This window comes from Lygodium microphyllum, chromosome 1 (genome assembly GCF_053477565.2).
Source record: "Lygodium microphyllum isolate KBCC chromosome 1, Lygodium_microphyllum_v1.1.10, whole genome shotgun sequence".
Lineage (NCBI taxonomy): Eukaryota > Viridiplantae > Streptophyta > Polypodiopsida > Schizaeales > Lygodiaceae > Lygodium > Lygodium microphyllum.
This window is the reverse complement of record NC_141135.1, coordinates 165,494,444-165,638,622: the sequence shown is the minus strand read 5'-3', so window position 1 is coordinate 165,638,622 and position 144,179 is coordinate 165,494,444. Positions and strand designations below refer to the sequence as shown.

Here is a 144,179-nt window from a genome sequence, read left to right as displayed (position 1 = left end):
AGAGAGTCAGAGAGAAGAAAATGAGAGAGAGAGAGAGAAAATAAGAAGAAGAAGAGAGAATTTGAACACAGTGAGAGAATTATAGAGAGAGAAAAGATAAAATTTAAAAGAAAAAAGAGAATTATAGAGAGATGAAATATAAAATTTAAGAGAGAGAGAGAGGAAAAGAAAAAAGGAAAAAAGAGGAGAGAGGGGGGAGAGAGATAGAGAGAAGAAAATGTATAGGGCCTAGGTTTTCTCTCTCTTTCTCTCTCTCTTAGATTAAACTTTTAAATATAAACTTTTTGTTTAATTAAAATAAGGATATATATATATATATATAAAGAGCAAAAAAGAAAGAAGAGAAGAGGGAGGGAGGGAGAGAGAGGGGGAATAGAGAGAAAGAGAATTATAGGGAGAGGAAATATAAAATTTAAGAGAGAGAGAGAGAGGAAAAGAAAAAATGAGAGAGGGGGAAGAGAGATAGAGAGAAGAAAATGAGAGAGAGAGAGAGAGAATAAGAAGAATAAGAGAAATAATTTGAACACAGTGAGAGAATTATAGAGAGATGAAAGATAAAATTTAAAAGAAAAAAAGAGAATTATAGAGAGATGAAATATAAAATTTAAGAGAGAGAGAGAGAGGAAAAGAAATACGAAAAAGAGGAGAGAGGGGGCAGAGAGATAGAGAGAAGAAAATGAGAAGAAGAGAAACAATTTGAACACAAAGAGAGAATTATAGAGAGAGGAAATATAAAATTTAAAAGAAAGAGAAAAAAATTAAAGAAAAAAAGAGAAACTTTCTTTTTAATTAAAATAGAGAGAGAGAGAGAGAGAGAGAGAGAGAGAGAGAGAGAGAGAGAGAGAGAGCAAAAAAGAATGAAGAGGAGAGGGAGGGAGAGAGACGGGGAACAGAGAGAGAGAATTATAGAGAGAGGAAATATGAAATTTAAGAGAGAGAGAGGAAAAGAAAAACGGAAAAGAGAGAAGAGAGGGGGGAGAGAGACATAGAGAAGAAAATGAGAGAGAGAAAATAAGAAGAAGAAGAGAGAGAATTTGAACACAAAGAGATTTATAGAGAGAAAATTTAAAAGAAAGAGAAAATAAAAAAATTAAAGAGAGAAAAAAAAGAAAAAAAGAGGGGAGAGAAGGAAAAGAAAGGAGGGGGGAGAGAGAGAGAGAGAAAGAAAGAGAGAGAAGAAGAATAAGAAGAAAGAGAAAGAGAGATGGGGAAAAAGAGAAAAGAGAAAAGAGAAAAGTCTTTTTAAAATTTAAATATTTTTTGAGAAAGAGAGGAAAGGAGAAAGAAGAAGGAGAGAGAGAGAGAGAGAGAGAGAGAGAGAGAGAGAGAGAGAGAGAGAGAGAGAAGGTATAATTTAAAAGAGAGAGAAGGAGAGAAGAAAAATATAGAATTTAAAAGAGAGAGAGGGAGAGAAGAAAAAATGAAAAATTAAGAGAAAGGGGAAAAGAAGAAAAGGGGGTAGAGAGAGAGAGAGAGAGAGGAGAAGAAGAGAGATAATATAAACATAAAGAGAGAATTATATATAGGGAAAAGATAAAATTCACATACTTTAAGAGAGATTGAGGGGGAGGGGAAGAGAGAGAGAGAGAGAGAGAGAGAGAGAAAGAGAGAGAGAGAGAGAGAAGATATAATTTAAAAGAGAGAGAAGGAGAGAAGAAAAAGATAAAATGTAAAAGAGAGAGAGGGAGAGATGAAAAAACAGAAAATTAAGAGAAAGGGGAGAAGAAGAGAGAAGGAAAAGAGAGGAGAGAGAGAGAGAGAGAGAAGAAAAAATTTAAAAAGAGAATGAAGAGAGAGAGAGAGGAGAAGAAGAAAAAAAAGAAAAAAAGAGGAGAGGGAGAGAGAAGGAAAAGAGAGGAGAGAGGGGAGAGAATAAAAAGAGAGAAAAGAAAAGCAAGGAGAGAAAAAAAGCAGAGAGAGAGAGAGAGAGAACCAGGAGAGGAGAAAAAATAAACTAAAATAGAAGGTAAAGAGAGAGAGAAAGAAAGAGAGAGGAAAAAGAGGAAAGAGAAAGATAAGAAATGGATTGTTTAGCGAAGTTACCGTGCGATAGCACAGCTACTTCGCATGCCACTTTGCTGTGAAGCGGTCTATAGCACTCCATGTGTGCGAAGCACACACGAAACGCTAGTGTTTACTTTAATAGAGAAGTTTATATGAAGAAATACTTTAATGTTGAACATTCATTCCATTAAAATCTTCTTAAACAACACTATTAGAATAGCTTCTTTATTGTAACACTTAATAGCTAGGATTGTGTGATTACTTTTTAAAGAAAAATAGTTCGTATGTTATCCCTACAATCATGCCATTCGGCTCTCAACCTACAAAATTAGGTTCAAATCTCCCCTTCTATTCCTATATCTTGGGCTCTCAACCCCCAAACTTGGGTTCAAATCTCCCCTTTTATTCCGATATCTTGGGCTCTCAATACCCAAATGCGGGTTCGAATCTCCTCCTTTATTCTTTTTTTGAAATGACGTCAAAGAAAAACAATTTTGCGGATAGATACAAAAGCCTTTAACTCAAAAACTTGAAAGGAGTTTCAAAGCAAATTGCATTATATTTGCCATGTATACATCTAAAAAGTTTGCAAAGCTCAAAGTTTTAAGCCTTCTCCTAACTTGGAGGTTTTGTTGAATTGAATCTTTTACAATTAGTTCACACTTCCTTAGACCTTCGAGCTTCAAGTCACCATATCTGTCTAATCTACCTGGTAAATTATCGCCTCACTTCTTCGTCCCCGCCCCGTCTCTCTCTCTCTCTCTCTCTCTCTCTCAGGCTCGTGGTCGATGACACCCGCTTTCCTCGAAGCAAACAATCAAGGTGCGTGAGTCGATGATCCCCGCTTTCCTGGACGCAAACCATCAAAGGCCGGAGGATTTCTGTTTATCGCCATGGCCAAGCGAGAGTATTCAAACGGTCTACAGCACCTCAAGGTACGCATCCTCCCTTGTTCTTTCAGGAAATTCCTTCTATACCTTTGGGAAGCAGAGTGTTACAGTTAGAGTCTTGAGTTTTGTGGATGTTCCTCTTGAGGCACACAGCTGTCGATTTGCAAGAACTCAACTGTTGCCAGTCTGTTTCAGTGGAAGTCGTTACTCAAGTTTGCTTGCCATACCAATACCCCAACCTGGAGGTACAACTAGCAGGGAGAGATGGAGGTTATGCATGTAAGAATATGATTTACAGTAGATCACACTATAGACAGGGAAACCTCTGCTTTACGTTTCTTACCAGTTGGTGTGAGGAATTGTCTGAAACTGTGTACGCTTTTCATACTGGTCAGCTGTGGTATGGATGGCAGTATTAACAGGCCATTGCTTTTCACTTTTACAATCTTACCAACAAGTTTCTTGGATGAGTCTAATGACATGGTCTATAGAGTATATAGTGGTCTGCAACAGGTTTGGATAATTGACATGCCTTTGTGGAATTTTTTCCATGGTGAATACAATGCACAAATACCTTAGGTTGGATCAAGCCTCAAGGTCAAGTAATTCAGCACTAACTGCTTTGAGATTTGTGCTCACAGTCAATGTATTTCAGTGGCACTATGATGAGCATCCTATTGTGAGGTGGACTGAGTAAATAATGCTTTTGCTGGAGCATGATCACTTGGAAATGGAAATATGGCACAATGAACAATTGAGCAACAACAATGTCACCCATGTGGAGTTTGAGGGGGAGAGGGATGTCTATGGTGTGCAATTGGGGAAACTTTTTGTGGGATTATAGATCGTTAGACGGAATTGAGGACTTTTGGATTTGCACATTACAAATGTCTCAAATGCTTTCCTCAGAGAGTGTTGTAGTCTTGTGGGATTTGGTGTTTGAGTTTCTTAGCTCCAAACTCATGGTACATCGCTTGTTTGTGGATCTAAGAAAATAAATCTTTTTATACATGTAAGGCATTGAGTCCTAAATGCACAACCCATAGAAAATACGAGAGAACCCAAGGTGGTTGTGGATCGTTCCAAATCCACATCATTTGCCTACCTTGAGTCACTCCATCCACAAAGAGGTACTCCCATAGGATTGAGTCCCTTGTAAATAGTGCAGAATGCGCAAAGCGGCTCTCTAGTGAGCCACCCGAGTAGGAGTCTTCATCAAAGAAGACAACAATACCACCACAAAGGAAATATCTAGCCAAGTGTGAATTATGAGAGTGTACAATGGAAAAGAATTGCGAACATGGAGAGAAAAGGAGAGAAGAAATGAAAGTAGGAAGAGAAGAATGATCTACATTGGACAAAGAAGAAGGATGAATATAAATAGGATTGATCAGTCCCTACATGGAGCCCAAGGCATCAAGGAGGGCATTGAATCAGGTTGCATAATGATGACAGCATCTTCAATGGTGACAGAGACCATGACAATGATGGAGACAGAGAGTATGCCGCCTGCTATTCATGATGGAGATGGAGAAGACTGCAACCACCTAAAGGAGCACTTGTGAGATAGTGAATGATTGCCCCAACAAAGTGACCAGCTATATCCTGAAAACTAGCAAGACTGGCCAACCTAATGTTGGCTGATGCATTTAATGCAGTCAGTAGCAAGTGTTTCATGCTCGCACGAAGCACATTGATGTTTGGTATCACTATGTTTGCTAGCAGATCGTGGATTTTGAGTTAGCGGTGGCCTACTGTTTGGCCTACTGTTGCATGAAAGACAACGCAGTAGATCTCTTTACGAAGCCTTTGCCCAAGGCTTCTATGCTTCTTCACATGAGGTTGTTGGGTCTTCAGACACTCCCCTTGTTTGAGAGGGGGTGTTAGCCTGCCTATGTTAGACTTGTCAATCTATCATCTTCTAGTTGTGAGTTCTTGCTAGAGTCTGACGAACACATAGGAGCTCTAGTAGTTTAGGTGCATTTTCTCTATTTGTCGGCTTTGTGTGTGCATTCCTAAGCCATTTTTTGCTTTCTACAGTTTGCCTACACTTGTCAGACATTGTCATTGTCATCTGGGATTTTTTTAGGGTCTTTTCTATTTCTCTGGCATTTTTCTCTTCAGTGACTAGCATTTATTGGTGGTTGACCAACGTTTATGGCCTCTACATGAGCAGGCTGGCCAATTTTTTGATGTTTTGGCTATTTATAGCCACATCCCCCACTTGGTAGACACACACGCTCTTTAGTCTCCAATCCTTTGTTTATAGGTGTACACTCCAACTCTCCGTGCTTGGTGCTGCCATTGTCATCAGCCCGATTTGGTGCCCTCACTGACGCTTTGGGCTACACACAAGGATTGATGAGTCCATCCCCATTGTATCAACATTCTTCTTCAGTCAGTGTAGTATTTTTCATCTTTTGCTTCCTCTTTCTCTCTTCCTTTGCTTCTCTCCGTGTTTGTGTTTCTCTTTCGTTGCGCACTCTCACAGTACTTTCATATCATTCTTACATAGTAGATGTGACATTTCAGCACTCTCTTCTCTTTTGCTATTTAGTTGTTCACTGTGAATGTGTGTGCGCGTGCTGTTGAACCCTAACCTAATAGTGGTTATTGGTATCAGAGCATACCTCTTCTTAGCTGTCACCATAGTCATTGCCGCCATTGAGCCTTGCGTTCGGCTACCTTCTTGTATACTGGTTGCTATTCTAGTCTCATGTTTGCTCAACTTGTATGAACTCCAACAATTTGCCTTGCTTAAAGAGTCGTATACCGGTCGTTTGCTTGTTCTGATAGCTTGCACCAAAATCGTGAGGTCAAATCTGCCCATTTCAACCCTTGAGAGACAGCGCGCGTCTTGGTTCCCCCACATTTGCAGTTGACACTCTTGCCTTGCGTGCTGACATCATGCATAAAACATGATAGGTTCATGAAAGATGGCTTCGGAAAGACAGAGGGAAAACCATGAAAAAAATCCTGAGCACGAGTGATTCTTCTCCTCCCAACCACGCCTAGATAAGTGCTGGCACCTCTCACCCGTATTCCTTTGCCAGCCGTCCACTTCTCTGGAGTCCTACTATTCTTGGACTCTCTTACTCTCTAGGCTCCCCTTAACCCCGTTCGGGCGCCCAAGAGCCCGGACGGTCATTCTCGTGCATGTTCCCCTAGATTTACCTTAATGTCACATTAAATGTCACTTTTAATGTCACATTCCATATTTATGACCTTAACGTGACATTAAATATCACTTTTAATGTCACATTAATGTCACATTTCCTTCCCCTTAAGAATCGGTTTCGTTTTCGAAAACGATACTTGGAAGGTCTAACTGTAAATCGGGAAACCTTTTCTTTAAAGTACTTACTCGCTCCCATGTTGAGCTTTCTTCTGAACAATCTTTCCACTTAACCAAACATTCCTGATAAATAGTATTCCTTGTTCGTCGATTACGAACATTTAATATTTTTTCTGGTTCATGTGGATTAGATTGGTCATAGAATAGCTCCTCAATAGCATCATTTAAGATTAGATTATCCAAATCACCCAGCTTCTTCCTTAATTTACTTACATGAAAAACTGGATGTATTTTACTACCAACAGGTAGTTGGAGCTTATAAGCCAATTCTCCCACCCTTTTAAGTATTATGAAAGGACCACAATACCTTGGTGAAAGCTTTGGACATTGTCCCTTTTTCATAGTTTTAGTTTGTTCAGGCACCTTAAGATAGACCAATTTTCCTTCTTCAAAGGAGATGTCTCTTCGGTGAGGATCTGCATATGCTCTAGCTCGATTTTGAGCTTTTTTAATATTTTCTTGAGCAAATTTTAACATACTATTCATATCCTCCAAAAAGGTAAATACTCTTCCCAATTAGTTTGCCTTTTACTTACATATGCCCTAAGCATATCTTCAAGAATTTGGTTAACCCTTTCAGTTTGCCCATCTGTTTGCGGGTGATCCGCCGTACTCATGCTAAGTTTAGTATCCAATTTCCTAAAGACCGCACGCCAAAAATGGCTATCAAATTTTCTATCCCGATCAGAAACTATATTTGCCGGAAGGCCATACAATCGGTATATGTTCTCTACGAACAATCTAGCCAATTCTGGTGTTTTAACATCAGTTGAAGTTGGAATGAACCTAGCCATTTTGGTTAACCTATCCACAATTACCCACACAGAATCGTGCCCCTTCTGTGTTCTAGGTAAAGCAACAATAAAATCCATGGAGATACTCTCCCATTTTCCCGAAGGAATTTCTAGTGGATGGAGAAGTCCTCCCATTTTTAATCTTTCAGCTTTATTAATCTGGCATTTATTACATTTAACTACATAGTCAAGGACGTCCTTATTCATTCCAGGCCAATAGAATTGCCTTTTAATAAGACTATAAGTCTTATTAACTCCTGGATGTCCCGCACTAGGGGTATCATGACACTCAAATAGTATCTCGCGCCTTATTTCTGTATCTTTCGGGACACATACCCTACCCTTGTAGAGTAAATAACTATTATCAATGGTAAAATTCTTCCACTTGAATCCAGTTTGAGCAACCCCTGATGCTCCATTTCCTTGTTGAGCATCCTCAGATATTCCTTCCTCAGTAGAAGCACTTTCATTTGGATCCCCATTTTTTATTGCTTCCCATATGTTGGAGTATGCCGGATCAACCTGGCATTTCCCTTTTAAAGATTCAAGCAAGTTGGAAGTGAACTGAGTAAAACTCAATTCATTAATGATGGGCATTCTGCTGAGTGCATCAGCTACTATATTATACTTTCTTTTTCTATATCTTATCTCATAGTCGAACTCTTGGAGGAGTTCGGCCCATCTGGCTTTACGCCCGTGTAAATCCGGTTGATCATTAAGCCACTTAATGCTTTCATGATCCGATAAAATCAAAAGTTTGGCACCATACAAATAGTGCCTCCATTTCTTCATTGCATGTACTATTGCATACAACTCCCTCTCGTAAACAGAATAATTCTGTTTTGCACGATCTAATTTCTTGCTTTCAAAAGCAACTGGTCGACCTTCTTGTAATAAGACCGCACCTATTGCCTTATCACTGACATCAGCTTCAACCACAAATGGTTTATTGGGATCCACTATTAGTAATACTGGAGCTGTAGCAATAGCTACCTTAAGTTTTTGAAAACTTTCATTTTGATCTGTTCCCCAATTAAAACTTTTCCCTTTCCCTTTAAGTTGGTCTGTCATTGGAACAGCTATTTTGGCATAATCTCGAATGAATCTACGATAAAATCCAGATAAACCTAGGAAGATCTGCAGCTCTTCCAGGTTCCTTGGAGGTGGCCATTCAATAATTGCTCTTACTTTTTCTGGATCCATGTTGATTCCCTCTTTCGAGATAATATGCCCCAAATATTTGACCTCTTGTGCAAAGAATTCACATTTAGTTTTCTTCGCATAAAGGGAATGTGTTCTTAACAGTTGGAATACTAATTGTAAGTGTTCCAAATGTTCTTCTCTTGATTTACTAAAGATCAAGATATCATCCAAGAAGACTACTACAAAATGTCCTAGATAGGGCCGTAAAACACTATTCATCAGCTTCATAAAGGTAGCTGGTGCATTAGTGAGGCCAAAAGGCATCACCAAAAAATCATAATGCCGTATCTAGTACGAAATGCCGTCTTGGAAACATCTTGTACCTTAATTCTTATTTGGTGATAGCCTGATCTTAAATCTATCTTTGTGAAGAATTTTACCCCTTGCAATTGATCAAAAAGATCTTCCATTCTGGGCATAGGAAATTTATTCTTCACCGTTATTTTATTAAGTGCTCTATAATCAACACAAAGTCGCATAGAACCATCTTTTTTCTTTACCAATAAAATTGGTGAAGCCCAAGGTGAATTACTGGGTTGAATAAGCCCTTTATCCAGGTAATCCTTAATTTGTCTTTCAACTTCTTGATGCTGTGTTTCACTTAACCTATACGGTGGTTTTGAAATTGGGTGTGTATCCTTATTTATATCAATTGGGTGATTTATATCACCCCTATCTGGTGGAAGGCCACTTGGTAAATCAAAAGGAAACACATCTTTAAAATCATCTAACAAACTATTCAATTCATTATTAACATTCAACTCACAAACATAAGAAAATTGTTGCTTTATATTACAGAAAGTAAAAGTATTCTGTACAGGAAGAGACCATAGCATATATACCTCACAAACTTCCTTCTTTATCAGCTTTTGAACTTCAGTAGAACACAGCAAAGGATTATCAGATACTTCATGTTCACCTTGAATGACAAAAGTCTTACCATCCCTTTTAAATTCCAGTGTATTATGGTGATAGCTACGTTTTAAGGATGGTTCCAATCCCCATAGCCACTCCCTCCCTAGAGCAATATCAGCTCTTTCCATGTTCATTATTTGGAAATCAAGCTTATCTTTATATCCTTGAATCTCAATTTCCAAATTGGATACCATTGTATCCCATATTTTATTGTCTTGGCCTTGCATCATACGAACAACATATTGATGCTCACTGTTTTGCTGGGGAAGTTTCAATTTTTTGACAAGTGCATAATTTATAAAATTATGTGTGGCAGAGTCATCAATCATGACTCTAACCCTTTTTCCAGCTATCAATCCATGTACTCTAAGTAAATCATGTGGTCCAAAAGTAGGCTGCCACATAGAAGTTGACATACAACACTTATGTTGTACATCCATGTGCAAGACCTCTAAAGATTTATACTTTTCATGGCCCTTTAATTCTAAGGTCTGCACTACATGGATTTGTTTTTCTTTTCCCTTGCCCTTGTCCTTATCCTTTCCTTTGTCTTCCCCCTTTTTCTTTTGAGGGCAATTCCAAGCAGCATGGTTAGGGGATAGGCAATTGAAACACAACTTTTCTTTTTTGGCCTTATCAAAGTCATCAGGACTTAACTTTGGCCTCATATATGGTTTCTTTTCAAAAGGTTGTTTTTTACCCTTAAAAAATAGCATTTCCCTTTTAAATTTGCCCACAAATTTTGAGGTTTCCAATTCCTTAGACTTGGGCTCCGTATCAGTGAGACTAGTGAGTGTACCTGGACGCATACTATCTTCATAAATTAATGCAAATTTAATTGCCTCTTCCAGCGTCTTAGGTAAACTCCGTTTTACTTCCTTTTTACAAGCTTTATCTAGTCTCCTAATGAATCCTCTTGTTTTTTGGAATTCATCTATTCCTTCCAGTTTGAGGATTATCTCATGATATTCCTCCAGATATGTCAGCAGGGGTCTTCCCTTTTGTCTGACATAATCCCAATCTTCCCAATTTCTTTCCATTTCATTTTCAGGAAGAAATTCTTTCAAAAAGACGGATTCAAATTGAGCCCAAGTTTCAGGTATTTTATTCGCCTCCTTTAAAGTTCGCCACCACTTATATGCTTTGGGCCCCAAAGTTAAACTAGCCTCCAGTGCTTGGAGATGTGGTGGGGTATTTTTTAATTTATGTAAATCTTCCCATTTTTGGAGGAAATTAAAGATTGTGTCTTTATTCCTATCTTTTTCCTCCCCGTAAAATTGAGGTGGTTTCATATCCTTTAGAACTGGATTATCCCTCAATTTATGGTAAGGTTGGGGTTCCTTAGGATCTCGCATAGTCACATCTAAATCTTTCGATGAAGATGGGACATCTGAGATTTCTATCTTATTTTTATCTCTTTCCAACAATAAAGTTAATTGAGATTTTATTTCAGTAAGTGTTTGAGTTAAAAATTCCATTTGAACCCCCTGAGTTTGCACACGAGCAGTAAGATCATCGAATTGCTCTCGCGTAGCAAAAAATTCTTCCCATTGTTCTTCTTGTATTTCTGGTTCATGGGGATCTACCATAGGTTGGTCCCCAGAACTAGAGCTTTCCATTACCCTTTCTTTCCCTTTTTCTGCCATTAATACACTGGAATTGGAAAGCAAAAATAAGAAATTTGCATACAAAGTAAAGTACTTTCCTGATTTTAATGGCAGGCGGTGGTTGCTGGTTTGAAAAGAAGCCCGAAGAGTAATGAACAAATTTTATCTTCCCAGATTAGAGGAGTAAAGCAGTCATGCTGGAAATTCAATTTCCTGACTTCAGTCGTGTATGACATTCTTCTGTCCCTCTCACAGCTGTCATGACAACAGCCGTGTCATGTCCATCTCACAGCAGTCGCAGTCACCCGTCAACAGTAGTCGTGACAAAGTCACGTTTCACATTTCGCCTCCGTCTACTGCAGTCGTGTCACGTTTCCTCGCGACCCCACGCCTGGTCCTCGCGACCCTACGCCTGGTCGTTTCGCCTGAACCTTTTTCCTGCCCGTAACGTGTCACATTTATGTGACGTGGCACGTCTCACTTTTTTTTTTCTTCACGGCCCGTCGCGTTTTCACGGCGCCTCTTTTCGGCAGGTACTCACGCGACCTTGCGAAGGACTGACGACCTGGCGGATGACTGACGACCTGGCGGACGACTGACGATCTGGCCGTTGAACCATAGGCTCTGATACCAATGAAAGATGGCTTCGGAAAGACAGAGGGAAAACCATGAAAAAAATCCTGAGCACGAGTGATTCTTCTCCTCCCAACCACGCCTAGATAAGTGCTGGCACCTCTCACCCGTATTCCTTTGCCAGCCGTCCACTTCTCTGGAGTCCTACTATTCTTGGACTCTCTTACTCTCTAGGCTCCCCTTAACCCCGTTCGGGCGCCCAAGAGCCCGGACGGTCATTCTCGTGCATGTTCCCCTAGATTTACCTTAATGTCACATTAAATGTCACTTTTAATGTCACATTCCATATTTATGACCTTAACGTGACATTAAATATCACTTTTAATGTCACATTAATGTCACAGTTCAGTTTGTGTCAACAGCCTCAAAAATTGCCCTAACAAATGCTACATCGACCAGCAGCCCTGTTTTATGTCCTGCTAGTCTACATGATAGCCTATGCTGCGCATGCTTGATTCACACTTCCTCTGATAGGCCTAACAACTTTGCATTGATGCAACAAGTGTGTTTCAATACTTGTGGCACGTTTTTTGTCACGTTGCCCCTTGCTAGGCGCCAACTCAATTCGCACGTGCTGATTCTTGATCGATGATACTACCCGACTTAAGCAATTTCATGCCTTAATCATCAATTACTTCATCTCCACTAGCGCTTGTTTGCAAGCAGGCTCTATCCAGACACAAAATTTTGGGGACCGGCTAAAGTGCTGGTTGAATGTACGCCTTATGAGGCTTGGAATGGTCGGAAACTAGTAGTGTCACATATTCATGTCTTTGGTTGTTTGGCATATGCTTTGGTGCCATAGCCACGAAGACATAAATTACAAGACAAGGTTGTCAAATGCATTTTTATTGGTTATAGTGCAGAAAGTGAAGGGTACCACTTATAATACCAACCCTCCACCACCAAGATTTTTGTTAGTAGAGATTTGATATTCATTGACCGTGCTGGGCAACTGTTCATGGACTACAAAAATCAGCCCAATGTGGGGTCCATGGACATGTTTGATAATTTGTTGCCATTGTTTTAGCAAAGTACATGTGATTTTGGTCAATCTCAGCAACCTATTGAAGGTTTACAGTAGCAAAATCTATAGCAAACACATGCTGAACAACAACTTGATTTTCAGCAATTTATAAAAAAACATTATTGAAAAAAAAAATTCACAATCCAAGGGAATGTTTCTCTTTTATACCTTGGTACTTTCATTGTTTATCATTTATCGAAAACGAACTTCGAAGGCATTGCATGCACTTGTCACCTTCAATGCCTTATCACCACTTAGAAATTTCCCTTCAATGACTCTCAAAATCTTCCCTCTTCATTTTCAAATTTTCATTCTGAGGGACTCTAAATCACATCCATATTGCAAGCATGGATCACTTCTTAGTAACTTGATTGCAAGCATAGCTGATAGTAAACAATGTTTATATCATCTTCATCTTAATCTGGAGGATGAGTATGAACTTAATTCATAAAAGAAACAAGGTGTTTATTAATACACCAAATGGATGGAAGCAACAAGATTAGAGGGTAGAAAGAATATCGATCTATGAATTGATAGTAGGTTGTATCCCTTATTGATCAAGGCATTGCTGATGATGAAGTGGTTGATTGATGAGAGGCCTGCTATTCGGGAAGCTAAAATAGTCCCTAGATGATTGTTAGATACATTACGGGACAGCAAACAGTCCGTTCCACTTCCTAGTAGAACTAGACAGCCACTTGCCATGCATAGGGTAACTTGGTTGCGTAGACACTTGTAGCTACTGCATGCAACGAGGAACCTGTCTCTTTACATGATGCTTTGCAAAATGAATATTGGATAGCTATGCATTATAGGCCCTATAAAATCTATCCCCTACTTTTCAAATGGTTGTCGTGCAATCACTGGTGTTAGCTCCATCTTGTCCTTCTTGACTCCATCTTTCGTGCATCGGCATTCATCACAGTGCTTGATGAACCTTGTATCACCGTGGAATAGAGTTGGTCACCACAGCTGAGACTGCAAGAGTTTCCGAGCCATGGAGTCTCCATCAAAGTGACCCCTTGCAAGTCCTATGTGCGCTTCAGCCAAAACTGCATGCATCTCATGCTTGCAAATGCAATGCCTCAGGAGACCATCTTGGCCCAACTGATACAACTGTCTAGTGATCAACTGTTAGGGTTGCGGTTTGATTATGAGTTAGTGAAGTTGAGACAAAACTGTCCCAATTGCACTCTAATGGGTTCCATTATGTGTTTCAATGCAGAAACCATTCGTAATGATGGCTGAATCTCTATGAAACATTGCATGCATGTGCAAATGTGACTGTATGTCCACATGCAATGACCGATTCAGCTTGAATCAGCTTTGACCTACATTGATCAACTGAAACCATAATTCAGACCTGATCAACAAACCCTAGTTTAGCAGTGATCAACAAGCTCTTTGCCAGCAAAAGAGAGAGAGAGGGATAAATCCAGCAAAATTCCGATGCAAATAGCTGCAGATGATGCTCTCCAAATCACCTCGATGCTGATGTAGCCTATTCCATTGCCATAAAACTGATCCCTCTTTCTCTAGACAGCAAATCGAAGATGATGGCTCGAGGCTGTTCCAGATGGAGAAATGGCTGCACAAAGCTGACACGATGCTGTAATCTGCTCTTTGCTGCCCCAAAATGACCATTCCTTGTTGGGAATGGCAAAAAATCAGATTTCTTTCAGCCATGGCTTCTCCAAGGCTTGCATGCTTGAATGAGAGAGGTGAAAAGAGAGAATTACAAGTTTTACTTGTTCAAAATTCATGCAAAAATATACTAAAATTTTCCTTAATCATTACAGTTTGGGACTGCGCAGCTTTCAAATGGTCAGCCTAAACTTTAAATCGATACACAATTGCCCAATTTTTTGTTTAATGAAAGTTTCTTTATTTAAATATAGAAACTCACTGTTTCAAAGGTTCTGAGCCCACTCTTTTATCCGGAACTAATATTATTGAACAATGCTCCCCTAGGCATGTCGTGACTCTACCTCCAACTATTCACTGTGGAAGTCCATATAGCTTGAATTTCTATGCCACAACAAGTTTTGCCATATGCAGGGCTTTGGTTCCACTCTATGACTGGCAGCATGGAGCTCCGATATTTGCGCTAGTTGTTCACAAACTTTACATTATATTATAATAATGGAGTTCTGATTTGTATGGAACCATGAGAATAGTGTGTGTGTGAACTGTGGGTTTGTTACATACTGGTGTATCTGAGGGATTTAACTTCAAAAAGTTTATTAGTTAGATTTATATCAGCACAAAGCCTTGAAATTGTGGTTTCTGTGCAGTTCATGCAAAGAGCACAACAAAGGGAAGAAGCTTTGAAGAAAGCAGAGCAAGAAGCAGCAACAATAGATGAGAGCCATTGGGTTTTACCTACCAATTCTGGAAAGCGATGGTACTTCTGTTGATTGATTTATAACATCATATCATGATAATCCTTCACACTGCATTATAGAATAACTTCTTTATTGCACAACAGTGTTGTAGTTATGGAAGGGGACCCAAAGCCAGGCGCCTTAGTGGGGAGAATGTCATTCCAAAATTGTAATTCAGCTATTGAGGTGAGTCACATTAGGGAGAACTTTTCAATACCATATTGGATCTATGCATACACTCGAAATTCAGTCATTTCAGTTGCTGAACTTATATTGAACACTGTTGAAGTAAAAAGGAAAATAATTCATGTATAGAAACTTGTGGAAGAGGTTGAGGTAACAAACAGGAGGAGATTTATGGCTGCCAAGGAGAGAGTTGAGGGGCCTCCGGCAGCTACAGGTCTGTCGGTGAAGGAAGCAAGGTATTGTTTTTCCTGTTATGGAGCAACTGCTGTTATGCCCATGGACTTAAAAAAGGACTGTTAAAAATATTTCATTATTTGCTAGAAAGATACTGTATAATGTTACTTTCGCAGAAAACTGATGCTGTGTGCTTGCGTGGTTTGAATAGATCAAGAGATGGTGATGAGAGGGGTACTGATGCTGAACAAGATGTTCAAAATAAGAAGCCAAAAGTAGGTACCTCGGAAAAGCCACCTGTCAGGACTGCTGAAGGCAAGCAACAGGCTCAGATTAGGAATGATAAGCAGCCTTGGCAAGGATGGAGAACTGGGGCAGATTACAGACTTTTAAGGCCCCCGGGCAAAAGATAACTAGCACAACAGAAGTTTTGTATACTACAGGTTATAACCTTTGTAAAAGCTCACCAAGGGTTGGCTCTATTTTCACATCTGCAAGTGAGCATAATTTCATGGGCAATGCTTACATTAACCAACTTGCGCTTACAAGGAGTTAACTTGGACCTTGTGCAATCTTGGAATCTTTCTGCAGTAGCAAAAGTCTATGGTTGTTTTGGCCAAGGAAGTGTATGAAATGGCTTCTCCAAGATGAGGTTTCAGTTTCTGGTGAGTTGGGGGTGGATGGGAGTAGGGCTTCACATTTTTCCGACCTTCAAATCAGAAGATTTTCATTTGTTCTGGGGCAATTTATCCTAGCTTGGTATAATGAAATCAAATATGAGATCTCATGTGCAGATTGATGACCTTGGGTTAGTGTTGTTTAGTGAGTGTTAGGCTGCTCCTTTTGAAATGTCTCTGGTCTAATTAGGTTAGATGCAAAGATATATTTCTCGTTAGATGTTAACCATTGGTTTTGTAAAGCAGACATCCTTATGGTTCGAAGATCAATAATTGCTCAGAACATGTAGTCCGAAAGTTTCTTTGCCTGAGTTTATTGTGCACTTTGTGATATGTATTTGGCAGAAAGGTGGGGGTTTGAGCATCTGTAATGTACACATTTGTTTCGATTGGTGTTCGTGCACCAAGTGATATGTATTTGGTAGAAAGGTGGTGTGGGCAACAGGACCCCTCACTTTGTTCTCAAGGTACTCCATACACATAAAGACTAGATGTTCCAACGAATAGCAAATGTGTCTACGAATTGAAGGGCATCACTTACAAGAGGGCCTTATGAGGAAATAGAGAATGATGAAATGCGATAGTATGGTTGAGTTCGTAAAGGATCCATGACTAGTAAAAAATGGTAGTGGATAAAATGTGCACACCATCCCCTTCTATTGGTCCACCACAAATCTTTTATGATTAGTAAAGTCATTAAATCCCAAGCTAATGGGCTTATGTAGAGTAGAAATACTATTTGCTTGCATGCTTCCTTCTCAAAGACATGGACATGTATCTCTTAAATACGAATTAAAATTGCTTTGCTTTCAAAGCCGTCAATGCAATGTGAATGTAATCAAAAGTTCATCAAACAACTTGGATATGCTATGACCTATGCTTTGGTAATTTGATATCAATATAAGGAGAGAGAGCATCACTAAGATTGGACTGTATGTTATGTAATTTGAAGTTAAAGGGATAACTAGCACTAAATTGGGGGAATAATTAGCACTCGAATTGGGTGGTTCCTTGTGCATATCGGCCACATTTTTTTGGCCAATGTTTGAAAAGGATGCATCAATCCTTAGATTAAAATGCCTCAATGTTCTTAAAGTGTCAAATATTCAATTGTTAGCATGGTCCTCGTGCATTGACAGGGTACTAAAGAAAGGGAGGGATGGAAATGCATTTGGAAAAATGGAATGAATAAGCTCAAGAATGTTCATAGATAAGTATGGCCTACACATGAATAAGAAAATAGAGAAAATATGTGATATGGCCATAGTACTACTATTAGTAATGCCAATAATGTGATTCAATAATAAATTGGGCTTATGATTTTTTTTAATTTACATGCAACATTTGCTTCCTTGTGTTTGGTCAATGTCGGATATTTTTCGGCAATAGAACTTAGACTTAGGTTATATTCTTTTCGTAGTGTGAGACAATCAAAAAGGTCATTTTGCCTCTTTTTTCATCGTCTACTAAGGTGTTTTGGTATGTGCAACCAATACATTCTATACAACTCTTGCTTGCCATGGATAAAATCACTTAAATCATGTTAGATGTTTGAACCTAAATAGAACAACTTTTCACATGGAACAATTGGATGTGTGTGACTCATGGGAATGATAATGTTGAAGACAATATCTGCCTTTACTAGTGTGTGTAAATAGTCCTAATTTCAAGATGGGACTATTTGGCAGTAAGACCTTGTAAATATGCATACATTCCTAATTTGAGAAATTTGAACTAAGCACTTAAATTTTGAAATATTAATGTGCATATGATGCCATGGTGACCATGAGAAGACCGATATAGTAAGTTTAAGTGTTAGTGTTGTGGTTCTTATCATTAAGCTTCTATTATCGTATGGTTGGTATTAAGTGCCATTATAGATAAAACTCCCTTCTTTCATGTTCAAGCCCTTGTGTATAAGAGCTTTATCAAATGCCAATGTGCATGTGATGATATGGTGACCATGAGAAGATTGATATAGTAAGTATTAAGGCGTTAGTGTTGGGGTTCTTATCATTTGGCCTTTATTATTGTGTGGTTGGTATTAAGTGCCATTATATTGTAAAACTCCATTCTTTCGTGTTCAAGCCCGTGTATAAGAGCTTTGTCAAATGGAAAAGTAAAAAGGTTTGAGAGAGAGAGAGAGAGAGAGAGAGAGAGAGAGAGAGAGAGAGAGAGAGAGAGTGTGTGTGTGTGTACGTGCACAAGATTTTGTGACAATCAACAATTCATTGGCCACAATGAGACATTGATAGCCTAGGCTCAAGTTATAAGTGGGAATACCACTTGGCCTAAACATAAGCCATATAAGACATTCTTTCAAAAGAGCCTTAAGTGATTGGCAAGTGAAGATGCAATGCTCCTCGAGTATCAAATAAATAAACAATAACGGGTATAGATTCATTAGAATGACACAAAGACAAAAAAGATCATATATGTCTAATGGGGTGAGTGGACATAGAAGACCTAACTACTACAAAGGAAGTGTAGGATATATAAGACAAGGTGTATAACACAAATACAAAGGTGTAGAAGATTCAACTCAAGGATGAGTTGAATATCATAGAGAAAAACACTTTATTAGTAAATAACTATGGGTTGAAAATTAAGGAGATTGCAAAATATTAGGCTGTATTGATGTGCCCATGGAAGATGATGATTTGGTTGTTTGTTGTGTTGGTTGAGTTGAATGATGAGAATTGAAAGAGTTTTGCCACTTCTATTTATGGAAGTGCAATATTTTTAGATTTTGAAGATATGATCTCCCTCATGATCATGAAGGAGAATACACGGAAATAAATGAATGAAAAGGAAGAGGTGTAAAAGACAAGAATAAACCTTCTACTTGGATTCAAGTGGTTATCGATAGTATAACCAAAATCAAAATTGTGAAACATGCCAATCGTTGTAGAGGTATAGGAGATACAAGAGGAAGGGGGAACTATAGGGATCAAGCAATAATGTGGCATGTTGTTGGAATTGTGGAAAGCCCTCTCATTTTTCTTATGAATGTTATCATAAACCAAGTGGACTTATGCAACATGGTAATTATGCATCTACTTCTAAAGGAGATGGTGAGTGTCTCTTTATTATACAACACATGATGAGTGTACAAACAAACGACAATTTAGTTTATCCTATTGCACATGTTGGTAAAGTTCCCTTGTCTATGCATGATAGAAAGACAATGTATCTGGCTGATGTATAGCATTTACCAACAATTCCAAATATTCTTATTTTTATAGGTCAAGTGGTTGATCAAGGGTTGCAAGCTTCAAGGAGCATGCCTATTGTATTGAGCATCTTCAAAATAATTGCAAATTGAACAAGAGTAAAAAAAGTTGAAAGAATTTTCACATTTGGTGTGCATATGCATACATAAAGTTTCACAATGTATGCAAGTGACAATGAAGTGATTATAGATATGGATATTTGGCACACGTGCATTGGTCATATAATATTAGGCCACTTTTATTTTAGGTTGCAATATTTATTGGTGATCAAGAGTTGAAAAGTGTGGGTACTTCATGAAATCAAGAAGTGAAGTGTTTGAAGAGTTCAAGTGTTTCAAGAGGTTTGTGGAGAATGAAATAGGTACACAAAGGAATTGTTTAAGATCAAATGGTGGGGATGAATATTTCTCTCATGCCTTCAACAAGTTTTTGGATGAGGATGATGTAAGAAGGTAACTCACATGTAAATACACCCTATAGCAAAATGGAGTTGTAGAAAAGAAAAGAAAAGATATTATCGACATTTCTTGGCATTGATGAGTGAGGAGATGCTACAAGATTATTGGGATGAGACTACACGTATAGTAGCATATATAATGAAGAGCACCCCATGATGTAGCCATTCATTGCTTAACATTGAAGGAAGAGTTTACATGTAGGAAGCTTGATTTGTTTCACATTTAAAATTCTTTGGATGTAATGCATATGTGCATGTGTTAGGTGGGCTAATGATCAAATTGGATAGAAAAGTTGAAATGTATGTTTTCATTGGCTACTCCCTTGAGCAAAAAGAGTATCATTGTTTTACTTGTTTTGCACTTGAGACTAGAGTGAGTAGAGATGATATTTTTAATGAGATGAATAGTTGTATGGCGAAATGGAAAGTGTGACTCTTGATGTATAAAAAGAGGATGCTACTACAAAAGAAGTGTAGTCTATGTCATGTGTAGTAAATGGGCATGGTAGATGTTCTCATGGTCCTACAAAAGTAAACCCTTGGTTGGGTAAATTGAGATCAAATATTTCTCAATTAGAAGTGCTGAAAGTGATATAAAAGAAACCCCATCATAGGAAAAGGTTGATCAAACCATAACATATGTTTCGATGTAAGTGCATGACATTCAAGTGGTGAAGAAAGCTTGATGACTAGTTTGTAATGCTCAATAGGTATGTAGAAATAGTAAGGTTTAAAAGATGCCTCAAATAGTGAGAAGAGTGTGCATATCGTCATACAAAGTATCAATTGGATAGGTTGAGGTATTATAGCTCTATTGCACATCATTATGCATATACGCTTAAGGTGATATAGAACAAGGAACCTACATGTTACTGTAAGGACGTAGTGCTAAAGTTGAATGGGATGTATCGATGGACAAAGAAACTGATGCTCTGGATGTGGATGGTACATGGGATTTAGTGGCATTTCTAGATTAAAAGAGGCCAATTGTATGTAAATGGGTGTATAAGATAAAGCATATTGTAGATGATTCAATTAGCAGACAAAAGGTAAGACTAGTTGCCAAGGGGTATGATCAAATGTATGGTATCTATGGGGAACTTTTAGTCATATTGCAAAAATGGTAATATAGAGCATGATTGATATGCTTGCATTAAAATGTTAGGGATGACAAAAAATGCATGTGAATAATACATTCTTGAATGGTAAGTTGCAAGAGCAAGTGTAGATGGATCAACTAGATGGTTAAGTGCATCTGAACTTTCCAAGTTATGTATGTAAGCTAAAAAATGATTTATATGGGCTAAATCAAGCACCTCATGCATGGACAAATAGAATCAAAAAGTTCTTGAAAAGTATTGGGGTTGAATTTACTAGATATATGGAAAAGCAAGCGTTGGAAATTTATATGATCTTATCATCCAAGAAGTGATATTCAATGGGTGCAAGAGTAAAGAAAATGCTTAAGGAAGAGTTTGACATTAAAGACATGGGCAAGTTGAGGTACTTGGGCATTGAATTCATAAGAATACCACAATGTATATGGGGCCACAAAGACAAGATGTGCTAGACATGTTGGCAAAGTATGGGATGGTGGGATAATAGCCACACTCCTAATGTGGGAGATGTGTTATAGGACCCAACAATGTACTTTTTTTTGGAAGTTTCATTTTGCTACTCTCACGAGACAAGATATGTGTACTAGACTATTAAGTCAATCTACACAAGTGAAACGAAAGTTGCACTTGGATGCTGTAAGGAGAGTGAAATGATATGCAAAAGGCATACTATTTGGATCCTTGTATGTCAACCACGCACACCCATTGAGTACCTCCAACTTGAAGACATTCACTATTCTTGCCTAGGATTTGTTTAAAACAATGTTGAACCTCTAGGAGCCCATATTCATAGTGCATATGCATCCTTGCATAACTCAAGGTCTAGTTTTTCACATTCCTAGATATTCTTAAAGCCATCAAATCACTCCCAATTACCAGATTGACACTTCAAATTACCCCTAACAAGCCATAGCTTTATAGAGTGAAGGGAGGCCTCTCAGATCTTGCAAAAGCATCCTTGAGTATTCAACATTAGCTTGAATACCTTGAGTCCACACCTAGGACCCATCTAAAAGTTGTTAACCAAGTAAGCAAGAAACTGAAAGACCTAGTCAAGCTAGAGAGAATCTAAGAATCACATTGACAATCTAAGGAGGACTTTAAGGCATAGATAGTTCCATCCAATCTTAAGAAGAGCGGTGACTTAGACCCTAAAAAACCAAGAACCCAAGTTTTGGGTGTACGTCGATGATTAAATAGCAAATAAAAACCTGTAAATAGAACCCTAAGAGACCATTCACCTTGTAGGAGCTTGAATCAAAAAGGCCTATCTAGCCTTTTAAGTGTAAAAAGGCATACTTTGCACTACCAAAATAGGATTCTAAATTTCCAACTCCCAAACACATAATCCTTTTAAGGTGTTTTCACCAAAAGGGACCACCTTTTTAAGGAAACTATCATTCCACCACTCCTAAACTTCAAATCCACATACAAATAGGATAGAAAAAGACAACATCAACAATTATCCTAAAACTTCCAAATCTAGCTTAGCAAAACAGAGAATCATCTAGTGTACCAATTAAGGGAAGAGAAATAAATAGAAAGTAGATGAAGTACAATTTGCAAGAGATACATGAAGCCACATGGAAAGGACTATATGACGGAACTTGGAGCAAAAGGAGGCCAAGAGAAAGCAAGACAAAGAATTGGAAGTCATAAGATGACTCATGAGCATTATTGAAGTCACTAAAATATCATAGGATGGGACCTTAGATCTTTTGCAATGTAAGGTGCTAGATAACTCTATTACCATCATATCTAGCTACCAATATGGGCCAATGTCAAAATTCACCTCATGAGCTCCCACTTTACATAGGCAATTTAAAGAATTTTGAAGATATTTCAATATTTTTGGAAGCATCCACAACATTTTTAAAAGCCAAAAGTCTAAAAAACTACCTTTGTGTGAAGAGAGAGGGCACACAACCATGGGGTTGGGCAAGACAATAAGTGTAGTTAGCACCATAGGTTTTGACAGGGCCTCAGCAAGCATGGGAGGATGGTGGGGGTGGGGCAAAACATGGTTGTGTGTGTGTGTGTGTGTGTGTGTGTGTGTGTGTGTGTGTGTGTGTGTGTGTGTGTGTGTGTGTGTGTGTGTGTGTGTGTGTGTGTGTGTGTGTGTGTGTGTGTGTGTGTGTGTGTGTGTGTGTGTGTGTGTGTGTGTGTGTGTGTGTGTGTGTGTGTGTGTGTGTGTGTGTGTGTGTGTGTGTGTGTGTGTGTGTGTGTGTGTGTGTGTGTGTGTGTGTGTGTGTGTGTGTGTGTGTGTGTGTGTGTGTGTGTGTGTGTGTGTGTGTGTGTGTGTGTGTGTGTGTGAAAGTGTCATTAGGAGGGTGCAAGGTGCAGAGACATATCGCGGTGAGATTTCATTGGTAGATGTGTGTGTGTGTGTGTGTGTGTGTGTGTGTGTGTGTGAAAGTGTCATTAGGAGGGTGCAAGGTGCAGAGACATATCGCGGTGAGATTTCATTGTCTACCATTCATTGTGATGAAGAAATTTGAAAGGCATCGCATGCACTTGTCACCTTTGATGCCTCACCACTACTTAGAAACTTCCCTTTAGGCTTCAATGACTCTCTCAAAATATTCCCTCTTTGTTTTTAAATTTTTATATCAAGGGATTGCAAACCACATCCAATTGCAAGCTTGGATTACCTAGAAACTCAATTGCAAGAATGTGCTCATTTTGTGAATGCATGCTCGTATGTCTATCATTGTTGTTGTAATAACAAACATAGCCATTCTCCATCCAAACAAAGCAATGAGGAATGTGAAGAGAGTATCACAAGCCTACAACGACATCATTCCTCCCAAAGTTGTAGGGAACATGTTGGCCAAGAAGAGGTTCAGGAAGGCCAAGGAACAATGTGTTGAAATGTTCCTACAAAGGTCTTGCCTAGACCAAGAGGGCATTAAAAGCACCCTAGACAAAATGGGGATTAGTAGATAAAGCTATACTCAGCCCTTCAAAGTTATACAAGACACATTGAAGAAGAAAATGGTTGATCAAGATAACAAACATCCACACATGCACATTGCATGCCTTGTGTAGAATAGTAGAGAAAATTGTGCATCTCTACATTGGATTTGCAGGGAAATTGTAACCCCAAAAGGCTAGGGATGATGCTATCAAGATTATTGAGAAGGTTCTGTTAGATATTGGTCTCCACAGGGGCAACGTTGTGATTGGGATAGATCCTAAGAGATAAAAAATGAGAATAATGTTCTTAGGAAACCCTCAATAAGTGGAGTTAAGGCCAGAAGGTTTTTAGGCTTCAAGCCCAAAAGAACAAACCCCAAGAAAGGTTCTTCTCGCATTCATTACAACAAATAGAAAGTGCTACCCAATGTGGTCAAAGACCACACAAATGATGGAAGAGCAAGAAGCAGGAATCCCAAAGTTTGGGAGGCACTATACACAATGTTTATCTATTGTGGCAAACACCTTAGTCCAAGAATAATCTCACGGCCTTCAAGAATGCCCTCAACAAATTCAAAACCTCCAAGTATGATGCTTAGGGAGTAGATAATCTCATGTGCTATATAGTAAGGAACTTTATACTTGGTTTATATGCCTTGAACTTACTGTTTAGCTCTTAAGTAACCCTATATTTTTTTCTCTTATGAATAGCATATTATTTATAGTCACGGTCCATGGTTTATGTGGCAGTACGGGAGTTTGTTGATTTGGTCCACCCAAGAAATGGAGAAGTCTTATTACCAAGGACCAAGTACTTCAGATGTACAAGATACGATGGTGGTGCACAAAAGGCAAACAACATTGTGAAAGTTTTCTAGTGGTTCTACAAAGTAATTTGGCATAGAACATGGACAAAAGAAGTAAAGAGGACATGCCAAGGCTTGAACATAGCTCTTGCATTACAAATATAAAAAAAAAAGAGACAAGAAGCATACAATAACTCATGTGTAAATTGAGAAGTTTTTACAATGGCTAGCCTCTAGGGAGAGGCAAGTCTAGAGATGGAGCTCAAAAAGTGAATAATCAAAGATTTTACTCTTGTTTATGTGCACTCGAAGAGGATGGTTTCGTCTTCTTTGTTTGCATTTCACTGTCTTGATCATCCTAACCCTCTGAGTTTGGCAACTGTGTGAGTGGTGCTTGTATTGTTGGAGACAATGACTCCATAGAAACCTTGTCCTTTATCCATGTAAAAAAATTCTCTTTTTGAGTAAGGGTGCAAATTATGTAGGTCCTCGACCCTCACTATAATGGCATGAGAAGCATATTATATGTAGTAAGGGACCCTTAAATATTAGCATCTATAATTGATGCCAAATAACTGCCATGCAAATCACTTTTCAACCAAAATTAATATCTCTGCATTTGTTGGAAGGGCATAGGCTCCACAAAACCTGGTCAGCACCTTTAGTCCAAAAATGGGAAGCCTTGGATTGTCTAGAGAATACACATTGTGAAAAATTATAATATGTAATGATGAACATAATTTCTTCAAATCAATAGAATCTTTCTCTACAATACACCGCATGACATAGTGTTTGAGTCTATGCATGTACCTTTGTATGATCCAATTCGCCAATGTATTTTGAAAGAGTTGTGTCTTTTTTGTGCTCTGTTCACTTGGAGCTAAGACAATTTCCTTGAGCCGCCTACTCAAGTAAGGAAGTCATTTATGTACACTAAGACTCGGTTACAAAGATGCATTCTTAGAAAAGAAAACCAAGAACTATCATTGATCACAAACGAGGAGAACATAAACTAAATACTGGTTTATTTTCATCACTTTCAAGTAAATATGGAATCCACAATAAGATTATGCCACTCCCATTCTCTTGCGCAACTATTGATGTCTCATACTTTTCCATGTTGGCTAGGCTGAACCTTTCCATTATTGTAATTCTTTTTTCTTCAATAATAGGCAACTACCGTTGCTCATAAGCCTTGGCCTTTGCTTCAATGTTTTTGAGGATCTGCTCGCCCATAATAAACATTGCATCTTCAACTGCAAAGTTAGCTAAGAGATGCAGATCTATCTCATCCAGTGCTCACCCTCCTTGAGTCAACCTCACTAAATTGCGTTAAGACAAAGATTTTAATCCTCATGGATGTCTAGTGAATTCATTGTATTGGTCAAGTCTTGGTCATTTAACATCGTAAATGTAGGAAGGTAGAAGATGGATAGGCTTCCTTCCTCACATGCATTGACCGTTTGTACATCCTCTGTGTATATATGCATCACATCTCAAAAAATGGATGCATATGCATGTTTAAAAAATTCACTATATAATGTGAGAATATATGCATATCCTATCATCCGATGTTATAGGGGAGATGTCTTGCATGCCTCCTCGAATGGATTTTTAGGTGTATGTATCTTATCACAACAATAAAAAGTTGTGTGTATACATGTTTTAAAAAATCAGAACTAGGGGAGATGTTTCTCTTCCCCAAGTGTTCATTTGTGGGTTACCTCAAAATTTAAAATGCACATATATAAATTTAAATAATTCCAAATATAATTACATGAATATTTGACAAGTTAAACAATAACAAAAAAGTAAAATATTGCAAGCATAATATACAATTAAGATGTTACAAACAGTTATATCCTATTAACTAAACAATTGAAAAATCACATATCTTAGATATTACAAGTTATGGAGTTGGGATTTTTAAGGAGACTTCATAGTTTCTAAAATGTGTGAAGCCATATACTTCATAATTTCTAAAATGTGTAAGGATACTTCACAGTTTCATAAATGTGTGAAGCCACAAATATTGGATATTATAAGTTATGGACTTGGGACACTTAAGGAGACTTCACAATTTCTAAAATGTGTGAAGCCATGATACTTTCAACTCGACTTTGAAATTTCTACCATCTAATTTGAAATAAATATTAACATGTAGATTCTCCATTAACATTGTGATTTTTTAATGTATTGTACTCAAGGGCCAATCATCCTCTATCTACAACACTTGGGGCTTCTTGCCGTTACAAATGAAGCAACCTCTACAACTATGCTATCACATGTGTCTTGATTAAGTCACAACCATTTACCCTTGAGCATCCTCTATCTGCAATACTTGAACATTAGGCATACAATTTATCGTGCAATTGTATAGGATATTTAGCTAAGCAACACCAAAATGAGAATGTGATTGGTTAACAGAGAGTAAAAGTTTACCTCAAAGCCATGTCCCTTGTTATGACTCAACACTTTACTATGTCAAGATTGTGAGTGATTTTTTATATCCAAGATTTGCATAGAATTCATATTGTATATTTCTCAAATGTACTTTTTACAACGTATGTGCTTTTAGGATGTTTCAAACCCTCACATTCCTTGAATATGTGTGCAAAATTTGCAATTGGTACAAATTACCTTAGGTGTACATTCTTTGAGCCAATGCTCAAGTTCATAGAATTGAATATATCTACTGAAATTTGTGATGCACATGTGTAAAATGTCACTACTTCACAATGGTCATTCTATGCTATTAAGTTTTGGTACATCACATTCTTGACCTTAGCATGTACTTCGAATCATAATAAAAAAGAAGGTCCTCTGTGAGCTGATTGGGTATACACCCCTCAAAAAGTAGTCAACTAATTTCAATGTGGTAACACTTGAAAGATCTTATAAAACTCTCAATATTTTTCCACTCACAACAATTGAAGGGGTCTGCTTCTCTAATGTTTTCTTAATGGTTATTGTGGGTGTGAACATACTTATTTGTGCGTGAATATATGTTGCACCAACACCTTTGTTATAAGGCAATCAATCTTCCTTTGTGAGAGAGTTAAAATTTTAGCCTTCCAATGCTTTGATACATCTACAATTGCAAATGCTTTTATACTTGGACATAAGTGTACCCAAGATGAGCAATAATACATATAAGTGATCGAGTTCCAACTAGGGCTTGAACAAAACTCTATAGAGCAAGCCCACTCTCTCCTTGTGTGTGTCCAATGATATAATCTCATTTGCATCTTCAACCTCTCTAATGGTAATGGCATGCTTTCTTCTATTCTTAGCATGCAATCCTTGTGAAGTTCCTTTTGAGTCATTCTTATCCCATATGAGATGCAAATAGAAAAGGAATGCAAAGGAGGATTGTAGAAGGCAAAACCTCTTTGAGTGTATTGGGCAATTCTCTATGTCCTTGTATGCATTACAAAGTAGTTTATCCAATGCCATGGTGAGCTTTCTCTTTGTGACTTTGTTGATCACAAAGTCATGAGTGTGAACATATTCATGTGCCTCTATGGTCATTGCACCATTTGAAGTTATTCTTTGGTATTTCTCCATCTAGACATGACACATTTGTACAAGAATGCAAAACCCTTTCAATAGGAAGCAACAAAGTAAATATATGTGACAACTCAAGTGCACAATAATGAGAGCACACATTGTAGAGAAACATAAAAAGATTTTCATTTGGGGTTTTCTCCACATCATTATCAAACTCCAGCTCATACTTTATGGGGTCTCTTCACAAGTGGCAAGGGCCTTTCTTGCTTGATGGTGACCCATGCAGGCTTTACCATACACGACAGTCACCACCAAGCAAGACAAGGTCCCTCCCAAGTGGGAGGGGACTCCCTCGCTTTTACTGATGACCCATGTAGGCTTCACTACACATGAGAGTCACCATCAAGCGATATAGGGGCCATCCCCAAGTGGGAGGAACCTTCATTGCTTTGCTGGTGATCCATGTTGGCTTCATAGAACACAAGAGTCACCACCAAATAATACAGGGATCCTTCACAGCAGCTGGAAGGGGCATTCCTTGATTGTTTGCAATCCATGAGAGCTTCACCGCACATGAGGGTCACCACCAAGTGATACGAGAGCCCTCCACAACTGGATATGAGTGTCCTCCATAATTGGGAGGGGCCTCTCTCACTTAGTCATGAGGAATATGGGCTTCACCGCACATGAGGATTGCTTCTCAACTATAAAAGGGATTGCTATCCATGGGAGGGGACACCCTGGATTCGTAGTGACCACCAATTTAGGGTTCAACCCATACCAAGATCACCAGAGAGTGATATGATGACTCTCAGTTTAGTGGAAGCACCTCTCACTTGATGGAGATCCATTATGGATTTAGACCACAGGAGGGTCACAAATAAGCCTACCCTAGACTACTATTTAGGGCATTCCCTTTAGGAGACTAGACATCCCTTTAATGAGCATCTAGATGTATGAAGTTGCTATTTAGTTTGGTAAGAGATAGCATAAAGTTAGAAGTCGTCCACACTTTCTGTGTTATTAGATGGCACCTTTCATGAAGAACTAGCATCCATTGCTGGATGGGCCCTTGATCTACTATGCCTCTATTACAACAATGAGAGTGTTTGGGCAAAGCAAGAGCCCAAGAGAGCTGATGTAAGAGAGCAAGAGAGCTGACATGATTGAAGGAGAGATTGAGAGAGCATAGTGTAGTAGGAGAGGGCATCCTGTTAAAGTTCTATATCCTAAACCCTTTTTGAGTGATCCCTAGCAGTGTAAGGCACACCTATATAGTCAGTGGTCCCTCCATGGAGTTAATGCAATTATCCCTTTTAGTTATATTGCTAGTTCCAGGATCCCACTATACACTATTTGGATTTTTGAAATTAATAAAAGGATTGTTTTCTTATAATTCTCTCTTTTTTTAATTGTGTGTGTGTGTTAGGGTGGGGTTAGGATCATTAGCCTTCTGCTATACTGTTTATTACATTTTGTTCCTCGCCACGTGGCTGATCCACATGCACTCTTGCTCCCATCACATCACCATATTGGTAGCAATGGTCACTCTCTTGATTGCATTTTCGAAGGACTTTGCTTGTTTGCATAGTTGAAAATACTTTGATTATGACACTGCATGGGAGGACTACTTAAAAAATACTTTAGTTAATGCAAAAGCTCTTCCATTGAACTGGACTCTATGCATATTTGGCTATTTTGTTACTCTTGCATCCACATGGTCCTCTATTTTAAGTCTCACACAACCAATTATTTGTTGAGCCCTCATGCCCTCCATTAACCCCACTAACACTGTCGACATTGCAAGTCTGCTCTCTTAAAAGAAGTGACTCTATGATGACATCGCCAATGCCTCGTGACCTATTCATTGGTAAAGTCTCGTTTTGTTTCTAAAAAATATTTGACCATTGCATGCAGCTTGTTTTGTTTCCAAAAAATCCACGACCACTATGTGTTTAGCATTCTTGTCTTTGAGGCTACCCATTATCTAAAGGGAGCCTCTATTTCTTTGTCTAGGGGCAACCTTATCTAGTGTTCTTTTCTTCAAGGGTCACCACCAAGCAGTTCATGGCAACTAGGGGTAGCCTCAATCTCTTAGTGGTGACCCTTGTCTAGTGTTCTTGTCCTCAAGGGTTGTCACCAAGTGGTTCGTGGATAATCTTTTCCCAAGGGATAGATTTTATCACTTGGTGGCGACCCTCACCAAGTGTTCTTGTCTTCAAGGTTTACCACCACATGATTTGTGATAGTCCTTTGTCTAGGGGTAGCAGCCTCTATCGCTTGGTGGTGACACTCATTTAATGTTCTTGTCTTTGAGGGTCATGGCTAGCCTCTATTGCTTGGTGGTGACCCTCATCCATTGTTCTTGTCTTTGAGGGTCATGGGCAATCTCTTTTACTTGGTAGTGACCCTCGTCTAGTGTTCTTATCTTCGAGGGTTACCACCAAGGGGTTCCTAGTAACCTTTGCCCAAGGGTAACCTCTATTGCTCAGTGGTGATCCTCATCAAGTATTCTTGTCTCAAGGATCACCACTAAGCAGTTCGTGGTAACCCATTGTCCAAGGGCAACCTCTATCCCTTCATGGTGACCCTTGTCTAGTATTCTTGTCTTCAAGTGTCACAACCAAGAAGTTCGTGGCAACCCTTTGCCAGCCTTTATCACTTGGCAGTGACCCTCATCTAGTGTTCTTGCCTTTGAAAATCGCCACTAAATGGTTCCTACTTCTTTATAAGTATAACAAAGCAACCTCTATGGCTTTTTGGTGACTCTTTATGGTCTTTTCGGTGACGTAAGATACAAACTCAAATGTGCCTTGCAATATTGTAATATTCTCGCCATAACACTTCAAATAAAGAAATGAATTCGGGCTTTAGATGTTTTAAAAAATTACTCGTTGAATTATCACATAAATGACCGCATGTAATTTTTCTTAATTTCGCAATCCAACACAAGAAGACACCTTAATGTTCCTAGCCAACAAGAAGCAAAGACGCCTCGTAAATAATATTACAATGGCTTGATCATAAATTTTTCTGCATTATATTTGATTTAGCATTCCCGATTCCATTTAATGCGTCAAAGATCACATTGATTTTGTAACCACAAGACAAGTTGCAAAAGCCTTAATCAGTAGACAAAGAACGCGCAAGAACGAGCATGATATTGAGTAAGTTAAGTATTGAAGAATATGGCATGACTTTATAAACTAGATAAGTCATAAGGTAACTTAGCCAAAAACCACTAGATGAAGTCATTTTTAAGAAAGAAAAACGTTTTTTAAAAAATAGGTAAAAAATCATGATGTTTTTGACAATTGGAGAGAGAGAAAGCATTTTGAAGTCATCCCCATGCCACCATCCAACATGTAGGCAATAAAAAAGCATTTTTTATAAAGCTTACTTAGCTCTTGACAAGTAGCCAAAAGAATGAGTCAACTGCATGCTCCCCCCCTCATGATTATAAATACACACCCTCTCCTTCACAAAGAAAGCAAGAAGGAAGACCTCCTAATGATGGATAAATTTCTCTACTTCTCTTTTCCATTGTAGCTTGAGCCTTGAAGGAGGAAAATACCCCTCTTCTATCTCATTTCCATTTTCTCTACCCCCTGTTACGCTTTCCTTCCATAAAGCCATATCGCTAAGGAAAACACTGGTGAAATTTTTTTGGACAACCACCAACTCTCCTTGAATTACCATCTTAATTTTGCTTGATATCCATGGCTCCACGAGGTCGCAAAAATTCAAAAAGGCCATTCGAAGCAAGAGAACCAAGAAACACGACCGATGAAGAAAATGATGTGGTAGGAATTGGCGAAACCCCCATTACTGCAAACTAGATAGAGGTAACATATTGTCAGTTTGGAAAAAAACAATGTTTTATAAGCTTATCGCTATATTTGACTTTAAATGATAATAAACATATTTTTAAGAAAATGCATATGAACTGTCGCTTAGGAAAATAGCCTAAGTAATATAATAATTAACTAGTTAGTGAAAAGACTCTTTCATTTGGAAAATACCTATCATTAAGAAAATATATTAATTATGGTTTATTTCATGATATTTATTGTTGTTTCATTAATGATGCATGTGATCATAATATCAGGAAAAAGGTAGACGGTGTTAGGGAAGGGAATATTTTATAAATTTTCCCTGAAAGTGACTATCTCTATTTCATTTTGCTAATGATAAACATATGCATATGCATTTTATAATAATTTATAGAAAATAACTTAGATAATATCATAAAATAATCAATGCATTAAATCAACATAAAATTGTATAGAAAAATATATACTAGACGCGCATAAATTAGGTGCGTAGTAATATAATTCGATGTTTGAAAGATGATAGAAAAATCGCACTTATGATTTTTGCATTGTCTAGAATAAAGTTTTTCAAAAAAACAATCAACATTGCATTTACGACATAGCTAAATGAAAATTGTTCTTTCTAGATAACATTGAAAGTTTGGACATCGTCGATTAAACCATAGAGTATGAGTAGAATAAAATAAAAATTATTTTTCTTGCTAAAAACACATGCAATGTTAATATTAATGATTGTATTAGCAAGCATGTCAATATCATGAGTCGACCCACATATGAATCAATGAGAAAACCTAACCTAAAGTATCAAGAATATTGAAGCATAAACAACTATGAAATACTCGACAACCCTGAAACTATTAGTATCAGGAAATTAAATAAATATTGGAAGTTTGTAGGACTTTTTGGACATTGATAAGAATTTGTTGATATAAATTCTAAAGTCTAAATTGACTTGGAAAAGCATTTGAAATCCTGCTAAGTGTGGGTTAGGGTAGGGCAGTGCATGAATTGCATGCCATAGGTATAAATGCCCATATTATCTTTTAGGGAAGAAATATCAAATTTTTTATAAGGATAAAATAAAATTCAGATTTGTGAAATAACTTGCGGATCCCGAAAAAGAGTTGCAAGTAGAAAGTTGAACCCTAAGAATAAGGTGGGACCTTAAAAGAGAAACCCTAAATTTGGGTGGGGTTACTTTCTATGCTAAGAACACTTGCTGTTGTTTCTTTTTTTATCTATGCATGCATTGATGGTTGCAAACAAAAGATTGGTTGTGCTTGCAACAGTTAGATTTGATTGTAAATATATAATTAGGATAATAAGAGGAAAGATCACATTATGTCGCCCCCACGGCTAGACGTAGAACCCTGCTCCAAGGGGGGTTGTTTTGTACTGTTGCGAGGAGCTTTGGACCTGGTCCTGATGGCGAGAGGTCACTCAGTGAGGAATCTTTTAGGCAAGAGGAGACGGGAGCGCTAGGGGGGCTTTGGCTGTAAATCTCTTGATCACTCCTAGGAATTGCGTGACCCTCACACGAATCAAGATGGGATCTTAAAGTCCCCGGTACTAGTGAAGGGACGGAAATCTTGGAGGGTTTGTTTTCTTTTGCATAGACAGAAGGGATTTTTCGGTGAATGGATGTTTATTTTCTGCATAGGCAGAAGGGGAAAAGCATTGTAAATAACTTTGCAAAATATGTTTTACCAAAAGATTGTTTTCTCTATCTTTGTGTTGTGCCATAAAATTTTGCAAAGGAGCTTGTGATAACGGGTTAATTAACAAATATGCTTTCATATGTCATAACTTAATGTGATAGGTAATTAGAAAACTAAAGAAAACCATTTGTGGGAAGTGGGTGGGCGAGATCCCTGATGGATCTGTCCTACGGATGGGTGATCCCAGTAAACTGGGAGCTTCTCTTAAGAGATTGAATGAAACGTTAATTAGGAAAAATTAGGTAGAGCCAAGTGTTGACTTACCTAGGGTTAGGTCTTAAAACCTTGATCAATAATTGTCTTAGGGGAAAGGTGCGGCGGGTGTGCTAGAACTCCATTAAGGTTCCCTGAATTCTAACCAATTGCTAGAAAAAAGCATTGCACTCCTCCATGAACCAAGGTTAACTATGATCACTGCAGTTGGACAAGAAGCTCTTGTGGGACACCTTTGACGGAGCTAGTTGATGCATGGAGACCTCAGTGTCAAATTAGGACGCCAAGCTTGCAAGTTGATTCTCGTGGGGATGGCCAATACATTTCATTAGAGGGTGAACTCTAGGAAACCTAGATGATAGACCCCGTGCATTCTCATGAGTGTCGGATGAAGCCGTCTAGGATAGTTCTGTGATGGACCACTAAAATGTGCTGCCAAAGGGAATTGTTAGGTAGGCACGTGACACATGGTATCATAGCATAATTGAAATTAAGAATATCTATGGTTTTTAAGACCAATTGTTCTAAGGAATAATGAGCTTGCTAATTGTTAAGGGATAAACTTTGGTAGAATAATGAAACCTGGAACCAGTTCCTTGTTTTTCAAGCAATGTATACATTTGCGTTGAACTCCACGGAAGACGAGTGGAGAAGAGAAATGATGAGGATACTTGATCGCCTATACTATCCATCCCTTGTGAATTATGAAAGAAGATGGTTCTAGGATGAGCGTTATCATTACATTGAGGCCGATCGATTCTTCAACATGCAAACTAATCTAAAATGCCTTAAATGGATGGAAATTTTAAACGTGGTTGAGGTCTTTATCTTTTGTCCATCCAGAACCAATCCACTTATGATTACTAGTGGTTGGCAGATACATCTAGACCATTATGTCTATGACAAGGTACTGAAGGTAATCCCAGTCGACATGATTATAATCCAAGGATGTCGCAAGTATCGAGATTACCGTATCCATGGTTTTCTAGATCTGCCATTTCCATATATATATTTCTGGACGACATAAATAGCAATTGGCCTACTTTCTTCTACATGAATGTAATTGATATCCATCCCTGAAAAAAAAAATATAATGATATCCTGTTTTGAAAATTATACATAGCATCTATCCTATCCTATCGATGCATCTATATCTCTACTTATAAACATTTGCCATTTGTAAATATCCCTTACTTGTAAAAATCGTAGCATATGGCTACTAATAATAAAAGATAATAGTGGCTAGATTTTGTAAAAATATTGTGCTCTTTGACCCATCATTGTTTTAAAAATCTAATAAGATATTTTGATGTGGGAATGAAGCTGAAAAGTTTAAGCGCTAAACTAACTCGTGAAACTTATGATAACCCAGGATAATACAACTATCGCTAGTCCGATTAAAATTCAAGAGAAGAAGTATCTCCTTAAGCAGGTTAAGCCCACCAGAATTCAATGGCAAGGGAAAAGACATTGAAACCGAGGCAGAGATTTGGAATGAGACCATGGAGGACTACTTTACTACCATGGGAACTACCCTTGCTAATCAGGCTATGATCGCCAAGTTGAAATTGACCGGTGAGGCATGCCTGTGGTGGAAACAATGGTGTAAAGACCATGGACTTGCTGAGACAACTATTACTTGGGAAAAGCTGAAAGAAGTGTGTGGTTGATATTTGCCACCAGCTTATCACACACTAAAAATGAATGAGTTCTTTAACTTATGACAATTGGGAATGAGCATGGAGGCATATTACTCAAAGTTTATCTCATTGCTTAAATATGCGCATTCCATGACTATTGCTCAACAAGTGTCTAAATTTTGTCACGGATTGAATGCTCCTCCAAAGACACACCTTGAATCTATGCGCCCAACTAATCTTCAAGATGCTTTGATTCGTGCAACACCTCTTGTTCAGGAGATTTAGTCAAAGCCAAGAAATAATAGGCTTTGGAATCAAAACAAAGGGACTTCACGGGGCTACCTTAAGCAAGCCCAAGGTTAGCATCTGCTTGATCAAGGAAAGAGGGCAAAAAAAAATGCAATCGGAAACTTCATACCTACGGGAAGTAATTCAGGAGTACCTAGGTCTTTCCACTGTAATGAGTCAGGCCACTTTAAAAGACAGTGCCCAAAGCTTGGCCAAATTTCTTGCCAAGGATAGTACAGAGGTCAGAACCAAGCTTCAATTGCAAAAGGAAAAGCATCTGCTGTAATTCTTAAAGATCTTGAAGAAGAGGGAAACCCAACTAGGGAAGCCAATATGGAGAGGGCATGAGTTCACACCACCCTCCATAAGAAAGGCCCAAATCACTAGTTTTTAATGATTCAAACACCAGTAGAACATCAAGGTAAGTCCTTTAAAATCCTGATTGACTGTGGAAGTACACACTCGTTCATGTCATCAAAGTGTGCCAATAAATTATGTATAGACACAATACCTACATCTAGGTTGCTTGTGGAATGTGCTAATGGAAAAGAAATCCTGTCTACTCTGCAAACTTGCAAAGTGACATTTAGCATGGGAAGAAATCTCTATGAAATGGGATTTAGGATCATGAATTTAGGGGCCTATGAATGTCTATTGGGTATGGACTGGCTAATCCCCAATGACACACATATTCAACACAAAAAAGGCCAGGTGACTTTTCAAAACCTAAAGGGGACAAAAGTGATGACCCAAGGTGAGATAGGAAAACCCAAGGTTCAACCAGCCAAATCATCTCGCATAATAAAAGGGTTAAGAAAAGGATTACCTATGTATCTCATAGAATTAAATAAGGTTGAGTAGAATAAACTAGATGAGGGAGAGCCATATTGGCTGAAGGAATATGATGACATCTTCCCAGAAGAGTTGACTGAATTACCACCTTGAAGAAAAGTCGATCACGAGATTAGACTTGAACCAGGAGTCGCTCCAATCACTAAGAGTTCGTATAAAACGTCTATCCCTGAAGCAATTGAGATGAAAGAGCAACTCAAGAAGTTACTAGATCAAGGATACATCAAACCTAGTAATTTACCATGGGGAGCCCCAATACTATTTCAAAAGAAAAAGGACGGAACTCTCCGCCTTTGGATTGATTACCGAGGTTTAAACCAGGTAACAATCAATAATAAGTATCCGATCCCAAGAATAGACGAGCTACTTGATAGGCTGTAAGGGGCGAGAATCTTTTCCAAGATTGATCTTTAATCTGGTTATTACCAAATAAGGATCAAGGAAGAAGATATCCCCAAAGCTGCCTTCAATACCATTTATGGTCATTTTGAATTTCTTGTAATGTCTTTTGGTCTAACTAATGCCCCTACTACATTTAACTGATTTGCAAGACATTTTTTGACCTTATCTTGATGAGTTTGTCCTAGTCTTCTTTGATGACATCCTAACATACTCCAAAAGAGACGAAGGCCATGAGTTGCAATTGCGCATTGTGTTGGACACAATGAGGACGCTGAAGCTGTATGCAAAGAAGAAAAAGTGTGCCTTTTTCAAAAGACAGATAAAATATCTCGAATTCATAGTATCTACTGAGAAGGAATATCTGTAGACCTAGCCAAAGTTAGAGATGTTTAAGAGTGGCAACCTCCAATGACAATTAAGGAAGTGAGAAGTTTCTTAGGGCTGACTGGATGGTATATAATTTTCATCAAAAATTACACCCTAATAGTTGCACCTCTCATTGTTTGCCAAAAAAGCAAACTGCTATTGTGTGGACGCCCATTGAACAAGCCAATTTTGAGCAACTCAAGGAAATTTTGGTAACAACGCCCATTTTAAAGCTACCTGACCTAAGTTCGAGTTTAAGGTCATAACAGACACAAGTTCTCTTGCACTAGATTGTGTGCTTATGCAGCAAGGTCATCCGATAGCCTATTTCTCAAGGAAACTGAAAATCCATGAGAGAAATTACGTCACCCATAATCTCAAGTTGTTAGCTATGATCCATGCTCTCAAATTGTGGTGACACTATTTGCTTGGAAGCAAGTTTACTTTGGTCACTGACCACAAAATTCTCAAATGGATCTTTACTCAACCAGACCTCAACATGAGGCAGTGTCAGTGGATTGAAGTCTTACAAGAATTTGATTTTGAAATCAAGTTCAGACTTGGGAAAGAGAATGTGATTGCTTATGCATTAAGTCATAAAGCTTTTTTGAATGCACTTATCATGGAAGAGCCATCTAAAGGAGAGACTTTAGCTACCATGATATGGATGCCTAGCAATCCAGTCATTGAGCCAGCCAAAGAAGAGACAGACAAGGATCCTAAGTATCAGCTAATGCTTAGAGAAATCCTAGTTAAGGACACTGATCCTAAGCTCAAAATCAAATACCAAAATTTCACAGTGGATGATGGACTTGTCTATTTTGGACAAGCCTTTGCATTCCCCTCAGTCAAGTGTTGAAAAAGAAGATATTATGGGAAGCCCATGTCTCCCCATTTTTATGACACCTTGGCTATGCAAAAAATCTTAATGCAGCCAATAAAAGTTACTACGGGGAAAGACTGAAGCATGATGTACTCAGATATGTTAATGAGTGCCTAAGTTTCCAATGGGAGCATGTCAAAATGCCAAGGAAGCTCCAGCCACTTGACATTCCATAGATGAAATGGGAGTTCATCAGTATGGATTTTATAGTTGGCTTACCTTCTATTCAAGGAGGGTATAATTCAATCATGGTGATTGTGGATATGTTGACAAAGGTCACTCATCTTATCCCAGTCAAGGCCAACTACAAAGCTTCAAATATTGCATGACTATTTGTGAAAGAAATCTTTAGGCTTCATGGATTTCCTAAACGGATCGTTAGTGACTGCGACTCTTTGTTTATGTCACATTTTTGGAGAAGCCTATTTGAAGCAACTGGAACCCAACTTTGCTTTAGCACAGCTTAGCATCCCCAAACTGATGGTCAAACAGAGTGGGTTAATTAGATCATTGAAGATATACTGACAACTTACTGTTTCAGAGAACCGACAAGGTGGTTGCAATATTTGCCCTCAGTAGAATTTTCCTACAATGCATCATATCACCAGAGTATTCAAATGACTCCATTTCAAGCACTGTATGGGCAAGATTGCTTAATGCCATTGAATTTCTTTGATCCAATCCTAAAGGTTGAGGCTTCTAAGAAAATGCTAGAAGACATGGATGATCAGGTCAAAACTACCAGACAAGACATCCAAGCTGCCAAAGACTACTAGAAAGCTTATGGCGATCTAGGATGGTAAGAGCGTATTTTCCAAGAGGGAGACATGGTTTTCATCCATGTATGGCCAAAGAAGAGTTCTCTGTCATTGGGAAAGTCTAAAAAGTTGAGTCCAAGGTATTGTGGACCACCATACAAGGTTCTCAAATGCCTAGGAGCTAATGCCTACAAACTGCAACTTCTTGATCATGTGAAAGTCCACAATGTATTTCACGTTAGTCTTTTGAAAGCTTATGTGGCAAATCAAGATTATATTCTTGATGACCAAAAAATTGTGATGCCTAGTCAAGGAGCCCTTGAACTCCAGCCTGATAAGATCCTAAATGTAAAAGAGAAACACTGAGAAATAGAACCATTAGAGAGTATCTTATCCAATGGAAAGACTATCCTGAGGAGGATACCAAGAGACAGCTCTAGAAAAACAGTTTTCCCAAATTTTTTTCAAGATAAGGATATCTTGATTCCTTTAAGGAGGAGAGGATATAATATTCCCACCATAACACTTCATATCAAGAAATGAATTTGGGCTTGAGACGTTTTAAAACATTACTTGTCGAGTTATCACATAAGTGACCACATGTATTTTTCTTAATTCCGCAATCCAACACGAGAAGACACCTCAATGTTCCAAACCAACAAGAATTAAAGACACCTCGTAAATAATATTATGATGGCTTGATCATAAATTTTTTCATATTATATTTGATTTAGCTTTCCCAATTCCATTTAATGCGTTAAAGATCGCATTGATTTCGTAACCGCAACATAAATCGCAGAAGCCTTAATCGATAGACAAAGAACACACAAGAATGAGCATGATATTAAGTAAGTTAAGTATCAAAGAGTATGCCATGACTTTATAAACTAGATAAGTCACAAGGTAACTTGGCTAAAAACCACAGATGAAGTCGTTTTGAAAAAAAAAAGACGGTTTTTAAAAAATAGGCCAAAAATCATGACGTTTTTTATGATTGGAGGGAGAGAACCTTCCAAATGCAAATCTTCTATGAGCTTGGAAATGAAGAAACACAAATGAAAATCTTCTATGAGCTTGGAAATGAAGAAACACAAATGCATTGTATGCCTTAGTTACAAGCTGTTCTGATACTATTTTGACCTTATTTTAGTATACAATGAAGGCATCAAAGGCTTGAAATGTACCAAGGAGTTAATATGAAACGCAAAATCAAACAAGGATTCAAAACTCAGAGAATCAACTAGTAACATAGAGGTTTGCTAAAGAAGAGACAGCTGAAGTATTCATTACTCGGATCAAGAATCTACACGACCACTGGTTGGCAATGGAATACAAAAGACTAGTGAGGAGCTAGCTCTCAGAGACGTCTTCAGATTTGTCCACCAAATTTTTATGGATTGAAAACTACCCTAAACATGCATGTGAGACTCCAAGCTTTGACGTTTTGTGCACTAGTAATAGAGAAGGAGTTGCAATTTAAAGCTAGAGATAGTAGTAGTAGTGAATATGTTGCATTCTCTACCAATTTGAAAGGCAAAGGTGGTTCCTCTACCAATGATGATAAGATGAAGAAGGGTGGTAAGAAAAAGTTTCAAGGAGAGTGCTTTTACTACAAGAAGAAAGGACATGGAATTGCAAATTGTCGTGTCAAGAAGGTAGATGAAAAGAATAGCACTGTGAAGACTAAAGGGAAGGAGACACCCAATATGACTAAAGAAGAGTTAGAGTTATTCATGTTGGTGACCATGGAGGAAGTGTGTTCCTTAATGCAAGAAATATCTACCATTGACTCATGGGTATTGGATAGTGGTGCCTCTTGTCACATGACCATCAAGAAAGGTCTATATAGTTCTATGAAGCCTTTGCAAGAATCCATCACTGTGACAATTGGGAATGATGTAAAATGCCCTATTGAGGGTACATGTAGTATTTCCTTTGTTGCTACAAATGTGAACTAAAAAATCTTTCAAATGTGTTGTATGTTCTAGAGGTTAATAGAAATCTATTATCAATTGCTTTTATAACTGATCTTGGCCATGAGGTGAGGTTTACTAAGGTACGTACATAAATTATCAACAATACTGACATAGTTTTCAACAAATGAGAAATAAGGAACAACCTATATAATCTAAGTGCTCTTATAGCCACCACTAATGTGGGCATAAAATAACTTTGGCATGAAATATTTGGTCACATCAACTTTGTAGTGTTAAAGGAGATACATAAACAAGGCATGGTTACTTACCTACCTGTAGTAACTGAAATAAAGGAACCATGTGAAGCTTATATGATGGGCCAGCGAGATAGAGAAAGGCGTCTCCACAAAAAAGCAAGAATAGAGTGGAGGATGCTCTAGAGTTAGTGCATACTGACTTGTACAGTAAAATGCCTACACAAGCCTTGGGAGGATCTTCTTGTTTTATGTTGATCGTCAATGACTACAACAAGAAGATGTGGGCATACTTCCTTGATGATAAGGCTCAAGCTTTTGGTAAGTTTCAAGAATGGATAAAAATTATTGAGAATAAAATAGGGAAAAGTGTGAAGAAGTTTAGAATACATGGCTGTGGTGAGTTCAACTCAAAGGAGTTTGAAGACTTTTGAAAGAGCAAAGGGATGAAGTATCAATCGATGACACCTCGTATACCTCAATAGAATGATATTGGTGAATGACGAAATTGCACCATTGTGGAAAGCAAGGTGTATACTTAAGGGTTTGAGAAAAAGTTATTAATACTGCAGTCTACATTCTTAATCAGAGCTACACAAAGGCTCTTAAGGGAAAATCTCCTCATGAGGCCTATTTTGGTAAGAAATCATCTATCTCACATTCTAGAACTTTTGGATATGAATGCTATGCACATGTTCCAAAGGATAAGGCAGACAAGTTAAATCCAAAAAACACAAAATGTATCTTCTTAGGTTATAGTGATGAGCAAAAGGCTTACAAATTGTGACCAAGAGGCAAAAGAAGATCGTAGCAAATTGTGATGTGGTATTCAAGGAGAAACCAGACAAAGGTGAAGGAGAATATAAGTTAGTCGACTTTATCATCTAACAAAGAAGTTTTTCACTATGGACCTATCCCAAGAGCTATCCCTACCCTCAAGGAGGAGGAATCATCATCTTTGGAGGATGAGAAAAAAGTTCACCAACTTGCAAGGCTTTATGGGTTGTCTTTATAAGAACAACATGAGCTACTTTGGCAAGCATGGCTACTATTACCAAGATAGAATAATAGCCTCCTTGAATAGTGGGTAAGCCGACTATAAATTCCATACTGATGCATTCCCATTTCATCTATAGAATATCAAGAGGATGTTCACTGAGAAGTTTGATCCACTTGGTTATTACCCTTTGGTAGTTTAAGCATTAGGTCACATATCTAAGGACATTGGCTTTCATTCCAACCCAGTAGTAGCTTCCTCTGATTGCATTTAGGGTTTTGGCATAGCCCGGATGTTCAGCTATTGGGCTATCATGGGCTTTCCATAAAAGTTTCATGGGAGAAGTCATTATCGTGATAGGTGAAGCAACTCTATGATTGTAGTAATCTTATGTCTATCACAGTTGAGGAAAATGCAAATGGACCAAGGAGATCTCTGAGAGTAGAGAAGAAAATAAAGGTTTTTGCTCACATATTTAATATAGCTTTAATGGTTGTATTGGGCACCAATTGGGTCTAGAAGGTAAAGTACAAGACTAATTGCAACTTAGAAAGTACAAAGCCAGATTAGTTGCACATGGATTTTCACAAGTTGAAGGACTTAATTTTCAAGAATCCTTTGCTCCAACTGCTAGAATGACAACTATTCGCACAATACTTGTAGTGCCGCTCATACAAAGTGGCCAATTTACCAAATGGATGTCAAATCAACATTCTTGAATGGAGACCTCAACGAGGAGGTGTACAAAAGTGGCCAATTTACCAAATGGATGTCAAATCAACGTTGTTGAATGGAGACCTCAAGGAGGAGGTGTACGGTTGCTCAGTCCACTGGGGTTTGAAGCTCCCCATTCTAAGAACAAAGTTTGTAAGCTAAAGAATGTACTCTATGAGCTAAAACAAGCCCCTAGAGCATGATACCAACATATAGATAAATTCTTTTTAGGTTTGAATTTCAAAGAATGTGCCTCAAATGCTAATTTGTATATTTACATGGATGATAAAAAGTCTATAGTGATTTAGTCTATATGTGGACAACCTTCTTATTGCATGTCTATGAAGATATGATCCATCAGACTTGAAAGACTTTTAGCTCTGATTTTGAAATAATAAACTTGGTTTCGTTACACTATTGTTTGGGGATTGAAGTATTGGGAAAATCTTTCTCTCTTAAAAGAAGTATACATTGGAGATCTTAAAAGCATTTGATGACCAAGTGCAAGGAGATAGCTACACTTATGGAGGTTAATGTGAAGTTATCCATTGGGGATATGTTAGCACTGGTAGACATTGGAAGTTACAGGAGGTTGGTTGGTAGCCTCATCTACTTGTGTAACACCAGGCCAAATATCAGTTCTATTGTTGGTGTTTTGAGTAGTTTCACAAGCAAACCACAAGAAAGTCGTTGAAAAGTTGGGATGCAGGTGCTCAGATACTTAAAGGGAACTCTTGACTATGGTATCACATATAGTTTTGAAAGTGCTTTTATGGGGAATTGTGAGTCAGATTGGGCAGGTGACATTGATTCTAGAAAATCAGTTTTTGGATACAATTTCTCTTTAGATTCAAAATCTTCTCTTGGATTAGTAAGAAAGAATGAATTGTAGCATTGAAGTAGAGTATAAGCCAGGTGGATATTGAGGGGGGATGTTAGATATACTCAATGCCCCACCCTTGTAAGGTGCCACCGATGATCCATGGTGCTTTGAGTTGTAAGGCCCTCATTATGAGGAGAAGCCATGTGTGAGCATGGAAATTGGTTGGGTCCTAATTTGCATGTCAAATGAGGTCTATGTGATTAAATATGCATAATGCATTGAGTTGCGAGGTGTAGGAGTTATAAGGGACCCCTATTGGGGGCATCAGGTGGGTAAACAACTCCCTTGATGGGAATTCAAGGGCAGCATCCTCAGCCTGATATGATAAATAGAATATTCCTTGGCTGACTAGGAAAGGTTCATAATACGGTTAGATAGACCAACTAGTCTACTTTCCTAGGATATAAAAGGAAGACCCCTCCAAAGCCATCGTCAATCTATCTTTCACCCAATTAGAGTTCTTCCAGCTACCCTTAAGCTCTTCACCAATAATTTTTCTAGATGGGCATCTAAGCTTTGCAGTGGAAGCACATGGGTGGACAGAGCCATCTTTGTATCAAATCATTTGAGATTAAACCAGTTTTTTGTTCTTCTCATATTTGCTGTGTGTTCTCTACTTCTTGCTCAGATTCTATCCACTATGCTATGTAATTTTCACATGCCAACCCTTGCATCATTTGCACAATCTATATTCTCTACCTCTATGTTAGCTTATTCTAAGAGACCTCACCAATGACCACCACTTTTGACGGAGAAGGGACACACTTGTTGACCTAGTCTTCATAGAGAGTTGGACACCATCCTTGGCGAGTGTGAGGCATAGTAGTCCCCCACCCATGCTGTTATATCCTTGAGAGGGCAACAACTCAAGGTTGGAGCTAAATTCTCCCGACATTCTCGTGCTTTCACATCCGGCATTGATTGACTCCATCATGGTTGGACTACAGCCATAAGTTCTTACTGTTTGTTATCTAGGCATCTTAATCCTTGATCTCATTAGGTATGTTTCTTTAATAATCATTTTTAATCTCCCTTTTTTTAAATTGCTATGTTGTAACTTTGCTACCATTACCCCTACAACACCATATTGGGGAATATGGGAATTTCTCGTAAGTTTGGGACACGTGGTCAAATCTTTGGATTTGTCATAACTTGAACACTATAAATCCGAATCGAGCGCTTCATAGCTCAATAGATTCCATTTTTCAAGTGCTTTCCAATGATAGATCACATCATATGGTTTTGAGCAACTTATGGGCATGTTATCCGAGTGCCACCTTTTTAGTATTCAAAAAATGGGGATTACTCACTAATATTGTGTTCTACATATTGTCATATATAATCTTGAGCGGCTATTGTTGAGGGATCTACAAGATAATGGCACCTCATATCCCATAATTTTGAGGATGTTTCCTTACATGAGGGTTGATGATGTGTGAGTCATTTCTGTTTTCTATCATAAGCAGTAAGTGCTTAATCAAGAGCATTTCTCATTTGTGTTTCCTAGCTTCTTCTATCCTAGTTTTGGTGCTAGTGATTTGGAATTATTATATCTTTTGATGATTGAATAGGGATCAATGGAGTCTCATAATGTACAATATTTTTACGAACATATGTTATTTTATAAATACTAGACCATAGAAGAGCCCATCGACAGTAAGTATCTACCTCTCTTCTTTGAGGTTGGTTTGTGCTCTTTGAAGGTGTTGTCAAGAGAATAAACTTGGCATGTGTCTCTAGGGATGCACACAAGCTTGTAAGTTGCATCATGGAGAGAATATAGCTCATTAGGACAACCTTGTAGGTACCAGAATACACGGATTGTGCAAGTTTCAAAATAGCCCGATCAAGATGTCAATTATTGATGAAGAATGTGCCTTAATGTATTTTTAATCTTAAACACTATATATGATTTTCCAAATGTGAGCGGTTTCTATAACACAAGCTTATTTTTTCCAATCTAACCTTGCATTTTGTAACTTTGTTTTTGGCACATGATATTAATACACGAAACTACTCCAATTTTGATGTTAAAAAGTTCAAAATCACTACCCTTTAGTATATTGTAGCTTGCATTGCCCAATCCCATAGGGAGGTGGTGGTGTGAAAAGATGAATGGAGAGAGAGAGAGAGAGAGAGAGAGAGAGAGAGAGAGAGAGAGAGAGAGAGAGAGAGAGAGAGAGAGAGAGATGTGTGTGTGTGTGTGTGTGTGTGTGTGAGTGAGTGAGTGAGTGAGTGTGTGTGTGCGTGCGTGCGTGCGCACGCACGCACAAATGAGGTGTGAGGAGGAAGAAGCTCAGTTAATGGCTATGCATGTGTATGAATAGGACATACGGAAATTGGAAGTCGATGTGATAGATATTAAAGAATGGGTTCATGTGAAAATGTGTGAGGAGGAAGAAGCTCAGTTAATGGCTATGCATGTGTATGAATAGGACATATGGCAATTGGAAGTCGATGTGATAGATATTAAAGAATGGATTCAATTAAGAGCAACTTTGGGAAGTGGGTTCGAAAGCATTGGATAGTGGCCTACAAGGGCAAAGAGAGTCGGCCGAGATCAGAAGCTTTGTAGCATGATATGGAGGATACGACACATCCATCCTCCCAATCCCAACCACAACCTCACCACCAATCCCAATCCCAACCTCCCTGCCAATCTTAACCACAACCTCACCTAGGCAACTACCCTTGTACTCTATCTTTTGGCCCTTACCCTTGATGGAACTCTTGAGCTTGTCCTTTATGTACTTTACAATGTAATTTTGCAAGGGCTCATTAATTCATTACTTTGTACACAATAATGAGAAAATGGAGATGCAAAAAAAAAAGGTTCTCATTCATATTACTAAACTTATTGATTATAATTTTTGTAAGTACTATCTTTCTTGTGTGCAAAAGGCTCCTAAAATGTTTTCTTCCTTATGTGGAAAAGACCTGTGTAATTTCCTCTATTAATATAGATGTCACTGGGACCTCACAAACATTAAGAAAGAGTAATTAGAGATAATGTGATGCAAATAGATCCTTTTGAAAGGTGAGAAGGATCGAAGCTTGCACTCGAGAGCTATGGCAGGAGAGCAAGAGCAAGAAAGAGAGAGACAAGAAATGGGAACTCCAACAATCACAATGTGTGATTGGGCCTTCCTTTATTCAAACTGTCACTAAAAGAATAAATAATAAAGTGATGGTGACGGGCGCTCGCCACTTGTAGTGTGCAGGGCGATGATTGTCAGTGTAGTAATACACGAGCGGCTAGGCGGAGGCACCTTTATCCCCAAAAACCTCCCACTTAAAGGTGAATCTGCCCTAGTGAGGAGTGAAAAGAAAAAGAAAAAAAAGATAGTAGTACATGTACACATGTACCACAAGATGAGGAAAGACGTCATCTCATCCCACGCCCATCAACTTCCTGAGGAAGGCAAAGCGCTCTGTAGAGAGGCTTTTCGTGAGCGGGTCTGCAGGATTCTGGTCAGTAGAGATCTTGACAAGATCAACAGACTTGTCCTCAATGACCCCACATATGAAGTGATACCTCACCTCAATGTGTTTCGTCTTCGCACAGAAGACCGGATTCTTGGCTAACTAAATAGCACTCATAGAATCTGAATGCAGTGTAGGGGTAGCATCAATACCAAGGTCAGCAACCAAAAGACCCAACCAAATGCCCTCCCTGCAAGCCTCAATGGTTGCAACATACTCGGCCTCTGTAGTAGAAAGGGCCGTGCATTTCTACACCCTGGACATCCAAGAAACAGCACCTCCAGCATAGGTGAATACATAGTCGGAAGTGGACTTCCTACTATCTGCATGTCCTGCATAATCAGAGTCAGTGTACCCCACGACTCCTGTATCCTGGCTGCTATAGCATATTCACATATGTGCAGTGCCCTTTAGTTACCTCACGATAACCTTCACGACATCCCAATGCTTCTTGGCAGGTGTAGCCATATAGCGTGCCACAACACCAACTGCAAAGGCAATATCTAGACGAGTGGCGATCATGGCATACATAAGATTGCCCACTACGGATGCATAGGGAATCTTGGCCATCTCGGCCCTCTACTCATCTGTCTACAGACAATCAGCCTCCTATGATACCTTCACATAAGAAGGCAATAGACAGCCAATAGGCTTTACATCCTGCATGCGGAAGCGCTCAAGGACTTTATGAATGTACTCCGCTGGACAAGTAGAGGAGTCCCTGATGCCTGTCGCGTCTAATGTGCATACCAAGTATGTGAGCGGCCTGTCCCATATCTTTCATCTCAAAGCTCTTCTTGAGCTGAGCCTTAAGAGCATCTAGCTCATCATGAGCTTTCCCTGCTATCAGTATATCATCCGCATAGAGTATCAAAATCAATAAAGAACCATCATTGGCTTTCTTCGTGTAAAGACACGGATCCATAGCACTCCTGTTGTAGCCCTGTGACTGCATAAAGGCATCAAACTTATGATACCACTCCATAGGTGCCTGCTTCAAGCCATAAAGACTTTTCTTCAATTTGCACACTAGGTGCTCCCTTGCCAGGTTCTGCAAAGCCCTTAGGCTGCTCCATATAAATCTCATCATGCAAGTCCCCATGTAAGAAAGCCGTCTTAACATCCATCTGGTACAAATCCAAGTCAAGCTGAGCAACCAAAGCCAAGACTAAGCGTAGGGTGGTCCTCATCAAAGTCCACACCATACTCATGCTTAAAACCCTTTGCTACCAATCTAGCCTTGTATGCCGGCTTGGGGTGTCCAGGGGTACTTTTCAGCTTGTACACCCACTTGCATGGCAAAGCCTTCTTGCCCGTAGGCAAGGAAACCAAATCCCAAGTGTCATTCTTATGCAAGGAGTCTATCTTAGACTGCATAGCCCTCTCCTAGGAGTGATTGTCACCCCTCTGCATAACCTCATCATAAGTGAAAGGCTCTCCTACATCTGTAATCAAGACATAATGCATCGAGGGATGAAATCTATCAGATCGACGTATGTCTCTAGTAGACCGTCTCATGGCACGCTCTGCTACCTTGCCCAGCTGCCTATCTAACACCCTGACCATGAGCATCTGCTGTAGTTGTAGGCTGTCCAACTGGCTCTGCGGGAGCTCTTGGCTCCTCCTAAAATATGACCCTGTGGATCTCAACAACTCTCTCAGGCTGCCGATACATCTTGTCTTCATGGAAGACTACATCATGACTGCGGATGACTTTCCATGCCTACGGATCCCAGAGACGGTAACCCATCTCGCATGCATCCCCATAACCAAGGAAAATGCATTTCACACTCTTAGGATCCAGCTTACTTCTCTTGTCCCTGGGCACATGGCAAAATGCCTCACATCCAAAGACACGGAGATGCGCATAAGAGGGAGGTTTTCCAGTCCATACCTCCTCTACAACCTGGAAATCCAAACCACTAGAAGGTGATCTGTTTATGACATGCACAACTGTACTAACTGCCTCAATCCAAAAGCTCTGTGGTAGGCCTGCATGGTTAAGCATACTGAGTACACGCTTCTGGATGGTTCTATTCATCTGCTCAGCCGCCAAACCATTCTAGGGGGGTGTAGGGGGCGGTCAACTAACGCTTAATACCCCTCCCATCACATAACTACACAAAAGCACGTGAGACATACTCACCCCCATTATCTGTTCTTAGGCATTTTAGCCTTTCCCCATCTGATTCTCAACTAATGCAAGCCATCTTTGAAACACTGCCAAGACATTGGATGGGATAAGCCCAAAATTTTCGTGAAAAATCATCTATGAATGTAACAAAATACTTTGCACCACCCATAGACTGACAAGGCATGTGCCCACAGACATTCGAATGTACCAATGCCAAGGGCTCACTCATGCATGGCCTACCAGACTTCTTATGCGTAGACCTAGTCTGCCTGCCATAAAGACAATGCTCACATGAATCAAAACATGCATAATCAAGGGGCAGTAAGTATTGCAAACTAGAAAGCATTTTCATTCCCTTCAAAGACATATGGCCCAAACGGGCATGCCAAAGAGATACATGTGGGATAGAACCCACAGACAAAACATGATCAAGGGAAGAAGCAGATACAATCAAGGGATAGAGGCTGCCAGTCTTGGCACCTCTCGCAATCACAAGTCTACCACAAGTGATCTTCCATGCAAAGTCTCCAAAAGATACATGATAAGCTGCGTCATCAAGCTGTCCAGCTGACAAGAGACTACGTGTCAAAGCAGCTACATGACGTACATCCTGCATAACAAAATTGCTGCCAAAAGGAAATTGCAACCTAATAAAACTGCTACCAGAAGGAAATTCAAGCCTAACATTGCCAATGTCCACAATATCAAAAGAGCTGTCATCACCAAAGCACACAGAACTTGAAACAGTACGATATGAATGAAACCACTCTCGGCAAGGTGTCACATGAAAGGATACACCTGAGCCCAAGAGCCAACACTGTACATACATAGAGTGTATCTCTCTCATCTGCGAAGCACTAGAAGAAGCTGCAAGGATATAATCATCATCATCAACATGCTCAGGCTGCATAACATTGATCTCTTCAATTTTAACACTGGACTTTGCAGGCACTATGATGTGATCAGAAGACTTATCCCGCACTTTGTCTTTCCCCTTATCTTTGCGCCTTTCATTGCGCAGTTCATGGCATTGTGGCGTAATATGGCCCTTTTTCCCACAATGGTAACAAGTAACATCCGCATTCCTGCCACGGGATTTGCTACGTGACTTCCCACGAGACTTGGATCGAGATTTCTAAGAATCCCGTCCACGGCCACTGCCACTGCCATGCTTTCCATACCCATCATAGCATGCGACACACACGAGAGGCATCCAAATTCTTACGATTAACCTCTTCCTGCAAAAGAGCACTCTCAACATCAGATAATTTCAAGGTAGGAGTAGAGGCACATAATGCAGTGCATAATACATCCCATGACTCATTAAGAGTACCAAGAAAGAAAAGAGGAGTGACATCCTCTGCAAAAGTGATGTCCTATGAATTCAAGTTCTTGAGTATAGCATGGAACTGGCTCAAGTGAGCAGACATAGTCGCATTCGCCTTCATGCGCAGATCCATAAGCTGCTCCAGCCAATACATCTGATTCGTTGGACTTTTCTTGTCATAGAGATTCTTGATTTTATCCCACAACTACCATGCACTCTGTTCTTCCTCAAATACATTGTAATAAACGTGTTCTGTGAGAGATAATACAATAGTGGACTTGCAAAACTCATCAAGCTCAAGCCATTCCTCATCTGGCATAGTTGCAGGCAGATGCTCACTCAACCTCAATGGTTTGATCTGTGATTTCTGCACCAACACCTGTCAAATTTGGCTCTTCCAATAAGAGTAATTCGTACCATCAAGCTTAGTGATGTTGAAAATAACATGATCAGTGGATGAACTCACCATAATGCAGGTTGGAAGACTGTAGATAGTTCAAAACTGCTTGTTGTTTACTGCAGAAAATGACCAAAAAAATCACCAAAATCCATGTCAATCCGGAGTTATATGCTTGTTGTAATAAATGACAGCAGGGTATTGTGAGAAGCAATTGCTGACCAAATCACTGTACCAAGTCAAGAAATGACAGCCAAGACATGACCAGCCATAAACGGGCATAAATCAGTACCAAACAGTCATCAAGACCCTGAGCAAACACCCAAACATGTCACCAAAGCATCCATCAGTGATGAGTAGACATACCCCCTGGACAATAGGGCAAAGTATACATAACATTGGCAAGACCTGACACCAGTAGGTGTATGCTCACAAGAGTGCAAAGCCCAAGCTCAAGTCAAAAGCAACTCCAGGATATCAGTGCATGAACCATGCAACATTTAAGTGTACGAGATCCCAAAGTCTCAAGTATCTACAAAATGCTCAAAATAGCATAAACCTCCTACTCAATGTCGGTCAAGCATACAAGATGCTCCCACTAGCATAAAAAGGCAGATAAATGAGCTCAATACCTCAAGCAAACCAAGCCAAAGTACCAAAGACAAGTAACCAAGACAATGCCTCAATAGCATCCAAGGTCGTAATGGAAAAAGCCAAGTAGTAATGGAAAAATCCAAGTCAATGTCCAACTGCTCAAGGGAATACTTAAATGAATGTCGAGACGAGCTCAAACAACTGCCATCCACAGCCAAAGCATAAAGCATTCACCAAGACATCATAACCCGTACTGGGTAGCCTAGGCATAAACCATGTCATAGATGAAATGCCAGCTATAAAGAAGTGTCAGTCAAACCCAAATCGAGCTCTAATCTCAGCTCAAAAGCATTCTAGAGCATAAACAAGACATGTGGCATAGTCCAAATACATCATGACATCATACCGAGTAGCCGGGAGCACCCCGTGACCAATAGGCATAACCCAATTGTAGCATAAATAGCTTCAACCCTGAAGTTTTCAGCAACATATAACCTCTGTAAACTGAGCAAATCAGTGCTCAATCCAAGCTCAAATCCATAGGCAAACCATAGGTATACATTCCCGTATGTATAGGCACCAACATAATCAGGCATCAAATGCCAAGACCTGTAAGCATAAAATTGAAGTAACATGTGGCTGCCCTATTTTGGACAGATCTAAAATAGTCAATGGCTGGGCCAAATCAGCTCCAAATGCGTCTCACATAAGAGGCATAACATCCACAAGTGATCCTGTATCAATAGACATCAGTAGAAGCATCACATAAACCATAGGCATACAAATACATACTGTCTCAGACCTGAAATCTATTGCAAAATATTCTGTCATCAGAATTTGGTAAATCCTACATTACCATCCCATCCGGAGTGTGGCAAAACCCCAACTTAGACTCTTACCTTGCCTGAATCGGGTTCCGAATGCCCGAGATATGACAAAAAGAGTGATTTTTGGGCCAGATTTTGAAACAGGCACAAAAAAAACGTGAGCTGGCTGGGGAGGTCTGCTATCCCACGTGTCAACAATGGGGCCCAAAGGGGGCACAAATGGGGGCCAAAGAAGGCCTACACCAAGCCTCAACAAGCCTTGATAGGCTGGAAGCAAGATCCAGGTAAAGGAAGCTCCAAGAGGTGTGAGCTATGGCTGCCCACAACCTGTGAAAACCCTGTTTACCTAGACCTGTGGACTGAGATAAATCTCTGAAATAATGAAGCAATACCTCAATGTCAATGCCCTGATGGTATCTCAATAGGTCGGGAAGAAGCTCGGGAAGCCGGGGAGTGATCGGAGCTCAAGAGAATGAGCTCAATAGGCCGGGGAGTGATGGGAGCTCAAGAGAATGAGCTATGGCTGTCGGGAAGGAGACCCAATGCGAGTGGGGAGTCGATGGGAAGCTGAGAATGCCTGAGCCAAGCTCAAGAGTCGAGAAGTCGTGCTCTGATACCAGTTGAAAGGTGAGAAGGATCGAAGCTTGCACATGAGAGCTATGGCGGGAGAGCAAGAGCAAGAAAGAGAGAGACAAGAAATGGGAACTCCAACAGTCACAATGTGTGACCGGACCTTCCTTTATTCAAACTTTCACTAAAAGAATAAAGAATAAAGTGACGGTGATGGGCGCCCACCACGTGCAGTGTGCAGTGGTGGTGATTGTCAGTGAAGTAATACACAGGCGGCTAGGCGGAGGCGCCTTTACCCCCAACACCATTGATTATGTGACTGTAAAGCAAAACAAACAACATTACAAAGACAAGAAGCATGTTGATATGGACTAGACACACTGATTATTACTCAAGTGAATTAGGTTCCAATATTAATTAACTTGGACTCATAAACACAATCTTGAGTAGACATGACAAGAATTAAAAGTACAAAGTACAATGGCATTACATTCAAATGATTGTCAAGTACACTCTTTTATAGTTGCAAGATGGTACCACTTTCCTCCACATGGCCTATGGAATAAAGACAACTCTTCCTAGTTTGAGTTGCATGTTCCTTGCCTAGCTATTCCATACAAAGAGGCATTTACGGGATTGCATATTTCTCAACTCTCCCTCTCAAAATCACAGCCATGAAAGGCATTGAGTATACAAAGGTTGTTATGAGTAGAACCTTGCTAAGTGTGGATATACCCCAAACATGGCAGAACATCTAGGGGCTGATACAAGGCCTCACTAAGTATGTAGAGGCTGTGATGCATAGGTTACAAGAGAAACATTAAGGCAAGTACATACAATGCTCTAAAAAACTGAGTCTCAATAGTGGGAATAGAAGGACTGATGAGGCTTGTCCTTCTGCTCCTCTTGAGTGTCTTCTTCTTCTTCTTCTTCTTCTTCTTTGATAATTGTAAGGTAGGCCTTTTGTGATCTTTTCCTAGTATGATTTTTTTTTTCAATGTGTCCATTTCTTTTGGAGAAGTCACAAACAATGTCTTTCTTCCCTTTGTACTTGATGTTAACATAGAGCACATGCTCTTCTTTTGAAGTGCTTGCTTTTGATTTGGCATATTAATTAGTGTGGTGGAGATATTACTAAATTCTAGAGGAGACTCTTAAGCAAGACTTCAATGCATATGTCTTCTTCCATTTTTAAGTTAATCCCTACAAGTTGAGCAAGCAGACTTTCCATATAATTAAGGTGAGTTGCAACAAATGTATTATCCTTCATATGCAACCTGAAAAACTCAATCAATAATCCATATTTTGAGGATTTAGATTGGGTATCAAACAATGTGTTCAACTGTTCCCAAGTGGCATGAGATGTATCACATGTGTCTACATGGTGGATATAACTATCATCAAGCTCAAGATTGATGATTGCTTGGACTTTTCCATCATTCTTTTGCTATACTACTGCAAGAGCAACATCTCTAGGTCTCTTCTCCTATCCACTAGTTATTGACCATAGACCTTTCTTTATGAGGATTAGCTTTATCCTTGTCTGCCATGTGTGGAAGGCCGTTCCTTTGAAGCACCATGATGGTTAATCTTTGCCCATATGTTTGAGTAGTAGCAAATAACCAACACAAGTGAGTTGAAATTGGATGCATCAAGAGACACAAGAAGTACTTGTGCCAAAAAGCACTAAATGAGTATTAAAAAAATATGCTTGTTGAGCTTGATGTTGAATCTTTCAAAGTGGGTCTTCTCTTGCTTAATTTGGAGGTTTGTGCTTGCTAAATATTAAGTGTAATAGTGGCTATGACTTGCTCAAGAAGCTAAATGGAATAGGAAAATGGAGTGAGAAATGAGCTTGAAGAAAAATGGCTATGGCTACCCTTTACGGTTTCCTAGGCCCAACTAGTTTTTCTGGTGCAGTAGCTTGCACATTGGACTATTTGAGCTCAAAATTTATCAAGAGAGAGCCCATAGCATTAGCTTCAAAATCCATTAGGTAGCTAGAGCAATCCTAGAGTCTTCAGGTAGCAGCTGTAGTACGATAGACTGTTGACAAAATTTGCTCCAAATTTAGAAAAAAATACTAATGCTAGTTACAATGCGCATCCATTTGGTCAAATTTGAGGACAAGAGGGTGTCTTGACTAGAGAAGATATCCATAGAAGAAAGCTCGGTGAGATATGGCTTGGTTGAAGAGATCTAGCTACTCTGAGTGAGTAAATTATTGCTAGCTATGGAGGTTAAGAAGAGTAGAGTGAAGATGAAGTAAAGAGATGAAGTCATTAGCTAGAGTTGAGCTGACCAGAGGTTGTGGGGAACTGGAGGAGTAGTGAGCTGAGTTGAACCATGCTCACCATGGCTCGGACGCCATATTGAGAAACACAGATATTGAGTAAGGTTAGATATGGAGGTTAGAAGTCAAAGACAAGAAGCATGTTGATATGGACTAGACACACTGACTATTACTCAAGCGAATGAGGTTCCAAGATTAATTAACTTGGACTCATAAACACAATCTTGATTAGACATGAGAAATGAAAGCATAAAGTATAATGGCATTACATTCAAATGATTGTCAAGTACACTCTTTTATAGTTGCAGGATGGTACCACTTTCCTCCATAGTGCCTATGGGATAAAGGCAACTCTTCCTAGTTTTGAGCTACATGTTCCTTGCAAGTTGTTTCATACAAAGAGGCATATGTGGGTGTGATTGTATATCACATAGCCGTGCATGCTCTCACACAAGGATGTAGTGACCTACCGTTGAATCCAATCATTGTAGTCCTCTTTCTTGAATCCTTGGATGGCTCCATGATTCAAGGTGCTAGCTCAAACAAGCTCCATCTCCATGCTCCAAACTATAACTTCCATAGTCACGTGTGCAAGAAAAAAGAAGAGAAGAAGGAGAAGATGGGAAGAGAAGAAGAAGAGTTTCTCCGCGGTCCCTCACTCTTACACAGTCACACTCTTCCTCTCTCATGCACAAGAAGGAAGCAAGAGCAAGGACAAGAAGAAACAAGTTTTGGCTATCACATGCAGAAATAGAGCAGGAGGAAATGCGAATAGGGAGAGAGTGTTAGAGGCTGATCTTACATTGAGTGAGCTTCGCACAAAGCGATTGTTAGATAACACCGCCACATAGCAAAGCAAATTAGCCCTAGCACCTTTGTTGCTGGCTAGACTAGGAATCACCCCAAACACTAGAAGTCAAACCAAGATACCTATAGTTGCAAAGAAACTTGAGAAGTATCAGACAAGTAATGATCCCCTTACAATTTCATTGAGCAGTTTGAGCAGGTGTGCGAGGCAAACAACCTCATGGACCTCGCTCAGCATGCATAAGCTTTTGGACTCTCCCTAGGAGACAAGGGACGAACTTGGTTTACTAGCCTAGACAACATTGAGTGCAACAACTTCAATATCCTAAAGGATATTTTCATTGAGAGACTTTCTAAAGTAGGATACTAAGACAACCTCATTGTCAGGTTGATGAATATCAACCAAAAAGACAAGGAGAAAATCCGAGATTATGTCACTCACGTGAGAAGTCTCTACAAGAGGATTCCAATGGTGGCAGAGCGACCCAATGAGAGAGCAGTCTCCACCATGTTTATCAATGGATTTGAAATGAAGAGCTCTATAAGACCTTAGCTAGTAACTCAAACCTGCAAAGGGACGTGTTAGCCAGGATCTTTGAAGAGGCAATACATGTGGATGACTTTCTGAGAGAGAGAAGCTCAAGAGCCACACTGCCAAAGAACACCACCTCTAGGAACACCGAGAGGACCACAACCCTTAACAAGTGATCAAACCATAGCACGCAAGATGAGGGAAAAAACATAGACCAAAACCAAGAGATAGCTAACTTGAAGTTAGAGTTGGCCAAGTTACAAGAGATGTCGAGACGGCCAATGTGACCCCACGTGCAGTGTGTGCATTGTGGTGGGAACCATCTTCTAGTTGAATGTCCTGGCCCTAGATCAAGGTTGGCAATTTGCTCATGACACTGATATCAACCCATGTAACCTTGCCATTAGGAGAATTGCTCCGGAAAAACCCCATGCTATGGTAAGTATTGAAGTAGTGGTTAGAAAGACCCAATGGACATGGAGCGACCAACTTGCTTGGCCGTGATGCAGAGACACATATACCAAGCTTGACCCTGAACCCATTATCTAAATCTCTATAAGCGAATGACTTTTGGGAGGGCACAGAAATGCACACAATCTTACTTGTTTTTGTATTAGATGATGCCACACAAAAAGGAATTGTGGACACAAGAGCACAAGTTAGTGTGCTTAGCCACGAAGTTCTGCAAGGTTGGGGAAACCCACCAGTGGAAACTACACGGTTAAATGTTACACTAGCGAATGGAATGAAAGTCAAACCATTTGAAGAACTAAAAGATTGGCCTCTAAAGATAGCAATAATCCAATTCTTGGTTTACTTCATAGTCATGAAGAGAGTAGATGACGATATTTTGTTAGGTAGGCCATGGATGAGAAATGCTCGAGCAATAGAGAATTGGGGTAATAGGTGGTTTGAGGCTGTTCACTTCTCAGTGTTGGGTTTCTTGGTTTGTTTTCACGGTCCCAAGGGTGTTGTAAGTCCTAATAGTGGGCTCCTTTCTTAGCTTAATTTCCCTTTAGTGTGTTCCTTGTTAATTAAATCACTTCGCAAGTTTATGCTTACTCACACACTTGGATGGTACAATGCAATGTGAGTTGTGCACAATCAGGCTTTCAACTTTTCTCATGCACCTAAGTGCGTACAACACAATGTGTAACTTTCAATGAAATCATTCATGGACACACCTTGGCGATCAATTCTATACAGTTGCAGCTCTTTTACACAAGTTGCAATCTCACCTAACAATCAATTTTGATCCTCTATGGGGTCTTGATGGGTGGTCTGCCCAAGTAGTCAAAGAGTGTCTCTATTGGGAAGCAAACTGCAAGTGACTAGCTGATTTGGTCAATTCTTTGGCTTAGTAGGATAAATTTTGGTGTTGGTTAGCTCTATGGTCACACTTTCAGGTCAAGGATCTAGCTAGGGTCACCTTGTAATTAGCTCATAGTCTTTGGTATGTTTGGGGGGTCTGGATGGTCCCTAAAAAGGCATTCTAGTTTAGGTTTTCTTCCAATCCAGACATCCGCGTTGTAGGTTATTGCCTATCTGAGTCCAAGACTAGGTCATCCAATTGGTGAATTTGGCTTGTCTGTGTGGTCACGTGTGACTCGGACATGTGTGCCCATCCAAGTCCGAGAGGGTGTATCCGAGTGGACAATTTGATCGTTCGAGGCTATCCAAGTGGGAGCTCTCTGAGGGGACCAACTCGGCCGTGCGGGTGCCCAAGTCTGAGAAGGTATATCAGAGTGGACAAAAGTGGTTGGCTGTCTGAGGGGCTAGTTAGGACTTGATAGTCCGAGGCCTAGGGCATCATCCGAGCGGGGAAAAAACATTAAAATGACAAAAATTGATCATGAATGAATCACTAGATCACATGTGCACCCAACTATGATCATGTCCTTATTCTTCAATTAGCCAAGGAGTGTTTTGAGCATACATGGAATCACAGAGAGTGATGACACAATGGATTTCTATTGTTGTTTCTCTCTTGACCTATTGCTTTCTCTCTCAATCTCTCACAACCTAAAATGACCTCTTTCCCCCTTTTTCTTGTAATTCTCTCTCTTTCTTCCCTTACTCCTTATTTTCCTTCTAAGGTAATCAAAATCTATTTTCTTTTCTTTCCCTGCTTCTTGGTTCTTAAAGAAGCTTATCTTTTGTTTCTTTTTTCCTTATTTCTTAAACTTAATGCATCCTACTAATGAAAAATACCATACCACTAATCTAATTAATGTTCCTAGATCTTCCAAAACCTAAACTATTCGGCAAAGGAGATCAAATACCTTCCGACTCCCTCACTTCCTACCTATACCAAGTGTCATTCCAAATATGAAATCCTACTCCATCACTCAATTTGTAGTGTGCAAGCATTTAACCTAGAATCCATTGGTCCCAACAATGGAACCAAAATGTCATTGTTATCACTAGCAACCATCGACACCCTACTAATTGCTTATCAAATCAAGTGTTTCAAGCGAGTGGCAATGGCTACCTCTCACATAGTCATGCATGCTCTCACACAAGGACGTAGTGAGCTTACCGTTGAATCCAATAATTGTAGTCCTCTTCCTTGAATCCTTCGATAGCTCCATGATTCAAGGCACTAGCTCAAATAAGCTCTACCTCCATGCTCCAAACTCCAACCTCCTTAGCCTTGTGTGCAAGAAAAGAGAAGAGAAGAAGGAGAACATGAGAAGAGAAGAAGAAGAGCTTCTCCACGGTCCCTCACTCTCACACTCCCTCTCTTCCTCTCTCATGCACAAGACAGAAGCAAGAGCAAGAGCAAGAATAAGAATAGAGCTAGTTTGCACACACACCAAGAATGAGCTTATCCATTCACTTTTTGGCTTTTATACGTGCCCTTCTCCCCTTGGAAACCCAATCCATTTCCATGACTGACCGTTTGGCCGTGGTCCTCTTTTCCTCTCTTTTCCTATTCTTTCTTATTCTCATGGCTCCTTTACATGCGCCTTTTCATTTACAACTTGCATAGGAGGGAGCCTAGTACTCTTTTACAAAGGACTAAAATGTGCTTTATCTGTTGTGTGTCCTATTCTTGATTTTAAACTTTTTCCCGCGCTTGGTTTTCTTTTTCCATCAAGTTTGTGCAAGCTAGAGAAAAAGAAGTAAAAGAAAATTCAAAATGCGGAGCAAAGTGGAAAAAGGTGGCCCAACTAAAGAATAAGAGAAGAAAAGGCCAAAAGTGCAAGGACAACCTTAAAAGTTTTTTTTTAAAAACAAATGTGCATTTTAAAATGTAAAGGCGCCCCCAAATTTTTGTAAAAGAGCTCCAAGCTCCCTCCTGTGTAGGTTGTAAAGAGTAGATAGCGGGCAAAATGTAATTGAAAGGGAATAGGAAAAGAGGACCTTGATAAGATGGCTAGTCATGTGATATCTTGCTAGGCAAACCATGGATGAGGAATGCACGAGTGATAGAAGATTAGGGAAATGATCTCATATTCTTAGGCAACAGATCAAAGGCTATAAGAGTCAAGATATATATTTGGAAGACCACTCTAGTCGACCTAGATGCCATCTCTGTTATGCTAAAAGGAGACTCACCAACGAGCAAATCCTATGGGCCGTTAACAAATTATATCCCTTGCCTCGAGAAGACAAGTGGGATTGGATGCATATGCTAGCCACCATCGACCTATTATTTTTGGATGAGAAAGAGGATTATAAGCAGGCTGCCAAGACAGCCAGTGACTTCATGGGATTCCAAGACAGTGCACCTACCACACGAGCCTCCAATGTTGAACAGGCCTCCAAATGTAAGAGTAGCCATCATCATTGAGATTGAGGGAAAGGATGAGGAAGAAGTGGCACCTGCACACCCACACATATTGATCACTAGTCACATGACATGTGCCTTTGATGCACTCATTGATGAGGGAGTTAACTTTAATATTCTTATGCATGATCATTGGACCCTCATTGGTCAGCCCCCAGCTATAGCCCATGAATGCTAAACTCGGCCCATTTGGGAAACAATCCTACCCTCTATTAGGGAAATGCAAAGTGGCGATCTCTATCAAGACTGAAAGCCTACCCATGATTTTCTATGTGCTACCTAATACCAAAACCGTAGGTAAGGAATCACTACTAGGCCACACTTTCAAGAATCAAGCACATTGCAATGTCAACTACGACTTGCAGCGCGCATTCACATCGCCATTGGCACTGTGAGGATAGTAATAGCTTTCAGCAAGGGCAGTGTAGCTCCACCCAAGCCCACAGTGCCACCAATAGTAGTATCTAACACAAAGTCTAAGGAGGGGGGTCATGATTGGTCTCACCTTGCCAAGGCTCACCGATCACAACCCAAGGGAAACACAACCAAGACCGCTAATCAACAACTAAAATGGGTACCTAAATGCCAATCACTGCCATTTAAGAGCCAATCCGCAAGGATCATAACTCCCAAATAGCACATGCTAAGTGTAGGAGACATAGTTCAAGATCTAGAACCCGATGAATAGGCAAGTCGCGATGGGTACCTATGGCCCTATTACGTGCACAAGGCTATTATGAGGGCAACAACTAGATTTGGGTACCTAAGATCAAGAGTAGCACATGTGCGCCTCAGCCAACAACTACTAGCCCATCTCCAAAGACTAGTGAGCCACCTAAACCTACTAGACCTATTGAGTCAAAAACCAAACCGGTCGAACTTCAATAGGTCTACTAACCAAAAACTACAATTGGCTATCCCTAAACAGACTCAACCTAATGCTGCTCTAGCGCCCTAATAGCTTCAAAACCAACAAGCAATACAACATTTGAGCCTCAAACCAAGCCCCTCACAAAGTGGCTAGCCCATACCCTAAGGATTAGTCACAGCGGCAAAACACCACTTGATAAACTATCTAGTCCAGTCAAAACCCAACCTCCTATGTAGGCCTTAAACCTTCTTATGAGAAGAGGTCTATTCTTACGTGCGTTGGCCTCTAATCTAGCTGCAAACACAGGGGATGACTTGGTTACATGCATTAGATGCTTAGAAGCTATCTTCACAAAGCTTGCTAAGAGCTATGAACGGTTGGTGGACCTAGGCCTCCTTGATGAGCCCTTAGCAAAAGTGATGTACACACGATGCCATGTAACTGGGAAGAATCCGAGTTCATGCTCATTAAAGTTCCCAGGGTATCCACTATTGATTGCCACCGAGATTTCTCATGAGTAAGCTCATAGACAAAGGCTAATCACCTCCTATAGCAAGAGTAAAACCTCTACCACAAACCACGAGCTAGAAGAACTTAAAAGGCTGGCCATCACTGAATCCTCCTTTCTACATAAATGGTATGTTCTTTGTCTTCAATGGGAACAAGAGGGCTGCCCAATCATGACCAATGCTGAGCAGAGACACACCATCAAAACCTCTAAGTATGACCCTACTTATGTAGCTCCCTCCTCCTTTTAGAGTATTGGCCATCACTCGCAATCGACCCTTGGAAGATCATAACATGGCCCACCCCTATTTAGATCCTGAGGAAAAGCTACACATTGCTAGCAGGATCAACTTCGGTGACTTCCTAATTGATGTCTTGACATACATTACGCACGTAGGTATTAGACCTCATGACATGGACTATCATGGTGGTGCATTGCAACCCCGTGCTTAATGCCCTTAACCCTTCGTTCTCCAATTCTAGGAAGGATTCATATCCTTATCAGGGGGGAGGGGGTAAGGTGGAAAAGAAAACATGTCTCCAACCTCCACCAATGTTTAAAGGAATAATAACCAACTTATGATTGAAGAAAAGTGCCATAATCTCTTTTTGATTGCATGGATAGCTTGAAACCAGAGTCTTTATTGTGTACTTAAGCACTTCATCTTTCCATAGCTTACATTCATTATCTTCTTATTGTTTTGCAAGAGTTATCTCAAGAAAACTAATGGTAAGTTGTGGTATTGTGATAGGAACCTACAATGGTAGGCCAAGACAAAGGCAAGCTTCCATCCATAGAAGAAGAACAGGTGAAGTATGGCCTAATGAGGTGGAGATTAGGGCCTTCAACCAATTCAAGTTCAGGAGCATAATGAACTTGGATGACTTGGTCATGGAAGAACCGAGCGTGAAGCGTCTTGTTAACCAGTGCAACCTAGGAAAGTACGTGGAGAAAGTTGGATAGAATGTAGACCACAACATGTGTGTAGAGTTCTTACAAACCTTCAACACAAATAGGAACCATGGCACTGTTGCAGTGTGACAAGGAGAAGAGCCCCATAGGGTTGAGGTGGAATTGAGCTCGGAAGTGGTGGAAAAAGTATTGGGTCTAGTTAACAAGGTTGAGAGGCGACCCAAGAGGGATGTCTATGACATGCTAGGAATGGACAAAGTCCTAGTCCACACCAATGACCGCATCAACCTAGCCGACATCCCAAATCCTAATGTAAGGTTGCATGCAAAGGTGATCCACACCCTCTTCTCTAGCCAAAGGTACAATGCCTTAATGAGCAGAATTGGAGTGCGCCTATTAGAGAGCCTTGCAGCGAAGTCCCTAGATGAGTTGAACTGGAATGGCTATGTGCAAAAAACCATCAAAGCTTCGGCAAAGGCACTAGCCATAAGGAAAAGACCAACAGGTAGGGAGTCTCCAGCTTCCACAATGGGGGGGACGGAAAGGAAGAAGTTGTCATTCAAGGCATCCACCATCCAAGAGACTGTGGGAGAGGCAGAATGTGAAGAGGAAGTGGGGGAGACACCTAAAATTTCACCATCCCATGAGCAAGAGCAATCAAGAGAAAGGACACTAAGCAAGGGAAGAGAACTGGAGATACCATCTGGCCAAGGAGGGCCTAGGAGGCCAAACAAGATGACCCCTCAAAAGTAGCAGCAAGAGACTAGGGAAAGAATGACCAAGGAAGAAAAGGTTGAATTATAGAGAGTGCAGGCGGAGTCGAGGAGGTCTAAAGAAGAGAGAAGGAGGAAAGCAGAGGCAGAGACAAAAGAGATGCACAGGAAGGAAGAGGAAGATTTAGATCGAGCTATTCATATGTCGGTGGAACAACCCTCGAGGGAGGAGGAGTTAGCCGTGATTAGTCCACCAACAAAAGAAGGCCCAAGTACCAACACCAAAGTGCCAAAAGTTGAACCACCATCGATGGCACAAGGCAAAGGCAAGGGCCTGTTGTATCCAATCCCGCCTCCTCTAGTGCCCCAACCTGTAGCTCTCACAACCACCCAAGGCATCACTAGCAAAGTGGATGCAAGCAACCTCGTGGCCTAGGTGCAATAGCTAGTGAATAAGGTGCAACAAATAGCCCCAGATTCAAGTGGGGGAGCTCCGACAACTAGAACAAAGAGACTGAAAACTGCAAATGTTAAATCTAGGCAAGGCCCCAAGAAGCAGAGAATAGAGGCATCAACAACAATCATATCTACAGCACTGCCATCATCCATGGGCTACGACGAGTATGTGAAAGAGCTTCTCACACAACTGGACATGGCAAAGGTAGAAAAGAAAATAGTGGTAGCCGAATTGGAAGTTGAAAGAGAAGCATTGGCAGCCTTCCAATTGGCAAGAACTCGCCAAGTAGCAGGGTACCAAAAAGAAATCTACGAGAGCTAAAGGAAGAGCTCACAGCAAAGGAGAAGGAAGAAGATAATTGGCAAGGAAGGCTCGAAGAAGAACGACAAGAACTAATAGGGTTGCAAAGGGAGTACAAGCTCGTCCTCATGCAACATGAAGAATTGAGAGAGCAGTTGAAGAGGATAGAAGAGGCAATGGATAAACTTGAGGCAATAGATGCAGAAAAAACTCAGAGAGAGAAAGAGCATCGAAGTGACATGGAAGTAATGGAGCATCAACTGCTAATGGACCTGGAAGAGCAAGGAAGGCTAGAGAGGAAAATTGAGCACATGGAGAAGGAGAAAGAAGAAGCAATCCATAGGTGGAAAGAGATGGAGTCGAGGATGGCGGCCTTAGCACAAAGCCAAAATGAAAGCCTAGAGGAGATGAAGCAAAGAGTAGAAGAATGGATCGCCAAAAGTGAGGGAAGAGTGAGAGAGCTGGCAGGCCATCTAACCCATGTTGAATGCAATAGAGTGTTGGCAGAGAGCAAGTGGCAGAGGCTATAAAGATGAGCATGGAAGCCCAGCAACATGCCTTCCTCATCACCATCTTAGATGTCACACATCCAAAAGAGGAGGATGCTATTGAAACCTTAAGGAAGAAGCTGGAGATTACCCGCCAAGGGCCATAAGGCACGGCCTATGTATCAAAGCTCACGAAGTAGAACTGGACCTAAGCCAACGAGAGCAAAGGGAGTACCTACTAAGGGCAAGACTAACAGTCCAAGAGGAATGGCTAGGGTATGCAAAGGAGGAGGGACCACAAGAGCCAATGAGAGAAGAAGAGCAGCAGATTGCCATCTAAAGTGGGGCAGGATTTTGAAGTGAGGCAACAAGATGAGGAACAAGTCCCCCAACCACCCTCTCCAAGACCATAAGCTCAGCGCAAGGAGTGCCACCAGAGGATGCAACTGCCGAAAGAAAAGAGGAGGTCAGGAAAAACAAGAAAGAAGATGTTGGAACAAGCACGAAGAAGACTAAGGGCGCAACCCCTAGCAATTCCGAAAGCCCCCATCCTGCAAAAAGAAAAATGTTTTCCAGTCAACTAGAACATGGAACTTGCATTGAGTGGGAGAACGAGTGCAAGCCCTTTGAATTTACCTTCCAATACCCACTCACACTGAGCCGACTATTATCTCCTAAAGTGGTAGAGGAAGTAATAAGCATGGGCAGAAGGCTTGGGGATCGGTGGAGTGCAAAAAAAGAGAAAAATCCAACATTGTGGGGGATAGAGGCATAGGACTATTGGGAAGACAAAGTCATGGAGGTCCCCAAGACCATCAAAGGGTATGAGTCACAGCCAAAGTGGAGGTGAAGAATATGGGATGGGAACATGGATGCATGGATGTCATTTTGCACCACCCCACCCTACGAGAGAAACAACCCAACATACATGCCACATGCAAGAAGGGTAGGGGTGAACTTTAACTCCAACATCCATGGTCATTACGATTTCCCTAAAATCTACAATGTAAATGCTACTAAGTCGGGAGGAAGCTCTTATATTCTCCGAAAATGACCTAGAACACAATATTAGTGAGTTTGGGAATCTCCCAATTCCCATTTTTTGAATACTAAAAAAGTGGCACCCAAATAACATGCCCATAAGTTTCTCAAAACCATATGATGTGACCTATCATTGGAAAGCGCTTGAAAAATGGAATCTAATGAGCTATAGAGCGCTTGATTTGGAGTTGTAGTGTTCAAGTTACGACAAATCCAAAGATTTGACCACATGTCCTGGAAATTCCCATATTCCCCAATATGGTGTTCTAGGGCCCTCCGTCTCCCATTTCCTTAGCAAATTCTTTTCTTCCCCCAATCCTGCTTTTATCACAACCTATAACTACCTTAGACTACTTAGAGTTTTGCTTAAGCAAGAGCCTACCTCTCATGAATTTCACTTACCGCCCTTGTTTTTTAATTTGAATGATGGTATAGATAGTTGTGCAATGGCTAGGCTCATGATGAGAGCCACCCTCCTTCCATCCTTTTTCATGGGCCTACTAGAGGACATGAACGACAACCGATTTACTAGGTGTAGTCATCCATTCTTTTCAACAACTCCTATGAATGTACACATGAATTTAAAGGGATATATGTAGAGTAGGAACTTCCTTAGTAAGTCGTTTAAGACCCCAGCCTCCTCCTCTCACGACCATGAACAAGAGGACTTGTTCCTTATGCACATTCAAAAAAAAACAAACAAAACAAAACAAAAAAAAGAGAGAGAAAAACCAAAAAAGGAAAGAAAATGGAAATAAGAAAAAGAAAAAGAGAAAGAAAAGAGAAAAAGGAAAGTCAAGCGCAAGGAAACAAAAGAAAATCAAATAGAAAGGGAAAACACACCTCACTTGATGAGTGCCACAATCACTACACTAAGGGGTTCTCAAGTTAGGCACGTCCAGTGGCCTTGGTCGACCGGCTCCATTCCTAATCCCCTAGCCCTTTTTCCCCAGCTTCATGCTTAGGACACACCATCAAGGGCATATATGACACACCTAGGGAGGTCACACTCTGACCTGCCTCCCTAAGCTACACTCACCGCACTTTCCCCATACACGAACTGGGTCCTCAAGTATGGGACAACACCCCAAGCTTACTTGTGGTTTGGACCCATCCCCCAGTTCCATTAGCACTGGACATGATACACAGCACAGTGAGATAGGCACACCCCCAAGTAGTGCACTATCTTTTCTTTTTCAAGTGAATCTAACAACCCACGTCTACCACCGACTCTTGAGGCCCCTGTCACCCACTCAGCATACCCTCAATCTCCACCACAATCTCAACCATTTTGACATGCTTCTCTCCCATGTCCAATCCTCACAAAGGCCCCATCATTAGTTCACATAACCACACTTCAATCATCCCATCCCTCATCAACAAAGTCCTGCAAGTGCCATGGTTTTGACTAGGAGGGGGGTAATGTTAACCCCAATGCAAGATAGAGAAAAAGAAGCAAAAGAAAATTCAAAATGTGGAGCAAAGCTTAAAAAGGTGACCCAACTAAAGGATAAGAGAAGAAAGTCCAAAAGTGCAAGGACAACCTTAAAAGTTGGGGGGGGGGGGGGAAAAAAAGCAAAGGTGTATTTTAAAATGTAAAGGCACCCCCAATTTTTTGTAAAAAAGCGCTAGACTCCCTCCTGTGCAAGTTGTAAAGAGTAGAGGGGCATAGGTGAAGGCATAATGTAAATAGAAGGGAATAGGAAAAGAGGACCTTGACAAGATGGCCAGTCATGTAAAAATGGCGATGGGTGCTCAAAGGGATGAGGGCATGCATAAAAGCCAAAAAGTGAATAGAGAAGCTCATTCTTGGTGTGTGGCAAAAGGAGCTCTTATTCTTCTTCTTCTTCTTCTTCTTCTTCTTCTTCTTCTTCTTCTTCTTCTTCTTCTTCTTCTTCTTCTTCTTGCTTGCTTGCTTGCTTGCTCATGCTTGTGCTTGAGAGACGGAGTGTGAGAGTGTGAGGGAGTAAGTGTGTGAGGGTGAGGAACCTTGGTGGAGAAGCTTCTCCACCTTCTCCTCTCTTCTTCTCTTCTCTTCTCTTCTCTTCTCTTCTCTTCTCTTCTCTTCTCTTCTCTTCTCTTGTCTCGCATGCGTGGCTATGGAGCATGGAGCTTGAAGGTGGAGCATTGAGCTTGCATCTCGGATCATGGAGCTACTAGTGTGCTTGAAAGAGGAGGGTACTCGATCGGGCATTGAGGCAAGCTCACTACACTTGTAGGCTTGATAGCATGTATGGCTATATGAGAGGTAGCCATTAGCATTCGGCTTGAAATGCTTGAGCAATAACTAGTCAATGGGTCTTGGCACCGGTCGAGCGAAAGGTCCCATAGGGTTGTCTTCTTATGATCCTTCTTAAGCCTTCTTTGCACCTTGTGTCATTCCAAGGGATAACAAGAATATACCCCTCTTAGTCAATGTCACTTTGGTCCTACCCTTGTAAAGCTATTCATGACATCTAGAACCTCTACTACTTATTCCATTAGCTGCTACTACTCAAGGCTTGACCGATGGAAGTCTATTAACATCAAATGGTTGTTTTAGTTACAAGATGATTAAGGAACACAAACCTTCATTCGTATGCAAAAGTAAACACAAGCAGATTGCACTAATAGCTGGGTCTATGGAGAGGGATATTAGAGGCATTTGGCTCAAGGTAAAGATCCTTTTGCATGAAAACATGCTACACACACACTTCTTTGATTGTTCTCTTGGAACCACCAAGCCTAAAATCTATTACATCGGCCATTCTAGCATATAAGAAAGGGTTGTCCAAAATCTCTTCCATTATTTTCGCTGCATGATTATTAAACTTCCATTTGTTATGGTCAAGGAACCCACTTGTCTTGCTCATCGAACATACTATGACTATGGACTCAATGGAAGCACTAGGTTTTCTACATCGAGAATACCTCCATGGTGTAGGAAGATGGAGAGCAAAAATGTGCAGCAGAGTTCAAAGAAAACAAAGAGGAACTCCAAGGGCTATGGAGTCAAGGAAAGAGAGAAGGAAATGAGCACTTAAGGATTTCAACCAAGAGGGTTCCACCACTTCTTTTGCCCTTCGATAAGAGAAATGGTTGAAATGTGACAACAAACATTACTATTGGAAAATAATAACCACTCCAATCCATTTAAGAGAACCTAACAATTAACCCACTTTATGTTGGAAAGTGACAATTACTCTAGCTATTTCAATAAAAGTAACCATTTCAAAAATGCCAAAATGATTTTTGGGAAAAAAAATCCATAATGTAAGCCTTCTCCTCATTAGTGGAGTGCACTCCCTCTTTACATACTAAAAGGGAGAAAGTGACCTCAAAATCTTGCTAATGACTCATGGGCTCATTCATGAAGCAATTTGAACTTCTCCCACAAAAGTGGATGACAATTGGATATTGTAGTCAATGTATGTCTTCATTGAAGAAATTGGCATATTGTTCAATGACTCGCTGATGTCTTTTTCTCTTGTTGGAGTCTCTCATATGATCTTGATAGCTTGTTTTTCATACAATCTACTATTTGGATACTTCTAGGATGATAATTTTAGGAAATTTTATGGTGGGCTTTCATCGATGTGATCTATCATGTTCCTATATTCACTTGGTGAAACCTTGAGAGTTTCATGTAGCAAGAAAAATAGGAAGAATTCATGACAAATTTTCAAGCTTTTGTGACTATACCTAAAACAGAAGGTAGAGCATGTACCTTGGATTTTTCCCTCATACAAGATGTAGCATTATTCCAAGGTTTGAGGGATTTTAGCTCTTGTCAAGGTAACATATTATGCTAATGAAATAAATATGTACAAAGTAATTAGAGTTAACAATATACAAGGGTTAGTGTTTTGCAATTTTAGGAATTCACCAGTTATAGAAATTTGGATTGTATAGTCCAATTCAACACAAGCATCCAAATAAACTAGTTTCGTAACTAATACATAAAGGTAAGTAATCATGCTATTAAGAAAGGAAGGTCATGGAAAGAAATTGGCTATGTGTAATTCCTCTTCAATTAGAATCTTATAAAGAAATGGGTGATATTTCAACTGTGAGGGCATCTCTAGATTCCAAGCTAGGATGATAGAGAGTGTAGTGGAGTGGTCTCATAATAAGTTGGGACTAGATTCAAGTGTATTCGATGTATGTCACTGCTTCGCCGTTGTCATAAGACAAGAACCATCGTGAGCAAGCTCAAACCAATGAGAAAACCACATTTTCAAGAATGGACCCAAGGAATCATAATTCTTCTCAAGCTCATCAAGTGCTAACTAATCATCGAGCTCGGTCATCACAAAAGCATGAGAGGGAATAAGTCAGCATGACTACAATTGCTTCAGAGGGAGAGTCTTAGCATATTCATCTTGAACCAAGAGGCTTTTGTGGAAGAGATATTCACTCTATTTCCAACTGGGATGCCATTTGGAAGCAGCTTGAATCATCATATTGTTAGCAAGGCCCAAATCAATCATAGTGAATAGCTTGGCATAGGTGTTGAATAAGGCATTAAACTAGAGAAGCCAACCTACTTAAAGGTTGACAAACTAGCAAGCATTTTCTACAAGTGGGTGGATCAGGTTTAGTGGCATTGATTTGAGCGTGAGCCTAAGAAATGACCTTTGAAGTGTTTTGGGATTTAGTCATCTCAAATTTTTCTATCTAGTGGGTTGAGTTAGTATGGACACCAATAGCTTCCACCTTATGACCTAGAGTTTCAAGCACACTACTTTTTGCCCTTGTGTCTCTATTAGTAGACATTGTATGTACATCACTTCGTCGCATAACATTCAATAAGGATGCAATCTGCATGGTATAGCTGAAGATGAGATTCTGTGTCACTTAGCCTTGGAATAAACCACTCATAAGAATTAGGATTGTAGTGAAGAGAAGCAAGGTGGTCGTGAATTCTCTTCATCAAGCTCTAAAATCATGCATTCTTATAATTGGCATTGCTAAGGAGGCTAAGATTGTTGTATCCCTTGTCTCACAATTGTACTATGTCTTTGAGTATAGAAGCAAAAGACAAGGCAAGTCCTAGTAGCATAAAGGATGTCTTTAATTGTGCCAACTATATCACCCACTCCAAATCAAGTCTAAGTGGGATGCTAAGGATGCACGGCTCATGCATTACTAGCTCTATCCATAAAAAGAGCAAGTATAGCTCATGTTTTCTCATGAAAAATTACCCTCAATACATTACGTACATAATGTATTGGAAAGTGAATGTTCAAGGTTTTATCTACTTCACAAATGACCACCATTTGGTGTCTTATCCCAATTATCGGAATGGACATCACTTGTATAGCAAGGTATTATTGATCCACTCATTAGAGGATTGCCATGAAATGATCTCAATACATGGACACCCAAAAAGTATTATTGGAGAGAGGGTAGGAGAAAAAGTCCAAATAAAGAGCCGTCTTCATTTTACAACTAGATGCCAAAAAACCCACAAGTAAATGTCATATTTCGTACAAAAGCATGCATCCCTCCCCAATAGGGTATTATGTGAATGATTCCTCTTGGCAAGAATGAGGGATCAAGGTTTAGATACGTGGTTGTGCAAGGTTTTGATCACAACAGGGTATTATGTTAATGATTCCTCTTGGCAAGAACAAGGGATCAAGGTTCAGATATATGTGGTTGTGCAAGGTTTTGATCACATCTGAGTGCTGATATAAGGTGTGGATTTCATGTATAACCTCAAAAGGCAAACTATCTACATGAATAAACTCAATCCAAGGTTCAAGACAAGTAATCCAATACATGGGTTACTAGCATTATATTTATAGCATTGCTTTGAGACAAGATTCACTAGCTCACAGGATCAGTACAAGAGAAAAGTACTTCAATTGATATACCAAGAATCCAAGAACTCCACTGAACTTTAGAATATGAAGTAGAAAATGCTAGAGGCAACAACCCCTCTCAACACACTCAAACAATCTTCTTCCTTGAGGTTGCTAATTAGTTGCAACATTATCTTTCTTACTTATCTTCTTTTAGCTTCAAAAAAAGTTAGCACAATATCTCTTTGGCTCCCCATAAATAGGGTGTATAAATAGAAGAAAAATTCTTTGTAAAACCACAATTCAAGCTTATAAAGCTTCTTCGAAGTCAAGAGAATCAAGCGAGCAACATTTCGTATTAGATAAGGTTGATATCTTCACTTTGAGCACAATATGAATGTCAAAGTCCTCCTTTAGTTGATTTTTGCAGCTACTTGGATCCTTTGTCTTAATAGTACTTCCATTCTCTTCCTCCCACTCTCCTCAAGTGGCAACACTATTAGTTTCACATAGGATGATCAAAGGTAGCCCTCTATTCTTTGGAAGGATAGAAGGGAACATAAGCAACCCAACTAGCTATCTTGCTTACTCCAAATGGAGGGAAAAAGAAGAATAGTAACAACCCATATCCCTCAATAAATCATGAGAAGAGAAGGAAGAAATGAATAGCCTTGTTGCAATATAGTAGCATTACTTGCCTCTCTAGCTTTATTGCAAAACTCACTCCAATTTATATCGTTGCTCAATTACCTCCTCTTTATGATCATATTGCACCTATTAGTCCAACATGCCATGATCTCATTCCACATGCCCTTCATATAATTGTCAATTTCATTTCCACTTATCATACCCTCACAAGCTCCAAACAAGCTTGCTAATTCAATCCCAACCTCAATCGAATATCAAAGATGCTAAAATGGATGTTAATATGCTTCAAGAGCAAGCGCAATCCCTACATGAGCAAGTTTTAACTTTTCCAATAAGCCTTTATAAGGCTTTTTAAGAATTTTCATTTTAACCTTACGATGTCCCCACTTCATATGCTTGTAAGGGCTAATATACACTCATTAGGAAAAATACAAACTAAAAAAAGCCCTTTAGCTTAATCACATTTTTAAATTTTAGGTGGACCAATAAGAGAGGGGATGGTGTGCACATTCTATCCACTTGCTTTCTCACCTTTGGCCCACCAATCATGGTTTTTTCTCCAAAGGAGTCATTTTGCCAAAAGAGAATCTTCATTTTTGAATATTTAATTTGGACATAAGATCATAGGATACCATGTGCAAAGGTGGAGGGAAATTCAAATTTCAACCTCCATTTTCTACACCAAGAAATTTAGTACACACATTTTTATGTGATGCAAAATTCAAGCAGAAGGCAACTATTGCTCATGTGAATGACAACAGCTTCCTCTACCGTATAGGCCCCACCCTATGCCACTTAGATAAAGAGCCATTGGTGATGAGACACTTGGAACCTACTACATTAAACATATTTTCATAAAATTTTCTTGCAATTTGTAATTGTATAACACCCAAGTATAGCTCAAAACAAATTTTTAATGTCATCACAACACAAATCCACCACCATTCCAAGACCAAAAAAGCTTATCTTAATCTCATTCTTATGAGGCCTTCTTTGAGTGAATACTTTTCCTAATTGTCGACACCTTCCCACATCTAAAGAGTCAAGTGTAAACCCCCCAAGTTCCTTGGCACGTCTTGTTTCTTAAAGTCTCTTTCCACCCGATCTTCTTGAGTTAACTTAGATACATTAATTTCCTACAAAGGGATCAAATGCTCATCCCCATCATTTCCTAAAGCTTGTGACATTGAACATATTGACAAAACCGATGTAATCCAAAGACCAACATAAAAATGTTACAAGTTCCTTGAGTGATAACAACAATACCTATCTTTGTGCTTTCCACCTATAGTACATTAGTGAAAAGCATACTATGCATTATTTAGAATAACCTTTTTCAAGCTAGTAAGAAGAGCCTATCAATAATGAGATGGCATTGTTTTCAACAAATGTTTAACTTGCTAAGAAAGCTAAGGTTTAATGACATTGCTTACATCTTAAATTATAGTTTGTGTTATGTGAGCAGATTGATGCATTGCCCATGTAACAAGCATCATCAAGTGCATATTTCAATACTTTCAAACACATAGGATTCAAGTTCTCTTTGTGCATGGTGTTAAACCATAATTATATGGTCTTCAAGCTTCTTACTAACCAACTTGTTATGTTACCCAAATTGTTGATGGAAATTTTAGGTCCACCCAAGTTGCCCACATATATCTTGTATAACCATAAAGAAGTCGATTGTGCTCACTTCCACTCATGAGACCAAGTATGTGGCATGCTTCATAGCTTTGATTAACCATATGTGGCTTTGATAACTTGAGTTCAACCTAGGCATTGATTAATCGTCTCCTACCACATGTATACTAATAGCCGAAGCACAATAATAATTGTTAAGAATCCAATTTTCCATGCTCGCACAAAGCATGTTGAAATACCTTGCAATTATGTACGAGAGCAACTCTCTACATGTTAGATAAGCTTGGTTTGTGTGCCTACAAAAGATGACTTATCAAAGCTATTCACAAAGGCTCTCACACATGAGAATAGTAAAGCCTTTTGCAAAGCTTCAATATTATTGCTCTTTCCATATTGATCTATCATATCCCTATGCTCGTTCATGCTGTTCATGCCATTGCTCCTAGAGGGGGTCTTTAGTGTATGCTGTGATAGTGATATAAGAACACACTTAAAACCCCTCTTATCCCTTTCCTCCTTTAAAGGCTTCTCATCTCGAGCTTGTGTATATCATACTCTTGTTCATTTTGAGATTGTACAGCCTCTATCTCTAATGGCAGCATTTAGAGCATCCCAAAATGGACTACCTTTCTTCTGCCAGTATTAGATTCAAAATATAACCTTGGCATGGAATAATGGATTATCAATCTATACAGCAATTGACATTTTAGATGGTGTTTAGAGGGGGTTGGATAGATATCTACACTTACTAGTGTTGTCACTCCACTTCATGGCTGTATAAAAAGGTAGGCTAGCCATTTAAAGTTTACCTCCGTGTAGTGGTTGGCAAAGAACACAATCACATTTGTGTAAGTGATTACATAAAATCTGTGCCACAGATAATGCATGCAATGTCAAAGCTGCTTGGTGGTTGCTGTAAACTGAACCCACTTATTTAGACAGTCCACCATTTAGGTAGAAAAGCCCTTTTGCTTAAGCCTGCCGAAACTACATGTCCAAAAGTGAATCCATTTGCATGTTGCTGTCATCATCTGATGCTTCAGCAACTGCATAGAGGTCTGAAATTGTCAATGGTGCGTGCCTTGCAGCATATTGGAAAAGAATCTGTGAAAAGGAAAATTTAATTCATTATTCCTGAAACTGAAGGCTTTACCATTTCTTTTCACTAGTATTTCCAGTGATTGAATCTTGCTGATACACAATCTCAAAGCAAGATGAACTAACACTTAATGGACCAGGAACCAATACCTTGGAGACACTATCAGCCCCTGCTCTAAGCCGGTTTGCAACTCCTTGGTATTTGATGTCAGCAGTTCTAGGCTTACCATCCACGATCTTCAAACCCTGATCACCTATAGCAAACCTTAACAGCATACCCTCTCTTAAAAATTCTTTGTTCTGCAATGAAGTGAAAGAAAGTGTTAGAGACTAAAATTGCATCAAAAAATAGGATAGCAACAACACTAGGAGAGGAACAGCCCAATTTAGATCCTGCCTCCCCTCACTTGACTCTTGCTCCCTCCTTTCCTCACTGCTACAGTGTCTGAGAAAGGTCACCAAAATATTGACAAGAAAAGCAATGATTGATTTACCTACAGACCACCAAAAGATCCTCATCATCATCTGAGAAAGGTCATAAAGAAGACAAGGAACTCAAACAAGCTGGAAAGGAATCTGAGACACAATTCTCTCCACATCATCTAGAGCAGCCTTTGCTAGGGATTCACTTACACATCCCAGCCAGAGGGCATTCAGGTTTTGATTGGGAAAAATGTCTGAAGTTAGCAAATCCCAACTATACACATTAAATTATTTTCATGGCTCCTTTTCACTTTACCCTTCTACTGTCTCAAACAGGAAAAAAGAAACAAAAGAAGAGAATCCATAAGGAATGCCTCAACCTGCAGGATGCATACACATTATCATCATCTCTTGCTTGTGAGACCATCATCAAGTCAAAGGGTACATTAGGAGCTTCGCCCTCTTGTCACTCAGTCATTCATATTGTCCGATCAATTTAGTCATTCTTATCTAGCCCAACAAAGCCATGACTTCTACAAATTCAAGAATCAAGAGTATTAGTTGACCCTCAATGAAATTGACAGAGCAAGTTGTGTGTTACCATATTTTGCTAGTGATGTGTGAGCACACTTAGGTCTATTAGGGCACCTTTTTCCCTCTTTAGGAGGTTTCTTTCACCTGGCATGGTATATATGCCTATTCACTTTTAGGACATACTCACATTCTCCATAGTATCTTGAATGCCCAAATGACCATTGATTATGCATGACATACACATGAAGTGGTGTCTCTAGTGCAGTTGGATTTGAAAATGGTGTTTGATTTCCTAGAATGGTCTTTCCTTGTGGATCTCATGCAAGCTATGGGCTTTGGGCCTCATATGTCCAAGTTTATCCATACAATTAGTGTGGGTGCTACATCCTCTGTTATGCTAAATGGTGGAGTCACTGAGCCCTTTCCCCTTGCATGCTTAATCCAACACAACTACCCTTTGAGCCCTCTCTTGAAAGAGAGAGAGAAACAAGAAACTCATGAATCATAGCCCCTGGAGTGTTTGATGACGAAGGAAATACCACCACTAGTGTTGAGAAGGTATTTGGGGATCCAATGAAACAAATGCTAGATAGAGCCTAGAGATGGCCTCTCGAACCTGAGTAAAGGAGGGAATGGAGAGAGAGGTATCACCCAAAATCTCCTCAATGCCCACATCCGAGTTGATATCTATGGAGCAATATGATGGAGATGAGGAAACACGCAGGTTGGAGAGCTATGGGTGGCAACAACCACTATCTCCCAGTGGGGTGGACTACGAAGCGGAAGGAGTGGAAGTAGTCAAACAATCTCTCTCTCTCAAAGGAGCGAACTGATGAGACAACACCCAACAGCCATTTTCTCTTGATGTAGCGGATTGCAAAACCATTGGCCAAAAAAGCCATAGCACATTGTGGTGATCTCCAAGAGGGCCTATTGCCACAAGGGATAATAGAGCCTCCGCTTGCTCACAAAGACTTAGTGCACCTCGGATGCATCTTATTGCTTGGAGATAAAAATCTAATAGCCAATGCAAAATTATCTTTATGCCCAAACAAGTGAGGTGGTATACCAAAGTGGCAAACTTGTAGAGATTGGGTGGGAGGGTGTCTCCCAATGATGAAACGGAAATAGGGGAAATCTAAAGTTGATGATGAACCCGCAACCTATCTTTCCCTTCTCCAATTAAGAGGACTTTAGCTCTTTGAGCACCTTTGCTCTCATACCATGTCAAGAAAACATGATGGTATGCTTGATACCATGTCAAGAAAAGTGATGGGCCCGTATACACTCACATCATGTCAGAGAGAAGAGGTTTTACAGGGAGAAACACAAAGTGTGTATGGCAAACACAAAAAGAAGAAAACCTCAAAGAGTCAAATGAACAAGAGTGAAGAAGATGATGAATGATGAATCGTTGAATCAGGTTGAACGAATCAAGCTGATACAATGGGGCTGAAGTTCAACAATGACTGCACTATCCTCGCTAATCAAGTAGTAGTATGTGAAGGAAACCTGCACTATGAAGGGAGCGAAACACAATCCTCGAAGCAATAGGGTATCAAAGGTAACGCCAAAATGATGATGAAGGGACAACCAACTGTAGAGGGAGTGAAACCCAATCCCCACGGGCAGTCTATAAAGACACACTCCGGAAGAGGAAAATCAGTTGGGCAGCCTACCAGGTGGTCAAATGCATCCCCAAAAGGACCAAAAATGCAAAATACAAACTATAAGAGATAGTAGGTGTCTACCAAAGTCAGGAGTGATGCACACTACAAAACACAACCTGTAGGCTGACGCCTAAGTAGGAGATGGTCACCAGGTGAAGAAGATGATGCCAGATTGCAAAATGCAGCCTGGAATGGCTGGAGAATGATGACACCAGCTGAGGAGGAGGGTGCCTAAGGATAGTGGGCAGCTGGACAAGGTAATCTGCAGTCAAAATGCAGCCTGCATAGTGCACAACAGAGCACCTAACAGCAAGGGAGTATGAGCCGACTTGCAATGTCCTCCTTGCGGGGTGAGCACCAATGGAGGGGCTGGAAAGGAAAAGAATGTGGGTGTAGAATGAGGGGAGTCAATGCTGTAATTATAGGCACAGACTGTCTAGAGTGGTGCCCTAGTAAGTGGGTGTCCAATCCTTTTTGGGGCTGTCAATGTGAAACCAAAAAGAATGAATGGGAAGTAATGTATTGAATGGACTGGTTTCTCAACACGCAAAACTTTGGACGTTTGGGAATTATTTGGACATGCATCGAGCCTCCGTATTAATGCTGCTACATCCTCCCTTATCACTTCTACAAGCTCGAATTTGTCAGATTTGAGGTGGCAACGTGTGATTGTTCCACAGGGAGACATTGTGAGGCATCTTGGCTATTCCTTGGGTGTAAATGTGCAGCCCAAATGTTTGTTAAATGTATATCACAAAAATTAAAAGTAAAATCTGTTTATTGGAAATCTCAAGCTTGGCCCTTTCATGTGCATCTTAAAGTGGCACAAACCATAGTTACCAGGAACGGGGAACGGGACCCCCTGGAACAGGGGGAATGCCTAAAGTTAGGGAACGGGAACGGCATATATATATATATATATCTGTGTGTGTGTGTGTGTGTGTGTGTGTAGAGAGAGAGAGAGAGAGAGAGAGAGAGAGAGAGAGCTCATAGATTAAGTTAGTTGGAAGATTGCCAATTGGTTTATCTAGTAGCATGGTGGAAGTGAGAAAGGTGGCATGATATGCTAGGTACAATATGGGACAACTAGATTATGGGTAGTAGTATGGTAGGCATTGAAAAGGTCATGTTCGACTTGCCAATTTAGTGACATAATGGATCACACTTTTCAAGGGGGGACCAACAACACAATTAGTAGCAACATGATTAGTAATCATATGTCACACATACCCACACATGCACACATGTTTGTATATATGTGTGTGTATGTGTATCTATCTCGTGTGTGTGTGTCTCACCCACTCACTCACTCACGCAGGAGGGCAGGAGAGGCGGGGGGCCGTAGGCCAAGTGAGCAGGAGAGGCAAGAGCAGGTAGGGCCTAGGCGAGGCAGGCGGGAGCAGGCGAGTGAGGCAGGCGGAGCAGGCGACAGAGGCGGAAGCAAGCAAGACCAGGCGGGTTCTAGGGAACAGCTGCAGGAACGGTGCGGAATGGGTAGGAACGGGGCTGGGAATGGGCAAGAACGTTCCATGGGCGTTTCGCTGGTAGACACATGCTGGAACGCGTTAATCCGTTCCTAAGGCCAAGAACGGGCGTTCCCTGTTTCTATGGCACAGACCATTGCTCCCCATGCTCACTTACTATTTGCCAATGCTACCTAGGACTAATGTTGTTTTGAAGGATCTCACCTACCACTTTTGTTTTATGGTGTGGAAGAAACATTTTGTGCATGTTGGAGCTTGGTACGATCTCTTTTGTAGGCCATGTGTGTTGGTCAACAACCATCGATAGTTATTGCCCAAAAAATTTCTTGAGAATCACAATCTTTGGCATGGTAGTACGAAGATTCAAGATTCGTGGTGGCCATTTTTAGTGCTAAGATCCAATTCTCTACATGTGCTTCAGTTCTTCTCAACCATTTGGTGCATTCTTGGAAAATGGCACTTTGCAAGATCCATTGGCACTCGACAAAGGATAGATTGGCTGCCAATTCTTTCCAAATGGAAATTCGCAATATCCTAGGAGGGAAACCTAAGGAGACACCTAAGTTTAATTGTATGGCTCGCCTTGGATTGGCCTTGATGGCTGATACCACTCTCTTTCCTCCAGGCCCACTTGTGTCTTTTTGCACCATCAAACAGATCTTTCACGTCCCTCGTGGCTACCATGACCTTTGGGGCCAGGTCTCCCAACTTTTGCAAGATCACCAACCTTTCCTATATTTTGACTCTCCCTCGCAAGATTGGGACCCTGCAAGCCGCATTTATCCAGTCTTCTTCAATTAACCAAATTTATCATCTCATAATCAGGGATCAATCACGATGGACAATCAAAGCCAATGCACTTTGGGGATTGCACAAATCTAAAGCCCGGTGGAGATTGATAGTGATGGAAAGATGGCACAACAAGATGAAATTCAAATATAAGATATTCATTTGGCACATGTTGGTGGGTAGTCTTCCCCTTGCTTTCGTCCAATGGAAATTGTTTCTTCTATACTACTACCATTGAGCCTTCATCTCACAAATTTATCTGATGTCCTTTAGCTGGGAGATTTTGGTGCCTTCTTCCTACCATTTGGCATGTTCTGGTGTGCACTAGGATGTGTCCTTTTGATTGGATCTTTGGCAAGCGTATACATCATGGCCCAACACAACCCCATATGAAAATTTATTTCACTTTCTCAGATGTTGGGGTTGTTGGAATATCTAAATCATACACAATACATTCACTTTTTATGCTGCCTTGAGCAATCGAAAGTCATGTTGCAAAGCTTAAGGGTCTTCTTCAGTGGCAGCTTGATCTTTATTCAACATGCTAATATCTTTACGAGAGATGATTTAGTACCTTGGCATTGGGCGGTCTCTTCACTGACCTTGCCCTCACTTTTGTACTCCTTTGTGTATTCTTTTTCATGTGACTCTCGCACTCTGTTAGTCATTTGATAACATATAATCACTCATGTTTTGTCACTACTCTATAGAAACAAAATTTGTATCCTTTTTCATTAATTTGTCTATATAATGATTTATTAAATTTATTTACTTTGCACTAATTAGATATAAAGAAAAGTGCATTGGAGCTGGCCACTGATGAGTGGTCATAGATTATGGTGGACCCATGCGGTGGGTTAGAGGAAAAGATAGTTCACACTTCCACCTATATGGCCTGATTGGGCGCCTGTGACCAGAACTCACGCATATCAGGGTTAGACTCGCACACAGAAAAGATTGATGCCTTGAAGTGTGGGCTAGATCCACCAAAACAGACAGTTACAATCAACAAGATGGCATGATCATGAAATGCTTGTATAATGTGAATGTGTGGGCTGAAAGCTTGAAATGCACATTTCTTTGCATAGGAAAGTCACATGAAGATTTTGATACCGTTTTTGCAATGTACACGGAAAAAGCTTTCATATGACACCCATATTGGGGGGGGGCCTAAATTTTAGGAGCCTCGAATTAGCCTAAAAATGCTAGTCCTAAAAAATAGGGATGTCATTTTAAAAATAGTAAGTTCTGTACTCTGACTGTGCTTACTAAATTTGGTTGTTTCTATTATTGACAGTATTCAGTCCAAAAAGGAAGGCCATAGAGAAGAGACAAGTGTCAAGACACTTGTCACACAAGTTTCCAAGTGTCCCACCACTTGTCACATCTCATGACATGTGGCTGGACACTTGTCTTGTGCTACTCCACTTTCCCCTTTTGTACTAGCTCTTTCCTCTCCTATAAATAAGAGCTCGTTTTTCTTCATTTAGCATCATTTTTCTTTGCTGTAAACTCATGTACAGCACCCACAGATAGCCAAAAACTGACCCCATCCATCCCCATCATCATCTCCCACTTCTCCATTATCAAATTCCTCCATATTCCCTCTTCTATCACTGCTGTTTTACAAGACAGCAAGCCTGTAAATTCATTATAGCACCTCCTTCTCAAGCTCTTTCTTCCATTTTAGCAACAAGAAGCAAGCCCTATCCATGTACTACTGTTCAACGATGGAGAAAGGCTGATTTCCCTTCTTTCTTCTCTCATACTGTAAAGAAATCAGTTCTTATCATTGCATAATAGATAATGCATGTGTGTTTGTACATCTTTGCATGATCTTGTGAGAGTGAGAATTACTTCTCCTCACTCTCAGGTTGATTGTAACTGAGCTCTTCCCTAAGGGACTTGGGTTGAGCAGAAATACATTCCTTCGCGGGGGGGGTTGCCCATCTTCAACCCTCAATCTTGCCTCCATTACTTTTACATTTTCATGGCGGTAATTTTGTGAGTAATTTTCATTTTCAGCTTTAAGCGTTCATTCTCTTTTATATTAAATCTCGAAAACAAGCGAATATCATAATTATTAAGCATACTACGTTGTTCGGGGTATTTACATATTTCTACTACAACTATGTTTCGTAATGTTTGCACAGAGAGAGAAATATAAAATTTTTGAATATTTGTATGAGGGCTCCAACTATTCCACGTGTCAAGGATGACATACAAAGTCTCCCACGATGGCAAAGATTTCTCTTTCCCCAATAGAATGGCTCACGAACCTTCCCCAATGGTTGAATACAAGATGGCACATTTTCCCACCAAACTCAACAAGATTGTGCATTTTCCCACATTCCCCATAGTGGAATGTCAACTTGCACATTCCCCTACTCATTCCACTTTGCATTCCCCTGCTCCCCTTGTCATCCCCCTCACAAGTTCTCTCATTCCTTCAGACTTTTTGCTTGGAGGACATGTTCCCAGTTCCACCATTCCCAAGGGGTGGAATAGCGTTCCCTTGCTACTATGGCATAAGCACTGAAAATGCTTCATTTGGGGATGATGTGCATCGGATTGATGACATGGTGCAACCAATTATGCATTTGTTGAAACTTGTGGATAGAGCAAGGTCTTTTCCCCATGTTCTAGTGATGATGATTGTTTGATAGAGGAGAGAGATCAAGAGACACATGCATAGATACACAAATGCATAACAAGGTGGAACATGTATTATTCTCTTATAAGTGCACTTGCATATGTGTTGGACCCGGAGTTTCAAGAATGTCCTCAAGAGAGAGTAATGAGGTGGTAGATTTTGGTCAAATCAAACACACTTTGGCATTTGTGGTACTTGTTGCATAATCCCGAGGGGATTTTTGGTACTCTGAGGAGTACAATCTATACTTCAGCATAGAAGTATTTAGCTGAAAATTGTTGTCCATTACTGACAACATGGCACGTCAGGGGAGTAATAATCAAAGGAACATCCTTGGTGTCCTCACTCACGAGGACAAACTTGATGGATCAAACTACCCATTGTGGAGTTTTATGGTCCGCAACCTTCTTGTAGCGAAAGACTTGTGGCACTATGTTACAAGTGATTTACGGCGACCATGAGGTCTTACATCTCAAACACCTCATCGTAACGCTAGAGGACAGGCTGCTCATGTTGCAGCCCCTCCTCAACCCCATCCAGGATCAAAGGAGATGGGACTCAAAAGATGCACAGGCACTTTCCTTGATTGCCTTGTCAATGAAAAGATCGATCATTCCACACATCAAGTCTTGTAAGACCTCAAAATCAGCATGGGATGTACTTGAGCATATATTTGCAGCACATAACAAGGCCAGAATATCTTATGTCCGCAGAGAGTTAGCCAATGTGAACATGGATGAGGATGATAGCATGACAGTTCACCTTACTCACATACAAGATTTGCACGAGCAGCTGCTTAATGTGGATTAAATCATGAATCATGCAGGATGCTGAATCAGTAAACATCACGCTGAACTCTCTTCCAGAGTTGTATCTTGGTTTCTACATCTCTTTGATGTTGTTTTTTGGGGAGAGCGGAAAATGTTGCATTGTGTTCAAGGGATGTAGCTATGCTTTCTAATTTCAAAAGTAAGGAAAAAGTCGAGCAAAATGCAAAAACTCAACAAAAGGGTAATGTTGAACAGCCATCAAATAAGACTGTCCAAGCCATAGAAAAGTCTAAAATGAAGGGGAAATGTCATTATTGCAAGAAGCCAAGTCACTATATTGATGAATGCTGTAAAAGATTAGCCAAAGAGAAGAAAAAGGGCTCCGGTTTGGCTATCTAAGAGACATCAACCAGCAAATCTACTGATGGTGATACTTTAGCCAACTTTGTGGAGGAGGACTATGTATTTCTAACTTGCAATTATGATTCTTTTGCCCCTACAGCTCATATGGCTACTATTCGTGCTATTCTGGCCTTGGCTAGCCATAGGAGATGGCCGGTTTATCAGTTGGATGTAAAATCTGCCATCTTAAATGGGAAGATTGACTCGTTTCTCCAAGAGAAATTGGGGTATCGGCGGTCCAAGGCCGACCCCCAACTTTATGTTCACATCTCAGGTGGAGATCATGTGTTGTTTGTCCTTTATGTATACGACTTGATTGTGGCAGGTGACTATACCAAGATGGTCAAGCAGACAAAGGTAATGTAGGGACAGGTTAGGCACGGAGATCAAGAGAGACTATATTACACGCAATGAGAGACAGAGAGAGTGAAAGAGAGCAGAGTAGAGAGTGAGCACGTTTGTAGATACAATGACGAGAGAGTACCTTTAGGTTTTTAGATAGATATATATGTGTAAGTACAAGTGCTAAGGGTGTGTTCACACCCAAGTACATTTAAAAGGCACAAGACCTTTATTCCCAACAACCTCCCACCTAAAGGCAATGTGCCTTAAGAGAGGAAAAGAATTAGCTAAGTCTAGATATGTACAAAGCTGAAATGCATATATCTATACAACTCCCATCATCTGTCGGCAATGAGCAAACCGCTCTGCTGAAAGACCCTTCGTGAGAAGGTCTACAAGGTTATCATCTATTGCACTTTGACAAGCTCAATACTCTTGCTGTCAAGTACATCTCTAATGAAGTGGTACACTTGTATATGCTTTGTCTTTGTATGAAAGACACGATTCTGTGCTAGCATGATAGCACTCTGACTATCACAATGGAGAACAGGTAACTCTGTGATGCCAAGCTCTCCCACCAAACGTGAAAGCCATAAAGCCTCCTTGCATGCCTCAATGGCAGCCACATACTCTGCCTCTGTAGTAGACAATGCAACACACTTTTATAGCCTGGAGATCCAAGAGACTGCTCCTCCTGTGAAAGTAAACACATACCCAAAAGTGGACTTCCTACAGTCCGCATGACCAGCATAGTCTGCATCCGTAAAGCCAACAACAGATGCCTTCTGCTTTCCAAAGCAAATGCACAACTCCTTTGTGCCTTTGAGGTATCTCATAATACCTTTCACTGCATCCCAATGCTTCTTGCGAGGGGTTGCTATGTATTTGCTAACCACTCCCACTGCAAAGGAAATGTCAGGACATGTAGCAACCATAGCATACATCAAACTGCCAACAGCTGAAGCATATGGTATCTTGGCCATTTCAGCCTTCTCATCATCAAATGTAGGGCTGTCCTCTGCACTAAGTTTCACATATGGAGACAATGGAACCCCAATTGTTTTCCCCCTCTCCATATTGAAACGCTGCAAAACTTTGGAGATAATACTCCGGCTGAGATAGATAGAGTAAGCCTTTCGATCTATCTTTAAGTATTCGCATGCCAAAAATGTGATTTGCATCACCAAGATCCTTCATGTCAAAGCTGCCATGAAGACTTTGCTTCAATGAATCCAAGGCATGAGTATCCCTGTTAGCAATCAGCACGTCATCAACATACAAAACCAAGATAATCAAACTGTCATCTACTGCCTTCTTGGTATACAAGCAGTGATCCACTTGACTTCTATGAAAGCCTTGGGACTGCATGAATGTATCAAACTTATGATACCATTCTCTTGGTACTAGCTTCAGCCCATACAAACTTCTTTTGAGTTTACATAATATTTTTTCTTTCCCTTGTTCAACAAACCCTTCAGGCTGCTGCATATATATGTCTTCATGCAGATCACCATGTAAAAACGCAATCTTTACATCCATATGTATGAGTTCCATATCCTCAACTGCAACCAAGCCCAAAATGGTTCTCAATGTAGTCATCTTGACTACATGAGAGAAAATCTCATCAAAGTCAATTCCATGCTCCTGCTTGTATCTCTTTGCAACCAATATTGCTTTGTACTTTGGTGAGGAACCAAAAGTGACCTTCATCTTGTAAACCCATTTGCATGGAAGGGTTTTCTGCCCTTTAGGCAACTACACCAAGTCCCAAGTGCCATTTTTTTCAAGAGATTCCATCTCTGACAGCATGGCTTTATACCATTTCTTGTTGTCATGTCTGTCCATTGCTTCCCTGAAGCAAGACAGTTCACCACAGTCTATCAACATGACATAATCAGCCACATTAATTGCACCAAGAACAAACCTGTCAGGTTGTCTAGTAGCCCTAGACGATCTCCTAACCCAATGGTCATTGTTTGCTAGTTGTTCTTGCAAATTTTCATTTTCAGCATGCTGTCCTGGCATTTCAGCCTGCAAATCAACATTAACAACTTGTTGTCCTAGCCGTTCCTGCACATGTAATGGCTCATTTTCATGGGCAATGGCTGGCTGATTGTTTCCAGTATCATTTTCTGCATTTACAAGTTCATTTACAGCAGGTATTTGCTGTTGTACAGCGAGCACATTTTGCTGTCCAAAAGGTATTTCTTCTCGGAATACAACCCTATGGACCTCCTCAGTCTTTTCGTGTATGTGCATGCGATCTTCCCAGAAGATAATGTCATTGCTACGTACTACTTTTCTTTTCTCAGGATCCCACGATTTATACCTGATTTCACCCTTGTCACCATATCCTAGGAAAATGCATTTACAGGACTTTGACTCAAGTTTGCTGTGTTTTTCTTTACCAATGTGCACAAAACAGGACTTTGACTCAAGTTTGCTGTGTTTTTCTTTACCAATGTGCACAAAAGCCTCACAACCAAACACTTTCAGATGAGCATATGAAGATGGCTTACCCGACCACACTTCTTGGGGAACCCCAAAGACCTGTTTGGTTACCGATTAATTAAGTGAACGGCTATCATAACCGCCTCTTCCCAAAAACCATGGGGTAATGTAGCATGAGACAACATTGTACGGACCTTATCCTGTATGGTCCGATTCATACGCTCTACAACTCCATTTTGGGGCGGATTATGAGGGGCAGTGAGCTCCCTCTTTATCCCTTTGCTATCACAAAATGCCTGAAAGGTCCTGGACACATATTTCCCACCATTGTTAGAGCGAAGACACTTAAGTGTCTTATCCGTCAGATTTTCAGCCAATGCAAATAATTTTTTAAACTTGTCAAGCACTTTATCCTTGCTACGAATAGGGTAAACCTATACTTTCCGCGTAGCATCATCGACAAAGGTGACAAAATATTTCTTTCTCCCTAGCATTTGACATACATCCGAATGTACTAACTCTAGAGGATAAGATTTCAAAGAAAGAGACCTTTTGTGAGACATCTGTGCATGTTTGCCATAAATACAATGATCACAATACTCAAAATCAGCATAACAAAGACAAGGCAACTAACCCAAACGAGAAAGCACTTTCATTCATATTTGACTCATGTGTCCCAACCGACCATGCCACAAAGAAACGCTTGGCTACTTGGTCACGACAACAATATGGTCATGAACACTAGATACATGAAGTGGATACAAAGTATCACTTTTGCAACCTCTGGCAATAACCCTAGATCCCTTACAGATCTTCCATTTTCCATCACCAAAGGTGGTATGAAAACCATCATTTACTAGTTGCCCTGTGCTAATCAAGCTCTTCTTGAGTTGAGGTACATGCGGTACATGCTGAAGTGTAAAGACAGAGCCATGCTGAAACTGTAACTGCACACTGCCAATACCTGCAATCTCACATGCATAGTTGTCCCCAAGATGGACAACACCATGTTGACCCCCTGTATAGGCGGAGAACCACTCACGATAAGGAGTGACATGAAAGGAAGCACTTGAATCAAGAATCCAAGTATGCATGTCATCATCTGTATCTACAAGTAAAGCATGTGCACCAAAGTGTGAAGAGACAAAGAGTACGTCACTCCCACTGTCACTGTCATGAGTGACTACATTCACCTCTTCAATTTTTACACTGCTCTTCTTAGGCTGATTGTCCTTCTTCTCTTCCTTCTTGCATTTTCCTTTCTCTTTCTTCCATTTGTAGCAGTCACATTTAAAGTGACCCTTCTTGCCACAATGATGGCATTCAACATCTTTGCCACGTGATTTATTGCGTCCCTTGCCATCATATTTACCCTTTTGTTGTGATCTGCCCCTAGTATTATGCAAAGCACTGGAAGACTTACTACACGCATTGTTATGCCGATTCATCTCTTCCATAAGTAGAGCACTCTCTACATCAGCATACAAAAGGATCACATTAGAATTGCTCATAGCAATCTTGAATGTATCCCAACTCTCTGGTAGAGTGCAAAGCAAGAAAGTAGCCTTAAATTCCTCATCAATCATGAACTTTAAGGCAACCAGCTGGCTGAAAATTGAGTTAAACTCACTCAAGTGAGTAGACATTGTTGTATCCTCTTTCATACGCAAATCCATAAGCTTTTTCAGCCAATACACTTTGCTTGCAACACTCTTTTGTGCATACAGTTCTTCCAGTCTAGTCCATATAGCATATGCAGAATCCAAACCTTCAATGTTGAAGAGCAAGGCATCAGAAATCGATAGCTCTATGGTTAAGCGTGCAAGCTCATTTCACTCATCCCAATCATCCTGATCCATGTCCACGGGCTTTGCCCCTTCGGTTTTGATCGGCTTTGCATGCTTCTTTTGTAACAGGATATTGTAGCACTGCTTTTGCCAAATTGCAAAATTATGTGCGCCTTCAAGCTTCTTTATATGCATCAAATTATTGCTGTCATTGCTGCCAGCCATGATTTCAGCCCAAATGTGACCAAAAAACCAGCAAATACAAGCCCAAACTGTCACCCAAGTGACCAAGGTACAAACAAGTACCAATCAACAATAAATGACCACGCAAAAGCACAAATTTCACATCTATAATTAAATTTTCAGAAGCACCAAACCATGTGCTATAGCATTATCCAACTGATTACAGCTGTTCCAAGGGCATATGCATCACATTACATGAGAAATCCCAAAATTTCAGCTGCAATTTTTGTTGTACATGTACCCGCAGGCATAAAATTTGACACAAACAATCAAAAGCCCCAAAATTTTGTGCTCAAAGCATCAACCACACATCTGCATTTTCTTTGTCATGCATAGAACAGTCCAATTTTTCCAAAATAGAGCAATTTCAGCAAAACCCCCAAATTTTACCAAGTCTTGATGTCCAAATTGCATGGAATTCAACCTGCATGTACATAAAATGACCAAATGTTGCACAAAATTTTGCCCAAACTGCAAAAGCCCCAAATTGCGCAAGGTCCAATGTGCATCAATGTCGAGAAATTGGGTAAATTTCAGCCCAATTTGCGCATGTACATTAAAAGCCCCAAATGTAAGGGACAAAATGTCACAAATTCCTGCAATTTCTGAGACAGATATCACTGCTGCATCTTGCTCGCACCAAATTTGGACAAATCCCCAAATTTTCCAAGTCCTACGTACACTAATTTCAGTGAAATTGAAAGAATTTTACTAAAATGTGAAAAGCCCCAAAATTCCCAAGCAAATGTGCACCAACTTTGAAGTTTCTAAGTCAGATTGTCCAATTTTGTATTGAGATCCCCAAATTCGAGAAAAGCCCCAAATTTATGGCTCAATTTTGCACAGATCTGCACACTGTGCTTGCGCATGCGAACACCTGGAGGAGAGGAGGCAAAAGTAATCTCAAATATTTTTGGGAAAACAAGAGGAGAAAAAATTGTGGGTCAACGGGCCGTTCAGGTCCGTGACCCATCGTGCCTGCCAAATTGCCGCCCGCTAGTCGCCCGAGCCGCTGAAGTTGTCCGGTCCGCTGCAGTCACCATCAGCCAGTCACCCGTCAACTGCTGCCACGCTATTCGGCAGTCCTGGTCGCGCCAATGCTGCAGGCCTTCTCCCTACTCAATTGATTATCGCCCGTATCAAGCCGTTGCCTACTCACCCAGCCTATCACACGCCTGCTGTCGTCGTGGTCCACGCCGGACCTTCTGCAGCTCACAACTTGCTTAGCTGTCCTGTTCAAACTCCGAGAGATACGAACATCTCAATCACAGCTCTAATACCAGTTTGTAGGGACCGGTTAGGCACAGAGATCGAGAAAGACTATCGTTACGTGCAGTGAGAGACAGAGAGAGTGAGAGAGAGCAAAGTAGAGAGTGAGCACATTTGTAGGTACAATGACGAGAGAGTACCTTTAGGTTTTTAGATAGATATATATGTGTAAGTACAAGTGCTAAGGGTGTGTTCACACCCCAGCACATTTAAAAGGCACGAGGCCTTTATTCCCAACAAGCAACACTTCATGAGAAGTTTGAGATGACAAATATGGGACTTTTTTTTTTCTAGGTCATGAGATCTATCAAACTCCGAGGGGGATCTTTATTTTCCAGCAACGCTATGTCCAAGAGCTCTTGACTACATGTGAGATGGAGGGATGCAAGTCTCTTACGGCTCCTATGGACTCAAATTGGAAGGCTATAGCTCATTTCGATTCTCCTTTGCCGGATACTCACCGTTATAGGCAATTGGTTGGCTCCTTGATCTGGCTTCTCAATACTCGTGTTGACTTATGTTGTAGGTGTGCTGGCCGGGTTCAAGAGTAAACCCAAGATGATGCATTGGCAAGTTGCTCAAAGGATTTGTCTTTAGGCAAATGCAATAAAACTTCCATCACCTCATCTTGTGTTATGTCCATATCCAAACTATTAGCAACATGCAATGAGACTTCATCTTTAACCAAGTCACAAAACAATGAGCGAGCCACACAGACTATATAAGAAACAAAGGATTGTGATCCAAGCAAGTCCGTGAAATAAATCTTGCACATGTGGACAATTGTCTAAGGATCTCTCTCTTTTTTTCATAATAGGTAATTGTATTAATAATGAAAAAAGTACAAGATTAAAAGATTTCAAGATTACAAGATGCGGAATAGCTCTAGGCCATCATGCACAAAAAGATATAAAGTCATGGTAATGGAATAGAGGAGATTGCCATATGCCAAGGGACGAAATCCTCTAGAGGGAAAAGATCAACATGCTCAATAAAATCTAATTGTCAACGCAAGAGACCCTTGATTCAAGCAATATGTCCTTGAACACCTACAATTGAATTGAAGATGAAAGCATTCTAGGTGGATTCATCAAGGGCAAGAACATATTCCATAATGTATTGAATGTACAAACGAGGATCGACTATGCTCAACATTCTAATCAAAAAGTGGTCTTATTGCAACTAGGGAAAGGCATTTGGCCATCTGGATTGGTCCTTCATTACAGAACTTATGCACATCATGGGATTTGGGCCACATATGTCCCATATGATATACATGATCATTGCTGATGTATCTCCTAAGTTATGTTAAATGGTGGTGCCATTGATCCCATCACCCCTTCAATGCTCGATTAGACAAGGCTTCCCTTTGAGTCCTTTGTTTTTGCTTTGGCAACTCATCTAGTGCTTACTATGTTATCTCATATGGTGGCCACTAGACAGCTGTCTAGTTTGTCCCTTCCTCTTGGACAACATTTTATTGCTCAGTCTTTGGCCAATGACACCTTCATGATCCTTAATGCAAAAAGGGATAACCTCCGTAAGGCATCGCCAATTGGATGTTTGGGATCTCTTTGGTTATACTTTTGATCTTCATGTCAATGCTACAAAGTCCTCCCTTATCAGCTGCACTAAACCCCTCTCTCTCTCTCTCTCTCTCTCTCTCTCTCTCTCTCTCTCTCTCTCTCTCTCTCTCTCTTTCCGTAATGGATATTATATTTATAAAGTACTAAACAAAAGAGTTACAAAAGTCATGGCAAAGACGCAAAGGAAATTGCCATATGCCAGGGAAGTAAGTCCTCCCGAGGGAGTAAGTCAGAGTGCCGAATGAGATCTATCTGCCAATGCAAGAGACCTTTAAGCCTCGCAATATGTCCCTGAACATTAGAGGCTGAATCAAAAAGAAAAGCATTCCGATGGTCCAGTTGTGCCAGCAGCCCCAGTATCTAAGAAAGTGAAACAAGATCTTCATATGCGACTGTGCCGGTGTGGGGTATTTGGGCCGTACAAAAACCCAATCAAAAGGGCTTAGCAAGAAACCAACCACTGCTCGCCAAACCACTCACAAGAGTGACCAGATTGTCTTAGCGAGTGGGCAAGAAATAAATCGATGACGGGCCGATTCCACACTCGTGGTGCAAAAGAAACAATTGCCGTTGGAGATTCGACGCTTGGAAAGGGCTGAAGCAAGAGAAAGACCACCAATCATCACCCTCCAAAGAAAGACCTTGCATTTGAAAGGTGTCTTGTTCAACCAGCCCTCCATCACAGTTGCCTTCCACCATGACTGAGATTTATGCAATCCCCATACAGTATTAGCTTTAGTAACCAGCCATTGATGATCTTTAATCAGAAGATGATACACCTGGTTAGCTGAGGCCTTTTCCAAATTCAGCCGACCTGCAAGGTCCCAGTCCTGCCAAGGACGATCCGAAGCAAGGGCAGGAAAGGGTTGTCTACTCTAGAGCACCAGCAAAAGCTGTTCCCATAAATCACGCTATCCACGAGGGATCCTGAAAAGCCTCCTGGCTGTACGAAACGATATCAACACATTGCGACTGGCAAGGGTGGCATCTGCAATTGAAGTCAAGCCCAAACGTACCATGCTATTAAATTTTGGTCTGAGCTCATGTTTGCCTTCCCAAGAAAGAAATCGCGAGGCTGCCAACAATTCCAGTTGAAAAGAGTTAGTATCTACGCAGTCCTCCGCCGGATGCCACCGAGCCTTCTGGTGAACCAATTTCCAGGAACATACCAAATGAGCAATCAGGAATGAAGAAGGACTAGAAAACCGAGAGTCTGCATTAAAAATGATGCCACCAGGAGCTCCGAATTTGGGTATTACCATGCACAAGCCCGTGATCCTCAAGAAAATAACGGGCTATAAAGACCCACGGGTGATGATCCAAGCACATGGCACGAAAAAGAGACCAACCAAGTGCCAACATATGAGTTTTGGCATCCAAAATAGCCCCACTACCCATGCGTTTGGGGATACATGCATGCGACCAAGAAATCCATGAAATGCCTGCATGCAAGGAGTCCTTCCATAACATGAAACGAATGTACTGAGTAAGAGCATTCAATGTAGTAGTAGTCCAAGGCAGCAATGGTAAGAAATATGTGAGCATTGGCAACATAATTGTCTGAGCCACTTTGAGGCGAACATGGAAGGGCCAAGCCTATGACTTCCAATACAAAAACTTAGCTGCCAATTTCTGTGAAATCCACTCTAGTAGTGGCTTTGGCCGAACATCAACACCCAAAGGGTACCCAAGTTGCCTGACAATTGAACCAAGGGGAACAACCATTCCTTGCCAGTCAAAAGACTGCAAATCTGACTCCGTGCAACTGAGAATGGCTGATTTCAAAGCATTGATATGAAAACCATAAGCATGACCAAAGAGAGTCCAAACGTCTAATGCTTTGCGAAGATTATCCTTGTCCGCAAGCAAAATCATAAAACTGTCATCAGCCAAGGATTGACTAATGAAGTGCTGTCCAAAAGGAAGAGACAATCCAGCCAACTGAGTAGAAGTTGCCATATGAGATAACATCGAAAGAACCGGATGACTCGCAAGAGCAAAAAAGAGAGGACTCAAAGGGCAACCCTGTCTCGCAGAGCGTGCAAGGACAAAGGGCTCGGTAACACCACCATTCAGCATAACTCGCGAAGAAGCCGCAGCACTAATGGTGTAGATCAAACAAGACATCCGAGTACCAAAGCCCATCATAGACATAATTTCTGCAATGAAAGACCAGTCCAAATAATCAAAAGCCTTTTCCACATCCAATTGAATCAATACCACCTCCTGATTAGAGTGCTATGCATAGTCAATAGCCATTTGCACATTCAAGACATTGTGCAGAATGTTTCGGCCCTTAATGAAACCATATTGACGAGGATGCACAATGGCAAGAAGATGCTTATGGAGCCGATTCGCCATCACTTTGGAAAAGATTTTATAGATCGAACCCATCAAAGAAATTGGTCGCCAATGTTTCAACATAGAAGGCGAAGGAACTTTTGGAAGCAGTTTGATAAGACCCTCTTTCCATGAGGAAGGCATGAACCCCGTTTCCCAAACCTGCTGAAACATAGCCGTCAATGGTTTCACCAGTTGGGTAGTGAAAACCTCAAATAATTCATTGGTGAGACCATCCCAACCGAGACTTTTATCCTTGGGCAAGTGTAACAGAACATCCATAACCTCCGCCTCACTAATATCTGTCTCCAAAGTAGTTTGCATGTCATGTGGAACCTGATTGCGGACCAAATCATAGAAAACTGAGCGGGCATGAGTAATTTGATCAGAAGGTGAAGGAGTAGAACCAAGAAGGTCTAGAAAATAATTCCTACACATATTCACAATAGTCTGAGGATCAATGACCATTTGACCTTCTGCGTCCTGGAGTCTAGTCATATTCTCTCGAGCAGGAGATGCATGTAAAGCTCGAAAGAACTTATGAGTCTGACAAGCACTATCTTGCAAATTCTCAATCAAATTTTGCAATTTGGCCTGCTGATAAGATTTCAATTGAAACTCTTGAATAAGATCAGCCAAACGCATAACCAGTGGCAGCAGAAATACATCATCTGGAGTCTCCACCAGTAGAGAACGAACCAAAGCCAGTAATTCCTCCGTTGCTTGTTAACGCCGCCGATAAAGAGAGGTATGATGGATCCCATACTGCCGAACAACCCGCTGCACATTAGAGAGCAATCGTTCAAAAGAAGCATTGCTCTTAGAGGAAAAGTCCAATAAAAATCTATCAATCAATTGCTGCATATAACCCTGAAAGATTGAATGCTTCAAATAAGACGAGTTGAAACGCAAAGGGAGTCTATCCAGAAATTGCTTAAACGGTGCAATGGGTTGTGTAAGCATCTCAAGCTGTAGAGGAAAATGGTCCGACAAGGCATATTGCTGCAACACTTTCATTTCCAGGATCTCAGAAAGAAAAGCATCATCCTGCATGATGTACATGCGGTCCAACCGCGACCATGTAGTTGTATACTGCGCAAAATGAAAAGTAAACCCTGTAGAAGAAGGGTGTAGCCATGACCAGAGATCTTGCTTAAGTACGGCAAGAGCAAACGCATTCCACACACGGCTTTCTCGAGCGTCCATCACCGAATGCTCTGATGTGGACTATGAAGAATCAACACACATTAAAATCCCCCATAAAAAAACCGCGTCTGCCAAGTGACAAGGAGGTCTGCAAAGTATTTCAAAGATCCCGGCGGGATAAAGGGTCATTTGGAGCATAGAGCCCAAGTAACCATAAGATCTCTCCTTCAAATAAAACTTCAATCACCACAAAACGACCATGTACATCATTTTTAATAAGAACAGGCTGATATTTCTCATGTACAATCATAAGCACACCAGAATAATACATGGCATGTGTCCCTGCATAAAACAAGCGAAACCCATGGCAATCCAGAACTTTTCCTTCTTCACCGTGACTCTTGTGCTCAACAGCACGCAAGACATCCCACTGATTCTCATGCAATAAACTCCACATGGCATATAGCTTATTGCGAGAACAAATACCTCGCACATTCCACGTGGCTATCTTCATGTGTATTCAAAAAAGGAAATCAAGAACAAGGCAAAGCTTGCCTCGATTTAACCTTTTCTGCTAGAATGTTAAGGACTCCCTCATCCAAAAAATCAGCTAACACGGCAAAAGGGTTCTGGCGGCCAGATTTAGAGGTAGACGGTATATCCACTATCTTGGGGATGGAACCGGGATAACGACGATCCCATGGGGTAATCACATTACCTCTAGCATCAAAAGCCAACTTAGCAGGTGGGCCCTTCGGACCGTCCATATATACTTTCCTAGTGGGCTGATTGCGAGGAGCAGAGAAAACCATACCATGAGTAGTGTGCTCTGAAGACAACATGTCTTTCCTGCGCATATAAGTACGCAAGGAATCTTTTGAAACATTAGGCACAGTCTCCGCCATGCCAGCATCAAACCTTTTACCTTTTTTGGCACGTACATCTACCTAGTCATTATCACGGGAACCCAAACCCGAAACCTGTTGTTTACCTTTATCCAAAACTTTAAGTGGTTGGGTTGCATCCTGCGACGGAGCATCAAGCACCATATCTTCCATGGGAGGCAAAACATGCTCAGCATCTGAAGTCAGTTGCTTCACTGAGCATTCGGCCCCATAAAATGCCCCAATTTTCCACACGAAAAACAATGCCCTGCAAAGTTTTCCCATTTCAAACAAAAGTGCAAAGGATGCATACCAGAGCAATTAAGACGTAACCAAGCAAGCCTTTTCCGAGCAATGTCCCATAGCATACACAAACGGTTACGATTCATGGCCCTGAGGCTCGAGGGAACCAAAACAGTGCCCACAACGGCCATGGCATCCTTTACCAGTGGCCAATAGACAGCCGGACAGTTTTCCACTTCAATCCACACCGAGCATCCGTGTTGAAGCAAGCGCTGAAAATCTACCATTAGGCACCATGGCACAACATGGACCAAACGGCGATCAAAGAACAATGGCAATTTAGTCAGCAAATCGGCACGATGCTTCTCGGATTTCAACAACACCTCATAAAAGCCTCGGGGCCCAACAAAAATCTCTTCAACACACTCCCCTTGTAGTAGACTTTGCAGCCACTAGCGAATATGGGAAAGCACTGGGATCCTACCAGGAAAGAAGAGTATAATAGCATGTTCATAAAACACTGAAAATGAGCGCAAGACATTTTTCGGGTCCATAGTGGCTTTCAGAATATCTTCAGATTCAGAGTCAGAGAGCGTTGCATGATTATGTTGAACATAATCACCAAGCAGGGTGTTGGTAAACTCCAACAAATGCTCCCAGTCAACATCCTGAGAATCCACAGATTCAGAAGCAACCTGAGCATAAGAACGTTCCTGATGATCCATTATATCTTCTGAAGTATGCCTGGTGCGTTTGCCCGCACGCTGGAAGTCGGGACCAGGTGGCATCTCCTCTGTGCAAGGAACCATATCCTCTGGTTCCTCTGTTTCAGAATCCGAACCAAGAGCTGCCACCGTTTGGTCAATAAAGGCCATATCAAGACGAGCCATGTTGTATCACCACTGATGCAGGTCAAATGCAAAACCAGGATCCGCAAGTGAGACAACCTTCAAGCCTGTCAACAATCGCAGGAACAAAGGCGAGCTCCTAGGGCAGATGGGCACAGGAAGATTGGCGCAGCAATCACCAGTGCAAAGTAGAGTATTGGGGCAAGATAGCACAGCAAGGTGCCAGGGCAGGACTGCCAGTTCGCAAGACGCTTACAGCGGCAGCTATTCACAGGTGGACGAGGGCAGGGCTCGAGCACGACAGAACAGGCCAGGAAGGTCCCACGTCAGTTCGCACTGCAGGTCGACCAAATGTTCACAGGTAGGCAAGGACAAGGTTCGAGCAGCAGGGTAGAACGGACCCCGCACTGGTCTGAGGGGAGAACTCACGCAGCGCGCAAGATAGAGAAGCACATCTGTGGGTCAGGGAAAGCACGTCAGATAGCAGCAGAGCAAGAGCAAGGACGAGGCGACGTCAGATCGAGCACCTCCATAGCCTTTCGCCAGATGTCTGTCTCTCCTCTCTCTCTCTCTCTCTCTCTCTCTCTCTCTCTCTCTCTCTCTCTCTCTCTCTCTCTCTCTCTCTCTCTCTCTCTCTCTCTCTCTCTCTCTCTCTCTCTCTCTCTCTCTCCACCATCACACCTCTCGCTAAGGCAGAGAAGAAATCTGTTGTCCCTGTTCTGTCGCACGTGATCTGTTACCTGTAGCGAGCTGAGATGCGACGAAGACCACAGGACAATCTGCAGGAACAGAGCAGCTATGGCCTCTGGTCCTCTCTCTCTCTCTCTCTCTCTCTCTCTCTCTCTCTCTCTCTCTCTCTCTCTCTCTCTCTCTCTCTCTCTCTCTCTCTCTCTCTCTCTCTCTCTCTCTCTCTCTCTCTCTCTCTCTCTCTCATTCATTCATAAATAATCAAGTGGCTACCTTAGTGGTAAGCCACTTATTTTATTAACCCACTGACCCGGGTTCAAATCTCCCTTTTTCTATACCTATACCCAATGACCATGTAGGAGTTGAACCCAAACCCTTCTCTCTCTCTCTCTCTCTCTCTCTCTCTCTCTCTCTCTCTCTCTCTCTCTCTCTCTCTCTCTCTCTCAACTTGGAAATTAGAAAGCTCTAATATTTTGAATATGAGTCTTGTACCTAGGCTCCAAGCTCGCTCCCGTCTCCCCTCCCCTCCCACCCCTCCCATTTTGCTCTCCCCCCTTGATGATGTGGCATTTCCATTTTCCCCTCCTCCAAACTTGTTGTTTCTGTTTCCATATCTCTTTCCCCATTTCCTTAAACTATGATCTCATGTTTGTGCTTTCTCTTTTTTCATGTCTTGCACGACTATTGCTTCCATTCACTACACATTCTCACAAGCCTTGGGGACAAGTGCACTCTTTACTTGGGCAACGGCACTCTAACCATAGCCACGTGGAACTCCAAACCTTCCCTTTCCGTTTACATTTCTCTTTTCCCGTTTCCTTCAACTATGATCTGTTAGCAAATTAGTCAGCTCAGGTATGAGTCTATGCTGCAGGGGCTACAACATTTTATGTAGTATTTATTTGGCATTTTCTGGTGCCCTTTTTAGGGCTAGGGAGCATTTAATGCTGGCCGACTCCATTTATTGCTCCCCCCCGTTTTATGCCTATATATTGCTAGGGCTCCTCCTCCTCTTCTGTACTTCAGCCATCATTTGTGGATTCTTCTGGGGAGAGAGGAGCCGGTGCCAGGGTGCCCACACAGCAAGTGACTCACTGTTGTATGTTGCTGTCTCGTGTTCGATATGGATTCCGTTTCCCGAGCATACATCTGAGTTCTCATCTGTATTTGTGTTTATTCATTCATTCTTTCTCTTGTCTTGTGTTTCAGCAGTTTATTTCAGCATGTTGTTTATGCTTCCATTGATGCACCACTTCTGACATGATCTCATGTCTATGCCTTGTCATTTTTTATGTCTTTGTGATCTTGTCTTACATGATTGTTGCTTCCATATAGTGCACATTCTCATAGGTCTCGAGGATGCCTGCACTCTTGGAATGCTAGAACACCACTCCCTAATGGGAAGGGACACAAACCGTGTTTCCCAAGCTTGAAACATTCCTTGCCTGGCATCCCACAACATTTCCTACCTGAAACATTCCAAGCCATCGGTTCCATGTCGGGAATAGGACATTCCATTAGGTTAGGTACGGAATACCTAGACGTCGTGTCATGTTTTGTGACCCCAACAATTTTGCCTTTGTTTGTAGCCCTGCAGTGTGCACCCCATGACCCATCCTGCAACATGCTGCCCTACTCAATGTGCTCTCTTCTCCCCCCCCCCCCCCTCTCTCTCTCTCTCTTTTTGGAGAAAGTCCCAGACTTCTATTATCAGCAAGGTATGCAAATGATCAATCCTACATTTAATTGCAAAGTTGCATTTTCGTTACAGCGTATCGTCTGAGCCCATGCAGCATGCACTGAACTTGTTGTCAGTTGTCAACAAGATCTCGCGTTAAACAAAAAATATAAAGAGACCAATCTGCAGTACAGTACACAGAGCCTCCATCTCTACCTGGGCATATAAAACTTCCGAACATCCTCACATTGACTTCTTTTGAAAAACAGATCCTTCTGACTTCTTGGAAGAAATTGCTACATCTGTTGGTGCTTTGATCAATGACAATCGAGCACCTTCTTTGCCAGCAATAGTTGCAGCTTTCACTTCATTGGCTTGATCAATGAACTTTTGTACTTCCTTGTTTATCTCCATTTCATCGGTCTTGACGGAGGGTTTCTTGAACACTTTCCCCTTCCGGACGTGAATTTGCTTGCCATGGCAGTTGGCAAAAACGCCCTTCTTTTGCTGGCCTTTGAAGAGGTTGCCCTTTTGCGTCATGTGCTGCGAAGCTTGGCGCGCAACTTCACAGGGTTAAGGCTCTCTCTCTCTCTCTCTCTCTCTCTCTCTCTCTCTCTCTCTCTCTCTCTCTCTGCTTCAAGCAGAAGCAAGAGTCTGATGTACTTGTCCATAAGTGGATAGACAGCATTGAGATGGTTGGGCCATAGAATATTACGGCATTCATGGTAGATGGTGAGCCAACAAATAGAGCAGTCGGTGCCACAGTTAAGAGCTACTATCCCCACATTACAATTTGCTTTTGCATGGCTCACTTTTTAAATTATTTTTTCAAGGATATTGGTAAGTTTTCATGGACTGAGCCGGTCATTACTAAAGCTACTAAGATGGTGACTTTTGTGCTCAACCATCAATATGTTTGCCATGAATTTTCAAAGAACTCTCTCTCTCTTTCCCTCTCTCTCTCTCTCTCTCTCTCTCTCTCTCTCTCTCTCTCTGTGCTTCAAGCAGAAGCAAGAGTCCGATGTACTTGTCCATAAGTGGATAGACAGCATTGAGATGGTTGGGCCATAGAATATTACGGCATTCATGGTAGATGGTGAGCCAAACAAATAGAGCAGTCGGTGCCATAGTTGAGAGCTACTATCCCCACATTACAACTTGCTTTTGCATGGCTCACTTTTTAAATTATTTTTTCAAGGATATTGGTAAGTTTTCATGGACTGAGCCGGTCATTACTAAAGCTACTGAGATAGTGACTTTTGTGCTCAACCATCAATATGTTTGCCATGAATTTTCAAATAACTCTCTCTTTCTCTCTCTCTCTCTCTCTCTCTCTCTCTCTCTCTCTCTCTCTCTCTCTCTCTCTCTCTCTGTGTGTGCTTCAAGCAGAAGCAAGAGTCCGATGTACTTGTCCATAAGTGGATAGACAGCATTGAGATGGTTGGGCCATAGAATATTACGGCATTCATGGTAGATGGTGAGCCAACAAATAGAGCAGTTGATGCCATAGTTGAGAGCTACTATCCCCACATTACAACTTGCTTTTGCATGGCTCACTTTTTAAATTATTTTTTCAAGGATATTGGTAAGTTTTCATGGACTGAGCTGGTCATTACTGAAGCTACTGAGATGGTGACTTTTGTGCTCAACCATCAATATGTTTGCCATGAATTTTCAAAGAACTCTCTCTCTCTCTCTCTCTCTGTGCTTCAAGCAGAAGCAAGAGTCCGATGTACTTGTCCATAAGTGGATAGACAGCATTGAGATGGTTGGGCCATAGAATATTACGGCATTCATGGTAGATGGTGAGCCAACAAATAGAGCAGTTGATGCCATAGTTTAGAGCTACTATGCCCACATTACAACTTGCTTTTGCATGGCTCACTTTTTAAATTATTTTTTCAAGGATATTGGTAAGTTTTCATGGACTGAGCCGGTCATTACTAAAGCTACTGAGATGGTGACTTTTGTGCTCAACCATCAATATGTTTGCCATGAATTTTCAAAGAACTCTCTCTCTCTCTCTCTCTCTGTGCTTCAAGCAGAAGCAAGAGTCCGATGTACTTGTCCATAAGTGGATAGACAGCATTGAGATGGTTGGGCCATAGAATATTACGGCATTCATGGTAGATGGTGAGCCAACAAATAGAGCAGTCGGTGCCATAGTTGAGAGCTACTATCCCCACATTACAATTTGCTTTTGCATGGCTCACTTTTTAAATTATTTTTTCAAGGATATTGGTAAGTTTTCATGGACTGAGCCGGTCATTACTAAAGCTACTGAGATGGTGACTTTTGTACTCGACCATCAATATGTTTGCCATGAAATTTCAAAGAAGTCTAAAAAGATTATCCTCAAATACTTTGACACTCACTTTGCTTACAATTTCTTGATGTTGGGTAGCTTAAGGGAGTTCAGTGCTGCATTGAGATAGGTATTCATCAGTGATGAGTTCAAGAGCTCCCCTTTGGCTTCTACTCCTACAGGGATGTCACGCATAGATATAACTAAGGCCATGGGATTTTGGGATGAGGTGAAGAGGATTGATGCCATGGTTCAGCCCATTATACAGTTATTGCACCTTGTAGACGCTAGGCAGCCATGTATTGAAAAGGCCCACAAGGATATAGCTGTGATGATTGATTGCCTAGAGAAGTTGGTGCCAGATGAGGATCAATATGATGAGATCTGCACCTTGTGCGTGATACCTTGGGATGCCTATACATCTCCTTTGCATTCAGCAGCATACATATTAGGCCCAAAGTTTTAGAGTCATGGGCAAGAGACTCACAGGGAGGTTAGTGATGGCTGGAGGCGCAATCTTGGATCACATGGTTCCTAACATTGAGACAAGGCACATAGTGAAGGACCAACTTGCGCTCTACAGGAATTTCTGTGGTTCATATGGTTGTGGCAATGCAAAGGTGGACACATCCGCTAGAGGCAATCCTCTATGGTGGGAAGCTTATGGATATGATGGCCTTGAGCTTCAATGCCCAATAGTTCGCATTTTGAGCCAGGTTGTTGGCTCCTCCTGTTTAGAGCAATTGTGAAGCTCTTACAACCACATTGCGTCCAAGAAAAGGAACAGCCTTGGTGTGCAGAAGGCCAATGATCTCGTCTTCTTCAATGCAAACTTATGTATGCTTTGCAACAGTGTGACTACAGGCCAATCCCTTACTAAGTAGAAGATGAAAGGTAGGTCCTAGACCAGGGAGAGATTGAGAAGGCAGTACAAGAGGTAGTAGAAGAGAGCACCGATGGCATGGCAAATGAGTCTTGAGGTCCTAGAGGCTAGGACTTGAGCCTTGAGGATGTTGTCATGCCACATTGACATCCATGTCACGACTCATATGAGCTTCGAGTATGATGTATGATCATTGATGTATCTTTTTGATATACTAGAGACTAGAGTCTAGTTACCCGTGCGCATGTGATGTATCTTTTTGATAGTTTATTGAGTGCTAATAGCTCAGTACGTACCACATTTATTAATTATGGCTCTTGACTCTTGAGGCTCTAAAGTTTAATCATTAGAGTTTCAACTTTTTTTAGTTGTGTGCACTTTTTGTAAAATGTATTCGAGTCTTATTTGAATTTTTCAATTTTGCAACATTGATTGGACTTAATAATATAATATATCTTGCACATAGCACCATTCATGGCACATGCAATTATCAATATGATGTTTCAAGTATGCTTTTCGAGTGTCTTTGAATACTTGTGAAGTTGTCTGATGGAGAAATATTTTAAAAATCCTAACTTTTGTCTATTTTTTAATTTCCTGTTCCCCCCGTTCCCAAAATGGGGCCTCCCTATTCCAATCGTGTTCCCTTTCCCCATTCCTAGAATGCCCCGCGACCCCCCCCCCAATGGCATTCCAATCACGTTTCCCGTTCCCATTACTGTTTACTGTTCCCCATTCCATGTGACTATGACTCTAATAATGATCAAGGCTCAAAAACATCCATCATGAACCATGGGGAAGATAGTCATGGCCAAGCAGTTCTCTGAATGATATGCAACTGATACAGGTCGTTGGAGTAACAATGCAGGGGGGTCACTTGAACAGAATGTGTCTTTATTCCATACTCGTACAGCTCTGTAGAGCTGCCATGAGTCACCTGCTTACAATGCAGCTATCTGTCACAAAAATGCAGGTCCAGCACCACCTAGGTCGCTCTGCTTGGAACACAGCAATCTGCTGCAGAACTGCAGCAACATAGTGCTGCCCTGAGATTGCCTTCTGGAGCTCATGGGGAAGAAGTCCTGATTGGCTGCTAAAATAAAGATGATGCAAACTCCTATCAGAGTCATCCTGGCTGCTATCTGCTTCTGCCTTGAAAAACATCAATCAGAAACCCTTAAAATTGCTTTGCTGCCTCCATCTTTTGCTTGGAACCATGTCAGAATGCTTGCAAAAGAGACCAAGAACATGAGGCAATAAATCTGATCGTATAGCAAGCAAAAGTGACTATGCAGACAGGCCTTAAGAGTAGGTGATATATAGTATGGCCGCTAGGTTTGTCATATACAGGCCGAACAGGTATGAGTCTAAAGTGGACTCCCCGAAAAACAAAGACAGTTCCTAATTGTCCCCCAACTAAGAGCATGGGTTGATCAAACTTTTTGTGGAGAAAACTACTTTTCACTCCACAATACTCATGAACTCTAAATGTACCACAACTACCAAGCACGGGTTGATCAGACTGCTAATGGGGGAGAAACTACTTTTTGCTGTAGATTATATCTTCAAGAGAACGAACCTTAATCTCTGGCAGCCCATCTAAAACTGACACATCCAAATACAAAGTGTTCGCAAACAAGCAGTCACACATATGGACTGAGACAGCACCCCCCTCAAATGACTAGAGTCAATTTACCGCCTACACACTCCTCTCTCCTTAGTATGCCAACATTTCATACATATCTCACATGCACATTGGCACAAGGCATATCTACATCTGTGTGGATAGGAAGGTCGTTAAGGCTCCAATGTGTATCAAGAAGACAATCTCACCTGGTCAAGAAATTGTTTAGGCATGCTACCAAGCACTACTCTCGGCTCATCACTAGTAGCCACTGTTCCATCTTCTCGAAGTTCAAGAACTACCTGAAAAGACAATGTTTGCATTTAGTTTCACAAAAGCAAGTCAAGTAAAATTAGATCAACCACATGCAAAGTGCACTCATAAGTAGTAAGAAAGACATCATAGAGTAGACTTAAAAAGAAGGAAAACTAGATGACTCTTTGTATAGTGATTGCTGGACACAGGAGCTAATAATTAAGTTTACATAGTGAAAATTTGGATGCAGGTGAAGACTTTGAACTGACTACAAAAGACAAGAATTGAAGAATGATCAGTTCGTAAGGACCACCAATGTGTATAAGTACAGGGCTCAAGACCTTGATATAATATACCTGTTGATAAGTTGGCACATTGCCCTTGCTATCTGTGTCAATATAATATCGACTACAAGCACCATCCTTCCAAAGAAGAGCCAATGGAGTGATTCCAAAGACATAATGTGCATGCCTAGAAATCCAAGAACATCTTTGATTAGTTAAGACACAGTTACAAAGCTGCTGCAGCCTAAACTTGCCATCAAAGCACAGATAAGAGTCATTTTACATCCATCTGCTGACTTGTTAATCAGGACCCAACACACATATAAAGCATCAAACTGCTAGAAAGTGGGGAATTCAAGCTTCTAACAACTCTTCACTGGAATAAGCATGGTAATGAAACATGAACTGCAAGAGTTAATTAAGCATTCTTTTCAAATTAACCTGTTCAGAAATAAGCAACCATCTCGCTCAAAGGGCACAGATCCACAATATGCAGCTTGTAGCCCAGACAAATCACACTCAAAGACAGGCACAGTGCTAAAACGATATCGATGATGTACAGAGGGAGGCCCACAAGCACCAGTTTCTTCCAGCTTGGATTTTATCCAAAAGTTCCTGAATTCATAAGTACAATCATAGAGTGTGTATCCTCTCCAGCACATCATATCTATGATGTAGTATGTACAGTCTGCCTGTTGAAATAGAACAAATTAACAGTCATGAAATATATAGTTCGTATTCAAAGTTGTAATATGATTAAACACACTTACGACTTAGCACCTTATGAACACTTACTTCATGATATATACAATCCAGTATACAGAAAATGTTGGAAGAAGTTACGGCTCCTCTAGTCCTTGCCCCATTTGGTAATGCAGATGGGAAACAATGTAGAATTCGACCATTCCGGAGCCTACTGACAGTTGTACCATGTGATGACACAACAATGCAGCGATCACCCGCAGGCCTAGCTAAAACATACCTGTGTGCATACCCAAATAATTAGCATGACCCTCACAAGCTTTTTTGCTTTAAACAAGAAAGAAAATCACAGTTTTTCATCCATTGTTCAAGAGACCATGAAAGCTTACATTTAAGCAAGAATGTACACGCATAATAAGAATTTAACACATAAACACCAATTACAAATTATTTCACATTACATCATAAACAGAACCCTCTACAAGGACTAACCAACAATCAAGCATCCAACATGGGATAAAGTAGAAGAAACTTGGAGAGCATCACATGCCTCACCACCCAACCATAGGGTTGCTGATTGAAACCACCCCTATTTAGATGGTTGATGCTAACCAATGGACTAAAGACTTCATCAATGATGTAGGGACCTTCTAGATTATGTTTTAGAAGGTAACTTTGCAAAGACTCAAGACTTGTCCTAGGGCAATAGTTTCGTCAATTAAACTATGCTTTATTAGCAATTTATCGATTAGGCTAGTTAACCCCTAGTTGAATGTGAGACAAGCTCTATGCATAGCAATGGTCATGCTTGAGCTTGTAAAGTCATAAATCTCAAGGTAATCGGCATAATCAAAGGATCAAGCTTCAACATGAAGTTTGCCCAAAGTAACTTCTGCTTGACTTTGTTCTTTATGATGGATGGTTTTCTTATAGAATATGCTGTGTGTGGTGAGTGTCAAAAATTTTGCTCCACTCTCCTTTGAAAGACTCATGAAAGATCTTCAGCAAGGCATCATATCTTTATCCTTGACATGAATCTATGATGAAACACATCAACAAGGAAACTGGAACACTCAACGAAAGCACACAATGAAGCTGATGAGCATTGGTGGGATGCTATATTTTGCCATAGACAATGGTGTTCAGCATTTTGATCATCTTAGACCATTTAAGGTATTTTCTGGGCCTGTATAGGCAGCGCATGGTCTACACAAGGTCGCCTTATGTTTGCGGCCAAGGGCATAGTGACATGCAACATAAATGTATACATGGAATGACACTCCTTTTCACAATGTGAGCGTCCATTCAATGTATTTGGGAAACATACAACTATTTCAATATACACTGCACTACACTCTCACACCATTAAAAAATGATTAAGTTTAGGATTTCAACATAGATAGCTTCATCGAACTACGCATATTTGTAGAACAAGAACGGTGACACTTATGGAACGTGTTCCCAAGTTCCTTGAGCCATGGAACAAAGTTCCATGTGACTATAGCCCGGGATCCTCACCTTGCGGTTTTTTTAACAGCCTCATTGTCATGTAAATTCTTCTTTCTTTCTATTGTCCCCTCCTTTGCATCCTTGTTTAAATCATGGCATCAAAGCATAGGGCCTTTTCCACCATTGAGGCTTTACGTCAAAAGTGGACAATTGCTATTCGTGGGAACATCACAATTAAACCAGTGTTTCTTTCTGAAAAATTAAAATCTAAAAATCAATCGATTAATGCTGAACATTGCATTTTAAAAGGTTGCCACTTGGCAAACTTGCCCATGCAAGTTAGAGCAGGCTGATCAGGGATGGCGGAGTGTGGAGGAAGCCATTGTGAAGGTTGACGAAGGTGGAGAGCAATTGAGAAGAACCTACCATCATGGAACATCCAAAATCAGGCAACAGCTGATCGTGCAACATGAAGAGACAAGGACAGCACATTTCCTTTAACCCCTCAATGAGAAGCAATGGTAGAAGAGGAGGGCTCACCAGCGCTAGTATTTTACCCCCTTTCAAAGCTATTGATGCCATCAAAATTTCCATCAAAGCTATGTTCAAAAGATACTCTCTTTATTTGATCTTCTCTCTCGTTCTCTGACATTCCCTCAACATATTCCAGCCATCAGTGAAGAGCAGCAATGATTATTGCTGCACTGAAACCCTAATTTACAGCAGCAATTAGGATTTCTCAGCAACAAAAATCTTCAGAATTGATTGTGTTTGCTAGAACAGCAGGGTCCGGCAATTTTGATAAGAGCAATGCATCATTTCCCCTTCTATTGCTGTTGGTGGAGCTGCCATCTCAGCCAGCAGGTGCAGCCGACATGTACCCATTGACCAATCCCCAAGTTGCTTTGGGATGGGACACATAGGGGTAAAGTTTAAACACAAGGTGAGCTAACTTGTAGTCCCTTCTAGTTTCAATTTTGGTCCTAAGAGGGGGTATTAAGCTAAAAAGGGTGCATCATATGTTAAACCTAAATTAGCTCATTAAATCAGCCTCTTAACTTAAAAATAACCAAGTTTTGTTGTCTCATAAGCAAACACCCACTTTGGGAGGATCCATATCTACTATAAATAGAAGGCTGCCTAGCCACTTGCTCCATCCCTTGTTTTGCAGGTTAACCCAATTCTTCCTAGACACCGTCCATCAAGCACCTCATCCAGTTGTTGCCATGATGATCTTATCAATCTAGTAACTCTACTAACCTGCATTTCACTCCAATTTGTTGGTCATTACCTTCGACCCCTACAATGTGTGCGACAATAAAAAATAAACACAATCATTACAACAAACACAAAGACTTATATAGAAACACAATTAGAGTTAGGGTAACTCAAAGACAATGAACACAACAAATAATAAAATGAATGAATTTGAATAGAGTATGATGCTCAATGCAGCAAACACACTACATCGTGATAAATACTGAATCTCGAACTCCCTTGTCTCAAGGACTAGGGCAGAAATAATGAGTTGGAGAGTGTATCGTACTCCTTATGGATCCCAAAACACAACAAGCAGCCTATGAAGGTATCTAACAACAACAAACGCGGCTGGAGTGTGGCTGGATTAGTGATGAAGTGCAGCACTACCGGTGTCAAAAAAAAAAGTAAAATGCTAAGCTAGCACGTGACATCAGCATCAAACACAAGCTACACAGAGAGAATGGCTAGAAAGAGAGGAATGTTGAGAGAAGACAAGACAACAAGCACTAGTTGGATACAATGGAGCTAAGCTTAGGGATAACTAAACTGTCTTGACCACTCAGTGGCAATACCTAGCATGGTTTCCATGCATTTTGAAAACGGCAAGAAACAAAGTTTCAAAGTTTCAACCATTTGAAATTTTGTGGAATCGACATTTCGAAATATATCAATAAATTATTATATAAATGATTATTAATGTGTTTATGCATATGTACACACACACACACACACACAAAAGAGACTAGAGCCACTAAGCAATCTTAACTTTTAACACAAGAATCAAGATCCATGATTCACATTGCACAATTTCACATAGTTATCAGTTTTGCAAGCTGCCACTTGCAACATTCTTTAACATGAAGTAATAATCTTAAATCACCCAAAATAACTTACAATATTTTGAAACAAAACAACACACATGTGACATATGAGTTTACAAGAGTAACATGGCGCCAATCAGGATCACGGGCCACAGTCATTTGTTGGCTGCAAGCTGCCCAAACATCAAACAAACAACACAAGGCTGAAATAGTGTGCACACGGCTGGCAAGACAATTTATTATAACTTGGCTAAAAATTGCAGAAATCCAGGTCTGAAATCTACAAGAAAACAGCTGAATGTTCACAAACAGATGGCACGTAGGCTGAAATAGTGCACAAATGGCTGGTAAGACAAAAACTTTCATATATCTTGGCTGAAAATTGCAGAAATTTAGGTCTGAAATCTGCAAGAAAACAGTCTGAATGTTCACAACTGAAGCTTACCTTTCGAGAAGAGACCTTTCAGCATTGCCAAGGTGACCACAGGCTGGTGTGCAGTGGTTGGGGCAGGTTTGCAGTAGTCTTAGCAGGTGCAGAAGTCCAAAACATGCAAGAAATAAGCAAAATGATTAAGTGACAAGAAAACACAGTCAAAAAGAGGGTTTTAGCCTCGACCTGCCCAAAGCATATGTTTCCGAGAAATGGAAACCACTAGAAACGGCCATCTTGTTCCAACAGGTCTGAAGCACCATTTCTCAAAACTATGATACCTAGAAGGGATCTGCTAAGTGAAGGGAGTGAAATGCAATCCCTTGGTGGAGATGTCGATGATGAAGAAAACAGATGCTCTATGGAGGGAGCAAAACACAATCCTCCATATAGTGAAATGTCAAAGTAGGCACTAGAGGATGAAGGACAGCAATAGATGGAGCAAAACATAATCCTCAAGGACTATTGGAGATTGAGAACATGCTGAAGCCTTTACAAGATATTGGCTACTATCAAGGTGACCTCTAGGAAGCCAATTGGAAAAAAAAGCACAAGAATGTATGATGAAGATCTCTCCATATAAGTGGCTGCAAACAAGCAACTACTGGGCAGCCATATAGGAGAATAGGTAGTGTTTGATATCGGGTTCATGAAGAAGTGTAGACTGCTGTAGACAACCTAAATCTGCTACAAACACAACCTCCAAAAGGTGGCTGATGCCTAGGAACTGTCAACTTGGTGCTGGGGTGGCATCAAGAGCTGGAAATGCACAATATTGGTGAAGACGATATGTTGTACCAATCGAGGAATGAAACTAGCAAACTCTGCAATGGAGAATAATGAAGAGCGGGTCATCAAGCTATGTGGACTAAAAATGCAGCAATCTAGAGTGTCTAGAGTTGATGGCAATGTGTAGAAGACCTTCCAAAATGAAGTCATCCGATGGTTGGTGTTAGGATCAGCTAGATAACACCATAAACTAAGATATCCAAAATGATAGGGATGTGGGCAATAGTGGTAGAAAGCTTAGGCTCTAAAAGTGTGACGGAGTGAACGATCTAATAAAGAATGAATAAGATGGAGTGAGGATGGATGTGCAGCCAATGATGCCCATGCCCTATTTTAGGCACACGAGTCACTAAATTGTCAAGGGTGGCTCTTAAGTTGTCTCAAGTGGTATCGGAACACTAAACAATAATACAAAGAAAGCTTTTTTGGAGTTGTGAAAGGAGACCAAAATAGGAATTAAAGTAATATAATGCACTTGATGACTTTGGTATCTCGACATGGTGCCTCAAAGCCACATTGACTTTTGATCAACCTTTGAGCCATGCAAATGCACCTCTGAACCCTGCTCTATCAGAAGTGGTGCAGCAATGGAAGTATAAACATGTGCTGAAATAAACTGTTGAACACAAGATAAAAGAAAAGAAAGAGATAACACAATACAGATGAGAACTCGGATGTATGCTCAGGAAATGGAATCCATATACCAAGACATGAGACAGTACAGATACAATGTGAGTCACCGGCTGTGGAGGCACTGGCACCTACTCCCTCTCCCCAGAAACTATCGAGTGATGAATGAATGAATAAGTGGAGGAGGGAGCCAAAAAATATACAAGACAAACAAATGCCCAAAATATGACAAGTCCGCCAGCAAACTACAAATAATGCCAATCCCCAATTAACAATGGCAAATAAAATGCCTAAACTAAAATATCTCTGTGCCCAACCTGCTGAACCACAAGTTCAGACTCAACCATGAGCTGACTAACATGCTAACACCCTCTCTCAGATCATGGGTAATCTAATACAATACAATATACAATGATAAGGGCACATCATAGTACACACAACAATGTCCATCATAGTAGAACCATGGATACCCAAGTAATGGGTGCGCAAGCCACCACCAAGGTGCCTCAAAGAGAACATGATGTTGATGTCGATCGTACTAGCTCCTGAAGATAGAGAAGATCATAGCAGCTCTCAATGTCTGTCAACAATGCCGCTGAAGTAGCACATGTGACATCCTATCACCAATGCCACAACGCATAAATGACCATGGATTCCCCGTGCGCCAAAGTGTCCCCTCATGTGAGCTCCAAACAAAAGCCATCCGCTCTCTGTCAAGTAACCAGCCCATCATGAACCTGGATGTCAATCAGAGCTCCAAGATTTGTACCTGCCAGACTTCGGTCGATTCGTCAGGGATGTCCCTCTCTGGATCCTGTGCATCTGTATAGAAATATAGATGAGGCGCGGCTACCCCATCTCACCACCCTCTCACACTCCCTCTCTGGCACTAGAGAGTCGTGAGGGATGACCGCATCACCACCAGTAGAAAACAACTGAGGAAGGAGCCACTAAGCCCTTTCCATGATCTGAAGAAGAGGATCCCTTCCGTGCCTTGGACATCGCCTTGGCCGGAGGATCTGAATCAAAATCTGAGGCAGATGATGACTTGTCGGAGGAGTCCACATCCCGCTTTGTCTTCTGCTCCTTTTTCTTCCTGGAAGCCGCTAACTCTTTGCAGTCCTTCCTTAAATGACCTTTCTTGCCATAGTGGTAACACTGGGCCTTCGACTTCTTCATCTTCGAACCCCTCTCTGAAGATGCAAAAGCCTCACTGGAAGCTCCATGTAGCATACCATCAGTGGATGTGCATGGAGAAGCCATCTGAAGAAGAGTTAGAAAAGAAGTAGAGAAAAGAAGGTATTTGGAGAGGGAACACAGCCAAACCACGAGCACAAACTACAAAAAACAAGAGTTCACATACAATAGAACCCAAAATCTGATCAAAATAAGATAAAAATTGCGGTAAGAAGTCAAAAACAGCAAGAATGGCCTAATAATGTAAACATCCAGCCAGGAGCAAATGCTGAAACATCAAAACACAGGCTGAAATGGATGCGCAAGCTGTACGAATGCTGACTACAACAAAAAACGCAGGCAAAACTGGTCGCTTGATTGGAATAGCAGCTGCCTGATCAGCAAGAGAGAAAACAGTCCTGAAATCAGCAATAAAACACAACAAAAACACAAATCCTGAAATCTGATACGATGTCAGAAGTGGTGCAGCAATGGAAGCATAAACATGTGCTGAAATAAACTGCTGAACACAAGACAAAAGAAAAGAAAGAGATGACACTATACAGATGAGAACTCAGATGTATGCTCGGGAAATGGAATCCATATACCAAGACATGAGACATTACAGATACAATGTGAGTCACCGGCTGTGGAGGCACTGGCACCTGCTCCCTCTCCCCAGAAACTATCGAGTGATGAATGAATGAATAAGTGGAGGATGGAGCCAGAAAATATATAGGACAAATAAATGCCCAAAATATGACAGGTCGGCCATTAAATGCTGGCCGACTGGCTGCAAATAATGCCAATCCCCAATTAACAATGGCAAATAAAATGCCTAAAATGTCTCTGTGCCCAACCTGCTGAACCACAAGTCTAGACTCAACCATGAGCTGACTAATCTACTAACATGCTCTACTTCAGGTCCCTAAGCTTATCAAAAGACCACATCATGGATCAAATCATCTTGCATCTCTCTTACTTATGTTATCTCCTCTTCAAAACTCATTGTACTATGAGTGTGCAACAAAAGAGAAAACACAAACACGGAGAGAAAGGGGAAGAGAAAGACTGCAATGAAAGAAGAGAATGGAAGGAGAAAATCTACATTGAACTGAATGAAAGCTGAATACAAAAGAGGACTCATCAGTCCCTATACACAACCCAAGACCTCAGCAAGGGCACCAAATCAAGCTAATGACAGAAGGCAACATTGGAAGACAAATGAGTATCCCTAAACGTAGAAGTGTGCCAAAATTTGCAAAACATGAAACCTGTGAATGACCAGTCAACTAAGGGAGGTCAGCTATAAATATGCAAAAATGCCAAAAACCCATCAATCTGATCCAAGTGGAGGAATAAATGCTGGCTGACTGCAACAAAATAATGGGAAAAATGTTGTCGCCATACGAAATGTCAATTGACTCATCTTGTGTGGTGTAGAACACAATCCAAATCCATTGGAAAAGAAATGCATTGAGCTAGAAACTAACTGGCCAATTTGAACACGCCTAAAATTGACTAAAGAAGAAATGCGTGCTGTACAAAGAGTTGCCTCCTCCGTCCAAATATGACAAACTAAATGTCAAAGCTCTTAATGTCCGCGTCTAACTCAAACTGAGGGTCACAAGCAATGATGATTGTTCCAAGTGTTAGAGATCATAGCCAGGCAGGCAGGCAGTCTGCACAGCAGTCTGCACAGTCGGACTGCCACGTGGCAGTCCGACTGCCTGCAGCCCAGTCGGCTGCATTTAATGCAGCCGACCTATCCTGGTTGCGCCCTATTTTTTGGCGCCCTCTTTTGCCCCGGTTGTCGGCTATTTATACCCGACGTTCCCAGCAGTCTACACACACTTCTCTGCTCGCAGATTACAGACCGGTGACGCGCAGATTCTGTCTCTGTTCACAGATTTCAGACAGCAGACCGTGCAGACTGCAGCAGACTTCGAGGTGGACAGCAGGTTGCATCGTCGAGGTGGAGACACGAAGTCCAGCGCACTGCGCCCGTGTATATATCTGCATATCCTTGTATTCAGCATTCTTTATACAGCAGATCTTCATCGTCCACTGTCTCTTTCTCTCCCTTCTCTCTCTGCGTTCTCTCTCTCTCAGTCCTATGCTTCCGCACCGCTGCACTCTGACATGGTATCAGAGCAGTATTTGAGGGCTGACTGAGCGCAGAATCAACCTGAAGAGGAGTTTCCATCGCGACACAAATTTGCGTTTTTTTGCGTTTAAGGGCAGACAGGAGGGCTGCGCCTTGGAACAAGGCTGAAACGAGTGTGGGCGCACAGGAAAGGAGTACAGGTGGTGGATTTGCTGCTGTTTACTGCTGTTTGACGCGGAGGAAGTTTGAGTTTTCAGCCTACAAGTGCAGGTTTTGCTTTTTCATCGCCTCCGGCGGGTGAAGAAGGTTCAGGACGCGGAAGAGCCTTAGCAGGCTGAGTTTTCCCAGTCAGAGGGGGCTGCTTTTGCGTTTGTGAAGGCATTGCAGGTGAAGATGTCTACAGAGATTGACTTGGAGTTCCAGGCGATTATGGACCGGAAGGTGCCTGTCTTACCGGCTCTTCCTACAGATCAGAAGCTCGACGGCGACAACTACCGCATTTGGCGCGTCATGATGTTGGCCATTCTTGAGTCCTATGATTTGGCGGAGTTGGTACAGGAGGAGATTGACCGGCCCTCAGTAAGAGATGAGTCCAAACTCTCTTCCGATGCTCGTGCGGAGTTGGCCAAGGCCCAGTCTCATTGGGACAAACTGAATGCCAGGATTCGATCCTTTCTCTTTCTATCATGCACTACAGCCGTGATCGCTCACATCGAGCACTTGATGGTGGCTCGGGAGATATGGCTGGAGCTTGATCAAATGTACAATCGGATGACCCTAATGAAGAGGGTTTCTTTGGAGGTACAGATGCGGACCTTGTCCGTAAATAAGTCTTCTTCGCTACGGGAACACATTAACAAGCTAAGGCAGCTACAGATGCACGTTCAGAATGCAGGGAAGCCGATTTCCTCCGAAGACATGGCGATCACACTATTGTCCCAGTTGCCGCCACGATTCGGTACATTTTACTCTGCCCTCATTGCTTCTGGGCGAGAGTCTACTCTTCGGTGGGAAGAGTTGGTTCCTATGGTCTTGGACCAAGAGGAACAGTTAAAGGGACAGAATGCTTCCAAGTCGGAGGCGCTGACAGGTCAAGCCTCTCAGAAGAAGGGGAAGGACCAAAAGAAGAAGAAGGGGGATAACAAGTCCAATAAGGACAAGGAGAAGGACAAGGACAAAGACTCCACATGCCATATTTGTGGAAAGACTGGCCATTGGAAGAAGGATTGCCCTGACAAAGACACGAAGGACACCAAGGATTCTGGAGCGGTGGCTGCACCCTCATCAGCTGCATTTCTTCATCTAGCTGTCATTGAGGACGCTTCACCGAATGCTTCTGATGCTGCGATGACGGCTCCCCAGGCTCGAGAGTGGATTGTTGATAGTGGTGCCTCACGGCACATGACTCCTTCATCAGATGGTGTTGCCCAGTTGCGACCCTCACGTGGGCAGATTCTCATTGGAGACAGCTCTTCAGTTTCTGTTGCAGGTCGGGGTAAGATGCAGCTTATTCCGGATGGACGAGGTGGTACCCATACCTCAGAGGTTTTGCATGTACCAGGATTAGGGTACCATCTCCTTTCAGTTCATAAGATTTGCTCCCTTGGTCTCTTGGTGGAGTTTGACAGTACTACAGTGCGAGTCCTTGATCGTGGATCGAGGAAGGTTCTCTCATCCGGATATGAGGAGAACGGCATTTACAAACTGAAGTCTTCCACCGCCCTCTCTACTCTTCTTCTTACCTCTCAGTCACAGTCAGAGTTATGGCATGCTCGGTTTGGTCACCTGAACTATGACTATCTTCGGAGGGCGTCACGTGGACAGCTTGTTCGAGGGTTGCCGGATATAGTGGTGAGCCAGCAGCCATGTGTCTCCTGCATACGGGGGAAGCAGCATAGGGATGCCATTCCCCACACAGCTTCGCGGCGGTCTACTTCACCGATGGAGCTAGTATCTACGGATCTATGTGGCCCTATGAGGACTGAGTCCCTGCGTGGGAGCTCGTACTTCATGCTGATCGTGGATGACTACAGCAGGATGACATGGGCCTATTTTTTGGCACTAAAGTCAGAAGCTTTCTCGCACTTCAAGGATTGGCTTCTCTTTGAGGAGAACCGATCAGGCCGGAAATTGAAGACCTTGCGATCCGACAAGGGAGGTGAATTTGTGTCTAATGAGTTTGCTCGGTTTTGTGCAGATAGAGGAATTCACCAGGAGTTTGCCAATACCAATACTCCTCAAGAGAATGGTATTCTTGAACGGAAGAACCGTAGTGTGATCGAGATGGCGCGCACCATGATGGAGCACCGACAGACCCCTCAGGTTCTGTGGGCCGAGGCTGTGGCTACTGCAGTCCACATCCTTAATCGATCCCCTACTTCGGCCGTGGAAGGGATGACCCCATTTGAGGCTTATTTTGGGACGAAGCCAGATGTTTCTTACTTTCGGGTCTTTGGGTGTGATGCCTATGTTCACATCCCGTTCACATCCCCAAGGCTCACCGTGATAAATTTGAAGCAGCTTCCCGAAAACAGGTATTTGTTGGCTATAGCTCCCAGTCCCAAGGCTACCGACTGTATGATCCCGTAAAGCGGGATGTGTACACTAGCCGTGATGTGTGGTTTGTGGAGGTTCCGACTACTTCAACGGGTGAGGAGCATCCCATTCTTGGAGATCCAGGGGAGAGTTGGGCTCCTTCGACAGTTCCACTGGAGCCCGTGCCTTTTGATTATGATCCTGTTTCTGACACAGAGTCTACTGTTCCACCGAACACCTCTGAGGAGTTACCACCGGTGGATATTCCGGAGTCTTCTGCTGATGGAGAAAGACGAGGGGAGATTCGGCCTCCTCCTCGCTGGGCCCGTGACACACTCCGTGATTCAGGGATCGAGGGGGTTCCTGAGGAGTGGGGACTGCAGGATGGTCCGCGGCGGTCACGGAAGCACCAGGCACATTCTACGGAGCTTGTTTGCTCCAACTATTGTTTGATGACCCGTGTTATGCAGGATCGAGAGCCCACCTCCGTGAAGGAGGCTTTACAGTCCGCACCATGGAAGAAAGCTATGGAAGCCGAGTTGGAGGCTATTGAGAGGAATGGCACTTGGTCACTCGTGCCTCGCCCCCCGAAGAAGAAGGTGATTGGAGTCAAGTGGGTCTTCAAGACCAAATACCTCAGTGATGGTACTTTGGATAAGCACAAGGCTCGCCTTGTTGCTAAAGGTTTTGCACAGCGCCCCGGTATTGACTGTCTGTCAGAGTGCAGCGGTGCGGAAGCGTAGGACTGAGAGAGAGAACGCAAAGAGAGAAGGGAGAGAAAGAGACAGTGGACGATGAAGATCTGCTGTATAAAGAATGCTGAATACAAAGATATGCAGATATATACACGGGCGCAGTGCGCTGGACTGCGTGTCTCCACCTCGACGATGCAACCTGCTGTCCACCTCGAAGTCCGCTGCAGTCTGGATAGCCAGGCAGGCAAGCAGTCTGCACAGCAGTCTGCACAGTCGGACTGTGCAGTCGGACTGCCACGTGGCAGTCCGACTGCCTGCAGCCCAGTCGGCTGCATTTAATGCAGCCGACCTGTCCTGGTTGCACCCTATTTTCTGGCGCCCTCTTTTGCCCTGGTTGTCGGCTATTTATACCTGACGTTCCCAGCAGTCTACACACACTTCTCTGCTCGCAGATTACAGACCGGTGACGCGCAAATTCTGTCTCTGTTCACAGATTTCAGACAGCAGACAGTGCAGACTGCAGCGAACTTCAAGGTGGACAGCAGGTTGCATCGTCGAGGTGGAGACACGCAGTCCAGCGCACTGCGCCCGTGTATATATCTGCATATCTTTGTATTCAGCATTCTTTATACAGCAGATCTTCATCGTCCACTGTCTCTTTCTCTCCCTTCTCTCTCTGCGTTCTCTCTCTCTCAGTCCTACGCTTCCGCACCGCTGCACTCTGACACCAAGCACATGAATGCTAACACCCTCTCTCACATCCTAGATGTGACTGAAGGCCAAAAAAGATGAAATGGATCCAACAATAACAGAAGAAGTGCCAAAGCTGAAGAAGTCCATTGATGTAGTCTATCAATGAAAAAGCTCCTCTTGATCCTAGGAATCCCTTTTGAAACACAAGGGGACAGGAACTCCACAACCGCATCACCAATATTGTCCCCCTCTGAAAGGGGTTGGGGGCATAAGGGAACCAATAGAGGTATAGCCACATGGAACGAGGAATGGGAAATGGTAATGGGAATGGGGAACATGATTGGAACAAGAAGGCCTATTTTCAAAACCAAGGAACCAAGAAATTTTTAAAAAAATTAGGGAGCAATGTTTTAGTATTCCAAGGCCCCATTCCACCCATTCCATGCTGTAATGGCCAAAGGAGAGAGTGGGGGATGGAATGGAACCTATGGGATAGATGGTGCACAAGCACGAGCGGGCGTAGCAATAGGAAACTACCTCGAAGGACCCTGCACAATGAAAGGGGAACGGAGCTTGTACAACCCTCTCTCCTACCAACCTATCACTAAAATGTCTCGTGTAGAAGAATCCTCAATAGAGACAGCATGTTTGATGAAGACAACCCTAGTACCAAGTTTTAAGGCCATGAATAGAGGTATGGGAAGCCCAAACCCAAAACATGTAGGACTTCTAAAAAGGAGCTTGATGGATAGTCAAGCAATACCAGCAAAGTGTTAACACCACTAATAAGCATTGAACAAATGTCACCAACAATGACTGTACCCTCGAATGGACAAAGATCTTGTAGCAAATCTCCTCAAGGAATCATGTGACTCAAAGCACCACTATCAATGAGCCAAGGCCTCTCTAAAGACAAGACAACTATTGAAGAAGCCACCTCCATCTCATAGGGAGCACACACTCGTGTAGCAACTATTGAAGAAGTGTAGGAAAACTCAAATGTTTCAACTCCATCCTTCGCTTTCGGATGAAGGTGAGAGTATTTCTTTCAACACTTCTCCTCGGGATAAGTGCCCTTCCCACAATGTGGACATTTAGACTTCTCTCAATCTATGCCAGAACCCGAGGAAGACTCAGAATGTTAAGCTACTTCTTTCTTCTTGTTCTTGGCTTGGTTTTACTTGTTGCCCCTTCTCAAATATGTAGTAAAAGCCTTAGAAAGGCTCAATATAGGCAATTTGTCCATTAGCAATTTAGAACGTTCCATAGAAAGATGTTTGTCACTAATTTCGAGGGCATGTTGTTCCACACTTTCCTATATCTATCTCATCCCACACCTCTATTGATGAGTCGTCAAGTAAATACTTGTGCTAGCTTTGCTTTGCTTTTATAAAAAACTTCCTCTCTTAAATTGGCGACTTGAATGTTTTGTAAAAAACTTAGTAAGGGTGCACCATAGTTGATTATCATCAATCCTTTGGGCAAAGTGGGCACTTGCATTCTTGCCTTGTCCTGCAACTTCGATAGTCTCTATCTTTCTATGAACTCCACCTTGGTTTTAGTTTTATCAATTAACCATTCAAATCTCTAGTCCATGGTTATACCCATCCAATGGGGTAGTCTAAGTACTTCGGCACTAAGCCATGCTTAAATACTCTAAATCCCGACCTCTAAATCCAATCCAAGGTTTTAACCCATGAAAGAAAAAGAAGGTCCATTTTACTAATGCTTGTATTAGAACCCAAGACCATGGAGAAGTCTCGGTAGATACCAAGGAGCAAGTCAACATTCTCTAGTTTGGCTTTGACAATGTTGGTGTCATGGGAAAATTTTGACTGGATGTCCAATATTTCATGTGACAGCCAAGTTTGTTGAAGTACCTTCCATTTATCTACTCTTACTAGCCAGAAAGTTGGGTATGTTATACATAATGTCAACGAAAAATGATAAACAATCATAATCACAAGGGACGTAGGGATACGGGCCCAAAATACAAGGACATTGTCCCAAAACACAAGACCTATCTCCAAAAAGGCCCAAAAGGGGTGCATTTCCAAGTAGTGATCAGTCACAAGTGGACATGTCCCAAGACGAAGGGGAACAAGGGGGACATGTGGGATGGAACGCAAGGGATGCCATGTGTCATAGGGTCCGTGTATTTCTTGTATTCTTCAATCCACTAATTTTAAAGTTTCTCAATTTGTATTGTTTCTCACAACATTTTTTAGTTTTAGTATATTTCTCCATTCATATAGTTTCTTGCAATCTTCAATCCGAGTACTCATAATTCAATGTTTATTGTGGGACTTTAGTCTTTATATCATATGGCATTTCTCAATCACCATTTAGCTTTGTTACTTCTACTCTTAAATTTAAGTATTCACTATTCATTTCAACTTTCATGGCTCATGTATTGTTTTAAACTTTCATGTGACATTTTAAGAAGGTTTTTGAGTTAAGGGATCAAATTTGTCTAGTTTCTTTATAGAGTATTTCAATTATGTCTAGAAAACATATAATTTTTAGGTCCTATTTTCCCCCATCCCCTCGCTCCTTGGCCCCATCCCCATCCTTTGTGACTATCTAAAACAATGTTTTAACTTTTTAACAAGACATGTTGTTTGACAAACACAAGAATTTTTCACCTGTTTTGATGGGTAAAATAACCAAAAATAGGCATGACACTGTCAAATTTAGGCCTTGGTTAGTGTTATCATTGGCAAATATTTGAATGATGAAATGTCCTCCCCTTGGGATATAGATTTCGCTCGATAGCCCCAATTGATCTTGGCTTTAATAGCTCTCAAAAGAGCCTTAATAAGCTATAGCAACAGCTAAAAAGTAGGGAACCATAGGATAATTCTACATGACCAATCTACAAAGAGAGAACCCATTAGAAAGAGACCCATTGATAATTACTTCAGCCCATGCATTGCTAAAAAGGGCTCCAACCATTTTTCCTAATTAAAACCAAACCCCAAGGCCTCATGAACTTGCATGAGATGATCCCATGACATTTTGTCGTAGGCCTTTACAAAATCTATGTTGATTCAAACATACTCATAGGTCCTTTTCACCAACAAGGGCAAAGTCAACTAGGGTAGTCCTGTTGACAACTGCATCTTGTATCTCTCTACCAAAAAGAAAAAAGGGTGGAGGATTTTAGGTTGAAGGTGCTTCATCCTAAAAGCTAGTGCTTTCTCCCTTACTAAGGTAGGTGTGTCAATAACATGGCGCCCCCCAAAAGGAGATCAATATATCCCTTGGCTCAAGATCATTGTTTTTCCATTTCTAAGTTTGTTGTTTTAGCCACTGGCCAATTAGCGCATGGCATGTTTCTTGTGACTCATCTTTTGTCCTTTTCTTCTCCCCCTACATAAATCTCTTTTTGGCACAATGGAGACCGAAAGCTACGCATCATCTTTTCAATAGTTGAATGGATTTAAAAATACTTTGAAGCGGTGAAGCACATTATTATTGACTGCGAGAAAAATGTTTCATGCCATAGGTCTCAACATAAAAGAACTTGCAAAAAGCAAACAACAAGTTGATCACTCATTTGGAGACTCTACAAGGTCTCCCACGAGCTATTCAAGGGCCTGTCCAAACATAGTTTGTGCATATTTTAGAGTTCCCATCATGCACAATGGCTTGGAATCAAGCAGTATAGGCTTTTCAGCTGAGAATATGACATTTGTACCAAATTTGACCTTCTCACACCTTGGACCTCAAACAAACACAACTACTAGACCGCAATGACCCATACGTCCTAGTCTAGGTCATTGAGTCAATCCTTTGATGCATCGGAGTGCTCTAATGTTCATAATCTAGAGTTATGTTGATATTTTATAGAGTTTTAGAGTTTTTGTTGAAGTACTTTGACTAAAGAGGAGTCTTACCGCCACTAAAGTGACTATCAACGCACCTTCTTATGACCTAATCATTGGATCCTCTACCCATTGCTTTCTCAAGTGGCTACTTGCTTACTACAAGGGCAACATACTTACCTCAAGTGGTGCACCTATATGCCTTGAACTTAGAAACTTGACCTTGGTATCGCTCAACCTCTTGACAAGAGACCCAAAACCACCACAAAGTGGCCTAGCTACTAACAAGAGCTACTAAGGGAGACCTTGCTTACATCAAGCTCTAGACTTACCTCAAGTTAAGAAACCACCCCAAATAGATTAACTACTCACCTCGAGTAGCTCACATTGAGTTACCATTCCTTGTTTGCCTTGAGTTTACTTGTGACTCTTCCTTGAGTGTGCTTAATCCACACATTGGGAGGTTTCCCCAGCATTACCTCCAATGCATGCACTCGTCTCACCTCGAGCTTATTAACACCTCTTACCTTGAGTCCTCGTACTCTAGGTCTTAGTCCACTCTCATTGTCCCTTGCACACGTTGCATACACCTTGGGTAAAACACCAACTTCTACATTGGTACTCCTTGTATTGGCATTCACTTTGAGTGGGAGCATTGAGACCTATCTCAAGTTGTGCATGAACATCCACCTTAAATTCATAATCTTGCACTCAACTCGAGTTGTCTCTTAGCCCTACCTCTAGTTGTACCATCCATTCCTTACATCGAATTGCCACATGTGGGGACTCAATGCATACACTTTGCTAAGCCACACGTATCTTGAGATTCATAAACTTCAAGCCATCCATATGCTCACTCAAATTAGCTCGAGCCCTAAATGCTATACCACCTTGAGTTGAAGTAACTCCTTAACAACAACAACACCTCAAGCATTTAAAAAGCAAGAAAAAAGATCAGGAAGTATCACCTAAAGTTGAAAGATCTCCACCTTCATTACATGACTATCCTTCTTGACCTTAACCCTTAATTGTCATCTCAAGCTCCTTCTTAACCTTCACCTCAAACTCATTAACCTCAAAACCCCCCTTCCTTGTGCTTCTTCTCAACAGCCTCCTCGAAGCTCCTTCTCACCCAAATAGGATACAACCTATGCAACTTTGCTAAGTCAATGATTATGTCAACACCTACTCTTGCACAATCATTAAAAAGAGCCTTCAATCTATCCATGTTTTTCACTCAACCATCAAAATAATCTATAGCAAGCACACACTTTACAAAATCAAAACAATATCATCCAAGAGATGGATCTAACTTTGAAAAAAGAAACAAAGCTTTCAATGAGCCTCTTCCACCATCAAAAGCACTTGCACGTGACATGGACTTCCCAAGTCCGTTAGACAATATAAATTCAACAAATACATGCAAAACACAATGTAATGGAGCATGCATCCAAATGCAAGTCAATTGCCCCAACATTGTTTTCTACAATACTTCTGATTAAGATCCTTCCTTTGCTACATGAAGCACCTCGCCATTTTGCCAAACCCAATAGTAACTTAAAGTCACAACACATAAGCTTGCTTATATAGCACATGTCATGTTACATATATGTAAGTCATACCTCTTCCAAGGTGCATAAAAATTCCATACATCAAATGATACCATGTGTTTGGTACACAATGAGAGTTCAAGTTCATAGTAATGTTAGAATTTCCCTTTAAGGCAAGCATTGTGAACAAACCCTACCCAATACTAGGCAACCCCTATTGCTAATAGAGACAATAAATTACCCTTTAATCACACTTTAAAAGTAGGACAAAGCCACAATATCAACTTTTTATTAGCTTACGCCAAGCACAATTACCCTAGAAACAGCCTTGCCTTGCACAAAAATGCAATAGCCCTATCTTGTGGAAAACCAACCATAGGAATTGTTGTATTTGGGGTAAAAATGCAACCTCTGAATTCTCAAAAGGGCACCACCACCTTGTGTAGACTACTAGAGCACAAGTCAACAAAATGTATGTTCAAAAGAGCAACATCTGCTTTTCCAATCAAACACATAGGGGTTGACAATGTAGCCTCCTACTAAAGTTGAAAATCATTAGCAATGGAAGTAGCCTTTGAAGTTATTGACCAATCTGTTCGGGCCACTTTATTTTCCTCAAGTTCCATGTGATAACAATCAACCACAAGGAAAGCAAAAACTTCCCATTTCCTTACATATTGGAAGTGCTTAGGAGGGATCATGGCTGGATACTAAGAGCCATAGCAGAAAATGAAGTATGTAATCACAACCAATAGTTACATAAAGATCACAAAAAGACCCCATCAAGAAATTGGATGAAGACTAACCTAGTAATTACAAGGATCACATAGACCTCAGTTCTTTGGATTGGTGTGTATACTTTCTTTTGTTTCCTGGCAGTAAAGAACCTTTTCTTTCAAACGATTTAAGATACTTGTAGGAGATGGCTCTCTCTTGTGGGTTGATGCTGGACTCGAGATTAAGGAGAATAACAACAAGATCCAACTTCCAAGGTTCATTGCTTGGGGAAGAAATGGCTGCTTCAGCTCTTCTTAGTTGTTCTTCCTCCCACTATGACTATGGCGTTAATACTATAAGGCCAAGCTTATGCAACTTATGCTTCCTACCAAAAAGCATATGTAAATACCAACTTTTCACTTTCCTTTTTTCAATACAAATTTTGCAATGTCCACAAACCCCCCCCCCCCCCCCCCAAAAGAGAGAAAGAGAGAGAGATTGCATGGCGACAAGAAATAATAACAGTACAATATCGGACACTTTTATCATCATCCCATCAAGAGATTCTACACAAACAATGAACCGTTGCATGCAACCAAATCTACCTAACCGGCACAATGGCCAGCATTTGCTAATGACACAATCGCAAATCTTATGTGAGCGCTACTATAAGATACCTAGTTCTTGTTTCTCACCATGACATGAAAAATATTTTGTTTTTTTGTGTAAACCCACTGTTGTTTCAATTACGCTGAAAATGAAGCCTTCAATGAAAAAGATCTCCTGAAAAACTAGAAGTAATGGTAACAAATACAAAAGCTGCTGATCAAGTTGCTGTTCTATTAGAGCCTTGATATATACCAGTCTTTTCTAAGACGCAGGGGAACATCCACCATCCACTCTGGGAGCATAAACTGTTGCTTGAACCATTCCCGGGCTTTGGCTCCTTTGAGTCTGGTTGCTTGCACCAATCCAGAGGGGCCTTCCTCTGGGGCCTCTTCTCCTTCATCGAGGTCTGCTGTGGTGTTACGCTCCTCGGTGCTGTCGAGGGGTTCCCACTCACCGGGAGGATGATGGCTGAGCTTGCCATCGGGAACGAAGAGAGAGACGACCTGTCGAGCGTGCTGCTTGAGATCGCGTCGGCTTTGACTCTGCCGCTGCAAGGCAAGGTCTCGGCGCTTCTGCTGGTCGGACAGAGGGCGCTTGTGCACTCGCCCTGTCGGTGGGGCAGAATGAATGACGGTACTCTCCGCCATAGCCACCTAGAGGCCACTAGCTGTGCTTTCTTTTTTTTCAAAGGTGACTTGTGCGAGGGAAACAAGCCGACTTGCAGAGTTTCTTCATCGGTAGCATTGCATTATTAATTTTCTTACGTGACCACCTTAGCTTAATAGTGGTTACTTTAGGTTTCACTAGCATTGCATGGTCGTTTTTGCCGCCGCGAAATAGCAAGCAAAGTTGTCATGTACTTCACTTGACAATCCATTTTTCCTCTCTCTCTCTCTCTCTCTCTCTCTCTCTCTCTCTCGTAGGGCAACTTCGCTTCTTTTGCTTCATCCCTTATCCTCTCTCCTCTTTTTTCTTCTCTCTCCCCTCTCTTTTTTGGTTTTCATTTCTCTCTTCTCTTTATTCCCTTCTCTCTTCTATACTTTTCTCCTCTTTTTTTTCTTCTTATTCTCTGTCTCTCTTCTTTTTTTCTCCCCCTTTCCCTCTCCCTCCCTCCCTCCCTCTCTCTTTTCTCCCTTTTGTTTTTTTTTTCTCTCCGCTCTTTTTATGATTCTCTCTCTCTCTCTCTCTCTCTCTCTCTCTCTCTCTCTCTCTCTCCTCTTTTTACCCCCTCCCCCCTCTCTCCCCCCTTCTCTTTTCCGTTCCTCTTCCTCCTCCCTCTCTCTCTCTCTCTCTCTCTCTCTCTCTCTCTCTCTCTCTCATGGGTGCACAATTGTTAAGCCCACATGCTACCTTCCACTCACCCACGACTACTACTCTTGTCCACCCATAGCTACTCCTATTATGCCCATTGAGACTCCCTTCCCTTGTTGCTACTTTGCCACTATCCAACTTGGACCACCATTGTCCACTCGCTCATTGACACTGCTCTACGCCACCCCACCACTCATTAGGGACATCGAAAGAGAGAGAGAGAGAGAGAGAGAGAGAGAGAAGACTCCCTTTGCCCATTGCTGCTCTGCCACTATCCACCCTGCATCACCACTCACTTTTCCATTGTCCACCCGCTAACATCGCTCTATCCACCCCACTCGCTTAAATACAAAGAGAGAGAGAGAGAGAGAGAGAGAGAGAGTTGAGACTTCCTTCACCAATTGCTGCTCCACCAATTTATATCTTGCGTTGCCACTCGCTCTACCACTGTCTGCCCACTAACACTACTTTGCACCCCCGCACCACTCAGTAGAGTCGTAGAGAGAGAGAGCGAGAGAGAGAGAGAGTGTGTGTGTGTGTGTGTGTTGATACGAGCTACTTGCCTCCGCCCACGATCCTGCACAAAGAGAGAGAGAGAGAGAGAGAGAGAGAGAGAGAGAGAGAGAGAGAGAGAGAGAGAGAGAGATCACCTGACAGCTTTTAATATGTTGAGGGAGGGAGAATCTGGAATAAGTTTGGAATTTCCTTGCTAGGTTTGGGGTGATTTTAGTACTTCTATGGCTACTTAAGCCACAACTGAAATAATACAATAGTATACATTTTTTGGCCTGCCCCTCCCAAGTGAAGCTATAGCGTTTGACTACTTAGGGGCTTGAAAAATCTATTGTATCTATCAACAAAAGGTATTAGGTGGGTGCCATGGGTTGGATGCTCAATGTCCCACCCAAAGCCTTTTCTTTTTTTGTCAGATTATTAAATTTTAAATTTTAAAAAACACATATATTCCCTTTCTCCCCCTCGATTGTTGGTCCCCCTCCTCTACCTCTCTCCCCATCCCTACCCCTTTAATTGCACTCCTCATCTTTGTATCCCCTAGACTATGCCAAGGCCAAGCAAATCTCTCTCTCTCTCTTTGCCAGCCATGGAAGGCGTAACTTTGTAAGTAGTAGGAGATGCGCTAAATAAACGTCTTCTTTTCTTCTTCATCTTCTCCTCCTCCTTCATCTTCTTCTACTGATTCCAATGCATGGCGGTGTACCTGTTAATGACCATCAAGCAACTGAGTTTTTTTTGTGTGACTGAATAGAAATGGAGTTAAGTAACAAGTGCTACGTCCTTTGTTGATGATAGTCAAGTAGCTCAAATTTTTCTGTATGACATTGACTGTGGTGATGCCACTTGTATGACATTGACTTATTTTGCAAATATATTAGAGTAGAGTATGAAGAAGCTCATCAGTTGGATATCAGGCATGCCAGCTCTAAGGCTAATGGATCCTAACAACTTCATGTTCAACACATTTGTCCAACCTTCCTTGTGCATCCATGAGACCATATGGCTAGCCATCAACATGTGGAACACCCTAGAGGTTGTCTTGCTAAATGTAATTTGCTCCAAGGAGAGGCCCAACACACATGGACAGTGGGGCCCTTACTATTGGCCTTGTCCTTTGAGCACACCGAGGCATATGTAATAGTCCCGCTATAGGACTCCCCTTCCCCCCCCCAAATGAAAAACTTTTTTTTTTTGAAAAAAAAAAGAATTAACCCCTTGGTTACGTTGCTAACTGGCAAACGGTGTCAGAGGAGGGGGGGCTGTCGTGTTGACGGACTTGGAAGGGCAGGGGGTTGTTGCCGCGTGGCAAAGGAGGTGGCAGGAGGGGGGGACAGTTGCTACCGCGTGGCGAAGGAGGTGGCAGGAGGGAGAGCCTCCATTACAAATTCCCCCCCCCCCCCCCCCCCCCCCCAATTACCTATTAAAAAAACCCACCAGGGGGTGGGAAGGCTAGGTGGAGGGGCACGACTTGTTGCTACTCAAATAGGGAAGAGGAGAGGAATAAGAAGCAGAGGGAGAGAGTGAGTAGAGAAGAGGAGAGAAATAAGAAGGAGAGGGAGAGAGTGGGTAGAGAAGAGGAGAGAAATAAGAAGGAGAGGGAGTGAGTGGGCAGAGAAGAAGAGAGGAATAAGAAGAAGAGGGAGAGAGTGAGTAGAGAAGAATAAGAAGGAGAGGGAGAGAGTGGATAGAGAAGAGGAGAGAAATAAGAAGGAGAGGGAGAGAGTGGGCAGAGAAGAAGAGAGGAATAAGAAGAAGAGGGAGAGAGTGAGTAGAGGAGAAGAGGGGAATAAGAAGGAGAGGGAGTAGAGAAGAAGAGAAGAAAGAAGAAAGGGGGAGAGAGAGGAGAAGAAGAAGAGAAGAAAAAGAAGAAGGAGGTAAGAGAAGAGAGAAAGAGAGATAGAGAGAGAGAAGGGAATTGTTTTTTTCTTCCCTCGTTAAAGAAATTGGAGCTCACCGTTCCTCTTACCTTTTCCCCCCCTTGGAGGAAAATCCTCGCAGCCTAGTCCCTTCCGCAAGGAGCCGTCTCTTCTGCAATCTGGGTGCGTAGCTGCGAAGCAAAAGCCAAATCATATGATGCCTCTCAAACGAAGTAAGGTCCAACCAAACACGAATCCTGCCTCAACCGATGGAGCCATGGGGCAAGGAACCGCGTCACTTGGTAATCAGGTGTGTTCTATTCACCCTACCCTGATGGGGAGTCTTAATAAGGACATAGGCTGGCTTCATTGGGAATAGAAAACTATTCGGAAAAATTCTATCATAAGTAACCACCATTTAGTTTACATTATTTTATCATATTGAAAATTGTGTATTCATGCACGCAAAAGAAGAAGCCGAGACCTTATTGATTATGCACGTAATACTTCAGATTGTGCGCTAATGTTAACATGCTTTTTAAAAAAATGGGTTGTTGAAACACTTAGGCATATTTGTCAATTAAGCAGAAATTGTACTTTTTTCTTTGCATCACAAACTTGTGAAATTAGAAAGGTAGGAGTGAGGGTTTGAACCAAGTACATGAAATTCCTGAATTGCTACGATAACGTTTAGGTATATCTAGACCATTGCAAGACAATAACAGGTATCCGACCCCTATAAACTTTCAGAGGGAGTATTCGTTTCTTTCCTTAGGACTGATAACTTCACGTCCTCCACCCTAGGAATATGTGTGTGTGTGTGTGTGTGTGTGTGTGTGTGTGTGTGTGTGTGTGTGTGTGTGTGTGTGTGTGTGTGTGTGTACAAGTCTCTATTTGTGTTTGGCATAAGTGCATCGAAATGAATTCCCAAAAGCAAAAGCCTGCTTTGCAACATTGTATTGTCTAGGAAAGCTACGCCTCTAAATTGTGTGGCATCATGATTAGTCTAGTTGCACTACTAGGGATTTATCTTGAAGATAACTATCAATCGCACCTATGAAATACAAAAATTTATTCGAGAGCTGTTTAATATAAATGAACCCTATACACGCAAGGGTAGGGTTCAACTCAACTTATTTAGGGTTTCGAAGGAACTAAGCCAATCTCGGGTTACTTCATAGGGGGACGGCACGAAGAGATTCCCTACCCTTCGGAGGATATTGGAAATTACCACTAAGGCATGAAAGACAACGCTTGGGTCAAGAGAGGGACCCCACCTTAGCAAATGTCTCAAGCTCTCACCTGCACCTTGGTTTATGCTTGTAAATTTAGGAACACTATTTCTAAATTTAAAGATTGTGTAACCCCAAACTCATAAATAAGTATAGTGAATCAGGTGGAACTTTTGGAGGGCGCACCAAACCACCCCCAGTTGGCCACCAACCCTAGCCAAGGGGGTTTTAAATAGCTGTGACGGGAACATGGACCGAAGCCGCCACGAGAGGTCTCTCCGCGGATTGGTTTGAACGTACGAGGACGCTTGGATGCCAAGGGGGGCTCTGGTTGTAAATTCCTTGTCTCCGGGCCCTACTCAAACGATCAGTGTGACTCAGAATAGATTTTCGAGGGGCCCTTGCTACTAGTGTAGGGCAAAAACTTGGTGGAATTAAAGTGCACCCTTACGAATTGCGAATATTGTCCCTTTTGAACAAGACTTGTAATTCTGATAATTTGTTAATATTAAGTACTTCCAGGGAAACTGCTCAAATTTGTTTTCATGCCAATGCCATAAGATTACGTGAGCGAACCCTATCCCCTAAAAAGGTTTAATTAAGGAAGTTGTTTTTACCTGTCACACTTAAAAGTGATAGGACTAATTAGACAACTAAAGTACGCCAAGCGAGGGAAGCGGGAGGGCGGAACCCCCGACGGCTCTGTCCTACGGCAGGGTGGTCTCAGAGAACTGGGAGGCTTCTCACAAGGTTTTACTGACGACTGACGCTTAGAAATCGTTAGGTTAGAACCCCGATTCATGCCGTTTTAGGGGACCGGAATGGGACTATGCCCTATGGGCAGAGAGATGGAGCGCCGCATCCCTCTCATTTCCCATTCTATTTGAACCAAGTGCGGCATGGGTCTGCTTCGGCTGGGTATCTCTGCGTAAAGTAGGATGTCCAAAACCCGACGCTAGAATTCTGTCAGGAGACCTTGACCACTAAGGACTCAAGTTTCAGGTCGATCCTAGTGGGTTCGGCTGCAAACATTCCGTTGCGAGGCGGACTCGAGAAATCCTAGGCGACAAACCCCATGACATTCCATGGGAGTGCCGAGCAGCGTCGCTTAGACTCGTCTCTCAATGGACCGCTAAAAACGTGCTTGGACAGCCAATAGGTGGGTATGTTACAGCGGATGAGACCTATCCCAAGGCATGGTTGTGGTGGCTGGAGGAGCATGCATGTATCTAATGGCTAGACAAGCAAGTAAACAACTCAATGCTCTATGTGTTGTTCAGGAGCATCAATGTTGTGACATCTCACCAGTTTACTGAGTTGATACTAGAGATGTATGCATGTATCTAATGGCTAGACAAGCAAGTGAACAACTCAATGCTCTATGTGTCATTTAGGAGCATCAACATTGTGACATCTCTCCGGTTTATTAGGTTGACGCTAGAGCTACAAGCGGTGGGGTAGCTATTGGTATGGGTGATATTCTAAATCAAGAATAGTTTGTAGTACCACCATACATTGCATGAGCCTCGTTGTATTAGGATGTCAAACCTCCATTAATGGATAAGATGAGCTTCTCAATTTGAAGCATTACATGTGCATCTGAGGTGGTGGTCAATATCAAACTATGGAGGAGATGGTCAAGTACAAAGAATTAGAGGAGGAGGATGCAAGTGATGAATATGGAGGGATGAGGCATTAGCACTATACGAAGTGGGAAGTTGATATCTGCTTACCGAGGAACTCCATGCTGCTCTCTCTCTCTCTCTCTCTCTCTCTCTCTCTCTCTCTCTCTCTCTCTCTCTCTCTCTCTCTCTCTCTCTCTCTCTCTCTCTCTCTCTCTCTCTCTCTCTCTCTCTCTCTCTCTCTCTCTCTCTCTCTGTCTCTCTCAATTGTAACCTACCAAGCTAGAGGTGTGTTGGATGTCTTAATCCCTTCCAACAAGGTCATCATTGATGAGGCACATGCTCCTATTATATGGACCCTTCACATATGATGAGCTTCAATTTGTGATGAAGACGAAAAGAGGAAAGATCCTAGGGCTATATGGGATTCCCATTGAGGTCCACGCTTTGTGGGATTAGTATATTAGGACATCTATGACTTTGTTAGCAAGTGCAAGTCTAAAGATTGAATGCCTTATTTTAGTAATGAAGGTTTTATTAAGGCTTTTCTTAAGTCAATTAATAGGACAAAGCCAATGGTAGGCTATTTACTATGTCAATGTTTGTAACAAAATCTTTGCCAAGGCTTGGCTCCAAGGGTAAAATTTTTGCTACATTCAACACTTCATCAAGGGCAATATGGTTCTTGTTTGGCCACAAAATTGACGATGCAGTTCTCTATTGTATCCTCTCAACTAAGTATGCCATAGAGAGGGGTCACTAAATCATGCTTATTAACATGGACCTAAGATAAAGCATATGACCATATTGGATGGGATTTTATAGTAGCAATCATATCCAACCTTAACTTTTCTTCGTAGTTCTACAAAACAATTGGGACCCTCTTTTCAAATAAGCATGTCCACAACTTCTCTATAATCCTTGTTCTCAACTATCTCTTCAAAACAAGTAGGTTCCACATGCCACATGTGAGATAGTACATATGCATAATGCATATGCACATATCCATTGTATGTCAACTCGTCGATTGCATGCCCTTTCTAATCTTCTCAATTACAGTGCACCACTTGGTCCTTTTCCTAAGAAAATTCACCATAGGGTTATTTCCCTTTGCGACTTCAGTCTTCTCTTATCATATCTTAACCTTCTAGACCAAGGGCTTACAATATCACTACTTTCTCCTTGTTCACAAGGTCCTAACACATCTTTAACATGTTGCTCATGAGTACTCTTGACTAAACACTTTCCAACATTATCATAATCCTCATTGTTTATGTGCATCCATATAGCCATTATTCTTTTCATATACCATGAGTTATACTCACTAAACTTCATATTTCAGCTCACATGCTTCTCTTGGCATTAGATCATAGTGTTTGTACTCTTTCCTCTCATCTAGATAGCCAGTGAAAATGCATTTAATTGTAATAGGTTCCATCTTCCTTCTCAAGTCATTTAGGACATGAACATAGCATATGTATTACGAAACCTTAAAAAAAGGAACTATTGGTTTTATCCCATACATATTCTCATACTATGGCATGCTATGTGTGATTATTGCAGGTGTCCTATTCATGATGTGAACCATTGTATGTATTACTTTAGCCCAATATATAAGAGGCATATGCATTTGATTCATAAGAGCCATTGCAATTTCAACAACAATACGATTCTTCATTTCTGCAACTCTATTCTATTGTGGTATGTACCTACAAATAAATTGTCTCTTTATTCAATTGCCTCTTAAGAAGTCATTGAATTCATTGAAGATCTATTTACCCTCATTATTTGATCTCAACTATTTTATCTATGTCCCAAGCTGTGTTTCAACCATAGTTTTAAACTCTAAAACATTTCAAACATCTCACATTATATATTGCAAGAAGTATATCCAAGTCATTATGCTCAAATCATCAATAAAAGTTATGTAGTATTTGGCCACTCAAAGAAACATTCTAGCAAAGATGCCAAATGTATGATTACACCGTTTCCAAAGATACCTATCGATTCTCCCCCTCATTGGAACTAGCTTACTCCTAATTTGGCATGCCTCACTAACATGGTCATTGTTAACATTCCCAAAGTGTGGTAGTCCATGAACTACTTGTCATGCTTGCATTTGCTTTAAGCTTTGCAAGTTCAAAAGTCTAATCCTTTTATGTTGTAGTTCTATATCCTTATCTTGTGCATGTCCTTGCTCAACACGCATATTAAATTGCACCGTGGAAATTTAATCATCCAATGCAAAATGCCTATATTTGTTTTGGCCTCTAGCAATCAACTTGCATGCTCTTCGATCATGGAACTCCTCTATAGAGCATGCAAACTTGTTAAAGAGAACCCTAAGCTCTGGTCAACCAACAATGTAAGGTTCTTTGTAAAAGTGAGCACATAAAGTACATCCCCAAGCTTGTTCTCAAATTCATCATTTGTAAGCAATGGCACACTCCGAATAGACGTATGAGATGGAACCAATGGTGGAATGGGAGATAGAAACTATGGAGAGCACGAGGGTTGAGAGAGAGAAGAACAAAAGAGAGTTATCTGGGTACAAAATGAATGGTGTTCTTATTCTTTGTTATCTTCACTTATATAAGCATGTACAATGTGTACATGTACAAGGGGTACCCACTTGGCTATTGGCCATTTTGACCTTTACCCCAACAACCTCTAGCCTCCCACTTAAAGACCAATGTGCCTTTATAGGAGTATAAGAGGAAAATGAAGATACTATCCAATGCCCATCATCACTCTGCTATGCAAAGCACTTAGAAGGGAAACTCTTTGTGAGAAGATCCACAAGGTTATCATATGTATGGATCTTAACAAGCTCAATGTGCTTGCCCTCAAGCACCTCCTAACGAAGTGATACTTTGCCTTAATTACTTTGTGTTTGCATGAAAGACAAGATTTTGTGCCAAGTGAGTGGCACTTTGATTATCACAGTAATGCAATGTAGGTACTGCTTCTACAATGCCCAAGCCTCCCACTAGATGAGTAAACCATATAGCTTCTTGGTTGGCCTTAGTGGTTGCAACATATTCTCCCTTAGTGGTAGATAAATTGGTATATGGCTGCAATTGAGAGATCCAAGAGATTGCACCATATATAAAAATAAATACAAAACTTTTGGTAGATCTCCTAATAGTAATAATATTCTTGATGAAATAATGATAGCCACCAGCATCAATGTCAACGTAGTCGTACTTAGTGGTCTCAACTTCCAGAGAGTGATGTCAATTGTAAGACCACACTCCCACTCAACCTTGAGCTTAGAAAGCACCCAATCTTACTTGAAGGATTGCTTGTTTATTTCAGTAGCCTCCTATGATGATACGCATGTAAGAGCCAATAGATTTTTCTTACCCTTCTCAAAACACCAACTAGCTGCCACTTTGTCATTTTCTCCTTCAAACATCTAATGTCCTTCCAACTCATCACTCTCATGATTATCATGTCTATCCTCTTGGATATAAAATTACAACCATTCTCTTCTTCTACTTTTTCACAAGTCTTCTTGTAGTCATAAATTGTGATAATGTTTATCAACTCCACTTTTTATAGAATTCTATTAAGTCATTAATCAATGTACACTGAATTGTTGTTGTCATATCCCCAAAGATACACCCAACTATCCCTTATTCTTGTTAAAATAGCTCCATCTGTCATAAAAATCACCAACTTGCACTGACATGTGCCCTATCAAATCAGGCCACCATTCCAATTTTCTATCCCATCACGGCGCCTGCTCTTCCACTACTTCTTAAATTGTCACTAGATCTTCTAGTCTCTGATAGCTTCTTGTTTTGAACTTAATTCCCCGATGTAAACACCACTCATACAAAATGCTGAAGGAGATAATGAAAATATCTTTCTAGCCTCCTTACATCTTCAAAATAGAAATATATTTTAGATATACCTCCTTTTTTCTCAATGCAATGTGTCCTAGTTGAAGAGATGCGTAAAACATGAACTCGTGCTCAACCACACATGATTTGAAGAAATGCAAGATCGAAAATCCATGCCATGAATTTACACAATCAATTCTATACACAAAAAGATGAATGCATTGAAAAATAGTGCCTAGCCTAACTACAAGTGCTCGTCCATCATGCAAGATGCAAACACAATTCCTTGATTACTTTAGATGCTTAATCTCACCTCTCATCACTTAGCAAAAAGAAATGTTATACTCCGCTCCACCCACCCAAAATCTCATAATCACTCAACAAAAATATGGTCCTTATGATGTTGACTAGGTAAACAACCCATCTCACAATTGTAGGCATCCCTCACCACCCTCAAACTCACCCAACCACCTTCCCTCTCATCCAGTGGTTCCTATTTTTGTGATGAATATTCCAACTCTTGTGCATGTAAATAATTGTCTGTGCACAATGAAGGTGCTTTCTCAAGTGCGCGTGCATCTAGGGTTTACTACATATAGCTACAATAGGCACATGCTGTGCTAGTGCTCAATGATGGTGAAAAAATGCATCAAACCAACCCATGGCATGGAAATAATTGATAAAATCAAGAATGACCCCTAATAAGTGTAGTATATTCGATAAGTGCAACGTGAAGTGCTCATGAATCCATAATCCTCGTGATGTGCAAAGATATCGACATGAAAAAATATACATGTTTTAAGATGTTTAGTAGCTACCATCAAAGTCATGCTCCAATTTGTCCAAAAAAATACCAATCTCGACCAAGACTATCAAGTTTTCATGCTCCAAAAATCCAAATAAATGATGAAAATAATTCCTGATCTAAACAAACATAAAAAATCTAGCGACGAAATAACAAAACAAATAGTTACACAAATGGCTAAGCTATAAAAATCCTACCTACCTAATGTTTTTCTAGGGGTTTTCAGTTTATACAAAAACACTTAGTGTCAGCTGCCCATCCTCCCAAAATACCACTCTACATATCTTAATCATTTTGATAGGCTGCTTATGCATCTTATCCTCATTAAAGATGATATCATGGCTATGTACCACCTTCTTTGATTCAGGATCCTATAAGTAATAGCTCTTTTCACCTGACTCTCCATAGCCAAGATAAACATATATCTTAAACTTAGGATCAAGCTTATTTTGCTTGTCCCTAGGTATATGCATAAATGCCTCTCAACCAAAACCACGCAAGTGATTATAACTAGGTTTCTAACTAGATCATAGCTCCTTTGGTATCTTGTCATCTAATGAATTGCTAGGAGACTTGTTGATCAAATGCTGTCAAGGAGAGAACCGAGAGGTGAGAGAAACAAGAGTAGAGGAGAGAGAAAGAATAGAAAGTTAGAAAAGAAGAGACAGAAGCCATAGAAGCTGTGAACAAGAAGGTGAGGTAAAAGTAAATGTATTAATGTTCAAATGATGTGAAAATTTACATGTCTCATCCCTTTTATACCTGTCACACTAAAATATACCTTCTTCCCAACTTCTTACAATCCATCCCTTCCCAAAGGTTTTGCTCACAAAAACAAACTTACAATCGTTGGAAAGGATGGATGAAGTAGAGTACTACTTTGTTTTCAACTATACAAAGTATGGAAATGAATGAAAGATTGAAGATATATTGACTGAAATGAAGACGTAAAGGTAATCAACTATATATAGCATCTAGATATCTTCAAGAGAGTTTGGACCCTTTAAGTTTTCAAGAAGTAAACTCAAAAATGAGAGGATAGCTTGTTGTAAAAAATAGACCCTACTGAGCAAAATCTGCCATAACTTCTGGTAGAAGTATCCAAATGAAGCATGCCATATGTCAAAATGTAGCTTTTGAAGATTACTTTGGCATTATGTAGGTGGCATATTTCTGAAAATTTGGTAGAATAAAGATTGTTCTAAAATAGACAGCTGTCATGATCGTGCTTGCTCCATAACTAGCTCCACTATAGTTATGCTTTCACCACCAATGCATCCCATAGATAGGGAAAATCATCTAGTACAGATTAGGGCCTCCAAAAAGCTTATTGAGATGGCAAACCTCTCTATCAAATCAAATATTCAATGATAGAATGACAGCAAAGTGTCTTCTCATGCTGACCTATGATTGCCTCAGGGATGTAGTGAATAAGACCTTCTTTATCTATAGGTGGCAGCTCATCAACTATATCCACAAGAGTACCATAGAAGGGCTTGAGTTGACTAATATGGAATACATTATGAATGTTAGATGGAAGGGGTAGTTCCAATCTATATGCCAAGTTTCCAATGCGCTTTAGAGGGTCTATAAAACTTGCAAGCAAGCTTGTTGCTAGATCCATCCTTCAAGGTAGAGTAACGAGACTTAAACACCTTCAACAAAACTAATTCTCCTTCTTGGAATTTTAAAGGTCGCCTCTTCTCATATGCATGCATCTTCATCTTATCTTGGGCCTTCCTAAGATTCATCTTACATTATTGAAGAAGTGTCTGCATTCTTTCCAATTCTTCCTTTCCATGAGGATTGATTTTCTCATTGAAAATGACAATGGATAAGGGTACCTTATAATTATACATAGCGTCAAAAGGGTGAAACTCCAATACTAGCATGAGTGGAGTTGTTATACGAAAACTCAACTAAGTGCAACCGAGAATCCCACGCGTGCTGCACATCATGACAGAAATGGTGAAGGTAAGTCTACCCTTTTTTTCTAGCCATCAGTCTGGGGATGATAGGTTGTAAAAGAGCCAAATTAGTACCCATGGAGCTGAATGCCACCTATCAAAAGTTATTCATGAACTTTGAATTCTTGTCATGTACAATCACTTGCAATAATCCATGTAATCTAAAGATATACTCCATAAACTAATTAGCCACTTGTTTAATAGTGAATTGTGTCTTGGTAGGAATAAAGTGGGCTGCCTTGGTGAGCCTATCCACTACCATATAAATACTATTCCATCCCCTTTCGGTAGTAGGAAAACCAGTAATGAAGTCCATAATAATGTGCATCTACTTGCCCTCAGTAATAGATAGTGGCTGCAATAAACCACTTCGCTTATGGGTGTTGTCCTTATTTTATTGACAAGGCATATACTTCATAACAAAATCCTTAACATCTTTCCATAGTTCTTTCCAATAAAAGATTTTGCTGATCTTATCATAGGTCTTAAAAACTCTAAAATGCCCATCTAAAGGCAAAGAGTGCAACTTTTCTATAATTTTTTGTGTGAAAGCAGAAGCAGAGGGAATAATAATCTTGCTATTTAACTAGATTAGGCCATTTTTAAGCTGATAATGTGAGTTTTTCTCTATTTGACCTTGCTATAATTTCTGAAAAAACATGGCTGAGCTCATCATCCAAAAGATAGGCTTCTTGTAAATTTTCAATCCAAGCATTATGTAGCTTAGTACATAGCTGAAACTTTACATAACCACATGCGGGAAAGAGAATCAGCTATCCACGTTGTCTTTGCCCCTCATATGGGTGATGTCAAAAGTATAATTTTGTAGAGTAACTAGCCATCTACCTTGCTTAGGAGTGAGATTTGACTAAGTGAGAAAATACTTTAGGACCCTATGATCACTTTGAACTCTAAACCGGCTAGCATACAAGTAATGGTGCCACTTCTTTATCACATATAAGATAGCCAACATCTCTTGGTCATAGATATTCATAGCCATTTCCTAATCTATAAGCTTGCGACTTTCAAAGGCAATGACTCTATGCTCTTGTAACAAAATAGTCCCTATGCCATGGCCATTAGCATCACACAATATGGTAAACTCTTTTGAAAAATCCGAGCATACTAGAATACAAGTAGAAGTAAGGAGTTCCTTCAACTGGTTGAAGCTACTATTTGCAAGCGCATCCCAAAAGAAAGCTTCTTTCTTCAACCTGTTAAACAAAGGAGCTACAATAGTCGCATAATGCTTAATGAATCAGTCATAAAATGACGATAGACCAAGAAACCCTCAAAAGTGAAGTAGTGGTAGTAGGTGTTGGCCAATCTTTTACACACTGCACCTTCTTAGGTTAAGTCTGTATCCCTTTTTCACTGACAATGTGGCCCACGTACTCCACCTCAGTCTACATGAAAGAACACTTCTTCTCCTTAGCAAAAAGAGTCTGTGATGCCTCAAACATAAAAACCTTCCTAATATATGATAAATGGTCATGTAGAGTCTTGTTGTAAATCAATATATCATCAAACAAGACTAGGACATATTGGAAGAGGAAAGGCTACAAAATATTGTTCATCATAATTTGAAGGTAACTGGAGCATTAATAAGCCCAAATGGCATAGATAGAAAATGGTATAGCCAAGATCAGACCTAAAGGAAGTCTTAATTGTATCACTCTCTCGCATATGGATTTGATGATACCTTGACCTCAAATCAATCTTGGTAATTAATCTAGTCCCCTTGAGCTCATCAAGTAAATCATCAACTCTAGGTATTGGATACTTGTTCTTCACTATGATCTTGTTTAGATCCCTATAGTAGTCAATACACATAATCCTGAAGGGTCCATCTTTCTTCTTCACTAACAAGATTGGAGATGTATAAGATGAAGAACTAAGTTCAATGAACCCCATCTCTAGAAGCTCCTTGATTTGCTTGGTTACTTCTTCAGGCTCACACTTAGACAATATATAGGGTGGCTTATTGATTGGCTTTGAGTTTGGCTCCAAATTGATAAGGTGATCTACTACCCTCTTAGGAGGTAATGAAGTAGGTACTTCAAATAAATCTTTGTACACCTTAAGAAGAGCTTTCAAATCTAGATGATCTGCTAAATTTTTGGACTGATCGTGTCAACCTCTTAATTATAGTGTAAGACAAATATCTGTGAGCGCCTCTTGTACTCCTTCTTGAGTTATTGAATGGTGATAAGCTGAAAATCAGATTTACTAGAGATTCCATGTAAATGGATAGGTTCTCCATCAAAGATAAAGTCCATATATAGTTGTGAGAAATCCATAGTAATCTATCCTAAGGTCATTAACCAATCACATCTGAGTACAACATTTATGGGTCCCATTTCCAAAGTAATCATGTTTACTTTTGCTTCATAATTTTCAGCCAGCCCGTAAAGAAACCTAGGGGCATATTTGAGTGCTGATTTCTTCTTCACCATTTGCTACTTGAACTCTTATGGGCTATTATAAATCAATAGAGGAAGACAATTCAATCTATCTACAACTGACTTAATCACAAAATTATGTGTACTACCGTTGTCTATTAGGATAAACACATCCTTTCAATGAATATTATCCTTCATACGAAGTGTATTAGGGCTCTTAGAACCTATCCAAGCATCCATGGAGATGGAACAATTAGTGACAGCATGTGGCTTATCAAGAATTCCTCCCGAATCAAAAGGAATACTACCACCCATATCAAAATGAAAGGTGTTGCAGGATCATAAAACTATTCTTGCCCAACTTCCTTTTCAACATCCTCATTTTTAGTGGCAGTTACAAATGCATTTGCCTCATCAGTATCATCCTTTGAGCCTCCAAATACCAATATACCATGGATCTTGACTTTTGCATTCTTGTATACACACTTTGTTGCATGATCAGTTGTATACTTCTACCCACATTTGAAACATAAGCCTTTTCATTTTCTTTCTTTGTAGAGGTCCATAGTGATAATAGACTTTTGATTAACATTGGTTGAAGTAGATCTAAACTTATTGTCCCCTTGTTTAAAATCCACTCTTGAACTATTTGCTATCCTAAAATTGCCTTGAGGTCTTGAAGCATTGAATGATGGATAAGTTGGCACTCTAAAGCTCCCACTTATTGCATGATTGCTGCCATAAACATTGCCAACTTGTCACTTTTTTAAAACAATCCTTGGCTATCCATAACCAAGCTAAAATGAGGACTCTCTTCTATACTTCCTTCCATAACATTTTGCAAGCTCAATAGCGTTGAAAAGAGTTGTGGGGTTTTGCGCCATAACTTCAACTAATAAAGAAGGTTCTAAACATACATACACTTGTGGAGTTTAGCTTCATCACATATACTCTCTATACATGAATGGTATGCTCACTAAAGAATGATTGATAATCATTGCATGCAACACACATTTTGATAGAAAAATTGTATCAAGTCTTTATCAATTCTCCTTTCAATATTATTATAGATAGAATATGTAATATGTTATTACCATGTGATATATCTGTTCCATCCCTTATATCTTACAACCATGCAATAAAGTGGTCCTCATTCATAGTCACATGTATATTTTGTGTAAGTTTCAACACCTTGACACAATAATATCATCACAGTCACCCTATTTTACAACAAGAAATACCTGCCTAAAATCTCCACCCACCAAAATAGCCTTACCACCAAATGACTAATCACACTGCATTATATCCTTGAGAGTTCTGTCAAGTGCTTCAAAATTGTAACGATGCTTCATTCCACAAAATAATTTATATCTCTCTTAGAAATGCTGCAGGGTTACTTTGAATAGGTATATTGCACGTGAAGTTTTTGCATATTTACAATAATATTTTGAATTCTAAATGGGTTGTGTGACCACGTGCCAAAAGCAATGCTACAATACTTGAGGATGCTGTAGCTATGGTAATGCAACCTTAGCTACGGAGCCTTGCAAGCACATATTTGTATAGAAACATTTTTCATGAACCTCCTAGTCCATCCAATAAAAAAGTCATGCTCGAACCAATATCAATAGTATTTGTTATTGCCATGAAGGAATTTATTTGTCCATCATTGAGTATGCATTTCATATTTGAGAATATTCTCTCTTCTTCTACTCTATCATAATTTGGTTCACAAGGATGTGAGGATTTGCATAGTCATGCATTCTTAGAGCAAGGAGTCCATGATAGTCAGTTAAAGTGCAACCATGTTCATGTTAAAGCCCTTCAATATGCATAAAAATTTCATGACTAGTAGCGACATCTTATAGGCAAACTGACTAGTGATTTTGTAAAGACAATCGATGTAGTATATCCTCAATTAATGGTTCCAAGAACTCTTCCCAAAGGACACCAAATTGGGAAGGTGAACAAAGCACTAGAATACTTACAAACAGAAGTCTCAACTGTGTATCTGTTTGTATTAGTGTACCCTCATACAAACAAGTTTCCATTCATCATCAATCTCTGACAAACCCTTGGCCATAGAAGTCTCTTTAAACATGACATAGACTACATTGTTAACCATATGCAATGCCTAAAAGAAAGTGCACCTCCTACATTTAGTGAGGAGTAGATGCAAGTCACATTTCTCTCCACATGTATGAGCTATGAAATATTCTACCACACATATTTCCTTGCTTTCTCTTTGTCCACATTTTCTTTTTTACATTCCAAACCCAATACATTGGAAAGTCTTGACATAAAACGGTGTTAGCATTAGAATGTAGGCGATTGCAAGTAAATCACTCAGTGAGAGTAGTTTTTTAATGTATTTTCATTTTGTATCGTATCTTGCATGTTATCAGTATCACGAAAATCAACATTATTTTCTCCAAGCAAATGTATTTTCAATCGTTGAATCCTAGGTCTCTCATTGTGAAGTTTATATTCAAATATTCACCAATACACTTTAAAAACAAAAACATATGTGGCATCTAAGTATCTCTCAAATTTATCAATATCCACCCTATCATTTCTATTAGATGTTGAATCATGCATGCTAGCAAATCTAATAGCTGCACAATCATGGCCCTTGTAAATGTACTTATACAAATACTTTAGTACAGCAAATGTTGAGCATATCTCTACATTTATATGAAGGTTGCACTTGGAAGTCAAGTAAGGATTGTAGGGTACTATCCATTGATTGTCTAAGTTACTACCTTTTGCATTATACTTTCTCCCATCATTTTGTCATCTATACCTAGGATAACCACTTTTATCAATTAAAGTTTCGTACACTAACTTTATTGGATAGCCTTTTGTACATCTACCATAAATCAAGCAATGACTTTTTCCATTGAAAGCTCTATATGGACCATGTATATTGCATATAGTAATAGTCTCATATAAATATGAAAATATTTATTTATCAGGAAGTTCTATACATACAAATCTATCATAATGTTGCGGTCCCAAGGGCTTAACCTGTAGTTCTAATATCAATAGTGTCTGTGAACGAGGCAAGTCCCTCTTTTGACATTCTATAACAAATACATACCCAATAACTTTCCCAAATAGTTCCTTCTTGATTAATGACTCCATCATATCCTTATGTTTCTTATGAAAAATTGGTATAGTCAAATTTGGTCAATCATATGTAGATTGCCCAAGCAACAAAGCATCTGCAATTTCTTGACACTTAGGATTACATGTCATGGTGATCAATAAATCAAGCTTCCCTTTACTATGTACAATTGCCATAGCATCCTAATATAACTAGTACATGAATCTAGGTCCACCCATGAATGAGGATCGCAACAAGATTCTCTTGTCCACATAAACTCCATTAATGTTATTATAGATTTCATCCATTACATTTATCATACAACCAATCCCCTATACATTTTAGTTCACAGAGTTTCCTGATTATGATGACACCAAGCCAATCTACAATTCTCAATACTCAATAATGTATTGATGTAGCAAGCGGCCATTATATAAGAGACATGCATTTGTGTCATCACAAATTTGAAGTTGATAAGCATAGTGCTAAAATCGAGTACACGATATTTATTTGCGAGACTTTGAACATCTTAATGAGGATCCACATAACTACTATAAGGAACCTAAATATGCCATCCATTCTCTCCATTTGGAAAGAGAAGTACATACAACAAATACATACAGGCCTTATGCAAGTTAGACATAGCAATCAAATGCCCTTGCCTAGTGTAAACTTGAATTCTATGATATTCAAGAGTATCATCATCACCTTATCCAAGCATAATTGTTGCAACTTCACTTACTATTGGGACAATATAGAAGTGGATCGATTCCTAAATATTATCATTCTTATTTCAACAGAAGGATTGGCTTGCAAATTAGACCCATTGCTCTAAATATTTGAGCATAAATGTTATGCTCATGTATCATTTTTTAAAGCCCCTCTAATAAGTTAGGCAAAACCATAGACACAACCCTAAGCAATTCAATAACTCATGGTTGGTATCGTAAATATAAAGTTGTACAAACTTTGGCATTTGACTTCAATTCTCACTTGGCAATAGGAAACCTATGCGATGGTATATTGAACTATGAACCCAAAAAGTATAGCCACTTCCATATTGAGGAAAAAGCTCATCAAATTTGGCACTTATTGAAATAAGATCCAAAGTGCTATTG

The 144,179-nt window shown here is 40.8% G+C and overlaps 3 protein-coding genes across 3 annotated transcripts; 1 reads left to right on the top strand and 2 right to left on the bottom strand.

Moving 5' to 3' along the window:
* Window positions 1–2,655: 2,655 nt before the first annotated feature.
* LOC148041933 (scarecrow-like transcription factor 11 (SCL11)) lies at window positions 2,656–15,660 on the top strand. The gene is made up of 5 exons (XM_087688883.1): window positions 2,656–2,939; window positions 14,723–14,832; window positions 14,917–14,998; window positions 15,128–15,234; window positions 15,384–15,660. The coding sequence occupies exons 1-5, from the start codon at window positions 2,898–2,900 to the stop codon at window positions 15,583–15,585; spliced, it is 543 nt and encodes a 180-aa protein (XP_087545009.1). The 5' UTR covers window positions 2,656–2,897; the 3' UTR covers window positions 15,586–15,660.
* Window positions 15,661–73,751: 58,091 nt separating this feature from the next.
* Window positions 73,752–125,154, bottom strand: LOC148041931 (snurportin-1 protein). Its single transcript, XM_087684200.1, has 7 exons — window positions 124,649–125,154; window positions 105,202–105,388; window positions 104,848–105,098; window positions 104,479–104,593; window positions 104,077–104,169; window positions 74,977–75,126; window positions 73,752–74,832 (listed from the first exon to the last, which is right to left on the bottom strand). Exons 1-7 carry the CDS (start codon window positions 125,041–125,043, stop codon window positions 74,716–74,718), a joined length of 1,308 nt encoding a protein of 435 aa, XP_087540326.1. The 5' UTR covers window positions 125,044–125,154; the 3' UTR covers window positions 73,752–74,715.
* LOC148041932 (uncharacterized) lies at window positions 99,099–99,628 on the bottom strand. The gene has a single exon (XM_087684210.1). It carries the CDS (start codon window positions 99,593–99,595, stop codon window positions 99,299–99,301), a length of 297 nt encoding a protein of 98 aa, XP_087540336.1. The 5' UTR covers window positions 99,596–99,628; the 3' UTR covers window positions 99,099–99,298.
* Window positions 125,155–144,179: the final 19,025 nt, after the last annotated feature.

Bases quoted from the DNA above. Each gene is read 5' to 3' on its own strand.
- LOC148041933 (XM_087688883.1), top strand. From the start codon at position 2,898: ATGGCCAAGCGAGAGTATTCAAACGGTCTACAGCACCTCAAG. The intron at 14,999-15,127 runs GTGAGTCACATT...ATTCATGTATAG, and splicing joins ATTGTAATTCAGCTATTGAG to AAACTTGTGGAAGAGGTTGA. The intron at 15,235-15,383 runs GTATTGTTTTTC...TGGTTTGAATAG, and splicing joins CTGTCGGTGAAGGAAGCAAG to ATCAAGAGATGGTGATGAGA.
- LOC148041932 (XM_087684210.1), bottom strand. From the start codon at position 99,595: ATGACGCAAAAGGGCAACCTCTTCAAAGGCCAGCAAAAGAAGGGCGTT.
- LOC148041931 (XM_087684200.1), bottom strand. From the start codon at position 125,043: ATGGCGGAGAGTACCGTCATTCATTCTGCCCCACCGACAGGGCGAGTG. The intron at 104,594-104,847 runs GTTAATTTGAAA...TTGGATTTCTAG, and splicing joins GGTTGCTTATTTCTGAACAG to GCATGCACATTATGTCTTTG. The intron at 75,127-104,076 runs GTGAGATTGTCT...ACTTCATTGCAG, and splicing joins CTAAACAATTTCTTGACCAG to AACAAAGAATTTTTAAGAGA.